Source organism: Lissotriton vulgaris, chromosome 7 (assembly GCF_964263255.1).
Source record: "Lissotriton vulgaris chromosome 7, aLisVul1.2, whole genome shotgun sequence".
NCBI lineage: Eukaryota > Metazoa > Chordata > Amphibia > Caudata > Salamandridae > Lissotriton > Lissotriton vulgaris.
Genome location: NC_141695.1, coordinates 1458590864 through 1458735042, shown reverse-complemented (window position 1 = coordinate 1458735042; position 144179 = coordinate 1458590864). Strand labels below are relative to the sequence as shown.

Here is a 144179-nt window from a genome sequence, read left to right as displayed (position 1 = left end):
TTTCCCAAAACTGAGAGAAAAACCTGTAGAATGGTACGGGCAAGTGGAAAGCTTTGTGAAAGTGTTGAAAGTATTGTTGAAATAATTAGATGGTTTATTTGACATTGTTGTTCCAGCTGATTTATGGTCTGAGTGCAAGATCACTGCAGATTGGCCTTTGCGAGGAGTACCCTAGAGACCAAAGGACAGGAGCTCCTTCAGGGGAGGTGATAAGGAAATATAATCAGGTGATAACTTAATTAAATGAGAAATTTCCCCCTAAAGAAACTGATTGGACTAAAATAGACAGAACTACCCAAAATAAAGATGAATCTGTGCCTGCATATTATGAACGCCTCTTGCAGGTATTTAAACAGTACAGTGGTTGAGAAAACATTGATAATAAGGACATGACACATTTTATTTATCGGTTTGTGTCTGGATTAAAACCTGAAATTTCCCAAACGATTAAAGTGCATAAATTGTGTTGGCAAGCGAAGCCTGTCGATAAAATTCTCAAGTATGCAAAATACTGTGAGGGTGAAATTGACAATAAACAAAAGAAATTATAAGAAATGGTAATGTAGGCTCAAGTTAAAATGGAAGAACAACAGGAACTCCAGTTAAGTCAGAAAGCAAATAATCAGAAAAAAGGGGAAGGCCAAAGTAAAGGAAGTGGGGGCAAACCCAGAGGGAAAATGAGTAGCGAAGAGGCAAAGAAAAAGTATCCTTGTCATGGGTGCGGAAAATTAGGGCATTGGAGAATCAAGTGTAAATTAATACAGAATAATAATGTCCAAACTCAAAATTTAAATCCACAGATGCAGAATGAGGTGTCAATGAGAAAGCCGCAACAGGTAATACAGAATCAATTGCCTCAAGCCCCTATGCCAGATTTCGTGGGTCAACCAATCAATCAATCAATCAATGACACTTATAGAGCGCGCTACATACCGTAGGGTCTCAAGGCGCTGAAAAACAAACAGTGTGGACAACGGATTTCGGGAGGGAAGTGGTAAGAAAAATACAGTAACACCACAATTTCTTTTGCAGGATAATTTTTTTTAATTTGAAGATTGACGGTGCCTGAGAGGGGGGGAAGAGGATTGCATACTTGTCACATTCTTACCGGTAGATCAGTCAGGTCCATACATTGAAGGGAAAGTGGAGGGAAATTATGTTACCTTTTTACTGGACACTGGTGCTACCCGTTCTACTGTGAGAACAGCAGACATCCCAAACCTAACCTTTTCGGGAGAAGCAATCCAAGTAGTGGGCGTTTCTAATCAACAAATTAGGACCCCTGTTACAAAACCTATGGAAGTTTGTATTGACAACTTCAGAGAAATGCACAGATTTGCAGGGCCGTTTCTGCCATTAGGCAGGACTAGGCGGCCGCCTAGGGCGGCAAAATGGTGAGGGCGGCATTATGTTGTGGCAAAAAAAATCATGCAGTGGAGTGCACTGTGAAAGCGCACCTGCTGCTTGTGACATCATGTTGCGCAGTTTAAACTTTAGAGCCGAGCGGCGAGCGCACACCCTAGATTAGTGGCTGGGGCGGCGCGCACCCTAAATTAGTGGCTGTGTGGGTCGGGACGGGCACACTAGTGCTAAGTGTGGGTCCCCAGGGCCGTCAATCATCTAGCGCTGGATAGTGCTACCAATGACGGCCCTGGGCAACATTTTTGGCCAATCCGTGAACAGTGCTTCAGCCAGGGAGGGCAGCCCAGTGACGGTGACGCGTGACTCGCACGGTGCACCAGTGCCACCATCGATCTCTCTCGGGGCACACGGGGGACTGAGTGTGTGTGTGGGCATGGTCGGCTGGCGCCAGCTCTGGTGCCCATGCCCCTTGGCTGGCCCCTGTGTGAACAGTGTGATGGCCGTGAATTAACCTGAATTTGGTCAATCATTTATTACTAATACTGCAGCTGCCACACAGTCTTGTTGTCCCGTCTGGTCCCGACTCCCGGCCCTCTTCCTACTGTCTCCCCGACAGTCCGACTTCAGCACAGCCCCACGAGCCTGCAAAGTGCAAACAGCACAGCCGTGGTGGTCATGGGGACTTACGTGACTTGAGCAGTGCACCGGTTAGTCCGCGCAGTCAGCGAAGGCCGCTGGCTGCGAAAATAAATATAAATATATATATTGGATGCAATCTATGTTGTTCACTCAGGCCTCAGAGGCCTGCTAATGTTAAATGAAAATGAGGCGGCGGCCTGTAAGTCAGTGAATCATTATCTCTGAGTCCAAGACTCCGAGCTCGTCCTCACGGTCACAGCCGGACTGGCGAAAAACACTGCGTGAGAGCTGGGTTACTTGGTAGCAGCACTGTGAGGGGTGAGGTGACGGGCAGGGTGTCTGAGTGAGGTGTGGCCCGTAGAAAAATGGAGGGGGCGGCATTTTTCAATTCTCACCTAGGGCGGCCAAACACCTAGAAACGGCCCTGCAGATTTGTAGTGTGCGATTCTAGCCCTGTAAACTTGCTAGGAAGATATCTATTGTGCAAAATGAACTGCACAATCTTTTGTACACCAAATGGTGTTGAAATCCAGACTCCAGATGCAGATGGAGTATATAAAATGATGCTGGCTAGACAGGAAACAGAAGTTAAAAAGATGTCTCTAGAAGATTTTCCAGGAGAACTAAAGACCTTTGTAAATCCTGATGTGTGGGATTTTACTGGGAAAGAAGTAGGCCTAATGGCAGATGTCAATCCCATAAAAGTGACAGTGAAAGAAGGTGCAATTTACCCAAACATTCGACAGTGCAAAATGAGTCCCAAAATAAAAGCAGGAGTTGCACTAGAAATAGGGTGTTTGGTTGAAAAAGGTATTCTGGAAGAAATAATGAGCAGTCCTTGTAATTCACCTATAATTGGCATAAAGAAACCAAACAAAAAATACAAGGTGGTCCAAGACCTCCAAAAGGTAAATAAAATTGTCGTCCCATGTTGCCCAGTAGTACCAAATCCAGCTGTGATTCTGTATCAAATACCATGGGGAGCCGGATGGTTCACTGTAATTGCTTACTTTTCCATCCCGCTGCATCCAGATAGCACATTTTTATTCTTGTTCAAATTTGATGACCATGTTTATGTTTGGAATCGTGTCCCTCAGGGGTACACAGAAAGTCCATCCATCTTTAATCAGATTCTGAAAAGTGCCTTGAATCACTGGTGCTGCCTGGAAAATCTGTCCTGGTGCAGTATATCGATGACCTATTGCTGGCATCGAGGACAAGAAATGACTGTGTGATCGACTCTATTGCATTGCTGAACCATTTAGCAAATGGTGGACATATGGTATCTCCAGAGAAAGTGCAATACTATACCACCTCAGTAAAGTATCTGGGACACCAGATAGAAAGAGGAGTCAGGAGAGTGACATCTGAACGAATTAAAATGATTCAGAACATGAAATTACCCCAAACTCAGAAAGAAATCAAAATGTTTCTCAGAGTTGTAGGTTACTGCAGGCAGTGGATTGTGGGATTTGCAGTACTTGTGAAACCACTGATTCAAATGACAAAGAAACGAGCAAAAGATCCAGTCGAGTGGGATGATGAAAGCATGACAGCTTTCCTGAAACTGCGTAACTGCCTGTGTGAAGCACCAGCATTAGGGATGCCAGACTTTTCAAAAGAGTTTGCTCTATTTTGTTACACGAGAGACAATTGTGCACTTTCAGTCCTAACCCAGACCCATGGTTTAATGTGACGACCTGTGGCATATTTTTCTGCAACATTGGACTCAGTGGCATCTGCACTTCCAGATTGCCTGAAAGCAGTAGCTGCAACATACATGAGTCTCGTGCAAAGTGAATCGATTGCTATGGGACATCATGTAACAGTGTATGTTCCAAATTTAGTCCTGATTCTGTTAACTAAAACAAGCACTCAGCACCTATCGCCTAGTCGGATGACTAAGTATAAAGGAGTATCCTTAGCTCAGAAAATGTGACAATAGTGAGGTGCTATATTTTTAAATCAGCAACCTTGTTTCCTAATTCTCACTTTGAGAAAGTCAGAGAGGAAGTCGAACATGATTGTATCGACTTAACTGAATTCAGTACTAAACCTTGTGCAGATATACAGGAAGAACCTTTAAAAGACCCAGAGAATGAGTTATTTGTAGATGGCTCATGTATGCGACATGAGGAAGGAGTGCAGCTTATGCTGTATGTACATTGGGGCGGTCCAGTCGAAGCATCCAAATTACCAGGAGTCAAATCTGCACAAGTAACCAAATTGATTGCTTTATTAAAAGCGTGCAAAATTGGGAAAAATTGGAGAGTAACAATTTACACTGATAGCCAGTATGGTTACGGGGTTGTGCATGATTTTGGCCAGTTATGGATGCAAAGGGAGTTCATGACTTTTTTGGGAACTCCTATCAAAAATGGATAGTTGGTAAAAGAATTACATGAAGCAATTCATTTGCCTAAAGAATTGGCGGTGGTCAAGTGCGCTGCTCACCAATCTGGGCATGACAAAGTGACAGCTGGTAATCGTTATGCTGACCAAGTGGCTCAACATTGTGCCAAATATAAAATGGCAATAAACAAGCAAGGAAAAGAAAACAGGTGAGTGAGTGTTAATTGCGCTAGGAAGAAACACAAGTATTGGTCAATATCTGTTAAGCTCCAAGGATAAGGTCCTGGTCACCCACCATGAACCAAACAATGTGATCAAAAGACAAACCACAATTGTAAAACAGAGGAACAAATGGTATATCCTGAGCTAAAAAGTCAATATCATAGTCCATCAATTAAATCCAATGAATCAAATTGTCTTCGTTTCATCTTCATTTATTTTCCAGTTCATTTATTAATCAAGTCTTCACCAAGAGAACATACATTAGCCGCTACCAACACGTATTTCGTCTTGGTCTGGTGACCAAAAGACTTCTTCAGGGCTATGGCTAGAATCAAAGCAGTACAGAGAAAGACCGTTTTCGATCTGGTACAGACGCCGACTGTACCAGATCAAAAACGGTCTTTCTCTATACTCGGAGGAAGCTGCTTGACCTAAACGCCATTACGGGTCTTTTTTTATATATCTAAGCATACTTGTGGCACAGAAATAATACCTTGATTTTGGAGACCGGCTTTTTATATATATTTGAAAACTTTGAACCACCGTTTGGAATGTGGAAATACAAACGAATAATTATATTGGTGGATGCCGTGGATCTACGAAGGCACACCTTTTGCTTCCCTAGTCTGCTTTGATTCTAGCTATAGCCCTGAAGAAGTATTTTGGTCACACACGTTGGCAGTGGCTAATGTATGTTCTCTTAGTGAAGACTGGAATAATAAATGAACTGGAAAATAAATGAAGATGAAACGAAGACAATTTGATTCATTGGATTTAATTGATGGACTATGATATTGACTTTTTAGCTCAGGATATACCATTTGTTTCCAATAAACAAGCAAATTGAAGCATGTGGAAACAGCTGCCAATGTATGCTTTTGTGTGGTGTGAATACATGGGAGGAAGGGAGGGATGTACAAGGTGAAGCAGAGCTCAAAGAAAAGGAAGACTGGCAGAAAATAGGGTGTTGAGTGAGACCAGAAGATGGCATAATAGTCTACCTAGATGGAAGACCGGTGTTACCTGACTGTATGCTTGCACCAATGACTAGAATGTACCATGGGGACACACAGGTAGAGATGCTATGGTGAGGTTGTTTAGACGAGACTGGTTCAATGCGAAGTTCAGGAACATAGCAGAGAGTCTTTATCAGAGATGCCTTACATGTCAACGATTAAATCCTGGTAAGGAAACTGTTGTGTGCCCTGGGAAAATTGGGAAAGCAGAAGGCCCTTTCATTAGACTACAAATTGATTTCATTCAGTTACCTGCTTGTCGAGGGTTGAAGTATATTTTGGTCATTGTTTTCAAAAAGGGTAGAATCATACCCTACTCGCAGGAACAATAGCATAACAGTAGCTAAACATTTCTTGCGGGAACTCATCCCACGGTTCGGTTTTTCAGTAACGATTGAATCAGACCGACGAAGGCACTTTAATAATGAGATAATCAGTCTAATCTGTGAAGCATTCAAAATTGAGCAAAAACTGCACTGTGCATATCGCCCAGAGGCTTCTGGAGTGGTAGAAAAATTAGATGGCACAATGACTGAATGAATGGATGTCTTGTAATGGGCAAACTTAACCTGGAGGGCATCAAGGCACAGGCAACACACAGACAAAAGTAACAAAAGGCAGATACCAGAGAAATTAATACGCCTGGGAGAAGAGCCAGGTCTTCAGGAGTTTACGGAAGATCACAAGTGAGGGTTGGCTGGCAAGTTCAGGGGGGAGCGAGTTCCATAGTTTGGGGGCCAAGGTGGAAAATGGCTCTTCCTCCCCACTTAGCCTTTTTGAATTGGGGAACGGCGAGCAGTTTTCTAGAGACCGAGCGAAGGATTCTGCTTTGGGTATAGGCACTAACAAGGGAACTTATCCCTTCAGAAACTGATCCAAAGACTGCCCTATGGGCCAGGCAGAGGAATTTGAAAGAGATCCTGGCTTGAATAGGTAGCCAATGGAGATCTTTCCTGGCCAGGGTTGCCGATGCCCACCTAGGGAGGTTCAGGACCATCCTGGCTGCAGCATTTTGGACTACCTGGAGACGCTGAAGCGATTTCTTATTAATGCCACCATAGAGCGCATTACAATAGTCGAGCCTGGAGGAAACCAGGACGACTGTTGACTGTTTGCGGGCCTCAGGCGACAGATATGGGGCAATCTTATTCAGCGTCCGGATGATAGCACAGCAGGTGGCCACTGTTCTATTGACCTGGAGATCAAAGGAGAGGGCTGGGTCTATGAGTACACCCAAATTCCTAGCCAAGTGGGTAGGATGGGGACACTCCCCTAAGGAGGAAGGCCACCAGTCCCCCGACCACAAATCCTGGCTCCCTCCGAATACCAAGACCTCCGTCTTATCCCCATTTAGTTTTAGGTGGTTGCGTATCATCCATTGCGAGACTGCCTCCATGGACGCTCGGAATTTGAGGGTAAGATTGGAAAGATGTGTGAATCTGCCAATTTGAAATGGCCTGATGCTTTACCTCTTGTTCTAATGGGACTAAGAAGCATTCCAGACAAGACAACAGGCTTGAGTCGACATGAGATACTCATGGGAAGGGCAATGAGATAAGCATGTATGCCAGGACATCAGCTGTTAACTATATCTGATGATTTAGTGTTGGAGTACTGCAAAGAGTTGGCTGACCAAGTGTGTTCTATCTCTCACCAGGTTGGGGATGACGCAGAAGCCAGACATTCAACTCCAGCACATGACTTGAACCCTGGAGATTGCGTTGTGATAAAGAATCATACTCGGGAATCTTGCCTAGCACCACGGTGGGGAGAGCCACAGCAAGTGACATTGGTTACTACCACAGTTTTAAAGTGCAAAGGAATCCCATACTGGATCCATGCAAGCCACACCAAGCTATTAACAGAACCTGACGAAGTTGAGGCTGAAGGTTGTGCAGCTGAAGGGTCTCAAGACGTTGATCCTGAAATAGTTGATGAAGAGCAATCGAGCACCAGTCAGGATGAGTGGATCCCAGTGGTTGACATACCTGAAATCAGAGTGAGAACAAGAAGTCAAACATACTTAGATAGTCAGACTAATAGTGAGGACGAGATAGGCATAGAAGAACGTACTCAGATAACAGAAATCCAAGCCAATGGTAATCGTGAGGAGAACCAGATAAGGAGAGAGCAATATACTCAGACCAACGACACAACTACCAGAACTCCATTGCATGAGAAGGGACAGATAGATACTAGTCAAAATGCACTGGCGGAAGACAATCAAGAATCTGCAAGACCTGTGCAGGACCAGACAGGATTAGTCAAAAGGATTCAGGACGAAGAAAAATTTCCAGGCCCAACAAAGTCTTACCCTGAATCAGGTCATATTAGGATAGAAGGATCAGTACAGGCAGAAGAGTCAACTGAAATAAGCCCTGGGATAGGTGAGTTAGAGAGGAAACCTGAAGTTGACGAAAATCAAGTTGTGCCACAACTTAAAGAAAATAAAAGAACACTTGAAGAACCAGAAAGCACAGTGCCAGCTAAAAGACTCAGAAAAGGTGATAAATGGCCTGGTTTTGTTAAAAGACTGAAACATCGCCTGGTGACAATAGATGAAGAACCTTAACAGGTGAACGAAGTAACAAGTCAAACTGAACCATCCACAAGCAATCAAAGAAGGAGAAGTCCACGCCTGAAAAAGCTGAACAATAAATTCAAAGGCCCTGAATGGACATACATCATCCTTGAAGACTTCCAGAATCTAGAAATCAGTGATGACAGTGATAAATAATTGATTGTTAATCAAGATATTGGAGAAGTGAGACCAACTTAAAATAAAACACAGGAATATTCTGTAAAAATTCTCAAAGAGGGGTTAAGCCTCCATAGTAAAAAATGGCTGATAAAAGAGTTACTGGAAACTCAAAAAATAAGTTGTATAAAGACATGCTGTATGATATGCATATGTAGTGTATTGATAGTACTTGTAGTATGGCTAGGATTGACAATAGCAATACCGTACTTGATGGCTACTAAGCAAAATGACACTAGTATACATGGATAGATAGCGCACCACAAACAAGATAGAGTAGATCTAGAAGCACCAGATGAGATAGAATTACATCACATTAGGAAAAAAACGAAACTAAAATTAATGTATTTGCTAGTCTATTAATACATTATGTAGAGGCTATGCAAATTAGTGACTGTTATGTCTGTATGAAATTACCTACTTCTGTAGCTGAAGATGTTACCTAACATAATTGCTCCTGACTTATGGAATTTTCTGAAGCATATTAACTAGTTTGTTTTATAAAACTGGAAGGTTGCAGTATATTTAGTCTAACATAGATGTTATTTTTCCTGAAATTCCTATACGTAGAAGAATGAATCCTGTCCTTAGTGCTAAAGATGCCAATTCTTTGGTGAATTTTTCCTAACAATGAAAGAAATAGATATAGCTAATGCACACAAAGACAATCTAACATGTCGTTTACACGAAGAAGAAAGGGTATTTTTAGAATTAGTAGAGAAAAGGAGACAGGATTTCCATAGAAAAGCCACTGAAACAAAACCCCAGATACCCAAATGGGCTGAAAGGGAATAATTTATGACAACTGGCAAGCCTCATGCTGCTGTGTCTTTGCACTTTGAAAAGATGGGGAAAATCTGTCCCCATAGAAAGAAAACGGAGTATAACAATGTATTCATTGGTTCCAGTGAATGTGAACACAATTTCCTCATAATTGGTGGTTGGGGACTAAAAGAGGGAAACTATCCAGTATTTCCTTGAGTTTATTATATTTGTGGGAATAAAGCTTATTTTGAGCTGCCTGACCATTGGTATGGGAGTTGCTATTTCGGAATAGTATTCCCAAAAGTATACCATGTAAAAAGAATCACTGAAAGCAATGAACAAGAAAATGAACTAACACGCTATAAAAGAGCTAGTTTTGCAGAAAGTGTAGGTGATATATGTAGTGCATTGTTACCTTCAGTGGGAGTGGTTCTGAATACTCAAAGAATTTGCAAATTGTCTATAGTGGTGGATCGCTTATCGACTGACACTGCTGGAGGATTCTTATTGATCAATACCGAATTGGTTGCGAACAGATCTATGGTTTTACAAAATCGACTTGCTCTTGGCATATTATTAGCAAAAGAGGGCGAAGTCTGTAGAATGCTGAAAGCGCAACATTGTTGCACTTAAATACCTGATAAAAGTTTTGAAATTGGAAGGTATGGAAGGAACATTACTCATTTGGAAGAAGAACTGAAACCACTGGAAGTTGATAGTGGATGGAAGAGGCTTACTGATGGTCTCTCCGGTAGTGGTACTTGGATATGTAATGTAGGTAGAAGTATTGTAGGTAAAGTACTGATGCCAATAATGGGAATATCACTAATAATATTAGTGATAATGATTTGGTGCAAATGCTGCAGAAATAGAAAAAGGTACACTATTATAGAGAAAACAAAGGAAAACAAACTTGATGAAATTCAAAGGTAAGAGTCAAAGGGCAACATATATAAGCAGATGAAAGTTTATCAGAATAATGTTAAAAAGAAAACTCCCAAAGTAATGAAGAAACTGAACTGGGAGAATGTTGAAGTTGGCATCTGGTTCCTTAATTTGTGATGATATAAAATATCATCAAAGAGGGGATTGATGGAGCAGGGTTTCACATATTCTGAAACTTGCTTGTACTCAGCCCTCTCTAAATAACTTATAAAATATTAATCAAGATGTTTTGTTCACTAATATTTACATTTCACTACATTTTTTAGTATCTAGGGGAAGCTTTTCAATGTGCTTTTACTAACAGTAACTTTAATGCATTAACATGGCCACCGAAAACGCATGAAACCTTCTGCGCATGCGTCTGCCACACTCACGTGGTGTGACGTACCTCTCTGCTTGGTGGGAAAACTTTGCTTCTGCACACTAATGCCAGAAATGGCTGCTTTAAATTTCACCTGCTAGTGCTTATGCTGCAGCTTGTACTAAACTTGTTCGTTCTGCTTAATCATTAATGCACAAGTTAAAATAAAGTAATGGGGATAGAGAACAGATAAGTGGTATACAGTACATTCATTTATTTTTGTATTCTGATATGTTTCTTTTTGACTTTGCTACTAGCTCGTACTTTGGGCCTGACTACTGTCACATCTTCCATCTTGAACGATGCCTCGCACGTGCACACAGACTCTGAAATTGCTGAAGCATTGGCATTGAATGATTGCCAAGACCCTTCTTACCCACATTGTTCCTGTGAACCTACTCTACTGACCTCTAAAGAGAAAGCAATAATGGGAAAATATATTGTGGGTGGGGATTCAATCAATATGATTCGAATTGAAATTACATCATCTTAGTATGTGATGACCTCTCCTCATCTTTCCAACCAATCACTAAAGGGGAACACATAGCTTTGCAACATGTAGGGATGGTACATTGCCCTCAAAATGGTATAACAAAGGTAGGCTCAGATAGAGAAATTGTCCGACTTATCCAAATTACTGACCTGTCACTGACCCAACGCACTCAATAGGCGATCGAGAGCAGAGGTGCTGGCGTAGCACTCTGTCAGTAGAATCGAATACCCAATCGGGGTATTATTTGGCTTTCCTAGAGAAAGGGGTGTGACGCTGGCGTTGCACTTAGCTGAGGTCACCTGTCCTGATCCACACCTGTCTTTTTCTGTGGGCACCTGATTAGTCGGGAGCCTGGTCTTGATTCAGTCAGTCAGTCAATAAAAGCTTTATTTGGTTAGTTACAACCATAAAAGTATTCACTTTACATCTTATCCATCCGTTAAAAAACATGCAAATCAATTCCTAAAAAATATAGCACATGTTCAACACACATAAAATGACCTGTGTCCTATTAAAATCAATTACATATTATTCTAAAATTATTAAACCAAGTAGTTCATACATAAACATCCAATATTTCTGATAAACAAGTACCGTACTATTATCCTTTAGATGCACAATTCACGCATTAACGTCAGGAATCACATACATTATTTACTCAGTGCACTTGAGGAACACTTTGACCGTACACATAAATTTCCCCATGGCACAGGCTATGTCTAAGTTCATCATTTCCACTAAAAAATCAACAGCTTGCGTCCTACTCATAATTCCATATTTTTTTTTAATTGGACATAGAATCTCCTTTCGTATATCTAAAAATGTCATGCAATCAAGTAAGACATGTAAAATATCACAGGGGGTGCCCAAAGTGCAAGTGCATTTCCCATTACATCCAATCATAAAGTTTTTGACCCCATTATTCGCGTAACAGGGATTAATCCCAATTCGTGCTTTTAACACCTCACATCGTAAACGATGGCTAGGTAACCTTTCCACATAAGGATAATATTGGTCCTTTCCCCAAGCCAGGATCATGTGGGACACTGAAGTTTTTTGCGAGAGATACTCCCGATCATGTATACGGGACGTATCACGACCCAGTGACCTAAGGTTCTTCTTATCCATTTGTGGATGTCCTAGCTGCGGGCAGAGCCTAAAGCCTAATGCTCCATATGCTTCCCTTAATGAGGCTCTTGTCTCTTTCGTCCAGGTCAGCTCACTGCTGGCAATTTCAGCTTTACACCAATGGGAAATTTTATGGGGCTCTTCTGCTCCTAGGCGCTGCCAGAAACGTATTAGAGCCATACAGGCTGTTATGGCCCAAGAGGAAATTCCCAACTCTAATCTTACTGCTTGTACCATTGATGGTTTTAGCAGCGAGAACAAGCTTTTTAGAGTACTCTTTATCCAAACAGATTTTGCCGCTTAAGTAAAGTACTTCTACCCCATACAGAAATTGTGGGGGGGGGGCCATTGCTAGATAAGCCTTTATGACCGGCCTGTCGACATTTCTCCTTAAACACTGTTAAATCTTTTTAGTCCCTTCACAGAAGACCCTGCCCTCAATTTTAAAGCTTCCAGATAGGTGCAACAGTTTAAATTACTCGTGAACCACATTCCTAGATATCTGTATTATAATACCCTCTCGAGAGGTTCTGTGCCAAGATACCAAGAAAACTTAATTTTACTCCTCCAGAAACATAGAATTTTGGTCTTCTCCATGTTCACTACTAACTTTTTATTTAAACAATATTCTTTGAAAATGGTTAATTTTCTCTGGAGACCTATCTCCGTATGGTCCATAATCACCAGGTCGTCTGCATATAATAAGCAGGGTACATTGTTTCCTCCCAGTTTCGGATTAGCCCCTCTAGCCTCTCCCAGTTTTCGAGGTTTCGAGGTAGATCGGCTATAAATAAGGAAAAGAGTAAAGGGGCAAGTACGCACCCCTGCCTCAAGCCATTTCCAATCTGGATCCTCCCAGACAATCCTCCCTTCTTATCCAAGATTATCTGGGCCCAGTTTTCAGTATGTAAGGCCTGGATCCGAGCCAGAAGATTGTCCTGTATTTTTTACCCTGCCAGGGTTGACCACAGCTGTTCCCTGCCCACAAGATCAAATGCTGCGCGTACGTCCACAAAGCAGCAGAATAAGATACCCCTCTGTTCTATCAACTTCCGCGCAATGGACCAGAGAGCAAAACAGTGGTCAACCGTTGAATGTCCTTCTTTAAACCCACCCTGTTCTGGGGGTACTATCTGATAATCATATGCCCAATCGTTTATCAAACCCAGGATTACTTTGGAGAATACTTTTTCAACTATGTCCAGGAGATTTATTAGGCAGTAGTTTTTAGGGGAATTTACGTCACCTGTTTTTATGTATTGGCCTAGCGATCGCCCCTTTCCAACTATCTGGCAGGATTACTGTCTTTAGTATCCTCTGGATCATATTTGAGAAAAACTCGGCTCACCAGTCTGAATTTATTTTTATAATGACTGCTGGTAAATTATCTGGGCCTGCAGCTCATGTTAAGTTTAGCCCAGCTATTATGCTCCTAATATGACCTGGGGAGAAATACTGTTTCACATCTTCCCTGACACCTGGCCAGTTATTTAATAATATTTCCCCCCTCCTTGGCCATTTACCATAGATTTCTTTGAGATAAACTACCCACTTATCTTCCGGAACGGAGCACTGCAGGGTCCCTACAGCTTTCCCCGTACATTCTTGTATCATTTTCCAGAAGCCTTTGACATTTTTATCTTCATTTGCCTCCAGTAAATTCATCCAGCATTTATCTTTATAGGATCTCTTTTTATCTCTGATAGTTACTTTATATGTTATCCTTAATTTCTTAAGTTCATGTGATGATACCTCATTGTAACGACCTCTTAGGCATATTTCATGCCGTCTAATCACGGCCTTTACTTTCTGGCAATCGCTGTCAAACCATGGTTTATTATTGGGATATACCTTAGCTTTACTTTGTGTTCCGTGATTACCCCGTTTAATTTTTATCCTGAGGCATTCTACCAGTTGCTTTATCATATCCTCATACCAGGATATATCCTCTCCTGTTGGTAGATTTTCTAACCCCACAGTTAACTGGAGTGCACTCAGTTTCTTTATATATTCTTCACTAATCCTAGTTGTGAGATGCTTAGGGTATTCGACCTCTACTTGCATCGCTTTTTGTCTCTGCGGGTCCCTATTTACCTGTTTTCTATGAGCACTGGGTAGTGGTCACTGCCCTCTGCTCTGGCTATTTCAAAGTGATTGATTGATGGAAGCTCCATGCGTGGATAAATGCATAATCTATAGGGCACTTTTGCTGCCCTATTTTAAAAGTGCGCTTAGCGGGCCCATCTGATTCCTTTCTTCGATTAACACAGACCAGGACCTTAGCCCCCAACAGCTTACCAAGCTCCACATCTTGGGTTGAGCTGTCACACCTAGGGAATTTAGCAAACTCAATATTATATACCCTTAGCAGCTCCCTCTGCCAAGAGTCGTTTTTTTTGGGGGTTTAATCTTTGATTAAAATCACCCAAAAGCAGAAGCAGATCTCTAGGGTAAATATCTTGTAAGCCCTTCAAGTCCTTTTTAATTGTTCCAGATCCACTTTATACTCATTTATTCAACCTTTCTGTATTTACACATTTATAATGCATAGGCCTTCCCCACCTGCATTCTTATTTAATGTTAACACCCTACTACCTAATGCCCAATTACACTTAAGTACAAGAGGTTCTATATCTCTCGTAATCCTTGTTGAAACCAGTGTCCTCTGACCACCTGATGGCCTACCTAATATATTCTTTCTTGCGGGTTTTACATGGTGCGTGAAGCCTTCTGTGACGGGGGTTTTGTCGCACAGCCAAGTCTCCTGTAAACAGACGATATTGGTCTTCCTAAGAGTATCTTTAAAACTTTCGTGACCCAATATTATTTTATATCCATTGACATTCCAAGTCAGGATGGCTAGGCTGCGCGATTACCCTAGTTCCTAATCAACATTACTCAAATGCCTGTCTTCTTCACCATCCATATAAGCCAATTCTCTATATCTATTTCCGGCCAGAACACCTATATCTTCCCACCCTGGGTTTTTAGGAGTTATAGTGATTTTAAGGGCTTCTTTAATACCCCTTCCTGAACTGATCATTTTTATTTGCCTTTCTCCGAACCCCGCATGGTTCCTAAGGAATGGTTTCCCTTGTATATCCATCAACACATCCTCTCTTTTTATTATCCTAATTCCTTCCCTTTGCATCTCTGCTTCTGCCTTTTTCATTGCAACTTTTATTAATGCTGAATGGAATAAGACTTTTGTTATTTCTTCCCCTTTGGTGTTCATCAAGAACCCCACTTCTTTTAGATCTTCTGTGCTAACGTATCTTAGGCTAGGACATTTTGCAAATGAAGAGAGGAGCTGGGACCGATTTAGGGGATTTCATTTCTTAATTCTTTTCCCCCCTTGCCCTGTCCTATTGGTTCTACAAATAGCCAGGTATCTAAGAGCCTGACTGACTGCATATCTGGCGGTCTTTCCTCTGGCGTTTCTTCCCTTCCTTGGTAAGTTACTTCTTCTTTGCCTTTGTTCCTGCGCCTCATCCCAGGAATTGGATTACTAGGCCCTGCAACTCCAGCCGACTCCACCCCCCATTCTAATGCTACATCCTCCTTTTCTCTGGGGTATTTCCTCCTGGTACCCTTAGAGCTCTTTGCCATACTTTTTCCTGATTCCCACCTTGGCTGTCCCTCAGGTCTACAGGCACTCGCTCCTGTATCTGCAAAGGTTAGCTTTTTAGTTTCTGGCCTTACTACCTTATCACTTGGCCTTTGATCTACAATTAACCCCTTCCCTTTCTTCAGTTGCTTTATGAGTTGGTTTTTGGATGTAGCATTTTTTCCCCTGCTTCTCCACTGGGTATTTTGTTTTACACCCCTCCTTTCCCCATATCTCTTTATAATCATAGGACAACGGGATATATATACTGATGGTTCGTCCTCCTTAGGACAACTCACTCTTACCACATCAATCCCCCTATCTGTATTAATTTACTCCTGTATTTCTACTGATCTTACTAGAGAGGGCATTAGACTTTTAATCTGTGTCAGTTCTCCAATTATATTCCTAAACTGGGTACTTTGTCTTTTTAAAATTTCATTATTTAAAACAGAAACCTCTAAAATGCCCTACAAGGTTTTCTGCAGCATCAGCATGACCTCAAGCATAGACAGACTGGAGGAACCTGTCACATCTAGACTATGAGGCGGGAGGCCTGATAAATCAATTTGGGCAGCATATGGGATTTCCAAACTTGCTTTCCCATTCGGACTAACTACCCTCTGGGCAGACTCTTCCTCACACAGGGATTTACTCTGTTTTTCTCTTTCTTCCTCCACCACCTCTACTTCCCTGTCCTGAGTATATATCGACTGGAATGACCGTGGCGAGGAAGACAAGCGTGGTTCTATCGGAATCTCGGCAATATCAAAATTAGTCCGGTTCAAAGACTCCACGCTTATAGCTACAGCGTCCTCTATGACTTGTGTAGTCTCTACCACACTCATCTCCTTATCTGGCAACTCCTTTGGTTTAAAATGCTTGCCAATAAAGTCTTTGATGGATTTTAAAACTGCCGAACCACATTTTGCGCCTACGGTCTTGGAAATTGTCAGCGTTTTCTGTGGGCTTGCGCCCAAGGAAGGGGTAGACCCCCTCCCTGGTGTTTTACTTCCAGAGGGTGTCACCATGTTGCCATTCATATTGTTCGAACCCTTAGGTAGTTCAGACATATCCTCCATCCCAAGGCTTTTATTTCCTAATTTCTTTAGGTTTTTTGGGGCTTTCCGCGGTTCAGTTTTCTCTAGAGCCATTACTTCTACTTCTCTTGGCTCCTTCCTTCCGGGATATGTGATTTTTTGATGAACTGTCCTTCACTATCTTCAAGTTGCCCGCTACTCTTTAGGTGCACTACAACTCCAGGCTCCCTGTGCACTTTTTATTTCCCCTTGTTAATGTGCAAAAATGCTCAGTTTCTGGAGTTGCTTGCAAAGCACAAAATATACTTGGTCTAAGTTCTGAATCTCACTCTCCCCAAAGAGACCTGGTACCACAATGCACCCGCAAGTACGCTCACCTGAGTTTTGGGACAGACTGCGTCCCCCTTGCCTGTCTTTTCTTGTCTCTCGTCCTTGCAGGGAGGCCGTGCACCTTTCCGTCTCCCTGCCTCAAATAAGCTCCAATAATAGACAGGTTTAGCCGGGGCCTGAGGCCTGGTCGGGCCGAGGGTGCCGCTCCGAGGCTGAGGCCTAGACCCACGCGTTGCACTTGGCCGTGATCATGGCAGGATAACTCAACCACGCCTCCCTGGGTGCAGGAGCTGAAAAAAGCATCAGCTGGAAATATCAGCAGGGGTTCCAGAGAACCGGAGGGGGCCTAGGGTCATAAAATTCGGCCAAAGATAGCCACCGGCTATCACTGGTTACCACCCGCACCGTTATCAGAGCTGCTGCCGCTCTGCGTCCTCTGCTCTCTCTTGCGGCTCGCGGCTACTGGCGGTGAAAGCAAAAACACGGCCTAGATTTCCGCTCCATCTCAGGCACACGTCTCGTGGATGTCTCCCTGGTCTTGGTTCGTATTTTGCCCCAGCCCGTGGCCAGGATTGCTCATCTCACCATTCTAGGTAATTATAATCAATGTGATACGTCCTTGTGCTATTTCCCTTTCTCACCCTTCCCAGGTGCCAATGTCTAAAGGATTTACTGTGATTTCTTACAAACTTTATGTCCTGCTGGTTATATTCCTGCTTGTAAAATGTATGGTCACAAGATTGTGGCCCTCTTTTATTTGACTCAGAAAATCTATCATAGATAAAGGTTTTAAAACTTTCCCCGAGTCTGTGAAAAGTTTAAATACTATGGCCTAGATGTAGGTAATTTTATTTTACCACTTCTTAGATACCGAATGTTACCGATTCGGTATTTAAGAAGTGGTAAAATAGAGGGGGGGGATGTAGGTATTACAGAATGGGCTCATCTGGGTCGGATCCGCTCTACCGCTGCTGATTAGTTTTAAAAGCACTTTTAAAGCAAGACTGCTCGTAACTGTGTTTTATTATTTTTTTAAAAGTGTACCATTAAATAGCTTGTTTGTACTGTACTATAGGTGCTGCTAGTTACCGCCACTCACCTGCACTTTAAAAACGATCCCTGCACATCTCCCTTTGCTGCTAGAGCAGGAGGCCCTGCACCTTAGCACTTGTGGGCTGCCATCTTGGGGGAGGATGGGACATTTTACGGGTGCCATTTTGGTGAGCGCTCTAGTGCCTGGTCCTCAGCCCCGAGTTACTTAAGGCGGGAGATGCAAACGTGCAGCGTGCGCGCCGGTGGCACGCCGGAGGCTCGCCAGAGGCAAGCCCGTCTGCACCCGTCCGCGCCTCAGATGGCCCTAGGGCCAGTCACGCTGCCCATCAAACTGTAGAGGCCGGGAGAATATTATATTCTAGAGAAGAACTCCTGGAAGTAGGTAAGAGGGGAGGTCCAACGAAAGCTCTGCGGCATCCCCAAGGGCAGGAATTCAGAACTAATATGTGGGCTACTAAACACACGCTCGCTTGTAAAACATCACACGGAAGTGGCCTCCCTGTAAGAAGATCTGGGGTTAGACGCCCTGTTCCTAACCGAAACATGGGCTAGCGCTGATAATGGGGTAGGATTAGGGTTGGTCTGTCCCTCAGGGTATAATATCCGCCACATCCCAAGAGGGAAGGGAAGAGGATGGGGGGTTGGTGTTATCTTTAAGGAAGAACTGAATTGCACCGCCCTGCAGGTGGAGGAGGTTGTGGGGATGGAAATTATGGGCCTCGCGTTTCAGGGACGGGGGGTAACTTGCTCACAGGCCTGGTCTGCTATAGACCGCCAGGGAGTGCCACATCCTTTTCGGCCTTCCTAGATGTAGTGGTGAGCCTTGCTCTAAGCCATTCCAGAATGGTGATTCTGGGAGACTTCAACCTGTGGGACAATGGCGCGTTGGTGCCCCATCTGAGAGACTTATTGGATACTTGTAACAATCTAAATCTGGCACAATTGGTAAACTCCATGACTCATCAGGGTGGTCACATGCTTGACCTCCTAGATCGAACTACTAGATATCACTCCGCAAAGTTGGACGGACCACTACCTAATCCGCTTTAAAATCTTGGTAGGAGGGATAGTTGGCCCCATCAGTCACTCAGCGGCAGGCCGAACAGGCAGGGAGTGGGCAAAGTTGGATAGAATGGATGCCCATTTGACCCTCCCCAATGCCGACATGTTTGATCCCCAGGCTACGGTAGAAGGGAAATATAAAGCCTACTGTGAATTTGTCATGGGAGCTCTGGATAGGATGATTCCGATTAAAAGGATAAAAAGTACGAAGAAACCATCCTCTCCCTGGTACACGGAGGAGCTGAGAATGCTGAGACGGGTCTGAATTACCTAGAGGGGGAAAAACAGGTACTAAAAGCGGTACAGGGCAAATATAAGAAGCTGATCCTGGAGTGTAAAGCTGAGTACTACGCCAATTCTATCCTACAAGCCCCTAACAGCATGAAAGCTCTGTTTAAAATAGTTAGGGAGCTCTCCGCCCCGGCCTGTCTTGGTAATAAGACTACTGCGTCACAGGACCTGTGCAACAATATAGCCTGCCACTTTACAGATAAAGTGGCAAAGATTGTTGACCGGTTTCAAGGTCAAGATCCCGATGACCCTGTTCCAGCAGAATATAAGGAGGAACCAATTCCTCTCCAGTCAGCCACCTTGGATAGATTTCCTAGCCTAAATGACTGTACATTTAACAGCATGGCAGATAGTGTATCCTCGGGTTCTCCGAACGATCCTATGCCGGTAAAAGTCTGGAAAACATTTGGTCTTTTAACCCTCCCATGGCTACAACGCATCTGTAATCAATCCCTCGAGGAGGGATCGGTTCCGGATGGCTGGAAGCAGGCAGTGGTGACACCCCTGCTAAAAAAAAACATCTCTAGACCCTGCCAAGTCGGAGAGTTACAGACCCATTTCCCTGCTCCCCTACCCGGTTAAAATACTGGAGCGGGCAGTGGGCGGGTCAATCTCCAGCTTCCTGGAGGAAAACTAGAGGCTGGACAGAGATCAGTTTGGCTTCCGCCCAGCACATGGGACGGAGTCCGCCCTGACTCTGATGCTGGACAAACTGAGAATGCGGGCCGACAGTGGGAATGTCACAGTGTTAGTGCTTCTCGATATGTCGGCTGCATTCGATACAGTTAACCACTCTATTCTGCTAGGAAGGCTCGAGAGTATGGGGGTGCGGGGATGTGCACTAAAATGGATGAAGTCCTACCTCTCAGGACGACAGCAGGTGGTCACATTGGCACTCTTCTCTGCTAACAAAACGGCAATAGATCATGGGGTCCCTCAGGGATCGCCCATCAGCCCCATTCTATTTAATGTATACCTACAGCTGCTCCTCCCCCTCATTAAATCATTTGGGGTAGAGGTAGTTAGCTACGCAGACGACACGCAGCTGGCGTTCTCCCTGGAAGGGAAACAAGCAGTCACAATGGACACATTCCAGGAATGTATGCACCATACAGCCAGGTGGCTCAGGAAGAACTCCTTACAGTTCAATGGGGAGAAAACAGAGGTGCTGTACTGTGCCCCAGCAGGATTAACTAAGCACCTACCGAGGGAATTTAGACTTACCCCGGAGGAGGAGCCAGTGCCCCAATCTGACACTTTAAGAAATATAGGGGTCTTGCTTGATAAAAATCTACAAATGGAGTCACAGGCCAATAGGATAGCTGGCAAGTGTTTTGGTCTCCTACGGATGCTGCGCCGGCTCCTCCCGATCCGCCAGATGACAAACGGTCGCTGGTGGTGAGGAGCATTGTCCAGAGCAGGCTGGACTATTGCAACTCGTTATATATCTGGGGGCGCCTCAGTTTGTCATTGACAGGCTGCAGAGAGTGCAGTCGCAGCGGCAAAGCTGGCACTAAAAAGAAATCGCTGTGCCTCATCACACCAAGCCCTACGGGATCTGCACTGGCTGCCGATCAAGGAGGGGGTACTATTCAAGTCTCTGTGCATGGTATTCAAAGCAACGCATGAACAAGGCCCAGTCCCGCTGCAGGGGTGTTTCTCCTGGTAGCGGCCACAGAGACAACTCCGATCGGCTGATGCAGGTCTGCTGGAAGTCCCAAGAGTCAAGCGGGCTAGGCTGGGGGGCAGGGCCTTCCGGGTGGTTGCGGCCGCCTGTGGAATGAACTTCCCCTGAGCATCAGACGGAGTCAGTCCCTTATGAGTTCGAGGCGCAGCCTGAAAACTTGGCTCTTTCCGCCGGCTTGTTAGTGCTTCTCTGCGCCCATGATTCCTCTTCATCTGAGTCTGATATTGTAATAACTAAAGCGCCAGGATACCCATAGGGTGACAGTATGCGCGGTATAAAACCTTCATACATTACAATACAATACAATACAATACAATCTGGGTGTGACTGCGACTGGGTGCAAAGCATGTGTGTGAGCACAAAAGTTTTTGCATTGTGTTGTGGTCCGTCTTTAACTTCTGTGTTTCATATTAATCATAGTATGCATTAATATATGTGGGCATTTGCTATGTGTGTTGTGATCTTTCTTTACCTTCTGTGTATAAAGGGATCATAGTATTTAAAAATCTATTAGGCAGCCTGTTTGTACTTGATATGTGGCAGTTGCTGTGCCATTTAAGGATTGAGTGCACATTTCTTCTATGTCTTAGAGCAATAGAGCTACTTCCTCATTAGAGCCACCTTTTTCATGGCGGAGCCTACAACTCGTCACAGCAAGCGCTACAGTAGAGGCTGATAACGAAGCTCAACCAAACTCTCGGGCAAAGTTGTGACCTATTGTGGAGCAGTGTGTGGATGGACATATCCACCCTATTGAACCAGATTTAAGAAACGGAATTAAATTACATGCACTGCTTACAACTGACAACTCTGTTGTTTCACAATCAGACACCCATGGGACCACTGAGGAGGCTCCAGAAGTCAAGGCATAGGTTAAGACCCCTGCTTTTGGGGGAAGAGGAAACACACATAATCACCATCAAATTCTGCAGCAATACAGAAAGGAATGACCGCCACTGTAACAACAGGTCAAATCGATGTACGTGCATCTTTGGGAAACAATAAATGCACAGGAACTGTGATAAAAGGATGAAATTGACTTAATTCAGGAAGGGTAACTTGTGGAGCCAGAATCCATCAACTCGGGTATTACTGAGTGCTGGTGTATAGGTTACATGGGTTTGCAAGGATATTCTGAACCTCTGTTGTGTACACAATAAGGTATCTCAGTTAACCAACAGAGAGATGAACGTTTTAAGTTATTTTTGTGTTAAATTGTGCTATACTGACAGCTTAATTTAGTTAATGTCTGCATTCAGTAATAATATGTGTATATCATGGCTGCTGCCAGCATGACACAACCTCTCTCCTTCTTGTCAGAAGTGGAAAGATCCCTTCACCCCTGGAAGAGATGGATATAGCTCTTTTACTCACATCTGATTGCTGTAGAGAGGGCAGGGGATTCTATGGCAAGAAAGCAAGGTGGACTTTTGCACAAATTGGGTATAGATGGAAGAGACAAACACATGATAGTTTGGAAGCCTTTGCTATAGAGTAATGATGATGTTGAGCCCAAACATGATGTCTATTAGAATGTGAGAGGAACAACTTGGCTCTAAGATAAACACAGTACTTGAATCACACAATTATTTTGTTAAACGGGATTCAAGGAAATCAAAACACTTGGGGTGACAAATGCAAAAAACAACAGTTGATGGACAGAATGCAGAACAAAGTCATACATTCACCCCAGTGCAGGCTATCCTGGCTGATGACGGCTGATAGCCAGAAATCGGTCCTAGGATGCTTGTTTCCAGTCCAGGGAGGGCCTGGCTTGGCAGTTTGGGCTGGACTATTCCCATGGGGCACAGGGTCAAGACTGATTTGCATATGGCTGGGTTCAAACTGGAATGGCATGGTGAGCAAAAAACCTATGGCCCGGATCTATGCACTGGGGTTAATGTATGACATTGTTCTGCATTCTGTCCATCAACTGTTGTTTTTGGATTCAATTAAGACAGAAAAATTTGCGAGTTATTTAGCGATTTTAAAGAGTTTGGCTCACATTGAATTTGCTGACCGTAATCAATTGTTAACAACTAGTGTCATGTCCCAAAAATCTCAAGGTGCAAGAAAAGTTACTGGCAAAAAAAAATAGGATTGAAAGATGTCTTATCTATGGTAGAGAGTGTGAAATGCACTAAGTGATAGGTAAAGAGAGAATAAAGATATTGAAGTATCAGTAATGTAAGAATGACCAAGTGATCTGTGTAGTTAATGAGCGAGGAAGTAAATAAAATAATTATCCAACTGAGTGATGTGATATGCATTAAGTAAAAGGTGGGTGATTGATGGCAGGATACCCATACCAGAATGCTATGAGAGCAAGGGATGAAAAAAGTAATAGTACTAGCTAAGTCAAGGTCCACATATTTGCTGATCAGAGACAATACATATGAAAATATATTTATCATGGAGAACATAAGATTACTAGCCCTGGACATTAAACATTGTGGTCAGTGTTGTATCATATTGATCTGTTAGGGTACACTATGCTTGTAATTCACTTCTAAAAAAAAGAAAGGGTGGGAATGCCCCAGGCACGCCCCAATTGGGGTGCGCCGACAATTATAAGGGGACCAGGTGACCTTGCAAGATGAGGGGATACTAGTCAAGGATCTCCATGGTTGGGGCTGTGGCCGGCTGCATTGTAAGGTCTGTTCCCCCTCGATATTGTGAGCCTCCTGACCGCAGAATGGTGAGTGGCGGAGCCTTGACGGTCAATGGTACAAAATGCATGCAAGACTGAGGCTTGGCCTTTTGCCTGCCTCGTCTCATGAGGACCACCCATCGCCATGCCACAGCCTTCAAGGGAGGACATCAGCAGGATCTTTGGCAGGCAACTACCTGCTTTTGACACCCACCCAGGCCCCTTCTATGGTGGTTTGTGTTTTTGGTGTGTACTTTTAATGGCAGTAGGCGGGGCTCGATCTTTAGTTGCTGTGTTTTGCCTATAATGTAACTAACTTCCCTTTATCTTTGCAGGCTCAGTTAAGCATTCCAATGCCTTTTTTCGTTTTGGGGTAGAGTGAGTTCATGGTTGGTGGGGACTTTTTCCAGGGTCACCCTGTGCATTCCACAAAATATATTCATGTTATCAACATCAACAGGACTCTCAAATGGGGTACATGCAGGAGAGGATGTGGCGCTGTGGGCAGAGCTGCCAACACAGGAGCTGGGGATCCCATACGAGTCTCGGCGTCGGCTCTGCATGATTAAGGGCAAATCACTTAATCTCCCATGCCCATGGAGAGAGCCTGGATATGCATAAGCCATGCATATAAATCTACACATTTAGGGCCAGATGTAGGTGGCCAAATACCGGTCGGTAACGGACGGTTTCGGCCGTTACCGACTGGTATTTGGAGTTTTAGATGTAGGGGGTTTCAATTTACAAAATCAGTAAATTTACAGATTCTGTAAATTTACCGATTCGGTAAATCTAGATGTAGGTGGCACTTAAAACAGTGCCACAGGCCCTTAATAATTCGTTATTTACCACGAAATAATATTTCGTGGTAAATAACGAATTCCAGTGTACATGCACATCTGTGCATGTACACCTGTGCAATGTGGCACACATACATGCCCTAAGGGCATGTATGTGTGTCACATGGCACACAAGCCAGAATCAGGGGTGCTACAGGGTGTCAAAGTGACACCCAGTCCCCCTTGACAATTCGGTAATTTTACCGAATCGGTATTTACCGATTTGGTAATTGACATTGATTCTGAGGCCCATAGGAATCAATGGCAATTACCGAATCGGTAAATACCGATTCGGTAATTACTGAATCATACCGATTCGGTAAAAATTACCGATTTTTCCCCTACATCTCATTTACCGAATCTAGAATGCCGAATCGGTAAAATTCGGTATTCTAGAGTCGGTAAATGAGATTTACCTACATCAGTCCCATATTTTGTTAAAGACGGAGTAATTGGTGGTGTTGGTTCGGTCACTCTGCAGGCCCCTTTGCCCAGCCATACACATGCACATTGGTGGTTAGTGGCATTGGCTCTTTGGTGGTTGAAGGATGCGGTCTCTGTCAGGGGACTGAGGCATGGCCCGGTTGCCGAGAGTAGCTCTGTGATGGTGCAAAGGTACCCCAGGTAGGGTCGCTCTGGTGTAAGCAGGTATACTGCATGGATTTAAGGTACTTTGCTTCATGTAAATTGCGCTTTGGAGGCAAAAAGCATAAGGATTTCCATGTAAATGCGATAATCCAGAGGGGAGATCCGGGTGCCGGCCAACCATGAGCTCATAGAAGTCCGTTTTGGGGGGGGGTACAGGGGTTAGGTGACACGATGTATAGCTGACTCTGTTAGAAAAATGGGGCGCAATGTAAGATTCTTGTAAAAAGTTGAAATCGTGTCATAAAGTGTAATTGTGTATGGGTAAATGCTAATAAATATGGCATGATATTGTTATATCTCTAACCAGAACTTCAAGGTGTGGTCTCAGGCTTTCTAGACGATGTGCGGGAAAGTTGAGCTGGAAGGGGCCATGGGGAGCTCTTGTTGCAGTGATAAATGGGGGCTGAGGGCCTCGACATGCTCTCTGCCCACAAACGTTATGTTGCCAAGTGAGGAGATGATTTATTATGATGCAGATATCAGGGAGAACTAGGTATTAAGCTAAATCCCATCTCCCCTGAAACGGTCATGTTGAACCGGCGTCTCAGAGATATGACATTGTCAAGAGATTTCAAAAGCTTTTGTGGAGACTTCAGGCCTTTTGAGTAATTTCAAGCCCAGGATTGTTTTAAAGGGAATGCTATTACAGTGGTTAATATATATAGAAGAGAACTGAAACTTTTCAAGGCCCCACTAAAGAGGAGTTACATATGCTGTGGCAACAATGGGTGATTGCAGAAACTGAATCCTTGGAATGTCTTGCGCCAAAGTCCTGGCAGGCAAGAATTTGGTAAAAGAATCAGAATGTGTGTAGACCTATGCAATGTAAGTAGGAACATATAGGTAGACAGGCACCCTCTACCAAATCTTTCTGCAGCCCTGACGGTGCTCAGTAATTCTAACCTCAGATGCAAGCTTGAAGGGATTGGATGCAATCCCTTTAAAAGTTGAGGCTGAGAGATGTAAACTTTGTTTCACACTACTTGAAGGGTGTGGAGGAATAGTGATCAGTTGTAGAGTGGGCAGTGCTTAATTTGTAAAAAAAAAAAAGTAAGTGCCAGGGCCCTCGTCAAGAAGCTGCTGAATAGAACAGAGGTACCCTGCCAGGGTAGATTGCTAGGTCCCAGAGGGGGGGGTCCTAAAGATAATGGGGGTGGTGACCACGAGCTACATATCAGAGACAATAGTACATCACACAACTTCAGTACATCTTTGTTATGAAAATAGGATTTGTTTATTAATAAAGCAGTGGCTCATACATGAGTCCATGTGCAAAATTCAGGGCAAATGTGAAAAAGTAGATAAAACATTAAATATAAAACAAGTCAACATTGATCTTCACAGAGAACAATCCAAGGTTCATGTCCCACACACTTCCACAAACATTCATTCAACAGACACTCACTTTCACACTACCTCACTATAATCAAGCACTCATACACATTAGATCATCGGGGTACATATGGGCCTGCAGAGAACGAGTTTATAAGCTGCTAGGACTGGAGTAACATGGAGGCAGGACAATGTGGGCAGGATGTTTTTACAGCAACTACACTAGAGGTCATCCATGTACATCACGCCAAGAAGCCACTGCAGCTTACACCACCCATTGTCTCTGCCAGCGACATGACAGTGCCTACACAGCTGCTAATCATCACACTCCAACAAGTGCGACAGTTCAGACCATTCCAGGCCCCCAAAAGCTATAAGAATGGCTTTGGAGGCAGGTGTTAGTCATCGTTAATTTATATTGAATTAATAAATAACTTTTGTTTTGCTCTTCGCTAAATTAAATGAATGTGGCAGACTGTCATAAATGCTGGTGCTAACAATTAGGAGCTGGTGCCCAGCAGCGGAAACCACTGACTCAAATTAAGCACGGTGTGGGCCAGTGCATGGTTGACTGTGTTATATTTTTTGTCATCCAATGTGCAAAGCATTTTATGTCATGCATAAGTGATCAGAGTGGTGCTCTAGGGCCACATATACGACCTGCCAAATAGCGACTCCCAAATTGTGCCGCTATTGCGACTTGCAATTTGTGACTCGCTATTTGGCATGTACAACAGTGCCTTGGACACTGTTTGCGATTTCCAATGGGGTCGCAAAATATGAGGCTCATGAATATTAATGAGCCGCTTGCATTTTGCAACCTCATTTGGAATGGCGGGCCTTCCCAGGGATGGTGGCCTGCTGGGCTCAGCAGTGTGCCATCCTAGCCCATTTAGTATAAACAGACAGTGGTCCGAGACCTATTATTTTGAACGTGGAAAAATCACAATTAAATGAATCAGAGGGCGTACGTTATTTTAACCGCCCAGGATCAATTGATGAAGAGAGATAGAGAATAGGCAACAGCGACAAACTCAAAAATGTATGCACAATATTTTAATCTATTGTCAGGAAACACAAATTGCAATATTTCAATCTATTGTCAAAGCAGAATTCACAATGTTAAATACTTTTTTACTTTTTTATGCATTGTCCCGTATTCAGAGCGTGCAGTAGAACAAAAAAAGGGGTGTCAAAGGCAAGTGAGCGTGATAGAGTGAACGGAAAAGAATCACACAGATTTAAGAAATAATATTCCAAGCAAATCACAAGAAACACCAGCCAGAGAAGGCCGGTACCGTATAACCTGGCCACTTCAATTAATCAGCACAAATTCCTTAATTTTTACTAGACAACAGATGGCAAAATATGTCTGCACTATATCCACAAGGGTGATGCAGTTAGTGGTCCAGGTTGGTTAAATGAAATGTCGACGTTTCGACTCGACTAGCGGCCATGCGGTCGTTTTACTCCTGGGCCATGCGAGTCTTCTTCAGGACAGGTGGGGACGGGACAAAAGGGATCCCTTTTGGTGACCCTATGAGGAATATAAAAAACCCATTAGGGTTTGGGCTGTTGCCTAGTTGCTTAAAAACAAGGGCAGAATTCCAAAGACGCTTACCCTACTAGGAGATAATGGTCATGGTTCCCACTCCACACATACTCAGTCCTTAAGTGTCCGGGAAAGTTGTCCAAGTGGTCTAGAAAATCAAAATGGAGCCTATTTGTAAAACCATATAATAACCTAGTTTACAATACAGGCGGAAGATATTGTTAGATAAATTACCTCTGTGTTCTGGTTAGGATTTCCTATCCGATGGGTGAACATGTGGCACTACATGTCTAAATTACTGGTCCCAATCCTAGGTATTGGGTATTCTTAAAATCAGGCACCTCCTCAAGAGTTAATCAATAAGCCTGCAACACATAGAACCAAGCAGTGAAAGGGGCATCCGAAAATAATGGCAGGTATGCAGACAATCATGTAACCAAAGGATTTCAATTTACCTGAAAAACAATGTCTCAGATAGAGGGGTCGGAGGGTAGTTTGCAAAATCAGGGCCTCCGAAACGTTACCCAGGTCCAGTACCGTTTAGGGTTACCCCATTTCTTTAATGGATCCTAGCCCATTTGGCATAATTTTTCTCATTTGTAGGTGCTGCTCCCACCTTCTCAAAACATGTGTATCTATAACACAGGCCAACCAGGTAGGTACCAACTTTTTCTGGAATATTGCAATGATGGGTGCCGGGCGCGGTTTCAAAGCCCTTAATTCTGTACCACCCTAAGTTATTTCATTAGATATGATGATGTTTTGCTGTTTCTTCAAATGGAAAAGAGGTTGACACCTCCCAATGTACGTCGACTGGGGTTGAAATTAACAAAAACACAGAAAGCGAGGCCTACAAGGAGATCACTACACCCTGGTTTGGAGGCCAAGCATAGTAGGTCATTCATTCTAAAAGAAGTATGTGTGATTTAATTATTTAGCCTAGAACATGTCAAAAAGAAATAGACTGCAACAAGGCCAAGAGATGGATGACCCCACACAAGGCTCAGGAGATTCATTTTCAGTCCATTGACAGTATCTCTCATTGAGTGACCAGTTCTGGCTCTTGCATGGGCCTTAAGATAGACCGGGCTCCATTCATGGAGAACAATCTTGGCCCTTAAAGCTAGTACGCTTAGCACATGCAATGGTCCCGTCTAGCTCCTTCGGCAGCAAGAAGGGTAGTAGGGAAACAGAGGCCCTGTCCCATTGCCTTCTCAGCTAATTATGATTCTGATGGAGATGATGGGGACCGGTATAGAGTCGTAATGTATGTAGTGTGCAGACCTGGTTCCTGTAGTAGCTGTATCCAGTAGTTAATTTGTAAAGAAATAAGTGCCATGGCTCAAAGTTTTATCACACAATCTTGTTACCAGTGCTGCCGAATGCGGGGTTGACATTTGATGTATCTACCACCAGACACTCCTTGGCAAAGTACGGAAAGTCTCAGATATCCCTGTGTTTTTGCTCCAATGCGTTTACCAAAACAACGTTGTGTGTGGCGCGCTGACTGAAAAACACACACCTTCCTTTTAATGTGCAAAACTTTTTCAAGGGGCCGCCCTGTGTAGAGAAAACCAATTGTTTGCTTTACCAGCCCTGCATCTCTTGTGGTCACCAACAATAAACATTCAAGAAAAATGCTTAGTTTGATGGCCAATGAGGCTCGGTACTGGAGGAGGCAGAAATGGGCACTCTCTGCCAGATTCACAGTGATGTCCAGTGGTCCCGTCCAGCTCAGCACCCAGCAACAGAGTGTCCAAGAGGCTGTCCCAGGCAGCGAGATGCACGCAACTGCATTCACCTCTGCACACCATGGGTGCCACATTCATCTTTGAAAAATGTGCTGCATTGCTGCTGCCTGCATGAAAAAAAAGCTATAGCACCGACCCTGTAAAAGAAATGTTGGTGCTGAGCACCGGATACCACTGGCACAAATTAAGCACTGAGAGTGGATGGCATCAGTTTGCTTATGTGCCATTCAGCATTCTAAATTTTTTCTGTGGGGACTTCCCATTGTAGGAATAGACTGTCATCCGTTAGTACAATTTTCTCTCATCAGGGAACTAAGAGAGTAACTCCATGGATTAACAGATTATTGAAGGGTTAATAGAATACAACATCCGTGTACAGTAATTACTGGCCTCTCCTGGCTGCCACTCTAAGGTATGACCCATGTTGAGAGCCAGTGGTTGGTTTTGTGGTTGAGAGATAATTCCTTGGTTGAGAAGAAGTAGTATTCAGCTAGAAAAGCAGGGAAGCTGTTAGGATTTTGGTTGGACTCTTGGCAGAAAGATGGCTAAAGTTTAAATAATTGTCTGAGCCAAACCTCTGGAAACATTGTATGACATAGAGTGAGAAAACAAGAGGGGTGTTAAATGGATCTCTCCAGTGGGGTTGAAAGATAAAATCATTAATCTGACCCATGAGGGTCATCTGGGCAGAAATATCACCTAGGTCAGAGCTGGTGAACAGTTTTGGTGGCCTAAAAAAGGATTGTCATTTTCAGGATGCAATGAAAGATTGTATCACATGTGCTAGAAATGACACGTTCTTGGTGTTTAGGAACTTCCCCTTATCTCCTGTTAAAGTGCCGGTGGTGCTTTGGTCCAAGATAGGCTTTCACCTAATTTGTCGATTTGCTTGCACTGTTTTTTTTGCAAAATGCGATGCAGCCCGCGCTAAGAAATTCGTTTTATTAATTAAATTGTTTACTTACCTCCAATTATCCATGCGCTGGTTTTTAGCCTCCCCCACACTGCCCCTCCCCGCCCAGCCTTTCGCCCCACCGCAACTCCCTCCACGGGCCGCGGCTGTTGACCTGTAAAGTAATTTTACTTTATGCTTAGTAGTTCCTATTTGTTTTATGTGTTTTGGGGTCCAGGGTAGGCGGTGGAGAAATTTGTTGTGATCTGTCTTTCATTTCTATGTTTAGAGGAGTGTTAGTAAGTCTTAATATATTGGGCAGAATATGTGTGCTTGATTTTAAAGTAGATGCTGTAAAGTTAAGTGGTTGGCTGCACATTGTTGGCCTTGTCTCCAAGTTCAATAAAGTTTCTTGCTAATGAGGTCGTTTCTCTGCCTTTTTAGGTCGAGCCTACTAGACTGAACATGTCTTTAGCAAGGCATATTGTGGATAAGCAGTAAGGGACTTGGAGTCCACCTCTCGCTTACCATTGGTTAACTTTCATGCCACTTTAAATTTCCTGCTTCATATTTGTTTCCCAGCTTGTCAATCTTGTGTTTGTCCATCCCATGGAAATTGACTCTTTACCATCTCTTTGTTTGGCTGGCAAAAGCCGTTTCTGCTTCCATTTCTTGCTTTTCAAACACTACTTTTGCGTGAAGCATTCATGAGAAGTGACACAGGTGGTGGCATCAACATTTTTTTAAAACTTTAGCCACACTGTACAGCACTGGGGATGCTGTAAAGCACCGTGAAAAACAATTAGCAATTCCAGTAAGTCACAAAGGCGAGACCTGTTGGTTTTGCCAATGCTTGTTTCATTGTGGAGCTTAAAACACATTGGCCATAATGTGTCTTATGTGTGCAGCCACGACTGGGGTCCACCACCTCTAACAACTAAAGTGGTGTTTGCAGTGTCTGCCATGTTGCACTGATGCACAAGAGTATAAATGAGCGATCCAATGGGATTGCACGGCAGCCATTTTGAAATGGGTTCTCTTGACAGAGGCCATCCTGACTTGATGCCTGAATTATAGTTTGGCCGTCGGTTAGTCTGCCACAAACGTGACAGATAGCCCATCTGCTTTATTACATGCGTCATAAGATATACTCTATTGTGTAGTAAGGTGTACAGGATATCACACTTGTTTCAGAGTACCCTTTGCCAAACTTGAAAGCCGGCTGTCGATGTTTAGAGTCTGCATACCCTTGATCAAACGCTCTCGGAATTGTTTATTTCTTTCTAATCTGCTCACGAGCTGTAGACGTTTTTCTAGGGCTGTCTTTTGTGGGCTGTTTCCCTAAATCTTCATTAGAAAGCTGGAAAAATACAACCCACTACACTACGTAAGGTTGTTTGATACTCAAGTGCTGACAAGGGGGGCTTGGGGGAGGGAGCTGACCGAAGGGAGGTCTCCTTCCCCGGGCAGTTTGGGAGGGCTGCGAGGGGTTAAGCACATAGTAGAACTTTCTGGAATTGGGCTGGCCTCGTAGGTTTTGCCAGCCCAATTATAAATTCATGTTTCCCCGCCTCCTAGCAACCATTTTAGGTTTGGTGACCTGGTGGCTAGGAGGACAGTTAGCGTTTTTTGTGTGTCTGGTGATTATTGGTAGATTTTAGGGCAGCTCTGTTAGTGCTTATTGTCGTTAATTTATTTACGATGGAGGATTATAGAGTGCTCGAAGCCATGCGCCTTTTATCTGAGGCAGGTCGCATGGATTTGTTGGTGGGAGGGGGGCCGGCGCGCCTTCAGCGCCAGGCCTCCGCTGGTGTGTCCGCTGCAGTGATGGCGTGCTCCTCGCCGAAGAAGAGACGTTCGGGCCAGGTAAGCGAAAGGGGCCGGTCCCGTACGAGGAAACCGGCTCCTCCTGTGCATGCGCGAGTGGCGGTTGGGGAGGGTGGAGCTCCGGCGGTGTCCGGCGCTCCCTTGGTGTGCGCGACTGAGGCGCGACCAGCCCCTGCTGTGCGAGCACGTGTGGCGGTCGGGGCGGGGGGAGCTCCGGCGGTATCTGGCACGATTACTGGGCAGGCGGGTGAGGCGGGAGGCTCGCTGCTTGTCCCTTTTGCGGTGCGGGCGGGAAGTGTGGCTAATGTTGAAGCGTTAGCTTCAGATTTTGCTTCGGCGGGCAGGCGGGGGAGGGGGGGGCGGAGAGGGAGCAAGAAGCGCTCTGCATCGGACCCACTGATGGAGCGTCGCTTGGGGCCTAAGAATGTTGTGACTGCGCGAGGAGCGCGCAGGGGCTCTGTTCCATTTGGCGATGCTCAGGGGGCATTCCAGGAGCACATTGAGCCCAATTTGGATACTTCAGAGCGTGTTGTGGCTGAGACACAGCTTACACTTGACACAGGCACTCGGATTTTATTAACTCCTTCTAGACTTTCAGTGCCTGGACAACGTGCTGTGGGAAGGATGGTTTCAGTCCGGTCTGTATCAGGTGGGGTGGAGGGCTCTGGGGGTTTGGAGCCTCATGTTGGTCAGGTATTTTCTTTTCATGATGTTGATGCTGGTCAAGTGGAGGTGGAGGGTAATTTGGGCAGCCCTTTATTGTTTTCTACTCCTGGTTCTTCTGTGGGTGCTGCATTGTCTGTGGGGGGGGGGGGGGGGGTTCCAGGGGAGAGGGAGAGTGGGCTGAAATGGGGGAGGGGGGTTCGGTTTCAGGTATTGTTTTGGGGCGGGAGGCTTCTCGGCCTGGGGTTTCTGGATCTTCTGGGTTCATGGAGGTGGATGACCGTTTTCAGGGGGAGGGTAGGGGTGTGCCACAGGTGGGCCATGGTGCTTTCTCTGGTGATGTCAATGTTGCAGGTCACGTACCTGGTGCAGGGAGTTCGGGGCTTGGAGGGGCAGTGGTGGGTAATTCTGCAGGGGTTTGGCAACCTGTTGTAAGGAGTGTAGGGGGTGTTGGTTTTCCTGGCGCAGCGTCGGAGCATGACAGGGGTTTCAGGCAAGTAAGTGGTGGGCCTGTACAGGGGCCTAGGGATGCTGTTTCATATTGGTCGGGGGTGCAGAAGGCCCCTTTTTCATGTTTGGTTCTCCGGGGTGGGAGCATTTTGGTGCAGCTGGTTTGGCGCAGCGTGGATTGCAGAAGGATGGTGAAGGTCTCAATAGACGTACAGGGGTTCCTCTTCGGGCTACTTCTTCAGCGGTTGCGGTTGATAATCTGGATTGGAGTGAGGATGAAGAGGTGATAGGCGACTCTCCAGTCAGGGGTGCCTTTGAGGGGTAGTACTAGAGGGCGTTCTTTGGATAGGTTTCAAGAGAAGGTTGTTGGTTTCGATTTGCAGGGGACAGGGTCTGCGTCAGGTTTTGTATTTAGGGATCCTAGCACACCAGTCCAAACTTTTTCTTTTCAGGACAGGGATAGGTGCGGCGGTCCAGACTTGGCAGGGCATGGTCCAGTCCAATTTCGCCGAGGTGAAGTGAGGAGAATGCCTAGCGCGGCCCTCTCTGTTCCACCGAGGGAATCCGCCGCGGTCAGCACACGAGGGTCCGGCGTGACCCCGCTGGCCCCAACGAGTAGCAGGTCTAGGTGGCCCACCTTACCGGCGGCTATGGAGCCACAGAGTCAGCGCAAGGGGAGTTACAGGCGGGTACAGTCTGCTCCCCCCTCTGGAAGTTCTTTACAACAATTAAAATGTAATATTGTTGATGCCGGGTTAGGTAAGACCCGTAGTGTGGTGTTTCCTACTGAACTTGATTCGGTGGTCCTGGATTATGATGAAGATAGTCCTGAGGAAGGAGAGTTACGGGAAGTAGAGGGGGGGGAACCCTCTCATGTGTCTGGTAGTGTTTTTCAGGCTCAAGCGGTGCAAAGACAAGTACAGGAGAGAAGAGAGCACGGCCCGTCGGTCAGGGCGCCTCGAAGACAGGATACATTGGTTTCAGCACCACGGGCGGAGCCTTCGAGAATGGTCTCTTTGTTACCAGGTGAGCAGTTAGCTGCACAGGCCAAACCTACTATGGTGTCTGTGGGCACAGGAGGGGAAGGGACTGTTGGGGTTGGTGAAGGGAGGTTGCTGAAAGGATGTTACGTTAAAGACACTGCTGTGGGCACTGACGATGTTTTAGAAGTCACAGGTAAAGTGGAGAGTGGTACTAGCACTGAAGCTTCAAGTGGCGTAAAAGAGCCATTGGCCAGCAAGGAGTTGAAAATTAAAAAGTTGCCTTATATGGGGGTCACGAAGCCTTTGGGTGCCCATTTGATGTTGGCTACAAAAGAACGTATTTGGAAGGGAGAGTATGTTGAAATTCTTAAGCTGCTACACTGGGAAGTCCGGTCCAAAGAAGGGTCGAAGGAAGAAGAGTTTGAGTTGGCAAAACGTCCTAGAGTTCCGTTAACCATTGGAAATTGGACGGCTGCATTCCTTATTTATGAGAGTGTATATTGTGAAAAGTTTCCAGAGCGCAGCGTGTCTCTCTTTAAGTACATGGATGTTATACGCACGGCACAGCTTACTGGGGGGGGGGGGTTTGCTTGGTCCCAATATGATGAGGAGTTCAGGGCCAGGATGGCTTGGGATCCGGAGGCCAAGTGGGGGGAGCTGGACACTGATTTATGGCAGCATACTATGGGATCTGCATTGGGGGTAAGACGATTTTTACAGCCAGTGGTCTCCCCTTAATTTACCGGCCCTTTCAGGGCAAACCCACCCGGGGATGGGTGGGGAGTAGTTCAAACACACAGTCTGGAATGGGCACATGCTGGGAATTCAACAAAGGGTCCTGTAGCAGGGAGTATTGTAAGTTCAGACACGAATGCTCTGGTTGTGGTAGGCGGCACCCATTGTCTAGATGCTGGGATAACAAGCCACCAGGAGGTCAACAGGGGAAGCAGTCAGGTGCAAGTGGTTCAGGGACATCCCAACAGTTTTCAGGGGGTAGGGGAGCCAGAGGTACTCAGGGTGTTGGGCCCAAGGGCTCATACGCCGGTTAAGTTGGAGAAGTTGCGCCTTGCACTTCAGGATTATGATGATGCTGCTGTGAAACAAAAATTGTTGGACGGTTTTGAATTTGGATTCCGGTTGGGTTACATGGGTTCCAGACAAAGGAGATGGTCTGCTAATCTGAAATCAGCATCTGAGTATGGCGCAGTAGTGCAAGATAAATTAAATAAAGAAGTGCATGAAGAAAGGATGGCTGGCCCTTTTCATGATTGGCCGATCCTTAATTTGATAATATCACCTATTGGAGTCGTCCCTAAAAAAGATCCGGGACAATTCAGGCTTATTCAACACTTGTCATGGCCGGAAGGGTCGTCTGTAAATGATTTTATTGATCCAGATGCTATTTCAGTCTCTTATTCCTCAGTTGACGTGGCCATGTCACTCGTTGTGACCGCGGGCGCAGCTGCTGTGATGGCCAAGTGTGATATACAGTCTGCTTTTCGGCTGCTGCCTGTCCATCCGGATGACTGGTGTCTACTGGGTATACAATTTTCAGGCAAATGGTATGTGGACAAGGCTTTGCCGATGGGTTGCTCCATTTCATGTGCTCTTTTTGAGTGTTTCAGTACTTTTTTACAATGGTACTTTACTCATCAGTCTGGTCACTCACTGGTAACGCACTACCTAGATGACTTTTTCTTTGTCGGGTCTCCGGGCTCCACGGAGTGCCAGTCTGCTCTGGACACTTTCCAAGGGCTCATGGAGGCTCTTGGAGTTCCTTTGGCTCCAAAGAAAACTATGGGTCCTGCCACTGTTTTGTCCTTTTTGGGAATTGAAATTGATTCTGTGGCAATGCGGGCTCGCTTGCCTGAGGATAAAAAAGTGAAGATGCTGGAGTTGCTGGAAACCATGTTGTCAAAACGGAAAGTGTTGGTGAGAGATATTCAGGTGTTGCTAGGTCATCTCAATTTTGCGTGCAGGGTCGTGAGAGCATGAAGGACTTTTTGTTGCAGATTGGTCAGGGCTCTTGCAGGTCAACATTTGCCTCACCATCGTGTTCGCTTATCTGCTGGTGTCAAGGAAGACTTGAGAATGTGGAAATTTTTTCTCTCTTCTTTTAATGGTGTTCCTTTGGTTCGGGATGTTGACTTCCAATGGGATACGCAAATGTTTTCGGATGCAGCAGGCAGTGAAGGATTTGGTCTGTATTGGAATGGAAGATGGTGTGCAGAACGATGAACGGATGAGTGGTTGAATGGTGGTCGCAGCATTACCTTTTTGGAGCTTTCCCCTTTGCTGGTGGCTTTGACCCTGTGGGGGGAGGTCTTAGCACACAAGAAGGTGCTTTTTCGTGTGGACAACATGGCTGTGGTGGAGATTGTTAATCGACAGTCTGCCAGGGATGAACAGGTCTTGAAGCTCATGAGAGTCTTCGTGCTGGGCTGTTTGAGACACGACATTCACTTTCATGCTTTGCACATTCCTGGTGTGGACAATGACATTGCGCATGCTCTGTCTCGTTCACAGTGGGGGAGATTCCGTGGACTGGCGAGGGAGGCAGACAGATCACCAACCCCGATGCTGATTCATCTGTGGCACGTAGGCAACGCCGGGTCTTACAACTGGTGGTAGGTTTTTTGTCTGTGTCTACGCGTTCTGCTTATTCTCTGGCTTGGAGGGAGTTTCTGGAGTCCGGCGTGAGGAGGTTTGGCGTCGTTCTGAGGATGTGGTAAATTTCATTTTAGATCTCAGGGATAAAGGTCTGATCAAGGTCTGACCAGGGTAACCATTGCAGGTAAATTGGCAGGGATTGCTTTCATGGGTAAGTTGGTTTGGGGTTATTCTCCTTCGGCGGGGGAGATTAGCAGGAGAATGCTTGAGGGCTGGGCTAGGGAACAAGGTCACGCCAGTACATTTAGAGCTCCCTTATCTTGGCAGATGCTGGCTCGGCTGATAACTATTCTGCCTTCGGTTGTACAGATGACTTTGAGTCATGCTTATTCTCCATGTTAATGGCATTTATGTCTTTTGGGGCTTTTAGGGTTTCGGAGTTGTTAGGCTCCAAATGTAGGTGTGGACTCTTTTGGCGTGATGTGTTTTGTTCTGACGAGGGGGTGCATGTTTGGTTGGCTAGCTCCAAAACTGACCAGAGGAAGAAGGGGAAAGGAGTGTGGCTGGAAGCTCGCTCTCCGAGGATTACTTGCCCTTTACTGTTGGCTCGGCGCTGGCGTTCTTTATCAGGGGGCGGTGATGATGCTCTTGTTTTCCAGCATATTGATAGCACTCCTGTTACAGCATACACATTTCGCATGGTTTTGCACAAAGCGTTACACCATTTGGGCCTGGATGGGAACTTATATGGTACACATTCTTTCCGGATTGGTGCTGCAACTGAAGCTTTTAATAGAGGTTGGACGCAAAGGGATATCATGAGGTTGGGGCGTTGGTTTTCAAACTGCTTTCAGCGCTACGTGAGAAGTCAAGCGGAGGAGGCGCATGCGTCAGCTCCCTTTCCATGAGCTTTAACTCTGTTTTCTTTTATAGGATCTGTTGCTGGGCCCCGTTCTCCTGTGGTGACAGTCTGGATAGTTGGGCATTCCTTCGTGAAATGGGCCCGAGTCCAGGCGGCGCAGAGTTACTTCGGAGAGCTTCTGGGGTTTAATGCTCGCATGTTCAACTTGGTTTGGAAGGGGAAAGGTGGTATGCTCTGGAGAGAGTTAATTCCATGCCTCAACAACAGTATGGTGGGTGGGCTATGTCCTGACATTCTGGTGATTCATTTGGGGGAAAGCGATCTCTGCACCACTAAGGGTGTTGTATTGTTGCGAGCTATCAAGAAAGATTTGAGCCTTATCAAGGAGTTTTGGGCTGGTTGCCATGTTTCTGGACTGAGCTAGTTCCGCGTAGGGTTTGGAGAGGAGCGATAAATCCCAGAGCTGTAGACAGAGCCAGGAAAAAAGTAAATTCTGAGGTTTCTAGATGTTGCCGTTGTCTTGGTTTCAGCAGGATTTCTCATAGAGAGATTCGATTTGAGACAGTGGAATTTTTCAGGGACGACGGTGTTCACCTTTCCAGAGTGGGGATGGACCTTTATTTGTTGGAGTTGCGTGACGTTTTGGCACGTTCACTGGCAATGCAGCGTTGAACTTTGTTCGTTCTGCTTCTATTTTCCTGGTTGGGGGGCAGAAAGGGGGGTGGTGTAGTTTCCCCCCCCCCTACCTTTCTGGGTGGCGGGGTTTTGGTTGTTTCGGTGCGGTTTATTGTAAAGTTTTGGTGAGTATTGGTCTGATTCATTGATTGACAGGTAAAGGGGAAGTTGGTCATTGCTTGACCGTTCAGGTTTTTCGACCGCGTTTCACCCAGAACATGTCATATCACTCGAGTGATATGACATGTTCTGGGTGAAACGCGGTCGAAAAATTTTGGAGCCAAACAATTGATTTAACTAGCTTGTTGGTGCATTGTCATGAAGAGAGGAATGCTCTGGTGGTTGGAGGTCAGAATACCAAGCGAAAAATCTGTGTGTTAAAAAACAATTCTATCTAGGATATCAACTACCAGAATATGGTGAAAGTTCCCTGCCCCTCCGCCTGGTCCTGATGAAGACCCCGCAGCAAGGTTAACTTTTCCTGCAGTTTCAGAGGGTCGAAACGTCGACGGTTTTTCCAACTGCGGCAACCACACACGCCAAAATTTGTATATACACTGTACTTTGTGTTGTATGCCCTTCTATAAATAATGTCGCCAGTTTTTATGGCAGCTGTTGCTATACGAATTATAGCATGAAAAGTGTTCTGAATTGTTGATTTTACTGTCACATAATCCCTCCACTTCCCTACCTCTCCACTATCACTTCCCCCCTCCCTCCTTGGGGCACTGTATGACCTCAAATACAGTTGACTTTTTGCTATGCTACGTGTATTCATTACACTGGATCCCACAGTGAATAAAACTTTGTGGATCGAAATAATTGTTTTGGATTAATTCTTATGAAATGCATTATATGTTCCTTGTCCACACTGGGACCCCTTCCTCCTAGTACTTACTAAACCCAGGTCCCAGTGACTTCAATTGGGTAACCCCTTCGTATACAATCTGTATTGTTGGGAGGGGTCAAAGAATTTAAGGGGAGGGGGTGGGGCGGGGTTTGTAGTTAAATATTTATTTAGTGAGGTATAGTTTTGTAAGGCGTTGCCAGGGTTTTTATATATTGTAATGTGCACCTGTTTCCTAATAAAGCGGCCTTTTTCACACTCAAACATTATTGGTCTACTTTTCTCCCACCCCTCGCCCTCCCTCCCAAGGGGGGCTTGGGGAGGGAGCTGACCGAAGGGAGGTCTCCTCCCCCGGCCAGTTTTGGAGGGCTGCGAGGGGTTAAGCACATAGTAGAACTTAATGGAATTGGGCTGGCCTAGTAGGTTTTGCCAGCCCAATTATAAATTCATGTTTCCCCGCCTCCTAGCCACCATTTTAGGTTTGGTGACCTGGTGGCTAGGAGGACAGTTAGCGTTTTTTGTCCCTCCCTCCCTCTATCTTTTTCCCTTTCCTTGGGGTTTCCCCCCCCCTTTTTTATGGTAGCGATTTTATATCCCTTTATTTTTATATTTCCCCTTTTTTGATCCAAAGGCTGTTTTGTTGTTAATAGGTGTGCAGGGGTTTTTTGTTGTTTGTATTGTCGCTACTAGGAACAGGTGCTGTGTGGGGTTTTGGTTGTTTCGGTGCGGTTTATTGTAAAGTTGTGGTGAGTATTGGTCTGATTCATTGATTGACAGGTAAAGGGGAAGTTGGTCATTGCTTGACCGTTCAGGTTTTGGGGGGTATTGACAGGGTTGAAGGGTCAGGCAGGGTTTTTGGTTATCGAGGGCTTGGCTTTCATTATATGATTGGGGTGTTGATGACGTAATGGGTTAAGTGATGACGTAATGATTTAACGGATGACGTAATGCTTTATTGATGATGTTATGTTTATAATGTTATTGTAATGTTTTAATGCTGTATTGTTGGGTGGGGGAGGGGTCAAAGAATTTTAGGGGAGGGGGCGGGGTTTGTAGTTAATTATTTATTTAGTGAGGTATCGTTTTGTAAGGCGTTGCCAGGGTTTTTATATATTGTAATGTGCACCTGTTTCCTAATAAAGCGGCCTTTTTCACACTCAAACATTTTTGGTCTACTTTTCTCCCACCCCTCGCCCTCCCTCCCAAATTGTTATATTTTCACAAAAAATGTAGACTTGAACATACATACTAACATGACTGTTTTGCATATTGCCCACCCTGTCCGAAGGAACCATTTCATCCATCTTTCCAAGGATTGTGAGAATTAATTGTGTGGCTATTAATCCTGCCTTTTCTCATGACAGAAGCTGCCTGCTTTTGGAAGATAAGAAAAATCCAATTTAACCATGTGACACACAGCAGGATTGCCCATGCCCGCCTCCCCTCCTTTTTACGCATCTCCTATGCATATGGTTCAAATGTCAGTTTGCTTATCCCTCTCTCTCTCACACACACTCCTTCTCCCTTTCTCTCTGTCTCCCTCTCGCTTATCTCACAAACGCACATCTTCCACACTGATTATGCCTCCCTGAAACGTGTGCACACAATTGTCCTTGTGTGTTGGGGACTGGATATCCTTTCACTCTCAATTTGGTTCCAAAGGCTAATTTATATAAGTGACAAACCTACATGTCTGGTCTGAAGGCACGAGTTTGGCAAGCACATATTTTATGGTGAATATTTGCCCCATTCTTATTGTGAAGGCTCGCTGTATCTTAGAATGTGAATGTAAAATGATTTACATATGTGGGTACAGGTTTACTATCCTGCACACCACTGAGCACTGTGTGAAAAAAGTGCAGGGCTACATTGTCTGAAGGACAAAAAAAAAACAGTGCACAACAGATCAAGCAAGAGTCGCCAGCTGATGAGGCTATTGGTGCGTGAGCTAAAATTCACTCTTCCGTGACAGCTGCACAGAGGTCAGGCGTGTAAGTTCCGCCATTTTGATTTCCACCACTCCTCTTGACCCCTTACCTATTCTCTTGGCATTTAGATTTGACACAAAGCCAGATCACATCACTTTAGTAGCGCAGCCTTTCTTTAGCTCTAAACCTATAGGCTTGTGCTACTCTGCTCAGGCACGCTTCCTTTGCATTAAAATACCCGGGAGGTGGCTCTGTGCAGGTTGGACTCCGTGCAAGGGCCATCTTTCACCAAAAAATAGCTTTTGTGCACACATCAGCTGACCGTCCCTCATTACGCAAGCGCCAACAAGAACCCAATATAGGCCAATTTAGCTTAAATTGGGAGTTGTAGGTTATGGAAGATGGAGAACAGACACATTTTATCCTGGATGGTGAACACATATTTTATAAATAAATACAATCCTTGACTTGTACCGGATGGTGAAAAATATATATCCTAAATTGCAGACTAGAGTTTTATCCTGGACTGAAAACCAGCCTTTGGTACTGAATTGTGAACGCACGTTTAATCAGATTTTAAAGTCATGTTATGCTACAGCATGGCAGTGCTCGTCACGGATAGTGACACATTTTATGCTCGTTTGTGAATGCACATTTTATTTGTAATGTGAGTAAAACCCATATTGTCCCTGAATTAGGTAGTCACGTGTGAACACACATGCAGTCCTAAACAATAATACACATGCCACGAAAGATGAACAGAAGTCGGATCATACATTTCGGAAACTCATTTCATCTTGCGACTTGTGAGCCCACGTCTGATCCTGGGTCGTGAACGCACATTTTATCCTGGTCTGTGAACAAGTATCGTACCCTGGCTAACTGAGCCTCTGCGTGCCCCTCCTTTTCACAAAGCGCTTTGCTGGCAGTGGCAGCGTGTTATGCTATAATTATGTAAACTCGGGCATAGAATTTTAGATGGAGCGCACCTGGCGCGGCAGCACATTGTTGTCTGCTAATGGCTGCCGATCTCGGCCGTGTTTACTTTCTAACGCACGTTGAGGAGCCTTTCTGTGGGATCCGCGCCGCCTCCGCTGTAAAGAAAGGACCGCCTGCCCGGTGTTTGCATTGTACTCTCCTGGTGCCCCGGGCTCCGCGCGCCGGCGATGTTTCATCAGAAATTCACACGTGTTAAAAAGCGCGCGCCGCTCCCCGGCGAGGGGGTGCAGCCGGCTCGCGCTCCTGAGACACTCTAACCTTTGCGCCGTGTTTGCAGCGAGCCTCCGGCTCCGGCTGGGAGGGGGGGGGGGGGGGGGGGTTGTGAGTGAGGAGCGGAGGGGCGATGTGACTGGTGCTTTCCGCAGCGCCTGCAACCAGCGTCCGGCCAGGAGCCCGGCTCCACCGTGACTAGACACTGCGTCCTAGGGAGAGCTGGAGCCTGGAGGTGAGTGAAGGCGCTAGCTCTGAGAGTCTGGTACCTCTCTCTTTCTTCTTTTCTTTCTCTTCCCCTCTTTTCCTCTATCTTTGTAGTTCTTCTTCTCTCTCTCCCTTACTTTCTTCCTCATTCATTCACTCTCCATCTCGTTTTGTTGTTTCTTCTATCCAGCTCCTCTGTCTCTCTCTCTCACTCACATACACATCATCTCTCACATACACCTTTCTCTCACACACTCTCCGATAAAGACAATCTCTATTTTCCATTCTCTCGCCCTCTCTGTCCTTGGGGTTCTGTTCCTTGTCGCTCTGTCTTTCTCTTACACACACGATCATTCTGTTTATTTCTCACACATCAGTCTCTCCAACACTCAATCTCTCTTACTTCCTTTCTTCTCCTCCCATCCTACTTCCACACTTTTACCTTTCCCCAATATCTTCCTTCCTTCCTTCTTTCCTTCCTTCCTTCCTTCCTTCCTTCCATCCTTCCTTCCTGTTCCCTTCCCCCAATCTGTCCACTAACAACTCTCATTCTCTTCCTTCCTTCCTTCCTCCCTCCCTTCCTTCCCTCTCCTCCTATCCCACTTTTCCCTTTCCCAATCTTCTCCACCCACAACCAGCCTTCCTTCCTCCCTCTCTTCTCCTCCTATCCCACGTGCATACTTTTCCCTTTCCCCATCTTCTCCACTCACAACTTCTCCCCTCCCTCTCTTTGTGCATATCTCTTATGTGCCCGTCTCTTTTTCATTCTTTCTTGCTCCATCCCTCCCACTTCGCTCGCTCCTCCCCATCTCTTTTATCGCACCCACTGCGTATGTCGCGAACAACAGAGACACGTGGACTGCCAGAACGAAACTTTCTCATTGGGGTCAACAATGCAGTGTGAGGAGAGTAGGACGGACACGCGTCACCGAGGAAGAGAGGAACGTGCGCGGTGATGACACCGGGGACCTGACAGGTAGCTAAGGCGAGGACCCGTCCACCCTCTCCATAGTGGAACTCTTTCCTGTGGCAACTGACTGACGGGCATCACTGTTGTTGTGGTGGTGGACGCCCGGCTGTGGCTCGGGTGGCAGGCGGGACCCGCTGAGCGTGCGCGGTGCACTTCTTTTGTGCGGTGTGTGCTTTAGGGATGGTGTCCTTTTCTTTCACAAGTCGCAGCACTGAGAACGTAACCAGCCTGCAGGAAGAGACGATGGGGTGCCCTGACAGGCGCATGAACGCTTCTAGGAGTTGAAGTCTTAAGTTTTAAACTTTTCCCACCTCCTCGACTTGGCAGCTGTGCTTTCGGAAACAGACGCACGCTTCAGCGTTCAAGAAAAGCGGGACAACGAAAATAACGTGGTGTGTTTTTTTTCCCCCGGGAAAATACAATAAAGGGATGGAGGTGGTGGAGTATTGTTATTTACACCCGGACTGAGGCACTTAGGACCGTAAACACAGGGTGGTTGTTGGAGGGACGGCCCCTCTCTGCCTCCTTCCGTGGCACTCTTGTCTTCATGCCCTCCAGCAGCAGGGCGCGCTCTATGACTGCTCCGCCTTTTAACAAAGGCCGTTTGATTGCCGCGAGGGCACCAGCTTTGAGCCTGCATCCGCGGCGGCCAATCAATGATTTCACACACGGTATCGACCAGCTCGCGGCCGCTCCTGGTGACTGATCCACAGCTTTGGGATCCGGCGCACGTGCGCGCCCGTGCACACGGCCTTGCACAGTCAGGGCCACAATATCGGTTGTGTGTGTTTGTCTGCTGTGACGTCAGGGATCTGCACACAATCTTTGTGTTCGCGTGCCAACGCAGCTGTTCTGAGAGTATTAATTTCAGTGTCTACTTCTCGACAGACTTTGCATTTAGCTGCAGGCCCATTACAGGCGCGCGTGTGGCTCGGTGTGTGTGTATCTGTATGTGTGTTTTGTGTGTGTGTGTGTGTGTGTGTGTGTGAGAGAGAGAGAGAGAGAGAGAGAGAGATATTTCAGTGTCCTGCCTTCGTCTGCGTATATAGGTTTATCGTGTTATGGACCTGTAAATAGTTTGTGTGTATGTTTGTGGGTTGAGCTGTAGGGTATCACTTTCAGCATTAACTCCGATACATACATAGTGCATCTAACTATAGAGTTCTACCCCTACACAGATGCCGTCTGATATGGTATATATTGATTTCATATACTTCCGGTACATTTGTCGAAGTCTGATGTGTGTTTTTGTAACTCTAAAAGTTCGTAAACTGCATGCATTATTTTCAGCAGCTCTAAACGGTGTGTATAACCTCCGATCGCTCTCCTTGTGCCCCCAAGTACCCGTTGTGCGTGTGTCTGTGTGAGTTCCACACTTTTCTAGTGATTTTAAAAATCGCTCAACTGTGCTTGTGTGCGCCTTCTCGTGGGTGGTGTCAGGAAACTTTAAAATGCGATTGCAGAAAGGATGCAAACTTAAAAGTCAGTCAATTGCTGCACGTGTCTGTCATTTAATCTATAACAGGTCTGGCCTAGCTTCAGTTTTCCAAACCGTTGTGTGCCTTCTGTGTGGTGTGATAAGGTGACAGACGACAACGGCGAGAGAAAATTAAATAAATAATTAATTCCCCCTCGTCCTCGTCTGTCGAAATACCCCCACGCCGCTCTCACCTGCACGAGCCTTTAGCTGCTAGTAGGTGTCATTGTATATGAACAGTCTCTGAATGCTCCCATTTTTTAGATAATGTGAGTCAACTCCCCTGGGCATGAGAAGGTTCGGAACAGAGCACTGCGGGAGTACTGTCTTCTGTACTCTAAAATGCCTTTGTGGATTGGCCCTGATCGTGCGCTTGAGTTCTGAACAACGCGCGCTATGCGTGCGTGCATGCGTGAACACGTCATAACAGTGTGTGCACAGCATGCTTGTGAAGAAGGAAGGAGCGGGCGAGCGAGCACAGTGAAGCGACGCAGCCGCCCCAATACACTTGCACGACCCCCCCCCCTCCCCCTCCGCGTTGCTTATGGTTGTGAGCAGAGAGTGTACCTCCTTGACTCCTGTGGTCGAGGAGCTGTGAATCACACCTGTCGCTGCCGCGCATCTCCCTGGAGTCACAGTCCAGTCACACAAGCACAAAATCGGGCACCTTTTTTTGTAACACAACGAAATGAGCCACCTTGCAGGGTGCTAGGCGGACATCTTCGGGGATGTACTACTGACATTTCTATAGACTCCCTGCTCCCCCCCCCTTCCGCTTTGCTTAGAAGATGTCGGGCCAGTCATCAATTTACTCAGTGCGTCATTAGATGTCTCCTCCGATTTCCGCTAACCTTGATTTTACAGGTACCTTTATTGTTTTTTCAGTTATTTATTCAGTTCAAAGCGTTCGTGACTGTCTCTATTCCCAAACTTGACACAGTGGGACGGCTCGAATTTTACGCGTGTGCTTCTGGTGCGGAAAATAGCTGCATAAAGCTCTTCAGATTATAACATAGAATCGTCTGTTGGTTGCAATGCCTAAACGTTGCCCGCTTAAGGCTTTTGGGATATGTCTGCACGTTACAGTCCGGTTTAAAATGACATTTTCGACATTTGGCGCGAGAAAGGCTCCTGAATGTCACAGATGCGTGACCTCTAAAACCACGAAGCAGCTGGAACATAGAGGTGCTCGCATCAGCGCAAAAGGAAATATTCATGGCGACTGATCAGAAGTAATGACTGAGTGCCAGGGGAAACTGGCGCATGTCTACTGCCTCTAAAACTGGAAGCTTTCAACAGAGCACGCGCATTTGGATTAAACTGGGCAACATGTGTACAGCAGGGCTTCTTCAGGATGGACATATTTTGCAGCCCAACCGTCTCTCCGAGCCCCTATTTTTTAATCCCATCTTTGCGTAAATCGAGACACACACAAATCCACAGATCGGAGGACCACGGTGTGCTGTATGTGGTGCATAGGAGCGTTACACATTGATAGATGGTTGAGGGTGTGCGTTCCATTGCGCACCTCTGGATATGTTTGCGCGTCCGTGTGTCGGAGTGCCATTCTGTGTTGCCTCTTCGGTTCCCGTGTGTGTAGCTGTTTCTGTGTGTGGGAATGCGGGTGTGCCTCTGTGCCAGCGCGCTGATGTCTGCTTGTTTACGTCTTCATGTATGTGCGTGGGAATGCCTGTTTGCGTGTGCGAGAACATGCTTGCGAGGCCGCAGTGGTTGCTTTTTAATGCAAATACGGTAGGCTAGGCTCTGTCTGGAAGGTGGCTGGGGGGTCCCTGATATTCACACCCTTTCATTCACACATTCCATTCCACCAGTGAGTCGGTGTGCTGCTTGGCCATAGATCGGGAAGGTTCCATTGCAGGGGTGGTGGGGGAGAGGGGAGGGGTACTGGGAGGGGGCGCTGTGCGGCGCCGTGCGTTTACTGGAGCCTGTACTAGCAGTGCCCACTGTCCCCGCGAATGCGCTCCTTGTCAGCCATGAACTAAAACGGCACGACACCCCCTCTTCAAATTTCCCATCACAAAGTTCCTACCTTAAATCTCCTCCCGGTGAATTTAAGCACATATTTTGCTTTCCGTGTATATTCCCCTCTTTCAGCTCCTACCTTCCTATAATCCTCTATTTCCCACCTTTATTTTTTTCCCTAATATATATCCTCCGCCGGTCTTCCCTTTACGGGCACAGTCTCTTCCATACTTAATTACACTTCTTATATTTAGTTTATCAATTGTATTTTCACCCCTATATTTCCCATTCCCTGAATTAGAATTCAAATATAGGCTTGTCCTCGTTTATATTTGTATCCCTGTATTTCTTCCTTGACCACCATTTCAACCCGAGCCCCGTTCCGCCCAAGTGATGTTTACACCGCTATAGTTCCCTACGTTTATTGCCTCTGATATCTCCCTGTTTTTTCCATCTTCGTATTTCGCCTTATACTTCCCATACTTCTCCATTATGTTTCCACTCTTACAATTCGAGTCTTTATTTCCCAAATATATTTTCAACCTTAGAACTGCACCTTGATATGTCCTTCTTTAGTTTCCACACGCAGTCTTCACCTTCACACTTAGAACTCACCTCGGGCTCTCCTGGGTGTGTCTGCTGCATGTGTGTGTGACTTTCTGCGAAACGGAATGTGTGTCTGTCTGTATGTGGGTTGCCTGCGTGTGTATGTGCCCGTATTTGCGTCTCTGCGTTTCTCTGTGTGTGTGTCTGTGTCTTAGCGGATGTCTGTGTGTATGCTGTGTGCGTGCGCCTGAGCCTCCGTGACTGTCTGTATGTGTGTCTGTGTTCGAGTCTGTATGTATGAGTGTGTGTGTCTGGCTCTCTGAATGTCTGCCATTGTGTCTGCCTGGGTGTCTGTGTGTCTCAGTTAGATCCTGAATGAGTGCATGTGGTCTGCAGCCGCCTCTCTGAATGTGTGTCTGCGTGTGTGTGTTTGCGTGTGGAGGAGGCTGTGTAACTGCCAAGTGGTCCTTTCAGTGCACAGCCGCGGGACCTTCCTTTGTATTCCAAATCTGGAGCACACAGCACCCGGGGCTGCCAACGCCGACCTCCTTGTGCAATGATTTGTAATAATTTCAGCGAAAAGCCCGGGCAGCTCTCTAGGCGTCTTGGGTAATGCACAGAGCCTCGTGCCCTCTGCATCAGATCACAAACACCCCTCCGCCATTCTGCCCGTCTCTGATGGACCCGTCGCGATTTTTTTTTTGTTGCAACCCTTATCTATCTATCTATCTATCTATCTATCTATCTATCTATCTATCTATCTATCTATCTATCTATCTATCTATCTATCTATCTATCTATCTATCTATCTATCTATCTATCTATCTATCTATCTATCTATCTATCTATCTATCGCCCTAACTCTATCTATCGCCCTCACTCTATCCATCTATCTATCTATCGCCATCACTATATCTATCACCCTCACTCTATCTATCTGTCTATCTATCTGTCTGTCTATCTGTCTGTCTATCTATCTGTCTATCTATCTATCTATCTATCTATCTATCTATCTATCTATCTATCTATCTATCTATCTATCTATCTATCTATCTATCTATCTATCTATCTATCTATCTATTTATCTATCTATCTATCTATCTATCTATCTGTTTGTCTATCTATCTATCTATCTATCTATCTATCTATCTATCTATCTATCTATCTATCTATCTATCTATCTATCTATCTGTTTGTCTATCAGTCTATCTATCTATCTATCTGTCTATTTATCTATCAGTCTATCTATCTATCTATCTATCTATCTATCTATCTATCTATCTATCTATCTATCTTTCTGTCTGTCTGTTTATCTATCCGTCTATCTATCTATTCCTCCGTCTGTCTGTTTATCTCTCTTTCTATCTTGCTATCGGTCTGTCTGATGGCCGGTAGGTCTTTGTTATGTATACACACACACCCAGGTGATGCATAGAATGTAAGCTGCTTTTTATTGCCATTGTTGAGTGGGGGAGAGGCCATAACCCCTGAGAGCTGAAGCCTCGAGTGGGTCACGTGCCCCTTGCCCCTTTCAAAAATTGCGTTAACTAGCATATTACAAACTGCACATATGCGTAAATGGTTTATGCTATGGCATTTTTCATGTGTGTTTACCAATGCCAGGATGCAAGGGGTTACATTTGTGCCATAAGGGCAACGTCATTTAGAAGGGGACTTATGCGGTGTCACGCTGTTGTAAGTAATCTATGAGGCCATAAACAGTGACCTGCCCACGTCACATTTGCTAAATGGTAGCAATTTCATGAAATTTGAATTGTGCATTTTTTTATAGAGTTTTATATAGCGCGAACTTGACCCGAATCGGGTATCAGAGCGCTTTACATAGCAACAGTTGCATTACATGAGGACACATTCATATTTGTTAGGCACGGGGAGATTAAGTGATTTGCCAGAATCACATGATATTCAGTGTCATTTATATAGAAATATGTGGATGTGTGTTAATTCAAACATTTGCTTGAAACAACGTCATGAGGCCACATTTTGTTTCATGTAAGTGGTGTGTGGGTGTTTAAAGCTAGCACACACATGCACACATCACACTTGGCAGTGGGCCCGTTGTTTGGAGCAATTACTGGAAAACACATGCATACACGTTTAATACTAAAGTGCAAGGGCCAAATTCAATGTTGTGACCCCATTATACTGTAATTGACCTAAAAAACACACTACTTATTCTCTCACATTTTGCATGTTACAGTACAAAGGAAAAGGACCGAGGTGATAGTGGCGAGGCATATTCATTCTGGTCGTATCTCACCACGTTCTATCAACCTCTTGAATCCTGGTTATCTGGTAATACCTTTATTTATAGCTACTGTACATGCAGATGCGCAGCATAACGTGGTAACAGTTACTATTGTTAGGGGAGTCAAGTGGCATCATAACCAGGGCCACTTGAATTATGTGGGGGGGGGGCACCAAAATATGTGGCAGGGTTGACTAAATTATGCAACAAACAAACCAAAGAGTAAAGCAGTTTTTGGGAACCGCATGGGTCCTTGCATTATACGGATTAAAGGACCCCCTGGGCAACATTATAGGGATATCGCACCTTGGAGTTGCATAACTTTTTTAATTGAAATCTGCCTTTGACCTTCTGCCTCTATATGGTCATGGAACCTCTTGATAACGTTTAATATCCGTATAATGTACCCCAGGGGGTATTTTATCCCATATATAATTTGTTAGTGTATGGGTCTTTCAGATACTCGACCCTGGCGCCAAAGATCAGCGCATAGAACATTTCTGTACATATTTTTACAGCAGCAGACGTGTAAAATGATTAATCCGGTTGATGACAGATTACAGATCGGGGATTTTAAAACTCTGCTGTTTCCTTATAAGACAGCAGTGTGGTGGCATTTTACACATATTAATAATCGGGAAAAACGCGATTGAACGGAGTGTGGTTTTCGCCAAGTACCCATTACAAACTCTTAAAGAAGTCCTGCCTGTTTCTGCAAGGCTCTACCTTACAAAAAAATCACTGGCCAATCGTTTCAAGCAAATCAATTAAATATCCTTGTTTGTAGCATCTACACCTTGAAAAAAGCACACGGTGTAAACCATCCAAGCAGATGCACTGAGCGCAATATGGTAGCCATTGAGGGGGGAGTATCATGACTCACCCGAGGAACCTCCCGCCTCTAGTGAGTCCTGGGCACGCCCCGTACACTACAATATATAAAAATAGCATATTGCACGTGCCACATCTGCAAATGTGTATTATTATCACATGCTGTAGTCTTAATTTATAGACGCAGCTACAATGGACATAAATAAATTGACGCAGCTACAATGGACATAAATAAATTGACGCAGCTACAATGGACATAAATAAATTCATTTGTGTCTATATGTATGTATATATATATATATATATATATATATATATATATATATATATATATATATATATACACACACACACACACACACACACACATCCATACATATACGAAAATTACTAATATATATGTGCCACGGAATGGAAAACGAATTAAGCCTATTTGTCAATTTCTCACCTGCATCGAAATATATAAATGTAAATGAATAATGGAGAAATATTATACGAAGAATTTACCAACTATTTGCAAATGTACCGTTCGTCTTATTTTGTCTATATCACACATACATCTATAGTATTAGCTACATGTATTTGCTTACGCGCATAAATATGGTTTGCTTAATGTAACACGTCATCTATTTGTTCGTTTCTGATTTTCTTCGGTAACTTCGTTTCGATTGACATATAGAGTGATAGTACGTTCACCGAGGCACTGTTTTTTGATTATTTTTGTTTTGTTTTATTTCGTTTTCGAACAGACACGAAGCACTGCGGACCCGGCAAGACGCTCGACTTCGGATGGCTTTAAACGGATGCGGGTGCTGCGTCGACTGAAAAAAAAGGCGGGGAGGGCCCCGCTGAGATTGGAAGCGCCTCCCTCAGAAATGCAGCAGTCCTCTGCATTTTTTTTCTAAAAAAAAAAAAAAAAATGTTGCAGTTGATGGATGGAGGTTCTGGGATGGAGACGCGGAGTGCGGGGGAAGAGACTAGCATTGGCAGCCCCGTGGTCCCCGCCCCCCTCGCCTCTCCCGCGCTCCCCCCGGGCTCCTCTGCAGTGCACTGGCACCGCTCGCTCTGAAGGCAACCAACCGAGCTGGGTCTGCGGCTGAGAGAGGGCGAGAGGGGCCTGGGCAGCCTGGCCAGGAGAGCCCGCAGCCACCCCCAGCCGCCTGGGCACGACGGGATCCCGGCAACACACCTGAGGGCCGAGCCACCTGCAGCCCAACACCGACCTGCAACAGGAGGCCGGGCGCAAATACCGCAGGAGGCATCCCTTGCAGCCCAGGACCAACCACAGACCCCCCAGGACACAGCTCCTGCATCCCGCAGCTGACCACCAGCTGGAAACCAGCCACAGATACCACAAATCCAACCACCACTCCTAACAGGACAGCAGCAATCAACTACAGGAAAAACCACCAGTAACTGTCAACTGCCTTGCTGCAGGCCCAAGGGCACTAGAAGTTCACCCCCCAAAGGAGTCCTGACATCATTTCCAGGGGTCAGACCCTGCAACCTATGCAAGGTGAGCGAAGAGGGAGTGAGAATGGTGGCGCTGGGCTCCTAGTCCTCTCAGGGCACGGTGTCATGCTCCAAGGAACACTGAAGGTCAAACGGCCTGCATCCAGTAGGGAGTGGAGATAGATTTGTCGAGGACCACCCGCCCACAGCAAGGGGAGCGCCGTCAGATTCCCGGAGAGGGCGGCGGAGCAGGGAGCAGGCTCAGCCATGGCGACCTTAATACGCAGCAAGATCTCCAACGTGGCCACCTCGGTCTCCAACAAGTCCCAGGCCAAGGTGAGCGGCATGTTCGCCAGGATGGGCTTCCAGGCGGCCACCGACGAGGAGGCGGTGGGCTTCGCGCACTGCGACGACCTGGACATGGACCACCGGCAGGGGCTGCAGATGGACATCCTGAAGGGAGAGGGCAGCGGCGGGGACGCCGGAGCCGGAGGGGAGCCGACCGCCGAGGGGGACTTCCACTACCAAAGGGACGGAACGGGCCCGCCGCCCTCCGCCTCCAAGGACGAGGGGCTGTGCTCGGAGCTGTCCTCCCAAGGCAAGCCCAAGATCACCGCCTGGGAGGCGGGCTGGAATGTCACCAATGCCATCCAGGTAGGTGCCCGCTGCATGAGCCGGGTGCTGGGCCCTCAGGGCCGAGCAGATGCGTCATCCGACCCCTGGGGCCCCGCATGAGCACTGGGGGCCAACTGAACACAGCATCCCACTCCTGGGGCCCCGCATGAGCACCGGGGCCAACTGAACACAGCATCCCACTCCTGGGGCCCCGCATGAGCACCGGGGGCCAGCCAAACACATCCTCCCACCCCTGGGGCCCCGCATGAGCACCGGGGCCAACTGAACACAGCATCCTACTCCTGGTGGCCCGCATGAGCACCGGGGCCAACTCAACACACCATCCCACCCCTGGGGCCCGCATGAGAACCGGGGGCCAACATAACACACCACCCAACATGGGGGACCTGCATGTTCTGACTAGGCATACCATATCACCTCGGGGCCCCGCACGAGCAAGGGGGCCAACAGAACACACCACATCAAAATGGGGGCCCTTGTATGTTCCTACTATGTCTACCATATTACCTCACATCAGGGTTCTTACACCTGCTCCTAGGGGGCAACCGGACACATCATCCCACCCCTGGGGCCCCGCATGAGAACCGGGGCCAACTGAACACATCATCCCACCCCTGGGGCACCGCATGAACTCCGGGGCCACTAACCACACCACCCCAACATGGAGGCCTGCATGTTCCTACTGGGCTAACCTTATTACCTCGCATCAGAGGCCTTACGCCTGCTTGTAGTGGCCAATCGAACACACCAAACCATCCCTGGGGCCCTGCATGAACACCAGGGCCACAAGCCACACCACCCACAACATGGGGCTCGGTATTTTCCTTCTAGGCCTATCATTTCTTCTCTCTCCTGCGGCCCTTGGCGAGCCTCATAGGGCCAACAACGTCGTCTCACCCAACCAGAGCCCCTGTAATTCGTCCTAGGCCTGTCATATTGCCCCTCTCCGGGAGCACTTGAGGGGCCTCGACGTCCAGGCCACCTCACCTCGCCTCTGATGCCCTGCACGAGCACCAGGGCCCACGGACCGCATCACCACAACAAGGGCCCCTTGTATCTTCAGCCTATACCTATCATACTACGTGCATTATGCATTATGTCCCGCCCCCCACCCCCCCCCCCCCACCTGTCTCACGAGCCCAGATCAACATTAGCCTCAACCGCGTATGTTCTTCATTGGCTCACCACATCACCCCTTCCCCGAGGACCGGCATGTGCCCCAAGGGTCAACCCTACACTTCGTCGCCCTACCCCTTGAGCCACGCACGTGCCCCCAGGTCTAACACCTCAGACCACCCCCGCCCAGAGGGCACTGCAGGTGTCACATGGCTCATCCACCACTCACGGGGCTGAGTCACCGCCGCCCTCGGGTCCTTCGAGACACCAAAGGCGCGCTCTTAGAGCCAGCACCATGCTCCTCCACAATCAGGGCTTTACCCCCTTGAATGAGACAAACTACGGCCCCACTCCCCCTTCCTCGTCCCTGAGCTGGGGTCCCTTCCAGTCCAAACCCTCTCACACCAAACCAGATGAGATGCCAATGATGAATCCAGGTAACATGTCCGTGCGCGTGCTCGCCTGCTCGGCACTGTGCCCTCAGGGGCAAATCACCACACCCGCCACCATCGAGACCCCGCATTTACCCCAGGGCTGTGAGGGAAGTAGAGGCCCGCCTACACTACCCCTCACCCTGAGGCAGGTGTGTGTCACAGACACATTCAGGTAGCATGGCCCTAGGTGTGCCCGGGGCTGCGCCCCTCCCATGTGCGTGCGGACGTTCACTCCCTCACCGAGGAGCGTGAGACGGCAATGGCACGCAGGTGGGGCGGGCTTCTTTGACCACAACCCCCCCCCCCCCCCCACACACACACACACACCTCTACACACGGTGCCCTTGCCAGGTGTTCACGAGGAGTCCAGACGAGCTGATATGGCACCGCGGGTCTCTAGGCGCTAAGAGCCACTGCCGTCTGACTAGAGAAGCGTAGAACACGTCGCCTCGAATATTCCTGCGCAACGTTACATCCTCTGCAATGCACACCAGACACCATAGCAGTTTCATATATGTCTGCCTTCAAGTGCTCACAGGTGAGCATTGAGGAGCATATGAAACGGATGGCGGCCATCGCCCCGGCCCCCACCACAGATGGACACCGCACTTCTCTTAGGCGATTTTCCAACCTAATAGACGACACGCCTCGCAGTTTCCGAAATAGCTACGTGCATCGAATAAAGTCACTCGTAAAACGAAGCACTTTCAGTGCGTAAATGGCTGCGTGAGATCGCATGAATCTCAACACAACGCACTCGGTGAAGGAACGAAATAATAACGTTTCGATAAGGCAAAGAATTTTAGAGTGACATAGATTATTGTAAATAGTTTAAAAAAATAGCATTTTTGATTCTGGCTGGCGTGTGTAAGGGGACATCTCTTCATAAATACGTATGCATGTAACTTTCTCTATATTTACACACGTGTCTTCGTTACACACATTTTACCCTTTAGTTGCCAACATTTAAATACTAGATGAATTTGCAGTTGTATTAATAAAAACCTACGTCTGTGTGCCTGTCTGCTGTCCCCCAATATATGCACCAATCCACACACCCGCCAAGCAGTCATTCATGCATTCACTCCTCTCGCCCGTCTGTGTTTCCATCCTTCCATCCATCCATTCAATTTAAATATCAAATTGTAATATACGGGGAATGCTTAGATAAGAATGCTCTGTACAGCACCCCGCCCCTCGCCCACTCTAGAGAATTCCTTATGGCATTTAATGTCGTAACTGCAGATATATCAAAATGGCGGCGGGCAGACCCTGGATGCCAAAGTGCCGTTAGGTGATGGTCGATGGTGGTGAATGGTGGGTGGGGGGTAGTGTAGGAGAAATACTTGCTTCTCTCATCCGACCCCTCCCCCAAGTTTCACGCATACTATGTTCATTCAATGCGCATGTGATTCAAGTTACAAAATGGACGCTGGGTCTGAGGGTGACACCAAATGGTGTTTTCACTCTAGACTTGCATTCTAAATGGACCGTCTTCCATACATAACGCATGATTATCAATTTGAATGGTTTATATTTGTTGCGCAATCACCCATGGCTTCGAATAAGGCCCTTTATCAAATATTATGAAAAGCGGCTGGTACTGGTCTGAGCACCTCAATGCAGTGTTCACATTTCAATGCAGGTAACAAAGAACAATGTGATGAGTACACGATGCTAATTATATAATGACAGCATTCGAGTTAATTATTATATCAACTTTCAACACAGAGTGCATTTTTTTGCCTCGAAAGACCGAGTAAGGTCAAACACATTTGTGCGACATCTAGACCTTGATGGTAGTTTATTGTGATGCGCACGAACCGCCATTTCACGGGTAGAGAGCGCTTTTCAGAAATCGAAATAAATAAAATGAAACCCGTGCACACCAGAGTGCCCCCACAGCCACCATTCCACAGGGTGTGACGCCACAAGAGGGTTTGCCCAGGCACTTGTGTATCATCAACTTTACACCAATTCACTCATATCAATCGAAATCTTCTTAAAAATACGCGAACATCTATCTGCTGATAGAATTGTAATATATTCTGTAAAAAAACGCATCATTTGACAAACGAAATTGATCAAGACCAATAATAACGAGAACAGTTAATCAAGTTTCCCTTAATGGATTCATTTCTAACATTCCTGAATGTGTGGAACATACACATCGAAATATGTAGGGACCCTGTCCCCTTGCACTCACCTGTCTTCAGCAACAATTTGCAATTCCTGATGTAAAAGATTCTTCTTCTCTCTCTCCCTCTCTCTCTTCCTCACAAACACAAATACACACTCACACCCATGACCTTTTTGTGTCCTGTTAACTTGATGCATGTGATACAAGAACATACACACATCTCTCCTCAATCGTGCCTTTGCAACATTTTACACATGGCAGAGCACACACGACTGCTGCATTCATCTATACACAGGGCCACTGCAATTATGTGGTAAAGGAAGGCCACATTATGTGGCATGGTTGTCTAAATTATACGGCAAGAAAATGCAAATTATATGGCACGATGCCGCACGTTCTGTGACTACATCATTTTGATATTTAGTAATTTGAATACATGCTAATTACGACGAGGAAAAGTATTCACCTCATTAGCACCACTGCGACCTGTTAACATTTGCAAAGAGTCATCCAACAACACCACCACCTGTGGCACCTTTATCTTTTGCTCCGTTTTAGATAGAACCCTTTTTTTCTGTCGAAAACTGCACATTATGCGGCAGAGGGTGGAACTTGTTCCAAGTGCGGTGAAATCGCCATCATTCGGAAAATGCCGCTGGCCTTGTTGATTATAGAGAAGACTCCGTGAGTGACTGACAAGCTTGGGCTGGGCAGCATTCCTGCTTCTCTCCTGAGCAGCTATTAGCGTTAAAGAGGTGCTCAGTCAGTGCCGGTCTGTGCAGTAGGCGCCATGTTGGCCCTTACTCAAGACCCCCCGAGAAAGGCCTTGAACCCTGCCTCAGCTTCTAGCAACTTTGATCACTGGATCTCCAGCACTTTAGATCAAGTTCTTCCCAAACGCCCTTGTAATCTCATCAGAAGACCTAAAGTTGCACCCTGGTACACTCCTGCTCTGAGGTTATTAAAGCTTGACTGCCGCAAACTAGAGAGAGCATGGAGGAAGGACCATTCTCAGTCTAGGAAAGACGAATACAGGTCCGCAATGAGGCTCTATAAATCAGAGATTAAAATGGCGCAAACCTCCTTCTATGAAGGTAAAATTAGTGCTGCAGCAAATGCGCCTAGAGAAATCTTTAGGATAGCTAAGTCCCTCATTTCAGCTCCGGCTGAGCGTCCTTCTGTTGAAGGGGCACAAGACCGCTGTAATGAGCTAGCTGCTTTTTTTTCCAAGAAAATCTCGACCATATATTCATCTTTTAGTAATCCTACAGTCAATACCCCCTCCGTCCCTCCTAGGCCAGCTGACTCCTCGGTTCCCTGCAAACTGGACACAATTCCGCTTCTTGATGCCGCCAGCCTGGATAGATTAATCTCCAAAGTTTCTTCTGGCTCCCCCAATGACCCGGCACCCCCCCCCGGATCCTTGTCAAGGCACTGGACGTGATTCGTCCTGTGATCCTGGAAGCTTTAAACACCTCCATTGTGTCCAGGTCGGTCCCACTCGCTTGGAAGTGTGCCATGGTGAAGGCGCTTCTCAAGAAACCCTCCCTGGACCAGAACAACCTGTCCAACTACCGCCCCATTTCGTTGCTTCCCTGGTTGAGTAAACTGCTGGAGAGGCACACCAACAATATCTTAACAGACTATCTGGAGTCCAACTGTCTGTTGCGTGCCTCCTAGACAGGTTTTCGCCCTCAACATGGCACAGAAACTGCCATGTTGGCGGTCACAGAGGAAGCAAGAACGACTTTGGATCGGGGAGGAAAGGTGGCCATTATCCTGTTAGACCTTAGTGCCGCGTTCGACACGGTGAACCATGCCACGCTAGTATACCGACTGGCGGGCATGGGCGTGTCGGGCGCAGCTCTGGACTGGCTCACCTCCTTTTTGAGTGAGCGCTTTTTCCGGGTCTTTGAGGGTGAGACAGTCTCTCCTAAACATCCTCTCAGGTGTGGGGTCCCTCAGGGCTCCTCCCTGAGCCCGACCCTCTTTAACGCCTACATGGAACCTCTGGACAGGATAGTCCATCCCTTTGGTGTGCGTATAGTCACCTACGCGGATGATACGCAGCTGGTGGTCTCGTTAGACCACGCAGATGGATCATCCAACACCTTAGGCCCCTGTCTAGAGGCTGTTGCCAGTTGGATGCAAGCTTCCTGTCTCAAGCTTAACGGGGAGAAGACAGACATCATTCTCCTTGGAAATCCCTCCCCGTCTGCTCTTGCACCCGTCTGGCCACCATGTCTTGGCGCTCCTCCTGCGCCCAAGTCCCAGATAAAGAGCCTCGGGATCTGGCTTGACACTGCCCTTGATTTCTCTGTCCAGGCTACTAAAACTGCTGCCACTTGCTTCGGACTAATGAGGATGCTCCGGCGGGTGCTCCCTTTGCTCCCTTTCCAGGCGAGGAGGATCATGGTCCAGGCCCTCATTCTCTCTCGCCTGGATTACGGGAACGCTCTCTACCTGGGAGCACCGGCTTCGGTCCTTCAGAGGCTCCAGGTCACACAAAACAGTGCGGCCCGCCTATTGTTCAATCTGTCCCGTCAGCAGTCGGCGAGGAAGGCCCTGAAGGACCTTCATTGGCTCCCAATGGCTGCCAGAGTGCAGTTCAAAGCTCTGTGCATTATGCACAAATCCTTCCACCGTGTAGGCCCAGCGATTCTGCACCCGCTGGTTATGCCTTATGTTCCAACACGCCCCCTTCGGTCTGGTACCCTGCAGCTGGCCACCTCCTCTAAAATTAACAAAGCCCGTTGGGGTGGCCGCTCTTTTTCTCATTCTGCGACCAGACTCTGGAATGCCCTCCCCTTTGCCATCCGGGGTAACAGCAACCTCCTCTCGTTCAGAAAGGCCCTAAAAACGCATTTGTTTGCTAAATCTCTCTGATCTGCCCCGAGCTTGCGCTAAAACCATTTTATCTTCAAGCGCTGCGAGGCCCCAGGGCGGTTATGCGCTATACAAATGCAATTTTTCATTTCATTTCATTTCATGTTGGCTCCAGTCATTTCCCGTTTCTTTTTGAGGCTTCTTCACACATTCCCACTTCGTGAAAACTCTGCCAGAGATCTAAAATCCGTGGGTAGTTTCCAAAATGTCCAAAATCTGTGCAAAATGTCCGATGTGTCCCACGTCCGCATGGAGCCAAGAATTCTGTGTTTTCCGCAGAAAAATCTGCCTCCGCAGTTTCGAACTGCCCCAGCTATTCCTCGCCTAGTGGTTTTTACAACAGACCAGGTGGTGGTGGGAGGGGGTGGGCTGTGAAGTATCCTTTTCTGTCTTACTGGTATGAGGGCTGCAATAGCTGCTAACACTTTGCTATGATCTCTCAGCCAACTCGAGGCATACATTATTACGGAGACATGTTTAAAAAAAATGTTATTTTAGTAGGATTGTCTGGCGGATGAGGACTGTAGTGACAACTGCAGTTAGTAGTGCAGTGAGTGCACTGTAGTACGTGCAGCAGATAACATCAGTGAGTGACGTATGAGGGGCAGGCAGTATTTTATTTCTAAAAAAAATATGTACCAGAGCCCAATGTATGGTATAGGATGCAACTTCAGTCTGCCTCACCCACGCCCCCTGCAGGCCATTACCGTAAAATTCCCGGGCCCTTGACTTGGATCTACTGCTATTTCTAGTGTATACTGAATTGCAAAACGGACGTGCTCTACTGTAGTAGTAGTAAAATCAAAGTTTATTTAGACAATAGTCTATAAACCATACACAAGACCATGGATCCACCTAGCAATAGAAATTTTACATCATAGTTCATTTTAACACTCAGTACACATTTAAAACCATAAAAGCACTAAATTGATATTTTCCATCTTTTTAAATCTTAATATCTTAAAATTTCCCAACTTCCTTGGTTGTCTCCTTTACAGCTTCTCTACTACGTGCTCTACTGAAAATAGTCAGAGTGCCACCATGTGGCTGACTGTCATAAAACAAGTGCTGGTTTTAGAGAATTAAGTGCCATTGAGGAGAGCCAGTAAATAAGGTACAAATTAAGCACTGACTGGGAAGCACAGAAATAGAGATGGTGGAAGTAATAACGGAGCCGTGACTACATTGGGAGAGCAGAAAAAAAGCAGCAGCAAGTCTTACAGAGACTGCAGTAGTGAGGGCAACAGAAAAGGAACAGTGAGTGTTGCAGGGAAGGATAGGTGAGCACAGTGCTGAAGGGGCGCTTACAGCAGCAGGGGTAGCAGTGATGACTGAGAAGTGAGCCTTGTGGTGACTGCATTGAAAGGGCAGAGAGTGCTGCAGGAGCAACTAGCGTTATAGTTAGAAATGAGCATTAAAAAAAACGTAGAAATTCACAAAAAAAACAAAGGTTACAGGGACGTTATAGTTAGGCTGACATTTCCCTTGTACAAAACCAGAGTAATTCAGCCGTTATAGTTAGCAGAGCTAACTGTAACCAGCAGCCCAACAATGCATTGCTTATGACATCACATATTATATCACTGATGACATGGTCAGTGACATCACTGATGACATCCCTGTAACCTTTGCTTTTTTCCACTAATTTCTAACTATAACGTCCCAGAGACCTGTAGTTTTTTCAGTGACTATATATATGTATATATATGCTTTCCACCTAAACTTGAGAACTACACAGAGTTCTCTCCTTCTTTTTTGTGTATATATATACATATATATATCCATCACTACCAGTTCCCAAAAGTGAAGGGACCACCAGGAAGATTCTTGAGAAAACACTGGTTTATTAACAGCATGCTCGTGGCAAGGAACAGGTAACCATTCCGCAAAGTTGTGGCAGCCAGACGCGTTTCCGGAGGAACCAACTCCCTTCTTCTGTGGCTAGAAAGTGCTTGTCAGGTGAACCTGCTGGTTAAGTTGCTTGCTACCCACCACGCCCCTGGGCGGGGACGCGACCGCTCCTGCGGCATTGTGGGTGTTGTAGTTTTTTGCACTATAAATCCCAAGTGGGTGCAGGGTTCAATTGTTATGGCACAAATGTTTGTCCCAAGTGGGTAGAGGGGACGACTTGCTACATGCCACGCTGCTTTATCGCTGTCAAAAGTGTCCGCGTGAGCACTTACTGGAATTGTGCTCACACGTCTCCCATCCGATGACGTCAGACATCCAGGTGGAGCTGACTCGAATCCAGAAGCTGGGGGGTCACCTTCGCGACCAGGGCAGCCGCTAACATCCATCACTACCAGTTCCCAAAAGTGAAGGGACCACCAGGAAGATTCTTGAGAAAACACTGGTTTATTAACAGCATGCTCGTGGCAAGGAACAGGTAACCATTCCGCAAAGTTGTGGCAGCCAGACGCGTTTCGGGAGGAACCAACTCCCTTCTTCTGTGGCTAGAAAGTGCTTGTCAGGTGAACCTGCTGGTTAAGTTGCTTGCTGCCCACCACGCCCCTGGGCGGGGACGCGACCGCTCCTGCGGCATTGTGGGTGTTGTAGTTTTTTGCACTATAAATCCCAAGTGGGTGCAGGGTTCAATTGTTATGGCACAAATGTTTGTCCCAAGTGGGTAGAGGGGGTGACTTGCTTCATGCCACGCTGCTTTATCGCTGTCAAAAGTGTCCGCGTGAGCACTTACTGGAATTGTGCTCACACGTCTCCCATCCAATGACGTCAGACATCCAGGTGGAGCTGACTCGAATCCAGAAGCTGGGGGGTCACCTTCGCGACCAGGGCGGCCGCTAACATCCATCACTACCAGTTTACAAAAGTGAAGGGACCACCAGGAAGATTCTTGAGAAAACACTGGTTTATTAACAGCATGCTCGTGGCAAGGAACAGGTAACCATTCCGCAAAGTTGTGGCAGCCAGACGCGTTTCGGGAGGAACCAACTCCCTTCTTCTGTGGCTAGAAAGTGCTTGTCAGGTGAACCTGCTGGTTAAGTTGCTTGCTGCCCACCACGCCCTGGGCGGGGAAGCGACCGCTCCTGCGGCATTGTGGGTGTTGTAGTTTTTTGCACTATAAATCCCAAGTGGGTGCAGGGTTCAATTGTTATGGCACAAATGTTTGTCCCAAGTGGGTAGAGGGGGTGACTTGCTTCATGCCACGCTGCTTTATCGCTGTCAAAAGTGTCCGCGTGAGCGCTTACTGGAATTGTGCTCACACGTCTCCCATCCGATGACGTCAGACATCCAGGTGGAGCTGACTCGAATCCAGAAGCTGGGGGGTCACCTTCGCGACCAGGGCGGCCGCTAACATCCATCACTACCAGTTTACAAAAGTGAAGGGACCACCAGGAAGATTCTTGAGAAAACACTGGTTTATTAACAGCATGCTTGTGGCAAGGAACAGGTAACCATTCCGCAAAGTTGTGGCAGCCAGACGCGTTTCGGGAGGAACCAACTCCCTTCTTCTGTGGCTAGAAAGTGCTTGTCAGGTGAACCTGCTGGTTAAGTTGCTTGCTGCCCACCACGCCCCTGGGCGGGGACGCGAACGCTCCTGCGGCATTGTGGGTGTTGTAGTTTTTTGCACTATAAATCCCAAGTGGGTGCAGGGTTCAATTGTTATGGCACAAATGTTTGTCCCAAGTGGGTAGAGGGGGTGACTTGCTTCATGCCACGCTGCTTTATCGCTGTCAAAAGTGTCCGCGTGAGCACTTACTGGAATTGTGCTCACACGTCTCCCATCCGATGACGTCAGACATCCAGGTGGAGCTGACTCGAATCCAGAAGCTGGGGGGTCACCTTCGCGACCAGGGCGGCCGCTAACATCCATCACTACCAGTTCCCAAAAGTGAAGGGACCACCAGGAAGATTCCTGAGAAAACACTGATTTATTAACAGCATGCTCGTGGCAAGGAACAGGTAACCATTCCGCAAAGTTGTGGCAGCCAGACGCGTTTCGGGAGGAACCAACTCCCTTCTTCTGTGGCTAGAAAGTGCTTGTCAGGTGAACCTGCTGGTTAAGTTGCTTGCTGCCCACCACGCCCCTGGGCGGGGACGCGACCGCTCCTGCGGCATTGTGGGTGTTGTAGTTTTTTGCACTATAAATCCCAAGTGGGTGCAGGGTTCAATTGTTATGGCACAAATGTTTGTCCCAAGTGGGTAGAGGGGGTGACTTGCTTCATGCCACGCTGCTTTATCGCTGTCAAAAGTGTTCGCGTGAGCACTTACTGGAATTGTGCTCACACGTCTCCCATCCGATGACGTCAGACATCCAGGTGGAGCTGACTCGAATCCAGAAGCTGGGGGGTCACCTTCGCGACCAGGTCGGCCGCTAACATCCATCACTACCAGTTCCCAAAAGTGAAGGGACCACCAGGAAGATTCTTGAGAAAACACTGGTTTATTAACAGCATGCTCGTGGCAAGGAACAGGTAACCATTCCGCAAAGTTGTGGCAGCCAGACGCGTTTCGGGAGGAACCAACTCCCTTCTTCTGTGGCTAGAAAGTGCTTGTCAGGTGAACCTGCTGGTTAAGTTGCTTGCTACCCACCACGCCCCTGGGCGGGGACGCGACCGCTCCTGCGGCATTGTGGGTGTTGTAGTTTTTTGCACTATAAATCCCAAGTGGGTGCAGGGTTCAATTGTTATGGCACAAATGTTTGTCCCAAGTGGGTAGAGGGGACGACTTGCTACATGCCACGCTGCTTTATCGCTGTCAAAAGTGTCCGCGTGAGCACTTACTGGAATTGTGCTCACACGTCTCCCATCCGATGACGTCAGACATCCAGGTGGAGCTGACTCGAATCCAGAAGCTGGGGGGTCACCTTCGCGACCAGGGCAGCCGCTAACATCCATCACTACCAGTTCCCAAAAGTGAAGGGACCACCAGGAAGATTCTTGAGAAAACACTGGTTTATTAACAGCATGCTCGTGGCAAGGAACAGGTAACCATTCCGCAAAGTTGTGGCAGCCAGACGCGTTTCGGGAGGAACCAACTCCCTTCTTCTGTGGCTAGAAAGTGCTTGTCAGGTGAACCTGCTGGTTAAGTTGCTTGCTGCCCACCACGCCCTGGGCGGGGACGCGACCGCTCCTGCGGCATTGTGGGTGTTGTAGTTTTTTGCACTATAAATCCCAAGTGGGTGCAGGGTTCAATTGTTATGGCACAAATGTTTGTCCCAAGTGGGTAGAGGGGGTGACTTGCTTCATGCCACGCTGCTTTATCGCTGTCAAAAGTGTCCGCGTGAGCGCTTACTGGAATTGTGCTCACACGTCTCCCATCCGATGACGTCAGACATCCAGGTGGAGCTGACTCGAATCCAGAAGCTGGGGGGTCACCTTCGCGACCAGGGCGGCCGCTAACATCCATCACTACCAGTTTACAAAAGTGAAGGGACCACCAGGAAGATTCTTGAGAAAACACTGGTTTATTAACAGCATGCTCGTGGCAAGGAACAGGTAACCATTCCGCAAAGTTGTGGCAGCCAGACGCGTTTCGGGAGGAACCAACTCCCTTCTTCTGTGGCTAGAAAGTGCTTGTCAGGTGAACCTGCTGGTTAAGTTGCTTGCTGCCCACCACGCCCCTGGGCGGGGACGCGAACGCTCCTGCGGCATTGTGGGTGTTGTAGTTTTTTGCACTATAAATCCCAAGTGGGTGCAGGGTTCAATTGTTATGGCACAAATGTTTGTCCCAAGTGGGTAGAGGGGGTGACTTGCTTCATGCCACGCTGCTTTATCGCTGTCAAAAGTGTCAGCGTGAGCACTTACTGGAATTGTGCTCAAACGTCTCCCATCCGATGACGTCAGACATCCAGGTGGAGCTGACTCGAATCCAGAAGCTGGGGGGTCACCTTCGCGACCAGGGCGGCCGCTAACATCCATCACTACCAGTTCCCAAAAGTGAAGGGACCACCAGGAAGATTCTTGAGAAAACACTGATTTATTAACAGCATGCTCGTGGCAAGGAACAGGTAACCATTCCGCAAAGTTGTGGCAGCCAGACGCGTTTCGGGAGGAACCAACTCCCTTCTTCTGTGGCTAGAAAGTGCTTGTCAGGTGAACCTGCTGGTTAAGTTGCTTGCTGCCCACCACGCCCCTGGGCGGGGACGCGACCGCTCCTGCGGCATTGTGGGTGTTGTAGTTTTTTGCACTATAAATCCCAAGTGGGTGCAGGGTTCAATTGTTATGGCACAAATGTTTGTCCCAAGTGGGTAGAGGGGGTGACTTGCTTCATGCCACGCTGCTTTATCGCTGTCAAAAGTGTCCGCGTGAGCACTTACTGGAATTGTGCTCACACGTCTCCCATCCGATGACGTCAGACATCCAGGTGGAGCTGACTCGAATCCAGAAGCTGGGGGGTCACCTTCGCGACCAGGTCGGCCGCTAACATCCATCACTACCAGTTCCCAAAAGTGAAGGGACCACCAGGAAGATTCTTGAGAAAACACTGGTTTATTAACAGCATGCTCGTGGCAAGGAACAGGTAACCATTCCGCAAAGTTGTGGCAGCCAGATGCGTTTCGGGAGGAACCAACTCCCTTCTTCTGTGGCTAGAAAGTGCTTGTCAGGTGAACCTGCTGGTTAAGTTGCTTGCTACCCACCACGCCCCTGGGCGGGGACGCGACCGCTCCTGCGGCATTGTGGGTGTTGTAGTTTTTTGCACTATAAATCCCAAGTGGGTGCAGGGTTCAATTGTTATGGCACAAATGTTTGTCCCAAGTGGGTAGAGGGGGTGACTTGCTACATGCCACGCTGCTTTATCGCTGTCAAAAGTGTCCGCGTGAGCACTTACTGGAATTGTGCTCACACGTCTCCCATCCGATGACGTCAGACATCCAGGTGGAGCTGACTCGAATCCAGAAGCTGGGGGGTCACCTTCGCGACCAGGGCAGCCGCTAACATCCATCACTACCAGTTCCCAAAAGTGAAGGGACCACCAGGAAGATTCTTGAGAAAACACTGGTTTATTAACAGCATGCTCGTGGCAAGGAACAGGTAACCATTCCGCAAAGTTGTGGCAGCCAGACGCGTTTCGGGAGGAACCAACTCCCTTCTTCTGTGGCTAGAAAGTGCTTGTCAGGTGAACCTGCTGGTTAAGTTGCTTGCTGCCCACCACGCCCCTGGGCGGGGACGCGACCGCTCCTGCGGCATTATGGGTGTTGTAGTTTTTTGCACTATAAATCCCAAGTGGGTGCAGGGTTCAATTGTTATGGCACAAATGTTTGTCCCAAGTGGGTAGAGGGGGTGACTTGCTTCCTGCCACGCTGCTTTATCGCTGTCAAAAGTGTCCGCGTGAGCACTTACTGGAATTGTGCTCACACGTCTCCCATCCGATGACGTCAGACATCCAGGTGGAGCTGACTCGAATCCAGAAGCTGGGGGGTCACCTTCGCGACCAGGGCGGCCGCTAACATCCATCACTACCAGTTCCCAAAAGTGAAGGGACCACCAGGAAGATTCTTGAGAAAACACTGGTTTATTAACAGCATGCTCATGGCAAGGAACAGGTAACCATTCCGCAAAGTTGTGGCAGCCAGACGCGTTTCGGGAGTACCCAACTCCCTTCTTCTTTGGCTAGAAAGTGCTTGTCAGGTGAACCTGCTGGTTAAGTTGCTTGCTGCCCACCACGCCCCTGGGCGGGGACGCGACCGCTCCTGCAGCATTGTGGGTGTTGTAGTTTTTTGCACTATAAATCCCAAGTGGGTGCAGGGTTCAATTGTTATGGCACAAATGTTTGTCCCAAGTGGGTAGAGGGGGTGACTTGCTTCATGCCACGCTGCTTTATCGCTGTCAAAAGTGTCCACGTGAGCACTTACTGGAATTGTGCTCACACGTCTCCCATCCGATGACGTCAGACATCCAGGTGGAGCTGACTCGAATCCAGAAGCTGGGGGGTCACCTTCGCGACCAGGGCGGCCGCTAACATCCATCACTACCAGTTTACAAAAGTGAAGGGACCACCAGGAAGATTCTTGAGAAAACACTGGTTTATTAACAGCATGCTCGTGGCAAGGAACAGGTAACCATTCCGCAAAGTTGTGGCAGCCAGACGCGTTTCGGGAGGAACCAACTCCCTTCTTCTGTGGCTAGAAAGTGCTTGTCAGGTGAACCTGCTGGTTAAGTTGCTTGCTGCCCACCACGCCCCTGGGCGGGGACGCGACCGCTCCTGCGGCATTGTGGGTGTTGTAGTTTTTTGCACTATAAATCCCAAGTGGGTGCAGGGTTCAATTGTTATGACACAAATGTTTGTCCCAAGTGGGTAGAGGGGGTGACTTGCTTCATGCCACGCTGCTTTATCGCTGTCAAAAGTGTCCGCGTGAGCACTTACTGGAATTGTGCTCACACGTCTCCCATCCGATGACGTCAGACATCCAGGTGGAGCTGACTCGAATCCAGAAGCTGGGGGGTCACCTTCGCGACCAGGGCGGCCGCTAACATCCATCACTACCAGTTTACAAAAGTGAAGGGACCACCAGGAAGATTCTTGAGAAAACACTGGTTTATTAACAGCATGCTCGTGGCAAGGAACAGGTAACCATTCCGCAAAGTTGTGGCAGCCAGACGCGTTTCGGGAGGAACCAACTCCCTTCTTCTGTGGCTAGAAAGTGCTTGTCAGGTGAACCTGCTGGTTAAGTTGCTTGCTGCCCACCACGCCCCTGGGCGGGGACGCGACCGCTCCTGCGGCATTGTGGGTGTTGTCGTTTTTTGCACTATAAATCCCAAGTGGGTGCAGGGTTCAATTGTTATGGCACAAATGTTTGTCCCAAGTGGGTAGAGGGGGTGACTTGCTTCATGCCACGCTGCTTTATCGCTGTCAAAAGTGTCCGCGTGAGCACTTACTGGAATTGTGCTCACACGTCTCCCATCCGATGACGTCAGACATCCAGGTGGAGCTGACTCAAATCCAGAAGCTGGGGGGTCACCTTCGCGACCAGGGCGGCCGCTAACATCCATCACTACCAGTTCCCAAAAGTGAAGGGACCACCAGGAAGATTCTTGAGAAAACACTGGTTTATTAACAGCATGCTCGTGGCAAGAAACAGGTAACCATTCCGCAAAGTTGTGGCAGCCAGACGCGTTTCGGGAGGAACCAACTCCCTTCTTCTGTGGCTAGAAAGTGCTTGTCAGGTGAACCTGCTGGTTAAGTTGCTTGCTGCCCACCACGCCCCTGGGCGGGGACGCGACCGCTCCTGCGGCATTGTGGGTGTTGTAGTTTTTTGCACTATAAATCCCAAGTGGGTGCAGGGTTCAATTGTTATGGCACAAATGTTTGTCCCAAGTGGGTAGAGGGGGCGACTTGCTTCATGCCACGCTGCTTTATCGCTGTCAAAAGTGTCCGCGTGAGCACTTACTGGAATTGTGCTCACATGTCTCCCATCCGATGACGTCAGACATCCAGGTGGAGCTGACTCGAATCCAGAAGCTGGGGGTCACCTTCGCGACCAGGGCGGCCGCTAACATCCATCTCTACCAGTTCCCAAAAGTGAAGGGACCACCAGGAAGATTCTTGAGAAAACACTGGTTTATTAACAGCATGCTCGTGGCAAGGAACAGGTAACCATTCCGCAAAGTTGTGGCAGCCAGACGCGTTTCGGGAGGAACCAACTCCCTTCTTCTGTGGATAGAAAGTGCTTGTCAGGTGAACCTGCTGGTTAAGTTGCTTGCTGCCCACCACGCCCCTGGGCGGGGACGCGACCGCTCCTGCGGCATTGTGGGTGTTGTAGTTTTTTGCACTATAAATCCCAAGTGGGTGCAGGGTTCAATTGTTATGGCACAAATGTTTGTCCCAAGTGGGTAGAGGGGGTGACTTGCTTCATGCCACGCTGCTTTATCGCTGTCAAAAGTGTCCGCGTGAGCACTTACTGGAATTGTGCTCACACGTCTCCCATCCGATGACGTCAGACATCCAGGTGGAGCTGACTCGAATCCAGAAGCTGGGGGGTCACCTTCGCGACCAGGGCGGCCGCTAACATCCATCACTACCAGTTCCCAAAAGTGAAGGGACCACCAGGAAGATTCTTGAGAAAACACTGGTTTATTAACAGCATGCTCGTGGCAAGGAACAGGTAACCATTCCGCAAAGTTGTGGCAGCCAGACGCGTTTCGGGAGGAACCAACTCCCTTCTTCTGTGGCTAGAAAGTGCTTGTCAGGTGAACCTGCTGGTTAAGTTGCTTGCTGCCCACCACGCCCCTGGGCGGGGACGCGACCGCTCCTGCGGCATTGTGGGTGTTGTCGTTTTTTGCACTATAAATCCCAAGTGGGTGCAGGGTTCAATTGTTATGGCACAAATGTTTGTCCCAAGTGGGTAGAGGGGGCGACTTGCTTCATGCCACGCTGCTTTATCGCTGTCAAAAGTGTCTGCGTGAGCACTTACTGGAATTGTGCTCACATGTCTCCCATGCGATGACGTCAGACATCCAGGTGGAGCTGACTCGAATCCAGAAGCTGGGGGGTCACCTTCGCGACCAGGGCGGCCGCTAACATCCATCACTACCAGTTCCCAAAAGTGAAGGGACCACCAGGAAGATTCTTGAGAAAACACTGGTTTATTAACAGCATGCTCGTGGCAAGGAACAGGTAACCATTCCGCAAAGTTGTGGCAGCCAGACGCGTTTCGGGAGGAACCAACTCCCTTCTTCTGTGGCTAGAAAGTGCTTGTCAGGTGAACCTGCTGGTTAAGTTGCTTGCTGCCCACCACGCCCCTGGGCGGGGGGGCGACCGCTCCTGCGGCATTGTGGGTGTTGTAGTTTTTTGCACTATAAATCCCAAGTGGGTGCAGGGTTCAATTGTTATGGCACAAATGTTTGTCCCAAGTGGGTAGAGGGGGTGACTTGCTTCATGCCACGCTGCTTTATCGCTGTCAAAAGTGTCAAAAGTGTCCGCGTGAGCACTTACTGGAATTGTGCTCACACGTCTCCCATCCGATGACGTCAGACATCCAGGTGGAGCTGACTCCCCGCCCAGGGGCGTGGTGGGCAGCAAGCAACTTAACCAGCAGGTTCACCTGACAAGCACTTTCTAGCCACAGAAGAAGGGAGTTGGTTCCTCCCGAAACGCGTCTGGCTGCCACAACTTTGCAGAATGGTTACCTGTTCCTTGCCACGAGCATGCTGTTAATAAACCAGTGTTTTCTCAAGAATCTTCCTGGTGGTCCCTTCACTTTTGGGAACTGGTAGTGATGGATATATATATATATATATATATATATATATATATATATATATATATATATTTATATATATATATATATATATATATATATATATATATATATAATGCAGCTCCTTCTCCAATTCAGTAGAAAGAACTCGGACACTCCGACATGCTTCACATAAAGTTTTAATGGCATAAAATGACGCTTTTCGGCTTTACGCCTTGCTAACGGCCACAATAAACAAACTTTGCATTTGTCATTTTGAATGTTTTTACATTGTGAACATCAACAACAGACTTCACCCACATCTATTGTTGAAAGCAGCGTAGAATATGGCGGCCATTTTAACATTATCCAACAACTATAGTTGTCATGATAAATAATGTGTTATTACTTGTATATATAATTAATCTAAAGCATGTTTGCGCATAAAAAGAACCAAATCCAAAACATGTTAAAAGCCCCATAACGGTTGTACAATTAAATCCATTATTATCGTGTTCCGGGTAAATAGCGGCCATTTTAGTACAGTAATGCTTATGGACAATGGGTAACTGTGCAAGAGTTTGTTATTATATAGCATTCCAGCCCCATTACATAACTGTGATCAGTTATTTGCTCCATGTTACACTATCACCAAGCCTTAATCCCGCTGATAGCACTTGTGTAACTAACATGGTACTCGATGAATGCTTTATCATGATTCCTGCTCCAGTGGGCAAATGTAATCAATAAGTCACAACCCATCCTAATATGACCAATATATAACTACATTCCTACATTACTCAAATATAAAATCGTGAAAATTATTCATCAGTTCATACTGTGTTAATATTTACACTCTGCAGCCCAGTGGGCTTGAAGGTGATATGGCTCATTAGAATAATTATTATTTGCAAGATTCAGTAGTCATTATGGCCAATTCATAAAGTATAATAATCGATGATAGTGAATTCTCCACATGCATCACTGCCAAGATAAAACTATGCCACTAGCCCAGCTGAGGACTTAAGGGATATTCAAGTCCGGTTTTTACAAGATCCAATCTGATGCATGCAGGGACTGCGTAATTAAATGGATGTTAGCTTCAGAAATAACGTTCAGATGGACTGATTGAAAGGTTCATAGGAGCTCACTTTGAACTTTATATTATCAGTATTAACACTGGGTAACTGTAAAAACAATGGGGCATATTATCAAGGGGGTTTATCTCCGCTTTTTTGGCTTTAAAAGCCAAGAAAGCGGAGATAAAATTATCTCCCTATTACCTAGCTGTCGCTAACACCAGTTAGCGACAGCTAGTAGGAGATAGCGACCATCTTGGGCCCCGCTTTGCATGTCAGTGATATCACTAATGATATGCAAAGTGGGCGTGCCAAGATGTTAGCGACTGGAAACAGTCGCTAACATCGCTATCTCCTATTACCAACTTTTGAAGATATATTCGCGCTAAGCGCGATTATCTCCAAAAGCTAACACCTGCCCCTGAGCAGTTCTTAGCAATGTTATCCAATGGTAGGTGGATAACATGGCTAAGAGCATTAGCTCGGTAATGCATGAATATCGCTGACTTTTCAGCGATATTCTTGCATTTTGGCCGATTTTTATCGCTTAGGAGATAAACCTTGATAATAGCAAGGTTCCTAAGCGATAACAATCGCCGCAGCTCGGCGATAAAAATATCGCCGCTAAACCAACATAGCGATAATTATCGCTAGTTGTTGGTAATATGCCCCCAATGTTTTATTTCTGAAAAGCTCCAGGTATGTCCCAATTTGGTAGTTTACCTTGGTGCCTAAGGAAGTGCTTTTTATATGTTCAAGGTTGTGACTGTTTAAATTGAATACCAATATGGTGCACTTTAGATTGATAACGGCAGTTTAACTGATGAAATGCGTCTCTCTTTGGTGTGCCAGCACCTAGGGTGAACTGACTCGATAAACAGGTTCCAAGCTCCTGACATCAAGTGCCGGTTCCCCTTCTTGTAATGAACGTTGGGAGATAGTCTGAATATTTCTAGCGCTGGAGGAGGAGCTATTTTCCAGGCACCACCAGCGATCAGGAAGCGCCCCAGTATACAGCAACCCATTGAACTAAATCAGCTGATTGTCACATGACATCTGAATCTTCCAAGCAATGACACTGTAGGCTGATAAACATGTAGCCCATTTTAGAGATACTTTTTTAGATGATCTGCAGAAACAAAACTTTGAACGTTTCTAGTGGCATGAAAGTGGGAAACATCCTTTACAACGCAAGGTATACTCCAAACTACCATTACGACGCAGCTATTAGAACGCAAGTCGTTACAATGACTTGCGCTGCAGGGCGCTGTAGGATAGGGAATAGTTTAATTTTCTTTCCAACACCTTCCCTACTATCAGCAAAGAAAAGGTGGTAGTGTTTCCCTAACAAGAGGGAAAGCGTCCGCACATAGAGTAATGTTCTTCACAGAATAAGTCTTTAAGACGTATAGTTCAAAATGAGATAATTGTTATGTTGCCTGCAAACGGGTGCTCTTGTGGCCTGATGCACACCCACCACCAGGGATGTCAATAAGGCACGAATGCCTAAATAACAAAAGAAGAAGAGAGCAAGCCACTTTAGCTGGACAACAGTCCGTCTCATATTTCTTAATTTCCTTGAAAAAGTCTCTGTGAGACGAAACACGTGTCGGCGGTGTGAGCTGTGAAGTTGTTATAAAATTATTGATATAAAATAAAATAAATTTTGGAAGAATACAACCTGACATGAATCTCTGAATTTGGAGTTGTATGAACACAAATACTGGACACTATACAAACTATGACTATTGACTAACGTTAGATTGTACAACGGGTTCGGACTTTGAATATAGTCTGATGATTTCCTATGTCATATACTAATTGAACACTAACAGGAGTGCTAAAGTGGCTTGCTCTCTTCACCTTCCCTACTATCCACAGGGACTTGAGTTGGAATAGAAAATTAAACTATTCCACTATCCAGCGCCCCCCAACGCAAGTCGTTGTAACAACTTGCGTTGTAAAGACTGCGTTGTAATGGCATGCAGAGTAAAAGCATGCATTGTGATGACATACATCCCATGAAAGTATTTCCAGCCAAAACTGGAGATCCAAAAAAGGGAGCTGGGTTAGGGGTGTGTGCTTGTGGCTGTAGATGGAATGGAATAGTTTTGACCTACCCTAACATGCTTGAAGAGGCCTCCTTTGTTGATCAGCACAGTGTCAGTTAACATCACCTCTCTTGCTGCCTGTGCAGTACCTGTCCTCCTCGACTCCCTGACCACTGCTTGAGGTGGAGAGTAGGAAGTGCAGGCAATCTATCCCAGAGTACCTGCTTCCTACTGAGAAGTGCCAGTCCTCTGATCTACCGCAAAGCAAGTCTATCGAGAGTTCTACTATGTCCCTATCACATTACTGAAGCACAGGTACATGTGCTTTTTACAGGGCCTGTGCAGAGTCCTTGATTTGTGTGTATACGTGTCTTCAATACAACAATCAAGCAAAGGCTGTCACCTTATGGATCCCCCAAAAGGCCAGCATAAGTCCAGCACTGCTGAAATCATCCATATTATCTGTTTATATAGCAGCCTCACTATCCTATATTACAGAGTTCTCTAAGCTCTGCCACCCGGACATGGGGTATGTTATCTATGCTTTGTATACCCTGTACACTGCTCGATGCTGCAGACACTTGTAGGTCGTAGTAGGATGAGAAGCTATATATTATCCTTATTTTGTGTATATACTTTTCTATGATAAAGGCTGGTCTCAGCCCTGCCACTGAGAGGTTCCATATTATTCGTGCAGTTTGTATTTAGGGCTCTAAACTACAGACCATGCAAGGCTTTCCAACACTGAGATGTTCGGAATTAGCCTTGCATTACTTGCCTTTAGTACAGATATGTCCAAACCTCACCACACTTAGGGGCCCATTAGGATGGCGGTAGGACTTTCGTCCGCCCGTCACCCTAGCAGTGCTGGGACGGGTTGTCAGTGGTGCGGCGGTCCCACACCAGCGATTAGGATGCCACCGCGGCATCCTCCATTCCCAGCATTGTGGCGGGCGGTGCTCACAGCACCGCCTGCCACAATGCTGGGAATGCACTGTGTACATTGTCATGTACAAGATGATAGGCACCGCGAGGTGCCTGCCACCATGTCCATGACAATGCAGGGGGCTACCATAGGTACCCCCCATGTGCACCCCCCCAATTCCCTGGGGGCCTGCAACAGGTCCCTGAAAGCAAAATCCGAATGCCTTCCTGCCGCCACGGAAAGTCTGCTTCCCGTTCCCATGCTACTATGGATGGCGGTGTCTAGCAGACATGCCACCATATATAGCCCCTTCCCCACCCGGTCGACTGGTCGAGTGGCGGAAAAAGTGCGGGCGGTCTTTCCGTCCACCGGGGTCCCCCGCCATACTAATATGGCGGAGGGAAATGGGTGGCGGACGGTGTAGGATGTGAGGCGGATCGCCACCGCCCGCATTGCGGTGGCAATCCACCTTACATCCTAATGGACCCCTTAGTGTTTCCATAGTTTGTGTATACACTGGTGTACGCTACATACTGGCCTGCTGCTAAAATAGAAAGGAACATCACCCACGGTATTGGCAAGGCCTTAGGTCTGCCTTCTAACACTAAAAAGTGAAACCTATTAGCTTTGCCAATGCTTGTTGTTCAAACAGGTGCTCTAACACAAAGGTGGGGCCACATTCAATGCAAGGCCTTGGGTAAAGAGACCTGGCTACCCTCCCTCGAGAGCGACCTGAGAAGCATTGACAAAGAAATAAATGCTGCAGTTGTTGCAGTGTGTGGGGGCAGCAGCACTGGTCTGTGAGTGCTGCAGTGACTGCAGGAGGGAGGTCAGCCATGTCAGGGCAGCAGCTTCTGCAGTGAGTGCAGTGAGATGCGTCACAGTGAAGGAGCATTAAGTACTCTAAAATAATGCTGAGCTTCTGTGTCCTTTACTGCATATGGGCTAATGTTAGTGAAAATAAGAATAACCATAGAGCAGTGCCAGTGTCACCTTCGGAGAGTTATACAGTAGTAACAGAAGTATTCTACAACCTTCACCGCTAATATCAGTCTTTTACTGTCAATAATAATGATTATTGTCATTCATACCTCATTATTCCTATACCATATTGTTCATATTCATCTCAATCTTATTTGTTATATATATATGTTTACACCTATTCATTTAGCGATCTAAGGATTTAAAACAAAATATCCATACATCAGATCAGTTCCAGTGCATATATAGAATCAAAGCTGGGTAACAGTGAATTAAGGGGATGTTTTTCATTGAGGCGCTCTGAGTGACGTCAAATAGACGAGAGCGAAGCTAGAGCTGTCAATGATGTCCCTCAGAACCCCAAGTTGAAAAATATCTTCATAATTCACTGTTACCCATCTATAATGTTATTTTATGTATGGCGCCCCAAATCATCTGCCCCTGCCTTCAACTAATGCGCAGGGGCAGAGGATAATGGGAGAAGTATACATGATATGCTCTCTCCTTCCTGATGCAATTGTGAAAAATAAATATCTTACCTGCTAGCCTTAACAAAAATGCACTACCTTCCCTACCCGCCTTCCCCCTCCTGCAGCTGTGCTTTCTGGCAAAGCAGACAGATAGAGCTACACTGAAAGGCTCTCAGAGAGCTCTGTCACCGGGAATGGAAGACCGTTATGACATCACAACAGGTGATAACCAATTTTGTTATCAAATGTTATCAAATGTTGTCATACGAAGGAGTTATGACTTTAGGAAACTGAAATAAGTGATAGAGGCTCTCTATGAGAGCCATATATAATATTACAATAATCTCTTTTATTACGGAAACATAAACATGCCGCAGTTCCCAAAGTCTCTGAGTGAACAAATGTTGCTACTTGTAACTAATCATGCTAAAACATTGATGGTCGGCGACTTTAACTACTGGGCCAAAGACTCAGCAGGTGGACCGCACTCACTCGAACTAACTGACCTACGTACAGGGCTCAACCTGTGCCAGTTGATACCTACGGCAACCCACATCAAAGGGCACATATTAGACCAGGTATGGTCTAACAACCTGTCTATAACCAATTTAGATGTCACCCCGTGCATATGGTCCGATCACTATCTTATTAAATTTACCATAAATATCATTACCTATGCCAAAACAGCCCATCACGCGTCAGGCCTACATAGGAGCTGGAACTCCACCAATAAAGACCAATTCATAGAGACATTGGCCAACACTAGCCCCACCAGCCACTCATCTATTAGTCAAAGCGAGAAAGAACTTGCAGACTGGCTAACAACAGCCAGCAACAAACACCCCCCCCTCAAGAAATTGCACAATGTTCGTCGACACGATGCCCAAAGATGGTTCTCGCCTGAGCTAAAAAAACGGAAACTTGACTTACGGCACGCAGAGAGAAAGTGGAGAAATAAATACTCACCCAACGACAAAAGCACTTACTTACAAATACGAGGGACTTACAAAAAAGGCAATATTAGCTACTAAGGCCAAATACTTCTCGTCCAAAATTACTAACTCCACAAACCGCTCCAAAGACATCGGGCCCGATTCACAGAATGAACTTAAGACTCAATCCTAAACTTACTACTGTTTTGGTATTCACAGATTGCACTTACTACTTTTGGTATTCACAGAATGAACTTACTACTTTTGGCATTCACAGAATGCACTTACTACTTTTGGTATTCACAGAATGAACTTACTCATTTCGGTATTCACAGAAGTTAGGACTACTAACTTTAGGACTCCTAAATGCCTTCTGTGAATACCGAAAGTCTTAAAATTAGGATTTTTCTTAATTTAGTAGTAGTAAAGTTAGGACTCCTAACTTTACTACTACTAAATTGAGAAAAATCCTAATTTTAAGACTTTCGGTATTCACAGAAGGCATTTAGGTGTCCTAAAGTTAGTAGTCCTAACTTCTGTGAATACCGAAATGTTAATGTTAATGTTAATGTTAGCCACACTTTTAGAGCGCACGGCTACCCCAATGGGTGTCCCGGCGCTTTAGCAAAGAGGCCCCTAGAAACAGAAAAACCAAAAGGTAAACAAACTGCAGAAACGCGGGTTACTAGGTGAAGAGCAGAGTCTTCAGCTCCTTCCTGAAGGCCAAGAGATTATTTACTTTCCGGAGGGAAAGAGGGAGTGCATTCCACAGGCAAGCTGTAACGTGTTGGAAGGAGCGACCTCCCATCCTCACACGTTTGGCCACAGGAACCTCCATTTTGGCCAGGTCCGCAGACCGCAGAGACCTCCGTGGCACATAGAAGGCAGTACGCTTCCTCAGGTAGAAAGGGCCAGTCGCATGGAGAGATTTAAACGCCAGTGTAAGGAGTTTAAATTTAATTCTCTCCGCTATTGGTAGCCAGTGAAGCCTGGCTAGGAGCGCTGAGGCTCTTGCTCTCCTCGGCAGGCCATAGATGGCTCTGGCCGCCGAATTCTGCACGACCTGCAACCTAGATAACAGATATTTAGGAAGGCCCGCGAAGAGCGCATTGGCATAGTCCAGGCGTGATCCCACCAACGCCTGAACTATATTCCTGCGGTACTGCAGAGAAAGCAGGGGCAGAAATTTTCTAAGCATCTTGAGGATGCTGAAGCATTTCCCTGCAAGTCCCAGGATGTGGGGACGAAAAGACAGATCATCGTCAAACACCACTCCGAGATTTTTTACCTGAGCTGATGGTGTCTCAGGGGGGAACATGTCCTGGGGCCACCACGACTTCCAGTCCGGGTCTGGGGCACAGCCAAAGAAAAGCAGCTCAGACTTGTCTGAGTTGCATTTCAGGCTGTGCCGCTGAAACCACGCAAAGACTGCGCTCAGACAGTCCTTAATTCTGCCGCCGTTGAAGACCTCTCCCTTCCTGCAGGTGAACAAAAGCTGGGTGTCATCAGCGTATGAGATGACCCGGGCCCCGAACGCCTCCGCTACCTCCGCTAGAGGGGCCATGTATATGTTGAAAATGGTGGGGCTCAAGATAGATCCTTGAGGCACCCCCACCTCCAGCGCAGGCATTTCGGCCGAGAACGGCGGAGCCCAGATCACCTGTCGGCGGTCGGCAAGAAAGGATTGAAACCAGTCCAGCACCGTCCCACGCAGACCAATCTCCCTAAGTCTTGAGAGAAGGCCTGCGTGTGGGACGGTGTCGAACGCCGCCGAAAGGTCCAACATGACCAACATCGCCCGTCCCCCATGATCGAGTGTCTCCCTGATGGTGTCCGTGACTTCTACCAGAGCGGTCTCCGTGCTGTAATTTGCACGAAAGCCGGACTGGGAGTCATGCAGCAGATTGTTGTTTTCAATAAAGGTGGAAAGAGTAAGCTGAACATGTTTTTCCAACACCTTCGCCAAAGCAGGGAGGAGGGAGATCGGACGATAGTTAGCCCATTGCAGGGGGTCTAACAGAGGCTTCTTGATCAACGGCAGGATGAGTGCATGTTTCCACTGACGTGGGACAACCCCCGAGCTCAGTGAGAGATTCAGCAGGGGGTTCAGCAAGTTGTTCAACGCTGAAGCCAGCCTGCCCAGGCATTTCGCCGGACAGGCGTCCAGTGGCGAGCCAGATTTCAGCCGGGATAGCAGCTCCAGCGAGGTTTCGCAGGACAGCTGAGGAAAAACAGATAATGTGGGCCCAGAGTCATCCCGACAGGGGTCTAAAATGGCGTCAGCCATACGGGAGTCCACAGATGGAAAAGTGGCCTGAATCTTTAGGATTTTGGTCACAAAAAAGTCGGCCAACTGTTTAATCCATTCCTCCGTATGTGAATGAACAGGGGTGGCTACAGCTGGGTTCACAAACTCCTTCACAATTCTAAAGAGTTCTCGACTGATATTATCGGCTTTATCGATTCTCTGTTCAAGATAGCTCTTCTTTGCTAAGGCAATCTGTTTGTAGTACGCCTTTATCGCGTCTCTGTATTTCGTTTTCTCCACCGGCTCATAATTGCGCCGCCAACGCCTTTCCAACTTCTTACATTCTTGACGCATTATGCGTAGAGTGGAGGAAAACCAAGGGGCAGAGTTAAGATCAGGGGCTGTTTTAGCAGCCCTCAAAGGGGCCAGCTCCTCGAATCTTGCCTGCATCCAATTCTGGACCAGGATTAAATCGGCTTCCAGAGCCCCGGTCAGTTGACACGGGTATTGGCCAAGAGCATCGGAGAGCATTTCAGCTGTCACAAGATGGAAAGCTCTGGACTGCCGAGACCCTACCTTAAGAGCCCTTTGGCTAGATTTAGAATCAAGAATTAAGGCAAAGTTTAGCAGATAATGATCTGACCAAAGGACCGGGATTGGAGGGGACGCCTCAATAGGCATAGAGGAAAATATAACATCCAACGTATGGCCTTTCACATGAGTGGGGCTGTGGATAAAAGGGGCTAGTCCTAACATCGCCGTGATATCACGAAGCTTGCCAGCATCAGCGTCAGTAAGACAATCCATATGAATGTTTAGGTCGCCTAGTAGCATGCAATGCGCAGAGCGCATGCATGGTACAGAAAGGGCCGACTGCAGATCCTCAAAAAAGGACCCAATAGGACCAGGAGGTCTGTAGAGGAGAATGCCGGTACAGGTCTGAGACGCAGATACGTGGAGCGTAAAACCTAAGGCTTCACAGCCGGCAATGTTGTCCACCGCAAAGGAGGAACAAACAAAAGCCTTGTCCACAATCAGAGCTACCCCGCCACCTCTTCCCTCCGTTCTATCCCTCCTTAAGATGGTGTAGTTCGGCGGAACAGCACAGGCAATGTCAGGTTCCGAACCCACTCCCAACCAAGTCTCAGTTAAAAATAAGCAAGAGATCTTGGACTGCGTGAGATGATCCCAAATATCTAAGGAGTGACGAGGGAGGGACCTGGTGTTAAGCAACGCGCAGTGGCAATGTTGGGGAGGGGTAGGATGAGCACGGGTAGATGGTCCTGTGGAGTGCCAGTTGCACACGGGGCAACCTTTGCCTAAGCGGCGGCCGCCAGGGAATAGGACCGGACAGGCCGAGCAAGAGGGGCGCAAAGCATACAAAGTAGCAGCACTGTACACCAACATCCCAAAGCTACAAGGTGGCACCTGTAGGCAAGCAAGCAACAAGCGCCGACAGCCAGAGTCCAGCCACGTCCGCCTCCGAGACGCGGACGAGCGCAGACGGGCAGGACTCTGGCACGACTCAGGCGCAGGGAAGGCGCACCGCTGCGCGTTACCGCTGCGCGCTACCAGCGAGCATTAAATAGCGTCGTCTCGGCGTCCCAGGTGACCTGGACGCTCAAAGATGGCGCTCGCGCTTCCTCCCAACGCAAAATGGCGCTCAAACCCACCGCCTCCCGGAAACCCGGACCCGCCAAACAGCGGTGGTGATTCCTGAATTAAGGTGCAAGGTAGGGGCCAGAATGCGCGTTTAAAAGCAGGGGAGAAGGCACTTAAAATAAACAAAAATGGAGAAAAAACGGGAAGTTTTAAAAATAGCCAGCAGAGAAGGCGCGCGACCAGCGCTCACAGCAGCAGGGCACCAAATAGTATTTTCGCCCTAAGGGGCACTAAGCAGGCTCACCTTCCGGTCAGCTCGCCCTAAATAGCGTCGTCTCGGCGTCCCAGGTGACCTGGACGCTCAAAGATGGCGCTCGCGCTTCCTCCCAACGCAAAATGGCGCTCAAACCCACCGCCTTCCGGAAACCCGGACCGCCAAGTAAGTTCATTCTGTGAATACCAAAAGTAGTAAGTGCATTCTGTGAATGCCAAAAGTAGTAAGTTCATTCTGTGAATACCAAAAGTAGTAAGTGCAATCTGTGAATACCAAAACAGTAGTAAGTTTAGGATTGAGTCTTAAATTCATTCTGTGAATCGGGCCCATATTCACTATCGTTAACGAATTATCCAACCCAGATAGGGTAACTATGAAACCCATACCCTCTCAACCCTTATGTGAATCCTTAAACAACTTTTTTTATTGAAAAAATAAAAAAACATCAAGAATAGTATCCCCAACTGCCCGAGCCCGGCATGCCCTACTAAACGCAAGAACTTACCAAAGCTGGAGCAATTTCAATTAATAAGCCAAGAAACATTCATAGATCTGTTAGCTAAAGTAAAATTGGGCTCTCCGAGGGACTGCAGTCCCCCTTGGGTATTTAAGGAAGCATTCACCACCTGCCCAGCCCCGGCCATGACCCTCTTAAATGAGTCCCTGATCGAGGGTCAGGTACCAGAGTCCTTTAAAGAGGCCATAATCATTCCCCTGATAAAAAAGCCAGGAGCTGACCCAAAAACCCTTACCAACTACCGCCCGATCTCATTGCTCCCCTATTTAGCTAAACTGATGAAAGCCCATGTAGCTAAATGCTTTTCCTCTTTTCTGGAGCAATCGGAATATCTAGATACCCATCAAGCAGAATTCTGTCCAGCCCATACCACTGAATCTGTGATCCTATCAGTACTGGATACGATGAAAGAAAAAGTAGACAAAGGCCTCGCTCAAGCCCTGGTGCTACTCAACCACTCAGCCGCCTTTGACACGGTCGATCATAACATCCTGATCGACCGTGTCAGGGATGCAGGTATCGAAGGGCCAGCTCTCGAATGGACCAGATCATTCGTTACAAATCAAGCCCAATCAGTCCAACTTGGCGGATTCACGACCCCCATGATTAAAACTACATGCGGAGTCCCCCAGGGATCCTCACTTTCACCACATTTATTAAGCCTCTACCTCCTCCCCTTGATCCATGCGCTAAAACAAAGGAACATCCAAACCTTCAACTATGCAGATGATTTCCAATTAGTCTTCCCTAAAAATATCCTGTGATCAAGGTTTGAGGCACAAACCGAAACACATTGGGCATGGCAACTGCCGCTTTCACTGAATAAAACAACTGAATAAAGAGATCCCGAGTGAGTGCGTTTTTCGAAAAACTTGTGGGAACAGAGGTACTGTGTATATATATATATATATATATATATATTTATGTTCACGCGGATCGAATAACGCGCACAAGAGACCCCCTCTAAAAGTGGCCGTGACAAAATTTGGAACAGTGGAATTATTGCCGAGGGGTCGGAGGATTGCACGGCCCGCCACAAGCCTCAGAACAAACAACTAGCAGCTGGGAACATCGAGGCACGAACAGCACTGAGTGACGCTGTTGCTGTTTTGTGCCTTGAAAGCTGTGCAACTTCGGAGGTAGTGGCAGGGGGTAGCTGGTCTGAAAAGGTGCCACTTGGTGTTATTAAGTGAAACCCCATCGTCCTGGAACGGATCACAAGCCCGCTGTATTCTCGGACCAGGAGTCCCCAACACTAATGTGAGCTCACGTAATATGCTCCAGGTGAGCATTCCGGCACTGGGATAGGAGGAGCTTATATGAACATTTCTGTGAAGGGGTTTACACAGTCTAAGGAGGACGGCGTTTGAAAAAGGCACGGACCGAAACTAGTCACGCTGAAACATCCTGAATAAATCACCTTTTTACTGAACTTGCAGTGTCTCTTGCAGTCTTCTTGAACGAGAGGAGAGAATGGAGTTTATGTTCACGCGGATCCAATAACGCGCACAAGAGACCCCCTCTAAAAGTGTCCTTGACAACATTTGGAACAGTGGAATTATTGCCGAGGGGTCGGAGGATTGCACTGCCCGCCACAAGCCTCAGAACAAACAACTAGCAGCTGGGAACATCAAGGCACGAACAGCAGTGAGTGACGCTGTTGCTGTTTTGTGCCCTGAAAGCTGTGCATCTTCGGAGGTAGTGGCAGGGGGTAGCTGGTCTGAAAAGGTGCCACTTGGCATTATTAAGTGAAACCCCATCGTCCTGGAAGGGATCACAAGCCCGCTGTATTCTGGGACCAGGAGTCCCCAACACTAATGTGAGCTCACGTAATCTGCTCCAGGTGAGCCTTCCGCCACTGGGATAGGTGGAGCTTATATGAACATTGCTGTGAAGGGGTTTACACAGTCTAAGGAGGACGGCGTTTTAAAAAGGCACGGACCGAAACTAGTCACGCTGAAACATCCTGAATAAATCAACTTTTTACTGAACTTGCAGTGTCTCTTGCAGTCTTCTTGAACGAGAGGAGAGAATGGAGTATATATATATATATATATATATATATATATATATATATATATATATATATATATATATATATATATATATATATATATATATATATATATATATATATATATATACATATACTTTTGATAATTTCCTAATAAAGTGCTAGGTGCTAGTGATTTATAAAGATCCTGAAATAGGTATAAAGGTGTGTCCTCAAAAGAAATCAGGGGATTGTATCATATGTGCTAATCTCACTTTAATTAAGAAAAAACTTCTCTCATCTATATGTGGCCTTTTCTCATTAGTTAAAATGGTGAGTGATAAAATAAAAAGTTATATTTCCTAAAAGTATTTATATACCTAAAAAATATTGCAGGTTATTCATTTTTTTCAACAGCAGTGAATTTTTCAACTGCAGAACACCTCAATTTTTCACCAGCAAGATCATTATCTGTTGTTTATTTTATGTATATATGTTTGAAGTTCCCTACTAAAGTGTGAATGCTTTATAAAGTCCCTAAATTAGGAATAAAGATCTAGCCTTACAGAAAATCAAGGGATATTTTTCACATACCCTACTATCCTTAAACTAAGAAACAAACTTCTTATCATCTACATATGGCCTCTTCTCATTCAATGGATGAGTACCCAATACTACATTTTCTCACATTTATTTATCATCTATTGATAAAGTGCATGGTGCTACTAGAAAGTTCTTCAGAAAAATACACAGTGCTGGCAGAGAGAGCGAGTGGTAAAGTGCTAATAAAATATATACCATATACATTTACAGTAAATATTACTTTATTAAAAATAGTTTGCCAAGAAATCATAAAAGTAGGACATTTCCTATACATTTTAAAAATACATTTAAACTATGAAATTGAGAAACTGTATAAGGTTGAATAAGCTAAAAGACAATAGGAAACATGTCAATGAGGTCAGCAGGGGCCACAAAAGTCACTGGAGTTCATTCTGGAATCAATATTTTCTTGTTTCTATTCATTCCCTCATAGATGAATATAAAATTCGGCATCTAAATTATGTCCCAGAGGGGCTTCTGTTCCCGTTAAGATAAGAAGTTGTGATTCTATTCTCCTCAATATCAGCTCTCAATTACCTCCTATTTCACTTGTTTTTATGTAACCATTGTATTTTTCCCCAATCGTGTTTTGCTATAGGATAGGGGAAATCACCATTCTTTATCTCTCATAATTGTTGCAAAATTCTAAGTTTGACTTTATTTGTGGTGCTCCAAACATAGTCTTTTTCAACTGGGACATGTTACAATATAAACTTAAACAACATATATCTTTCACAGGTGTTACATTCCATGATGTTTTCTTTTTTCCCAATATTTAATATATATGTTGTCTTGTTGATACCATGTTCACATGCCTTACATTTGGCACACTTCCAAAAACCTTGTTGTGAAAGCTAATTGGGGCCCAATGGCTTTATTTGCGGTAGATGACTTTATGTTAGTATATCTCCTAATGATGAGACTTTCCTATAGATGATACTTGAATGATCAGTTAATACCTCTTTCAAGGTCTCATACAAATTCAACATTTCCCACGTTCTGTTTCAAGTTTGCTTCAATTCTTGATGTTTGCAATTATAATCCATGATCATGCAAAAGGTATTCTCCTTTCATGATTCCTTCCTACGAGTTACCAATAATTCTTCTCTTTTTTGCTTTCACAGTCTTTCTGATGCACTTTTTAGAATTTGAAGTGGGTAACCCCTTGATAAGAAGATTGCATGCATTTCTTGTATCCGTTGCTCAAAGTCTGCCTCCTCCGAGCAATTCCGCCTGGCCCATAGCATGTCTCTGAAGGGGACACTCCAATTTAAAGTTTTGGGATGCTCACTTTGGCATGCAAGATGCTATTACATGATGTTATTTTTTATGTACTTTGGTGCATAGTTTCATGTTTTTAACAAACACCTCAATGTCAAAGAATGTGATCTGTTGCGGACGTATGGTGCAAGTGAAGCTCACATTGTCGGCATTCTGATACAAGGATAGAATAAATCATTCCAGGACCACGATGTCTCCCTCCCAAATCAGGAAGAGATCATCAATGACGTGGTCCATAATTTTACGTGATCTAGTATACCCTGATTCTATCCACACAGTTTCCACTTCTCAATAACCCATAAATAAATTTGCGTAGGTTGAAGCGCATGATGTCCCTATTGCTGTATTCTGTTTTTGCAAATAACTGGTGCCATTGAAAATAAAGACACTGTGGGTCAAGCAGATGCTGAGCATTTCCATGAGCATGTTGAATGCTCTTTGTATGTTACGGATTGATGTCTGAGGAAATGTTTGCATTCTATTTAACCATCCTTGTGCTGAATCGATGTATACAGTGAGGAAACATCTACTGTTGCCATCAAGTAGTTATCTTTTCATGGGATTTTAGAAAGTCCATAGACTCCCTTAAATAGGAGTTCAATGTTGTTAGTTATTGTATAAGAAAAGTATGAATGAATGTAGAGGTGTTCTCCAGTAAAGAACCAATAGAGCTGATTTTTCGGTCGACGGGGAAGATTTTGCTGATCGTTATGTATTTTTGCTAGAAAATAGACCTTTGGGGTCACTGGATACTCTGTTTTTAAATATATGTGTTCTTCCATATCAGGTTCAACCAATCCATGAGTTTTTCATGGTATTCCTTAGTGATCGTTTTTATTTGCTTGTCCTTCAGTTTTTCGTAATGTTGTCTGATATTCAGTTGTTTTTCTGCTCCAATCATGTATTTAGAGTGGTCCTGCAGGACAATATTTTTTCCTTAATCAGATGCCTTTATGTTCTTTGACGGTCCTCTCTTAGTTCTATAATAGCTTTTTGTTGTCCTAACGTTATATTATGTTTCTTTTTCAAATTTCTTTAATGAAACAGGCGATTGATGGTTTCAACACATACTTCCCGGGAAATATCTAGTTTGTTTCCTGCTGGCATTTGCAGACAAAATAACGATTGGAATTTATGCCCACTATTTCTTGCCTTAAAAGTTACGAGCCACATTTCCTTGCAAAATTCTGTATCTGGCACTTCCTTTATTCATTTGTTTGTTTATACCACTTTTCAAGGGCGTCCAGTGATCTTAAATCTGGGAGATCGCTCACTGTAATTTCTTATAACTTGATGCCATCGATATTGGCAATTGTGATGTTTTGAGGATGTTTTAGGAAATGTTTCTTTAGCTTGCGTTTGAACATGAATTTGCGGAGTTCAAGCCATATGTTTGCTAAGTTTAATTCCACATCTGGATAAAAGGAGAGTCGCTTATTGAGTATTTTTAGGAGCCTTCCACTGAGGATTTTGGAGGAAAGGTTAATGACCAGGTTTTCCTTTACTAAGTTTGTCTTGAATCTTACTTTTTCTTCTTTTGCCTTCCACCTTCCTCTGCTCTTTTATATTTTGATTTTAACCTGCTTCTGACACTTTTAGGGAATGTTCCTCTTCCTCTTTGTCTTGTACTCATTTGTATCAATCATACAAAATTTAGAGTTGGAGCATCTTCTGAGCTATCTACAGCCTCTACAGTTCGCTTACTCTCCATAGCACTATCCTTGGCCTCTCTATTTCTGAAGCTGTCATATTTCCTTGCAAAGGTATAAATCCTACCACTTGTATACCTGATTCAATACCTATTGAATTTTGTCACTTTGCGTTTTTCCACCTCAGACTCATATTTGCTGAGTTTCTGTTCCATTTGTTCCAACATTGTTTTGGTCACTTCATTGTCAGGGTGATTCTCAAGTTTACATTTCAATTCTTTGATTCTATTTATTGTTTTTTCTAATTTCCTCTCAGCATGTTCATTGATGGTTCCCATCAATTTAAAAGAACATTCATTTGTGACATTTTGTCACTTCTTAATTAAATACACACTCGGGTCACTCAATGTGCACATGATTAGAATTCTTAAGCTTCTCAGTATTTGTTTACGTTCAATATATTTTTGGAAAGTGGTCATCTTTCACCATTTATTCACTTCTGTTGCCTGTACATATTCTATATCTTTGATAATCACAGTAGGAATTATTTTTCTCTTTTCCTTCTGTGTGCTTATTGCATTTGATGTTACTAATTTTTCATTGTTTAATAATTCATTCGCTCTTTGGGCTCTTAACATCCTTCTATCCACCATGTTTCAAAAGAGACTCCAAATTTGTATTTTTTTCTTTGTTTAGCACAACTATTCACTTGAATTTCACTATTACCATAAAAAAATCAAGGAATCACTACCCCTGACTTCTGATTTTGGATGGATTGGGTTGACCGAGACAATGGCCTCAAGTTTTCAAAAAGCCTTGTTCATGCACATTGTTTGTGCTTGCTCACTTCTTTGGCTTTCCCTTCTTAGTGTGGTAAAGCGCACCATGGTTTCTCTGCAAGTGGAGTAAGTGGGAAAGCCCCCTTCCTCCATGCCACCTCTGCAGTATTTGAGATTTGGTGCTTGTTCCTCCTCTCTACCCGCAGTTCCCACTAGCACTTCCACTTACCGGTAGCTTAGACTTCAGATGTTTTTGATTAGGGCAGAGGCATCAGCGTTTAATCATCTTTCACAGAACTGCGGTTGCTGCTCAAAACGCTGTCTTGCCTTCTCCTGCGGGTGTACGCTTCATGTGGCGCAGCAGCCACATATCACAAAGAAATCCCATAACACCGCTCCACCATAGGAAAAAAATTGGCACCACGATCAACGTTTTCACACTCGAATTTTATTTTTGATTCATTTAGTGTAAACAAAAAAGAGAGAGGGTCAACGTGTTCCGGCTTGGTATTTAAAGTGCTCATGCCATAGTAGTCCTATATCACTATTTACAAAACACTACAGAATGTCAATTCACAATACATGAAACATAGTAGAATATGTGACACCATTTTCTGATAACACTTTGAGTCTTTTTCCAGGATTTTTCATTTTTCATTCATTTGTTGATTTATTCTTTCTTTCTTCTTGCCATTATCTATATCATATTTCTGTTAAGTACATATACCAATCACTGTTTAACCTTATAAATTGACATTGTACACAAGACGTAGGTTTCATTGCATTAATTCCATTACTGGTGTATAAGTTCATTTTCAGGAATGCAACTATTTTGACAATTATAAACCCAATCACTAATATACTATAGCTTAATCTGCATACAGTAAGTATCACAATTAGACATCATATACAAAGAGAGAATGTGAAAATATTCCAGACAACACGTTTTTTTGTCTAAATGTGAGATTATTCAACTGTACAGAACTGATGTAAAAATATGTAAAGAAGGTGCTCAAGACAAGAAATAGAGAGATGGCCATTGTTAAAATGAAGAAGGATAAGAGAGGGGGTTATATTACATAAAAGGTTTTAAATCTCTAGAGATTATAAAGCACTTGTTAGATGTTTTCACCTGCAAAGAATCATTCAACTACTGGGTATCTTAACTAATCAACAGCAAGAGTATTGTCAGCTGTTATTTATTTGTATGTATGTATGTATATATGTGTATATATATATATATATATATATATATATATATATTATATATATATATATATATATATATATAAAAATATAAAAATATATACCTCTTGGTATACGTTATGCCGACGAGGTGTGCCAAATAAAATACTCACCTGCATCCTGGGTCTTCTGTTCCTTCTTCTTGCGGCGTTTCCTGATTTAAGGGCGTGCTAGGTGTTCGAAACTAACAGGCATATATATATATATATATATATATATATATATATATATATATATATATATATATATATATATATATATATATATATATACATATATATATACCTGCTGCATCAACCTTGTGGGCTCGCGTGACATCCTTTCTTCGCTGGATTTCGATTGTTGGATATATATATATATATATTTTGTCCAGGAGGAGCTCATTAGGGAGAGACTCTTCACAGCACAGGGCACCGAAGAAGGCGAGTGTGCCGAAATGCATCTGCCGCTGCTGGGATTGAAGAAATAAACGGGTTACCTACCCTGAACTCCCCTCAGGCCTCTGATCTTTTCTTTGAAAGGATGTTTTTGGATACAATATTGCGCCTGCCGAATGCGCAAAACAGAGGGCCACGCGGCAACAAGTGACACAGAATAAAAACGGCAATCTGCTGCTTGCAGCGACATCACAACTGAGGAATCAGTATATTCCGATGTCCGCCTGAAACTACAGGACACCATGGATGGACTGAGATATTTTATCTCGAGGGGGCTGTAAGTCTCACATTTGACTGCCCCTATGCGTGTGTGACTGTTGGGACTGGCGCTGCGGACACAGGGGACTAGGGGTGGTCTCCCGCCCTTTTCCTTGGTCTATGATCTACCCGACTCACCTGGTGCCGGCACTAACCTACAGTTGATCCCTCTCCCATACACCACCTGCTCTGCAGTGCCGGGACAGTGCCTGCTGGGATTTGAAGTTCGCTGGACTGGATTCGAACTCCTATTGGTGGAAGAACATTTGCAGGGGGAGGAGACATTTGTGCTGGTAACTATTTTGTCCAGGAGGAGCTCATTAGGGAGAGACTCTTCACAGCACAGGGCACCGAAGAAGGCGAGTGTGCCGAAATGCATCTGCCGCTGCTGGGATTGAAGAAATAAACGGGTTACCTACCCTGAACTCCCCTCAGGCCTCTGATCTTTTCTTTGAAAGGATGTTTTTGGATCCAATGTTGCGCCTGCCGAATGCGCATAACAGAGGGCCACGCGGCAACAAGTGACACGGAATAAAAACGGCAATCTGCTGCTTGCAGCGACATCACAACTGAGGAATCAGTATATTCCGATGTCTGCCAGAAACTACAGGACACCATGGATGGACTGAGATATTTTATCTCGAGGGGGCTGTAAGTCTCACATTTGACTGCCCCTATGCGTGTGTGACTGTTGGGACTGGCGCTGCGGACACAGGGGACTCGGGGTGGTCTCCCGCCCTTTTCCTTGGTCTATGATCTACCCGACTCACCTGGTGCCGGCACTAACCTACAGTTGATCCCTCTCCCATACACCACCTGCTCTGCAGTGCCGGGACAGTGCCTGCTGGGATTTGAAGTTCGCTGGACTGGATTCGAACTCCTATTGGTGGAAGAACATTTGCAGGGGGAGGAGACATTTGTGCTGGTAACTATTTTGTCCAGGAGGAGCTCATTAGGGAGAGACTCTTCACAGCACAGGGCACCGAAGAAGGCGAGTGTGCCGAAATGCATCTGCCGCTGCTGGGATTGAAGAAATAAACGGGTTACGTACCCTGAACTCCCCTCAGGCCTCTGATCTTTTCTTTGAAAGGATGTTTTTGGATACAATGTTGCACCTGCGGAATGCGCAAAACAGAGGGCCACGCGGCAACAAGTGACACGGAATAAAAACGGCAATCTGCTGCTTGCAGCGACATCACAACTGAGGAATCAGTATATTCCGATGTCCGCCAGAAACTCCAGGACACAATGGATGGACTGAGATATTTTATCTCGAGGGGGCTGTAAGTCTCACATTTGACTGCCCCTATGCGTGTGTGACTGTTGGGACTGGAGCTGCGGACACAGGGGACTCGGGGTGGTCTCCCGCCCTTTTCCTTGGTCTATGATCTACCCGACTCACCTGGTGCCGGCACTAACCTACAGTTGATCCCTCTCCCATACACCACCTGCTCTGCAGTGCCGGGACAGTGCCTGCTGGGATTTGAAGTTCGCTGGACTGGATTCGAACTCCTATTGGTGGAAGAACATTTGCAGGTGGAGGAGACATTTGTGCTGGTAACTATTTTGTCCAGGAGGAGCTCATTAGGGAGAGACTCTTCACAGCACAGGGCACCGAAGAAGGCGAGTGTGCCGAAATGCATCTGCCGCTGCTGGGATTGAAGAAATAAACGGGTTACCTACCCTGAACTCCCCTCAGGCCTCTGATCTTTTCTTTGAAAGGATGTTTTTGTATATATATATATATATATATATATATATATATATATATATATATATATATATATATATATATATATATATATATATATGTATATATATATGCAAAAAAGAAGGAGAGTACTCTCAGTAGTTCTCAGGTTTAGGTGGAAAGCAGATCCTGTATAGAGCACTCTCAACACCAGCGACACTCTAGATCTGCTCACCTCAAATGTTTGCATTTCAATCAAAGTCTTTAAGCATAGGATTAGCACAGTGCCATTAACGCCGAGATAGAAAACGACAAAGTCTTTTGCAGTTTCTACAGCAAAGTCTTTAAGCATAGGACTAGCACAGTGCTGTCCTTGCTGAGCTGTAAAATGACAAAAGCCATTTACCACTCCAGGCACAGCATTACAGCTTTGAAATGGTAAAATACCAATCAAGCCAACCTGAAATGAGTAAAAGCAACCCCTGACACAGTGTTTCGATCTAATAAGAGCTCTTCAGAGAGGTATAGCTTTGTCCAAACACAAGGGAGCACCCAGTAGTAAGTAAAAAAAATACATTTTCAGGCATAGAGTGACGAATAAATTAAGCAAAAAAGAAGGAGAGAGCTCTGGGTAGTTCTCAGGTTTAGATGGAAAGCAGCTCCTGTATAGAGCACTCTCAACACCAGCGACACACTAGATTTCTATCAAAGTCTTTAAGCATAGGATTAGCGCAGTGGCATCCACGCCGAGATAGAAAAGGACAAAGTCTTTTGCCATTTCTACAGCAAAGTCTAAAATATATATACACACACATATTACCAACTAGCAGTCACCAGTAGGTAGTTATAGTTAGGACCTCGTTTCTATTCAAAAAGTGTTTTTTCTTTTCCCAATAACTTTGGCACCTAGTGACGAATCTTCACAACATTTTCAAAGGTAGTTGCCCGCTCTGGTCAGCTCCTGTCTTAAAAGTTTTGGGGTGATTCGACGGGGAGAGCTGAGAAAAAAGGGGGTCACAAAACGCGTTTTCCCCATGTAAATTTCTATAGGAAACTTTAGAGAAAGCTGCAGCCCGGACAGAATTGCACCAAATTTGCCAAAAAGGTAGGTCTTGGTTCAGAAAGAGCCCTTTTTTTTAAATGGTGTAAATCCGTTCAGTAGTTGCTGAGAAATAAAAAAAAAGTTTCAATATCTGTAGGCACGGTGGGTTTGCGTACCCTCCTGGGCATGAGCTTCACCCTGATTGGCTGCCAACACTCCAAACCAGGAACTGTTGGCAGCCATCTTGTGGCTCGGTAGAACAGTCAGAAGAAAACAGTAAAACAAAGATAAAAAACAAGAAAACGGGGCAGGGTAGAAGCACCCTGACCACCTAGGCCTGCTCAGGGGGTCCGACAAGGACCTCCAGGGCCCAAAAAAGCATTTTTTTTTATTTCAGCTGAATCCGCGTTGGGGTTGCGAATCCCGCCAGAAAAAAATTATAGCGCAGGCTCCCACGCTTCATTTAAATGAGGCCCCCGGGTGGGCCAGGTCCCGGGGGCATTGACAAAAAGTAATAGCGGGGCCCTCTGGGGCCCCTGCATCTCCTGGGATCGACACCTCCCCGGGACCATGCTAATGATGTGATAGGGGGCACGCGACTCCCCCGCAGCCCAGAGGACCACTACTTCCCGGGGGCTTTTATATATAAGAATGCGTGGTCCGCCACCTCCCCGTGGATTTTTGATTTGTTTTCTGGGGCAGATGGCCCCCCGCAGCCCCAGGGACCCCCCCCCTCCCCTGGGCAATCTTTATTTAAATGTGGGGGTCTGTTATGGACCACTGGGCCCTGGGGACCACAACCTCCCCAGGGCTGGCTCCTGCAGTGTCCTGTGGTGCCCACCCCCGGGACACTGCTGTTTGCTACGGCAGGGCAGGAGCATGGCTCCCGTTCTGCCATAGCAAACGCAGCGTTGCTTGCGTAAAGCGAAAGCAGGGAAACTTGCTCTCCCTTCAAGGAAGCAAAGCGGAATTGCTTTTGACTAAGGGGAGCTTCATGTCAGCAGCTCCCCTTGCTCAAAAGCAATGCCGGCTCCCACAGGATGCGGGGATTGGGCTCTCCCCATGGTCCCCAACAAAAAGGGCCGGTCCCAAGGGATGGGTCCCCAGGGCCAGAACAGGCTCGGGAGGGGGGCCATGCGGCCCCCCTCCCTCAATAAAATTAAATATATTTTTTTAAAAGGCTCGCCCCGGGGCCTATAGAGGCCTCAGGAGGGGGGCCACGCAGCCCCCTCCGTAAACATTTAAAAAAGAATATTTGGCCATACACCGGGGCCAAAATTGGCCTCGGGAGAGTTGCCACGCAGCCCCCTTCCCATTTTTTTGTAAGAAACGGGGCAGGCCCTGGGGTATGGGGTCCCCAGGCCCCAAATAATGTAAAAGACGTGCCCACACAACCCCCTTTCTAATACAATAACATTTTTAAAAAGCCAGCATCACGCAGGAGGCCCAGCCCCGTCCCTGCATCACTCAGCAAATGCGCCTCCTGGCGCGTTGTGGGTTGGGGAATTAATTCTCCTTCAATACTGAGGGTCCCTGGGTGCCAACTAGCCACCAGATACCTCCAGTGTGCGCCAAGAAGCTGCGTTGCAGAGAGGTGTTCTGAGGCCATGCCCCTTTTCACACCTCTGTGCAACGCAGCTCTGTGGCGCTTACTGGAGGTACCTGGTGGGCTAGTTGGCCCTCAAGGTCCCTCAGGACTCAGGGGGAATTAATCCCCCAATTTACAATGCGCCAAGGGGTGCGTTTGAACAATTGTGCAGGGAGGGAGGGGCGGAACCTAACAAAATAAGTGTGCAAATGTGCCCCCTGGCATGTGGTAAATTGGGGGATTAAGTTCCCTTGAATCCTGAGGGTCCTTGGGGGCCAACTATCCCACCAGGTACCTCCAGTATGCGCCACAGAGCTGCGTTGCAGAGAGGTGTTCCAAGGCCACGCCCCTTTTTACACCTCTCTGCAGAGCAGCTTCTGGTGCTCAACAACATTTAAAAATAAAATACTTTTTTTGGCCCTTGGGGTCCCTGTGGGAACTTCTGAACAAGCCTAGGGGGGTCAAGGAGTTTCTACCCTGCCCCCTTTTATTGTTGTTTCACCTTTTTTTTATTGTGACTTGGTTTAACCGAGTCACAAGATGGCTGCCCATACTTCCTAGTATGAAGTGTTGGCACCCAATCAGATCCCAGGCACGAGATCGGAAGGGTTTGCAGATCCACCGTGGCCACAGATGTATTTATGAGAAATCTTTACATTTCTCAGGAACTACTGAATGGGTTTACACCATTTAACAAAAAGAGTGCACTCTGGACCAAGAGCTGCGTTTTTGCCAAATTTGGTGTAATTCTGTTCAGCAGTTCGGGCTGTAGCAGCGTTAACAGTTTCCTACGAAAATTAACATGGAGAAACACGTTTTAGGAACCTTCTTTTTCTCTGCCCCTGCTTGATGAATCACCCCAAAACTTTCAATACAGCAGTTGACCGCTCCATTAGTTTTGGAAATTTTGCAAAGATTCATCAAACGACACCAATGATATTGGCAAAAGACATATACATACCCAGTTGCAATCAATTACCTTGGTCAGTGCATTTTTCATTTCAAAGCATGCTGGAATAGGTGGTCCAATTTAGTACCAGTCATTCCCTTGGGTAGGTTCTGTTCGAAACTCCACACATTTAAAATCCATTATTTTCCTCAGTAGGACACAGAGTGCAGAGCTGATCATTTTTTCCTTCCACTTGCTGTGCTGTAAAAGGCGTGGACACAGTTCCCACCAGCAGCCTCTCTCCTTCATGATGGTGCATTCCTACACGACAGGGGCTGCCGTGTTAATTATGTTTACAAAGGCCCAAAAGCTGGGTATTAAATCTACTCTGGAAAACACTCACAATCTGTAAGTCGCCTCTGAAGAAAGGCAGGAGCCTTGAAACGCGTCAGGCGCCATGAATGCTACTGGAATGCAGATGCTGCTTCCTTAAAAGCTTTTGGGCCTTTGTAAACATGGATATATATATATATATATATATATATATATATATATATATATATATATATATATATATATATATATATATATATATATATATATATATATATATATATATATATATATATATATATATATATATATGTATAAAAACGAAAGTATGTCTGTTTGTCCTTTATGCATTACTACACCATTCATCCGATCGGCATGAAACTTTGGGAAGTTGTTGAGTACACTCCCGCGAAGGTTTCTGGCAAAAAAAAAAAAAATGGTTAAATATCGGCCCCTTGGCCCCCCAGGGCCCTCTTAATCTTTCCAATACTGAATGTTTACAGTTTCCGGTGCGACTCGCTTTTGCAATGACCATCAACAAAGCACAAGGACAATCGCTGCAAGTGTGTGGACTAGATTTGGAGAATCCGTGCTTCTCACATGGACAACTGTATGTGGCCAGCTCACCCGTCAGAAAACCTTCTGCTTTATTCGTGTACGCACCAGACAGAAAAACAAAAAATACTGTGTATCCACAAGCACTCGAATAAATAAACAGAATTAAAACAACACTTTAAAATGTTTTCCATATTAAAATGAATAAGTTTCAATAAAAATGACACAATGTAATTTAAATGTTATCATAACAAGTTTCCTTAAATTTCCTTTCTTCTGAGATCGCAGCAACGTGCGACGGGTAAGCTAGTATATATATATTGTGTATCTCTGCTCTTATGGTAGTATGGTATGTTCCCGCGATTTTTGCACTTTACTATATCTCTTTTTTCACTCATGCACTTTTTTATACAATTATTGCACTTTAACTTTCGCTGCTATATAAGATATTTGCATGTTTGCACAGATTATGACTACACATGTCAGTTGAAACTTAATTTGGCAATATAGAAATATGTTTCAAGATATTAGATCTGGTAGTTATCAAATTTAATTGAACTATTTTCTGGATTTAACCAGTAATCGTATTTCATATTTTGCATTGTCAGCAAACGAAAAATGATACCAGCGATAGTATTTCTTCACTATTTATTGTTGATCACGTGATTATGGTGGACACCACCAGGGGACGGTGTCAGCATCACTGCAAGTATAAAAAAAGCATAATTATTCCAAACAATGAGTCACTGGTTCTGTTGAATAAAAACATCATTTTGCTGACTTTGATGGTCCGGTCTTCATTTTTGCTGGCGTGGAGGCGGTGTCTGCGAGCGCAGAGCGAGCTGAGGAGGAACTCTTATATATATATATATATATATATATATATATATATATATATATATATATATATATATATATATATATATATATATATATATATATATATATATATATATATATATATATATAGAGAGAGAGAGAGAGAGAGAGATAAAACACTTAGGAATTAAAAGAAGCCCAAACAGCAACATAACACTAACATAAGACAATTCCACATTAACAGCACAGCACATACAACACACAAGACAAACCTCACATCTTACATAAAGTGTAACTATGCAATAGCAGTACGCTAAGACATGCAAAGAGCACAACTGAACAACAGCAATCTCTGTGTCACTAAAATGCAAACACATACACACAACTAACCAGAACACCAAAGTACAATATCATATATCATCACAGCAGCACAGATATAACACATCATAAAACACCACAATATAATACTACAACACTGCATATCAATATAGTAACACAGAAAAACAATACAATTACACAATAAAAGTAAATATGTATTTACCAGGGTAATAATGAACAGTATTATTATAATCACCTTCATGCTTGTTATCATATTAAGATGATGCTCCTACAGGGATTTAACATCTAAAATGTTAAAATAAACCTTTTCTTAAAACCATTGTATGGCATATGAAGAGGGCAATGTAATTTTTATTATGTGTGATTTTACAGATAAGAGTCTATTTGAATACTATATTAGTCAGAAAACTAATATTAGGAATAGGGAGTGTCCAAAAGTGACTATATGCTCTTAACACGACCTGTAACTGACAATCTGGGGAAATCAGTATGATATTAAGGATTTTTGGGACGCCAGATACGACACATTTTGGGGTCCCTTTTTTGGAGTAACTTTGAACTTTATTGTACGTTTTCTGCTCTTTCAAGCCTATGAGATATCACACAATATTGAACTGCAGAACTTTATTTTTTCAGAAACCAGGTCAAAGAAAAACAGCTAAAATATGTTTTTGGTAGAGTCCCAAAATCCTTATAATGTCACTTGATGGAGAGAGCTTACCTCTGAGGTAGAGGTATGCAGACAGAAGAGGTTGAGAAATAGGTTTAATATCCAGAGTAAAATCACTTACCTAGGGACCCTCTTGGAAGATGGTGGCCCTGGGAAATTGTCAACTTTGTTAATGTCTTAAAAGTCCCCGGCAGGAACGCAAGCAACATCTGCAGTTGTAAAGAAAGATGGCGAGGAAAAGGCTGTGGCAGGCTTTAAGATGTACATATGTCAAAATGGTGGACTTGTCCCAGCAACATGGAAAGCATTTCAGGGTTCCACCTCCTGGTAGTATTTTCGCAGTTATTTGCCTTAAGTAGCTATAGAAATGTGGCTTGAGAGTTCGAAAGCTGTACAGAAGGACCTCTTGATTTGCATACTGGGCTAATATGCTGAATTAGTGAGCGTTTATCCTAATAATGCAGATCATTGCATTGAATAAAAAAGTAAACATCTATTATATTCAAATACTAAATTTTCTCTTCAAGCAACACCTTGTACCTCATGGCCCATCCTGGCTAATATCCATGAAACGCACCACTTCCCTTCAGTCCACACTCCTGCTATACTTCCTTCCTTCCTCAAAACCCATCTATTCCACTCTAGACCTAGCTATACCATCTACCTCTTCTTTCTTACTCCAACCCTAGTTGCCACACTATTCCTGTATTCTAAAACGTTATCATGTACTGTGGTATGTTGATTTGTGCCTATGCTTTCTGTTCATAAATACAATACATGCAGACATACATTGTATACATATAACGGATCTATTACTATTTATTGGCACTTAACCCCATGTCTGCTCTGCTTTTTTCCAGGGAATGTTTGTCCTCGGGCTCCCCTATGCCATCCTCCATGGGGGATATCTAGGACTGTTTTTAATTATATTTGCTGCAGTGGTTTGCTGTTACACCGGAAAAATTCTGATTAACTGCCTCTATGAAGAAAATGAAGATGGGGAAACAGTGCGCGTCAGGGACTCCTATGTGGATATTGCCAATGCTTGCTGTGCCCCCAGGTTCCCGAAACTTGGGGGTAGGATTGTAAATGTGGCCCAGATAATTGAACTTGTAATGACGTGCATCCTGTATGTGGTAGTCAGTGGCAACCTGATGTACAATAGCTTCCCGAACCTGCCCATCTCGCAGAAGTCTTGGTCCATCATCGCTACGGCAGCCCTTCTGCCGTGCGCCTTCCTGAAGAACCTCAAGGCAGTTTCGAAGTTCAGCTTGCTCTGCACCCTGGCCCACTTTGTCATCAACATCTTGGTGATTGCTTACTGCCTCTCCAGGGCACGCGACTGGGCCTGGGATAAGGTCAAGTTCTACATCGATGTCAAGAAGTTTCCTATTTCCATTGGCATCATCGTTTTCAGCTACACGTCCCAAATTTTTCTGCCATCCCTTGAGGGTAACATGAGCCAGCCAAAGGAGTTCACATGCATGATGAACTGGACCCACATTGCAGCCTGTATCCTCAAGGGTCTCTTCGCACTAGTCGCCTACTTAACCTGGGCAGATGAAACAAAGGAGGTCATCACAGACAACTTGCCCTCCACCATAAGGGCTGTGGTGAACCTTTTCCTGGTTTCCAAAGCCCTACTCTCCTACCCTTTGCCATTCTTCGCAGCTGTGGAAGTATTGGAGCGGTCCCTCTTCCAGGAAGGAGGAAGATCCGTTTTTCCGAACTGCTACGGTGGTGATGGAAGGTTGAAATCCTGGGGACTAGGCCTCAGATGTGCCCTGGTGGTTCTTACCTTATTGATGGCCATTTATGTCCCTCATTTTGCTCTTCTTATGGGCCTCACTGGCAGTCTCACTGGAGCTGGCCTCTGTTTCTTGCTCCCAAGCCTTTTCCACCTCAAACTTATGTGGCGGAAGCTCATGTGGCATCATGTCTTTTTTGATGTCTCCATCTTTGTTATAGGTGGCATCTGCAGTGTTTCTGGCTTCATCCATTCGATTGAGGGCCTAATAGAGGCTTTTAGTACCAACACAGAAGAATGATCAGGAATGAAAGACCAATGGAAAGGGAGAAAAGGAAAAGAAGAGGGTTACATAAAGGCACAAAAATGCATTCTACATCTAAATGGACACTAATATACATCTGTGATTGGTCATGATAATCTGACAGTCATCCAATGTGGAAATTTAACGACATGTGCTTTCTAGGTAAAAACAGATCCTGTGGAGGTGATGATAGCTCTTATTAGACCATTAGAGATTTGGGTGCTGTGATTCCCCAGTTAAGGTAACTTAGAAAATTGAATCTCAAAGGTTATTTTTAAAGGCATGTTGGCTTGTTTTATCGAATGTACACCAAACTCTTAGCAGGTTTTTGTAGCAGAACACTGGGGCATATTACCAAGCAATAGCGATATCGCTTGGTATTACCAAGGTTTATCGCAAATGCGATAAAAATTGGCCGCAATGCATGAATATCGCTGAAAAGTCAGCGATATTCATGCATTACCGATCTAATGCTCTTAGCCATGTTATCCACCTCCCATTGGATAACATGGCTAAGAACTGCTCAGGGCAGGTGTTAGCTTTTGGAGATATTCGCGCTTAGCGTGAATATCTCCAAAAGTTGGTAATAGGAGATAGCGATGTTAGCGACTGTTTCCAGTCGCTAACATCTTGGCACACCCACTTTGCATGTCATTAGTGATAAATATCACTGACATGCAAAGTGGGGCCCAAGATGGACGCTATCTCCTACTAGCTGTCGCTAACTGGTGTTAGCGACAGCTAGGTAATAGGGAGATAATTTTATCTCCGCTTTCTTGGCTTTTAAAGCCAAAAAAGCGGAGATAAACCCCCTTGATAATATGCCCCACTATCTTTAAAATATCGTCCTGCAAACAAGTAGCTAGTTTATGGGCTACCACAATAACAATATAACAAGAATATAAAGGTATGTATAGATTTATTATTCTTAACTCCATATCTAGACCTTTATTTTTCATAGATAGATAGATAGATAGATAGATAGATAGATAGATAGATAGATAGATAGATAGATACATATTTTCCACAACGAATCAAAGATTTTATTTAGCTAATTCCACATGTTAACCAATTAAAATCTTTTCATTTCTGTGGGAGTGCAGATAATGTATTTCGATGAGAATGGCTGGGAAGATTATAGACGGGGATGTGCAATCTGTCCAGCATGCACTGGTTCTGCCAGGGCAGCAGCCGGCAAGCAGAGCGAGGGATGGGTATATGTATATATGAATATATTCGTATTACCTTGATGTGGAGTTAAACATGCAAAATCTATACTTACCTATATAGACTGCCCTTCACGATGTTGTAGTGGTCAATATTTTGGCTGCAGTATTTTGTAGGATTATATTTTTACTCTTGATACTCAGACATACAACTGTTTAGCTTATATTGTAAAGCGATACAAAGATTTACTCCATCTTTGCTGGTCACCCACAGGGGTGTGGGAAAATCAAAGGCAGTGGGTGTCCACAAGCTGCGCTTTCCTGATTAATGTTTTAAAGGATATTATTAGGTCATGATATCCTAACAAATACCGAACCAACAACCTCCAAATTTGGTATCTGTTCAAGTTTACTTTATACCGCATGAAGTCCTGAAATATTACACAGATTTGTAAACCATTGAATATTAATTGTGCCAATCTAATAACATGTATGATCACATCCACAGGTGCTAAATGGAACAGACAAATCATTTTAGTTTATTTTACAATCACTCTTGATTTCAACTATTTTTAATAAAAGGGGACTAGGGGGCATATTATCAAGACAGGCGATAAAACTATCGCTGTTTTAGCGGCAGAAAACGGCAGCGAAAACGGCGATAATGGGCTTGATAATATGCTTTATGGAATTCCAATTGAAGCCCATGTTAAATGTGAAGGACATCTAACATGGGCTTCAATTGGAATTCCATAGAGCATATTATCAAGCCCATTATCGCCGTTTTAGCAGCAGTTTTCTGCAGCTAAAACAGCAATAATTATATTGCCTGTCTTAATAATATGCCCCTTGGTAGTTCTCACAGACCCTGCAGTACAAGGAAACAAACGTTACAAGACAGAATACCCATTTTACTAGTTTTTTAATAACGAGTAAAAATTACTAGGGTGCCAGTTGCCTTCGGATTAACCCCTTCACTGCGGGGGTAAATCCCCCGCTGTGCTTGGGGGGAGGGGGGCGTGCACAGCTCCCGCATGCTAATGGCGAGCTGAGCTCGTCATGAGCTACGGCGCTCCTGTGCTCATGCACAGGTGCATTGGCTCCGTGGAAGGTTCAGCACAGTGGGGGAATTCTCCCCGCACCTGAGCCTTCCACGGGCCATGACGAGCTGAGCTCGTCATGAGCACCGGAGCGCCGTGGCTCATGAAGAGCTCAGCTCGTCATGAGCATTCAAGAGGTTAAGTTTCTAGTTTCAGAACCTTTTTTTTAAACAGTTACATTTAATATTGTGGGTAATACCATTTGAAGTATGTACATTTGTTTTCCCCTAATCAATTTCTTTTTGTTCTTAGAATGCAGTAGGTTGCCGAGGAAAATGCCACTCTCATAAGTGCGTTAATGTGCATGAGGCATAACCATGTATGGTAAATTTGAAGAAGTAAAAACAAAAAAAATCCACACACCATTTAAATGGGAAAGAATAAAAGCTATGTTGGGAAAAAAAATCCCTTCATCTTCGGAGTCAATTTCAAGCAAGCACTCGTTATCAGTTTCATTTCTAAGGAAAAAAAGCACTTTTAAAAAATACGTTTAATTCCATTTACATTTTAAAGGCAGGCAGGATTTGTTGGCTTGAAAATGGTCCAGCAAAGAGAAAACCTCATTCTGTGGAATCTAGCTGACCTGTGGAGATGTTTCCAATGTACGTGTGGTGTAAACGTGGTAAATAAGATGAGATGTATATTGCAAATCGTATCTTTAAAATATATTGTGGTACATAAATATATCAAACAATAAAGAGAAAAAAGGTGTATGGCGGATTTTGTTTACTGCAGAAAACTCCTTGACATTAACATTAGTGACTCCTGTGCCAAGTACTTCCTAAAAATGTTATATATATAAGATCCGAAAAGGGTTCTTGTTGGCTGAAGAGGGTTGAGAGGGCCCTTGGTGGAAGAAGGGGAAAGGGGGGATACGTCCTCCCAAGTAAAACACTTTTAACCAAGCAAAGTATCCCACCTAAGAACACAAGGGTGTTCCTAACCGAACCAGAGGGATAGAGGATAGGGGGGTAAATGACCCCAGGTGTGTGCAATAGCTCAGTGTGACAAGCCATGAGATGCGAAGAAAAGCTAGGCAAATAGCCAGGGAGCACCCTTGAGGAAAGTGTGACTACAGGGCACCCCGGTACCAAGATACACAATACCCAACAAGTGTGGACGATACAGCACTAAAGGCTATACTCGGGCAAGTATTATTACTGCTTGGTATCTTATTTCGTTGGCACTATTTAGCCGTGTATCAATTGCAAATAAAATCCAGGGAGGTACCACTCGCAACTCTGATGAAAGCCCCAGAATCTTTTGGACCTTTTAGTGAGGCTGAAACATGTCGGTTCGAAACAAGATCATAAGTCCATAATATAGCCTTATAGCCTGCCGTAGCGGGGTATACTGGCTATTAAAGGCCCGCTGCAGCATTAAAGGCCGAAGGCGAGGGACTTTAACCCTTTCCATGCTCATGACGAGCTCAGCTCGTCATGAGGCACAGTGGAGCTGTGCTGATGACGAGCTGAGCTCGTCATGAATAATGTACTCAAGCATTTTCCAGCACAGGAGGGGAAAATGGACAGCAGCGATGTGGTTAACAAGGCAGGTGGTCTTTAATAGCCGGTAAAGCCCATCTACAAAGGGCTATTAGAAGATTCCGCCACTAGAGGGCAGAATGCTCTAACAAATTAAACAAAGGCTTTAGGAAGCAAGGGGATTGAAATTCCCTCAGGCTCTCTGAAGCCTTTGTTCACAGCCAGAGTTGTGAACAAAGAAGCATTGGAATGTTGGAGCTCCGGGCTTATATCAGCCATTATAAGCCCGGAGCTACTCGATTGTTTCCAATAGAGCTTCCAACATTCCAATGTTCTAATAGTCCACATCACCCGCGATAGTGTGTTTTTTACTCTCCCACCTCCTCCACTAATAAAAGGATACCTTGGAGAATGTGAGGGATTTTAATCTTTAGCTAAGCCCCCTGTTCACCTTTCTCAGAAGTGCTCCCTGGAAAATGGTTGAGCCCACCCTGACCTTTAGGAGTCAGGGTGAACCCAATGATGAAGCACGGCACTACTAGAGTGTGTGAGAGTTATATATAAAAAAAATAAGATTGCCCGCACTAGCCACACGGAGCTACTGCACACATCTGGGATAGTTTACCCCCCGTATCGTCTGTCCCTGTGGTTCGGTTAGGAACACCCTTGCGTTCCTAGCTGGAATACTTTGTTTGGTTAAAGCTTCCTTAAACTGCCCAAGGCTTCTTGAAACTAAATGTCTCAGGGGTCTGGTAAATCATGGTTTTTGTAAAATTTTTTAAATCAAGACTTTTTATTAGATTTTGTAGCAAAAGGCGTTGCAATAAAAAAAAAAAAATCAGCAATTGTCACAGCCGTAGAATGAACGGAGTAGCAGGCCATCCCGCCTAGCAGTGTGGCCAAAATCTACCACTTTCATCAACACAAAAAACAAGCATTGCAAAAACAACTACACTGCAAACTTAGCGCTGTCTCAAACCGCAAATCGAAGAAAAAGAAAAAGAAGGAATATGTACAACTCATCCAATCTATCCCCCACTCTGAACGACATCTAGAATATAAACTCTCATTTTATCTCCAGAGACTCCTCCAGATGAACACATCATTCCAGTTGTGCCCCGCGGTAACCCGCCCAGCACTCCAAATTTTGTAATATTTCTTAGGGCATCCCCAGGCAATGTAAATAGGATGTTCCAGGTGAAGCAGCGGTCCAAATCCTCCCTTCAAGCCTCCAATGAGGGAGCCTGAGCCTCCTTCCAGGCCTTTGCAATGTCTTGTTTAGTATATAGTAAGGCTTTTACCCCAAAAAGTACTCACCGGTATCTATTCCTTCTGAAATGTGTAGTAAGGTGGATCTCGGAGTCCATAGCAGGGTCAGTCGCAATACTCCCTCCAAACAGTCAAAGAACCGGCAAGAACCACACAGCCCCAAACTGTATGCACAAAGTCTACCATTGCAGCTTGGCACTTTTGATGGATGGCAGAATCATTTGTCCCCTCCTCTACAATCTCTCCCTAGTGTAATAAATCTTGTGTAAATAGCGCAGCTCGATGAAGTGCTACTAAGTTGGAATGTATGGCCGCCTCTTGAGGAGGGGCCAACGCTTCTCTCCAGTCGTCCTTCTCCAGGGGACCCAGATTACATACCCAAGCCCCCTTGAGGGCCAGAAAAGTGTCTGGGGCATTGACCATCAGAGAGCGGTAAATGACTGAGATTTTTAAATTGCAAGTTGTTGAGCAGAAGTATTTTTATTTCTAAGGGGATAAATTCTGGGATGTCCTCCATGTGTGTGATATTTGGTGTGAGTGCATGGCAAAGCTGCAGATATTTGTAACATTGACCTGAGTCTGATGGAATTTGAAACTAGTCCACAAAACAACAACGGAGGGGTAATTTTGATGGCTGGGTTGCTTGATGTAACAGGTGACCCAGTGCTATGGTATTATCTATGGTTGAACTTTCAGGCCTAAAACCGGATTGAAAAAAAAGGAAGGATGTTACTTTCTTTTGCCCAGGCTTCTAGGTCTTTCAGCAATATTCTTGCATACACTTTCGCTTCAATATCAAATAGGGCAATAAGCTGGTAGTTTTCTGGTTTCGTGCTCTCCCCTTTTTTGTAGATAGGGAAAAGTATAGAACATTTCCATGACGATGGAACAGTGGATGTGGCGAAAGTGTACTTAAAGAGTGGTGTGAGCTGTGCTGCCCAAAATGCATGAGAGGCTTTAAACACTGATGCGGGGACCCCAATAGATCCGCCATCTGTCCTCATTTCTTTTATCAGAATGGTTACCTCGGCCTCTATGATATTAGGTGTTTTGTCATCATTGCTTGATTCTGGAGAGGGTTGTTGTAGACAAGTGTGGGACCTGTTCTGATGAGTTGAGTATAGCAGTTTTGCATGTTTGACCCACTCAGTAGCTGCCACCCCATTCCCTTTTGTCTGTTTGGTGTTACTCAGTTGGTTAATGTGTTTCCAGAGCCTGATGTGACCCCGTTCTTTAAGGAGGGGAAATATTTTCACCCATTCTGGCTCAATTTTCTTAAGTCGTATCTCCCAAACTTTCTTTCTGTGCTCGGCGTGAAGAACTGTTGGTACCTGTGTTTGAGTGCCTTTGGTTCCTTTTCTTCTGGCCTTCAAGACCTTTAAAAGGCTGCATTTGGTTTGTTCAGGTCTCCATGGTTTTTGTTTGTTTGTTTGTTTGAGGGACAGTAAGTGTCGGTAACCTGGGCTTGATTGATTCCAGGTCGCACCCCCAGAGCATGTTTTAATTCCACTAAAAGTGCACACGTCTGCAGGGTTCATCTCTTTCTGTTTTATCCACTCCAAATGTTTTAGGCCAAGGTCTGGGGACCATTTTATTCTGCACAGGACTTCATGGTGCTCCTCTCCAATAGAGGCCCCTATTGCTTCCAATTGCGGTGCAGATTTCCCATTTAGCTGAAAAATGACCCCCAGAGGTCTGTGGTTGCTCTCACCCCTGTTAAGCACTTCAAAGTTGTTAAAGTGAGGGACCAAATTGATTTGTTGTTACTTTTTAGACCGCTAGTGAGTACTGCTTGCAGATCAGGAGTGTTGGTTGCAATTAAAGTAGTCTCTATTCTACAAGTATGATTAATAAAGATTGAAAGACCACCAGATGCTCTCCCGAAGATGTTGCGTTTTATGGCTGCGTGATGTGCTCATAGAAACCTTGGAGAATTGGGAATTCCGTAGCCCAAGTCTCTTGTAGGCACAGGATGTCTTTTCTCTAAGATAATTGGTCCCTGAAGTGAAATCAAAGAGTCTTTTTAGCCCAGCTACATTCCAGGATATAATTGTCAGTATCGGACCGTTCGGGACGCTGTCCGCGCAATGCGTGGTGTTCCGAAGACTGCTACGCCAAAGACTACAATCCCCATGGTGCAATGGGTGTCGTAGCGTGAGACGTCAAGACGCAAACCCGGAAACAAAAGGAAAAAGTATCGGACACTCGGAGCCGATAATTCTGGGTTCTGCTGGCGTTTGTCTGGAGCTACGGTAATCGTTTGGAAGAAACTGTGAGTAAGCGTTCGCTAGGGTGTTTTCCGGCTGGAGGCATTCTAGGCGGACAATTCAAAACGGCTGTTTTGATCCTCTTGGTGCTATTTCGGGAACGACGGACACGGCTGTGTACGTTGCGTCTCCCTTCAGTAAGACTGTTTACCGGAGTAGAGGAGTAGGAGCTATTCCTCTAAAAACATTGTGGATAAACGTTTATTTCTTCAGAGGTGGTTGCGTTTGGAGAGATATCAGGAACACCTTCAGTATCAGGAGAGTGTCGACTTGAGCTGAGTTCTGTTTCATGTCCTTGCGTGGCACAATAACCTGTTACTAGCACTGACATTGTGCCGTTATTTTGCGTATACTGATCAACACATTCAGTCCTGGATAAGACAAGGTGCATTTAACCTTGAACTTCATTACTTGTTTCTTTGTTTTTGCGACAACTTGTTTGTGTTTTCTTTTGAACTGCAGGAGAGGATTACAAAGGGGTTCCTAGTAAGAAAGAGTGGAACAAGAGTCATATGATCAAGCATTTGGTATGTTTGGTGAAAGGAACTATTTAGAGTATGTGATATGATTGCGATATGTACATATACATGTATGTTTCTTTCTTCATTAGATTACAACCACTGCTAGGACCCTTCATCTCTCTTCTGCATATAAAGCCTTAGAATTTTCCTTTACAGGTAGGCTAACTGTTAGGAGGGGGGGAATAGAAGACTTTTCTCTCTTAGAAAGCTCTGTTTGTAGTGGAAATATTAGGGAGGGGAGTGAAACTAAAATCCCTTGTTCTTTGTCATTTCAGATCTCCCTCCCCGCTGTCCCCTTCCTTTCCCGCGATTTCGGAACCCTCCTGTTGGTCTGTGATCAGTATTGGGTCACGGGTGGGTTGCGTGATCGCGTGTTTGGGACTCTCAACACAGCCCCGAGGAGAGGTGTACCGGACCTTGACAGAATTATCGGCCCAAGGAAACGGACCTCCTCTTGGCTGTGTTGAAAGAAAATGGCCACTATGGATGATGTTTTGGCTGCCCTTGCATTAGTCCAAACGGAACTGGCTGCCTCCAATCGAGAGGTCGCTGCTTCCCGTGCTGAGAATGTCCAGATCAAAGCCCGATTAGATAGTTTACAGGCTAACCCATTCAGTGCAGGGGCTAGTTCTTCTAGTCCTTCGTCCGTAGTGGTAGAAATCCCCACTCAGATTCCGTTAGCTCCCCCCGAGAGGTTTTTTGGGGATAATAAAAAGGTCCAGGTGTTTATGACCCAAGTGCGCCTACACTTTATGTGCAAACCGAAGATGTTTACCACCAATCAAGCTAGAGTAGCCTTTTTAATTTCCTACTTGGGTGGGGAAGCAGCTCAGTGGGCAGTCCCCATAGTCAGAAGGGATGATCCCCTCTTACACGATTGGGAGGAATTCAGACAGGAGTTCGAGAAAACCTTTGACCGCAGGGCAGAAACATTTTCCGCAGATCGTGAACTATTGGCATTGAAGCAAGGCACATCTGATCTTGTCACGTATCTGAACAACTTCCGTCGCCTGGTGGCAGAAACCGATTGGCCCGAGGCTAAACAAACCGCTCTCTTTTATCAAGGGTTGAACGACGAAATGAAGGATGTACTGGCACACATTGACCCCCAACCCCGTACATGCACGGCTCTCATTGAACTCGCACTTCGCTTGGATCACCGTATCCGAGAACGCAAAGGGGAACTACGGAAGAAAGAGCCGGTGGTGATGGCACCTGAGCGAGGAGGGGGGAGCAGTGAAAAATCCCCGTCCTCTCAAGAGGCAATGGAAATAGGAGCGGTTAGAGCGGCTTTGTCCTTCGGTGAAAAAGAATATCGTAGGAAGAATGGTTTGTGCTTATATTGCGGGAAAAAGGGGCACTACCTAAGGGAATGTCCAGTGAAGCCAAAAACCGGAAGGTTTAAGTCAAACCAGACCGCAGCGAGTACAGTGGAGGAGAAATCGGGAAACTCCAAAGCTTGAGGATACATGAAGGGGAATCCTCAAGCCGAATCCTCATCCCTTCCATCACGGCCTGTTGTGAACAAGACGAAAACCATGTATATCTATCCATGCACCTGGTGATGGATAAAGGAGAACAAGAAGTAAAAGCGATGGTGGATTCCGGTGCCACAGGGTGTTTTATGGATTATGCGGAAGCAGATAGGCTGGGCATCCCACTCATCGAGAAGAAACATCCTGAACCAGTATATGCTGTGGATGGAAGTGAGTTAATTGCTGGACCCATAAAATTTCACACTCCGGAATATCGGTGTATAAGCAATGATTCACATCAGGAAGACATCTCCTTTAATATCATCCAGGCACCACAGTATGGGATAATACTGGGCCTTCCCTGGCTTCAAACACATGAGCCCTCCATTCATTGGACCTCAAAATCCATTGACTTTAACTCTGAGTATTGTAAGGAGCACTGCTTAATCTCCACGGCTAGTCCTTCTCAGACCTTGGCAAGAGGTTTTAACATCGCCACCGCCGCTGAGAAAGAGGTGCAGCTTCCGTCATGTTATGCTGAATACGCTGAGGTATTCAGTGAAGAACAAGCAGAGACCCTACCCCCTCACAGAACCTTTGATTGCCGCATTGACCTTGTCCCTGGAGCGGTGATTCCTAACGGCAGGCTCTACGCTCTTACCATTCCTGAAAATGAATACTTGAGGAAGTACCTTGACAAATACCTGGCTTTGGGGTATATACGCCCCTCTCGATCACCGGCATCTTCGCCTTTATTCTTTGTCCCTAAAGCCAACGGGGACAAGAGGTGTTGCATTGACTATCGCGCATTAAACACCGTCACGGTAAAGAACCAGTACCCTCTACCATTAATTCCTGTCCTACTTGAACAGGTCCGAACAGCCAATATCTATACCAAGCTAGATCTACGAGGAGCCTACCATCTGGTCCGTATAAAGAAAGGCGACGAATGGAAGACAGCATTTAAGACGCGGTATGGGCTGTTTGAGTATCTCGTGATGCCTTTCGGCTTGTGTAACGCCCCTGCCGCGTTTCAATACTTTCTAAACAAAGTCTTGAGAGAATACCTGGATCTCTTCGTGGTCGTCTATATTGACGATATTCTCGTCTATTCCACCAGGACGAGTGAACACCAATCCCACGTGAAACAGGTACTGGGTGCCCTAATGAAACACCATCTCTATTGCAAGATTACAAAATGTGAATTTCACGTCACTACCGTCGAGTTTCTGGGAGTGATGCTTACGCCTTCCGGACAGGTCATGGCGGAAAGGAAGGTTCAAGCGATCAAAGAATGGCCACGCCCGCGGAATGTAAAGGACATTCAATGTCTATTGGGGTTTGCGAACTTCTATCGGAGGTTTATCTGTGGATTTTCTGCGTTAGTATCCCCATTGACTCGTTTAACCAGGAAGACAGTATCATTTCTGTGGGATGCAGAAGCACAACAAGCGTTTGAAGGGTTGAAAGAGGCCTTTATCAAAGCTCCTGTTCTACGACATGCCAATCCCTCCTTGCCTTTTATCGTGGAAGCGGATGCATCCGAGGTCGCTTTGGGAGCGGTTCTGTCGCAAAGACAGGAAGATTCAGGCATGTTACACCCCATTGCCTATATGTCAAGGAAACTCAACCCTGCAGAAATCAACTATACTATAGCCGAAAAGGAGCTACTGGCAATAAAGGACGCATTTGTGGAATGGAGACATTGGTTACTAGGGGCAGTTCATCAGGTGACTGTCTACACAGATCACCGCAACCTGCAATTCATGAGGTCAGCTCATCACTTGACTCCCCGACAGTTGCGCTGGATGCTCTTTTTTGAAGAATATCGTTTCGTTGTCACCTTCAGACCCGGAAGCATGAATAAAAAGGCAGATGCTCTAACCAGGCAAGAACATCCGGCCTTACACTCGCAGACTCAGAAAAGATCCATTCTTGATCCATCCAATGTGTTGTGTGTGACTCAGTCCAGTGATTTTGTGCAGTCTGTCCGTTCAGGGATCCAATCATGTTCATGGAGGACCTGGCTTAGACATCACCCCGAATGGAGGCTAAAACAAGGTGTGGCGATGAAAGGGAAACAGGTGCTGGTGCCCACAAAGACATTACGACTCCAGGTGTTTAAATGGTGCCATGACATTCCAAGTGCAGGACACATGGGTTATATAAAGACCTTGGAGAAAGCGTTGAGACAATTCTGGTGGCCCTCCATTCGGATGGACTTGAAACAATGGAGTGGGCAATGTGTGATTTGTGCCCGAATGAAATCGGATCGACAAAAACCTCAAGGTCTCTTAATGCCTTTGCCAACCCCTGACACGCCCTGGGAAAGCATTTCTGTGGATTTCATCGTAGGGTTGCCGAAAGATCAGGGAAAGACAGCCATCATTGTTGTGATAGACTTCCTCACCAAGATGGGCCATTTCATCGCCTGCGATAAAATACCTACTGCAGGTCAACTAGCTCATCTCCTGTTAACCCACATAGTTAGGTTGCATGGACTTCCTACAGTCATAGTGTCCGACAGGGGGGCCCAATTCACAGCGGGGTTTTGGAAAGTGTGGTGTGCGGAGTTGAGGATTTCCTCCTCTTTATCTACCAGTTTCCATCCACAGTCAGACGGCCAAACGGAGAGACTGAACCAGTCCCTTAAGCAGTATCTTCGTTGTTATGTTCTTGCAGACTCAGACTCTTGGGTGGATTGGTTGTGGGTGGCGGAAATGGCCTATAACAGCTCCTTGCACTCCTCAACAGGTCATTCCCCTTTCTTCAGCAATTATGGGCACCATCCTAGGGTTACTCCTTTAATCCTCCCTAAAACCACCATTCGTCTTCCAGAGGTTAAGGCTCGATTGTTGCGCATTCGCCGTGTTCTTTTGGCGACGCGTAAACATCTGATCCAGGCCAAGGGGAGGTACAAAGCTCAGGCTGATAAACACCGTAGGCCGAGCCCTGTTTACAAGTGTGGGGACCGGGTGTGGTTGTCCACTAGGCACATCAAGTTTCGCAGGTTTAGCGTATTTAACCCTAAGTACATTGGGCCATATAGGGTGGTGAGAATGGTGAATCCGGTGGCGGTGAGATTGCGATTGCCTGCCCATTTGCGCATTCACCCTGTGTTTCATGTGTCCCTGTTGAAGCCTTCTCGCAGTCCTGTGCATCGCCCCCCTGTACCTGTGTGGGTGCAGAATGACTCTGAGTATGAGGTATCACGTGTGTTGGACTCCAGGTGGGTGCGGGGGAGGCTTCAGTACTTGTTGTCCTGGAAGGGCTATGGGCCTGAGGAGAATTCCTGGGAGCCTGCCAGGGCAGTTCATGCCCCGAGGTTGGTGTCTTCGTTTCACCGCAGTCACCCGGATAAGCCTGCTCCGGGCCAGCGTCCCTTGTAAAAGGGGGATGTACTGTCAGTATCGGACCGTTCGGGACGCTGTCCGCGCAATGCGTGGTGTTCCGAAGACTGCTACGCCAAAGACTACAATCCCCATGGTGCAATGGGTGTCGTAGCGTGAGACGTCAAGACGCAAACCCGGAAACAAAAGGAAAAAGTATCGGACACTCGGAGCCGATAATTCTGGGTTCTGCTGGCGTTTGTCTGGAGCTACGGTAATCGTTTGGAAGAAACTGTGAGTAAGCGTTCGCTAGGGTGTTTTCCGGCTGGAGGCATTCTAGGCGGACAATTCAAAACGGCTGTTTTGATCCTCTTGGTGCTATTTCGGGAACGACGGACACGGCTGTGTACGTTGCGTCTCCCTTCAGTAAGACTGTTTACCGGAGTAGAGGAGTAGGAGCTATTCCTCTAAAAACATTGTGGATAAACGTTTATTTCTTCAGAGGTGGTTGCGTTTGGAGAGATATCAGGAACACCTTCAGTATCAGGAGAGTGTCGACTTGAGCTGAGTTCTGTTTCATGTCCTTGCGTGGCACAATAACCTGTTACTAGCACTGACATTGTGCCGTTATTTTGCGTATACTGATCAACACATTCAGTCCTGGATAAGACAAGGTGCATTTAACCTTGAACTTCATTACTTGTTTCTTTGTTTTTGCGACAACTTGTTTGTGTTTTCTTTTGAACTGCAGGAGAGGATTACAAAGGGGTTCCTAGTAAGAAAGAGTGGAACAAGAGTCATATGATCAAGCATTTGGTATGTTTGGTGAAAGGAACTATTTAGAGTATGTGATATGATTGCGATATGTACATATACATGTATGTTTCTTTCTTCATTAGATTACAACCACTGCTAGGACCCTTCATCTCTCTTCTGCATATAAAGCCTTAGAATTTTCCTTTACAGGTAGGCTAACTGTTAGGAGGGGGGGAATAGAAGACTTTTCTCTCTTAGAAAGCTCTGTTTGTAGTGGAAATATTAGGGAGGGGAGTGAAACTAAAATCCCTTGTTCTTTGTCATTTCAGATCTCCCTCCCCGCTGTCCCCTTCCTTTCCCGCGATTTCGGAACCCTCCTGTTGGTCTGTGATCAGTATTGGGTCACGGGTGGGTTGCGTGATCGCGTGTTTGGGACTCTCAACACAGCCCCGAGGAGAGGTGTACCGGACCTTGACAATAATGGACAGATGTTTGTTAGTTTCCGGGGTCCTGGTGCTGGTCTGTTGATAGACGGCCTTTGTGAAGTTAGTGGTGCCATTGGAGCGGCTGATCTTCGGGACGAGTCTGAGTTCCATGACCAGAGGTGTACGTTGGCCCACTGATGTAAACGGACCTGTGGTCTAAGGTGCTTCTTATCTTATAAGCATTCTAAGATATTGGCTTTGCAGCTAGACTGTTGCTCGCTGTCCCCCTTAAAACAGAGTAGACTTTGTTCTTTTGGTGGGGGTGCTCATAGCAAGTCTGGATATTTCTCTGGTATGGGAAATGCAGTGCCGATTCCCCAGTCTGCATTATCGATTGTTCTTCTGGTGTCAGCCCCACCCGGGTGTTATGGCTCAGCCAGATCGAGGTTGATTCGAAGTGGGAATCACTGGGAAGGCTCAAGAACTTGACCCAGTCAAAGTCGTCCGATAGGGTTTCTGCCACAGTGGGGATATGCTTAAATAAGCGAAGTATATTTCCCCTGTTTAGGATGTCATGTTGGCCCCTGATGTGATATCTGAGCGTGAGAATTACCTTGTGGGTTGTTTTACTGATTTTGTTCCCATCTGAGCAGAGTTGCAGCTTGGTTCGGCATCTCCTTGACGGGTCTCTAAATTGCAAGTGGGGCTTTGAAATGGCAGGATTGTTGCATCATGGATCTTCTGGGGGTCCGGGGGGAAGCCCCCGAGAGATGTGTGCCCTGCTAATAGTACCTTGTTCCTTGAGCAAGCATGGTTGGCTATTATGCTCTAGCTTCTTGGTTTTTAATAGGGTAGCTGATTGATTTTCAGTTGCCGGACCACGTAGGCTGTGCAAGTCACCCGTTCGGATAGTTGGAGGTGATGACCAGTCAGTCGTTTGTTTAGCGACAGTTGCCATTTACGCTATAAGTGTTAAAGTGCTTGAGGCTTTCTTTTTGGTGAAGATTGGGTAGAGACGTATTTTGTCATTGTTTGCTTGTGGTGTTTGATTGTAAGTTGTCAATGAGAGGGCGACTTTCTTGGAGGCTTTGGTCTTTTTCTCTTGTTTCTTTAGTTTTTTCTTGGCCCTCCTTGAGAGAGGCTCATCTTTAATCTTCTGAGTGAGATCCGAGTATGAAGTACGAAGGCAGGAAGTTGGTCTCAATGTTCTGGTGGTAGGGTTGATGGGTTTGTGTGGTGCTTGATCGACAGGTTTTGTTGGAGAATTGCCCAAGTTGGTTTCAAGCAGATTAATTTGCGAATCAGCACACTTTGTTGTAAGTAAATTACCACTGTTGTTTGGCGAGCTGGTGGGGCCTCCTGATTGTGTCTTTAGTGAAACTACCAAATCTGTTAAAATTGTAGGAAGTGTTGCCCATTTGTTGATGAGGACTGCACACGAGCAGGTGCAGGGCCAGGTATCCTTATTATCGCAAAGCTTATTCTCTATGTCATCCACCTTGTTACTCAGCTCCACTAGACGTTGTGCAATGGTGGATAAGATATCGATTTGCAGCTCCATTTTATCCAATTGATAGAGTAGTGCCCTTGCCTTTGGGTGAATTGTTTCACTTGGCGGAGTTGTTCCTGAGTCATTGATAAAGCTACTATTTTAAAAACTTTGAATAGTTGGAGAGGGCTGGGTTTCCTTGGCCGATTTAAAAAGCTTTGGAGTGAGCTCCAGTGTTCTTTATACCTTTGTTTCCAAATGTTTTAAGAATATCAGTGATAGATGCCTGAGGTTTTGTTGACACTCTAACTCTTCGGTCATAGTTGGTCCGTGTCCTAAGGGCTCAGATGGACTTGACTGGACGGTGGACTGCAGAGAGGGTTGTTGTTGGTCACAGTGTATTTTGGCTGTGACAACTTGCTCGTAGTTTCCTACGGTCAGAACTGTGGTGTCCACAAGTAAAGGTCTTGCAGATTTATCTTCATGTCCTGGGGATCGACACACCCTAGGGCAAGATTGGGACCAGCGTCTCCCAATGTGGATACATTGCTCTTGGGTTGCAAAGGGTTTGCTGACAGGAGGGCTCCCTGAAAAGTGGTTTGTTCCGTTGCTGGCCTTGGCTCTTACCAGTGGGTCAAACGGGGCTGGGGGGTTTCTGATGTTGGAGCAACGTTTGTATTAAAATTGGGTTATGAGGCCTGCTGTTGGAGTCTTTAGAAAGGACTTTATGTCATGGACTGGGATCCGTGAGCTCCTTAATATTCTGTATGATGCTTGCTTCAGAGGCGTTATCGATGCTGTAGCATTTGCTTTACGATGCAAGGGATTTTTTTGGGTCATCCTGCAGTTGGGAGGCCCGATTATCAGTGGCTGTAAGGAGCCACACCCGGCTTGTTCTTCCTCCTTGGGGCTTGTGCTGAGCGGTTTTGTATGCCCAGGTCCGGGTGGGGTGGCAGGTTGTTTTTAGGGCTGTTGACTTTCCCAGTTATTTCCCCGACTGTTACGACCACCTCCACCCAGAAACCCAGGTACAGACTGTTTGTGCAAATTCCTGTGCCTGTGTCCCACCAATCTGCGGGTCAGCAATGAAATGTGGGCTGGAACTGGAATGTCTCGCTTCTGGCTTCTGGCTGGGCAGCTCTCTCCGATGAAGCCAAAAGGTAAAGTCAGGGAGGTCCGAGCTCTGGGATTGACTCACAGAGGCCTGGGGGGCAAAATAATTTGCTCCCTAGTCCCACTTTCCTGGCATAAACTGCCAGTTACCTTGAAGGCGCCTCTAACGTCTCTCCACTGCCTCTGATTGTGCCCTCCTCCATCACCTAGACCTACCTCGCATCTTTGAGTTTTTTTATTGAATTTCTTTTTCCGTTTATTTGAAATTTGCAAACATGTTCCCAAGGCCATACGTAGCACAGGAAACGCAAATGAAATTTCAGTAATTGATTGAGTATTGGAGAATAAAGCAGGTCATGTGCTAATAAATCGAAAAAATTGAGAACGTTCCAATTGTCTAAGGGAGTTAAGTCCCTCTTTGAAGCAGTCTATTCTTTAAAGCTTTCTTGAAAGAAATCAAGATGGCTACGAATCTTAAATGAGGATCTAGTAAGTTCCAGAGTATTCCTTTGATGTTTTTCTTCCACCATTTTCTTTCTTATATTTAGGAGGGCAGAACAAATTTGTATTGCTGGAGCTTAGGTTCCAGCTGGGGTTCTACATTAGATTAAGGCTCATCATTTTATGGATGTTAAATAGCCATTCGGAAATTTTAGAAGTATTTGAGATAAATCTCAACCTTATATGAAATCAATAATCAGACGCTTCTAAAATGGACAAAAAAAATCTGCAACACTGGTCATGACATCCTATCTCCAAGCCACAAATGTAAAGGCATGTACATTTCTCTCATCTTAAATGAAGGCATCTCAAGTTTTGTGCAGATCTATCAAAGAGTGGGGCAGATTTAAAGTGAGTCAAAAATCTTTTATTTACTAATAACGTTGGTGCTATTAGATTGAACTACATAGAACAAGAGATACCACAGCTGGGTTGGAAGGCACCCTGACAAATTTCATAAAGAACTGTCTAATGGCAGCAAAATTATTAACAAACGAAAAACATTTTGAACCCGATCTTTAACCTTGTCGTAGGCCAGCCTATGTCATGTGTAGTCACATCAAGTTTATTGTATTAATCCCACAGATTACAATTAAAAACAGCATTTCGCATTCATCATAAAAATGTTCGATAATAGGCAAGCCTATGCATCCAGAGGCGCTCTGCACGTGGCCAAAACCACACAAAGCAGCTTTTGGTGGCATGAAGGTTAGACGATGGGTGTGGGCATAAGATTTTACTTTGGGACTAGTGGCCACTGCAGACAGCTGAAGGCTGTTTTGGGTGCAAAGGATGCGTCTGCTGTGAATTACCAAAGGCTGTGCACATTTCTTTTGGGAGAGACAGACGCTCGATGCATGTCCTGGCGCAGCATGCAAATATCCCATTTGTATTGTTTGGATGTATGTCGTTACAACGCATACTTTTACAACGCATACCTTTACAACGCATTTTTTACACCGCAACATCCATTACAACGAATTCCATTACAACGCATGCCATTACGAAATCTTTGAAACTACCTTTACAACGCATACTACATTTAAAATGCATACCATTACAACGCATACCATTACATTGCATATATGGTAAGTATTGGATAGTGTAGGGGTAAAAATTACTATTCTAACTCCAGGGGGTGCAACAGTAGGGTAAGTGTTGGATAGTGTAGGGGTTAAAATTACTATTCTAACTCCAGGGGGTGCAACAGTAGGGTAAGTATTGGATAGTGTAGGGGTACAAATTACTATTCTAACTTCAGGGGGTGCAACAGTAGGGTAAGTGTTGGATAGTGTAGGTATGCGTTGTAATGGTATGTGTTGTAATGACTGCGTTGTAAAGGTATGCGTTGTAGTGGTATGCGTTGTAGTGTCATGCGTTGTAATGGTTGCATTGTAATGGCATGCGTTGTAATGGATGTTACGGTGTAAAAGTTTTGTTGTAAAGGTAGTGCGTTGTAAAAGTTGCGTTGTAAGTTTTGTTTCCCGTATTGTTTCAATAAAACAAAAAAATACATAATAAAGACTGAAGGGGAACAAAATGGTGCAAGATAAACACCAAATGAAGAAGAAAAAATGAGAATAAAGCATTTTTCTCAGCATATGCACAGCAATACAACACAAGCAGAAATACAAACACAGGACAAAACCTCCAGAGTACACCAGTACACACCAGTTGGACAGACCAGCAAGTGGAGGATAAACAGCGAACGCCAAAAAATGAAAAGTAAAGTACAACAACCAGGAAAGACAAAAGGTACCCACAAAAGGAGAAACCAAGCAGAAATCCCCAACACACAGAGCAAAAGGAAGGGTGAAAAAATGCACCGCTAGGAGTTCTAACAACAGCTATAAAGCTAAAATACTCCCAACAAAGAAACTAAAAAGGAAACACATACACGCACACAATGAAGAAGGGTGAAAATACACCATCTAGAAGTACCTACAATAATGAAATTTGAGGAAAGGACCTACATTAGCACAACATTAGAATAGAACCTGACAGAAATGAATACAATTCACAGAAAAAGATCCCAACACAGGAAGTTTGTAAACCAAATACTGCAAAAATAAAAATCTCATGTAAATGTAAGTGACAAATCCACACATTAAATTGCAGAAGAGGAAGGTCACATAGCTAGAAAACTATAAACAACTACCTGAACTAGAGGGCATTTCTTAAAGAAAATTGTAAGTAAAGTACTGTCAAAAAAGGAATCATGCAGGAAAAATGCAGGTGACGAGTCCACGCACATGGAATTGCACAGGTGTAAAGTCACATAGCCGAAGGTTATTATAAAGCATATACGTCAAACAGGAAAAATTCCCTTAATTAAACTTGTAACAAAATACTGTAATGTAAATATCATGTAAAAGTAGGTGACAGGGAAAGTCACATAGCCAAAAGACTATAATCAATAATACCTAATACAGATAACATTCTCATACGGAACTTTGTAAATAAATAAATGTAAATTTTATTATCATGCAGCAGGTGATAAATCCATGCAATAAGGTTCGCTCAAAAGGTGGAAAGTGATAAAATGCCTCAGCACTGCAAAAATAAGAAAAAGGTGATAGAGCAGTCAACCCAGAGAATAAACACAATATGCATCACCAAGAAGACAGTGAAAAATACCATAGTGAAATGAAAGCCCAGTAGATTAATTGCGCCAATAGGATACGTTGAAAATGCATGAGTTTCCTTATGCTAAGTTCCATTGACAGTAGACACCTCACGCAATGCTTGAATTTCCACAATGAAACGGGAGATCCTGGTGAAGATAATCAGAACCAAGATCGTTTGGCAGAACAGTACCTGTAATCAAGCATAAGGATCCGCTGCACGGATCCAATGTCCTAGAGTAGAAAAAACGCGGATGCTGATAGAGGCCCAGCAGGGAGGCAGTGCGCTGATAAATATCCAGCAGGGAGGCAGCGCAGGAAAACTCATACGATGATTCAAAAAATTATTGAGACACTTGAAAACAAAGTGGATGGCAGATCGCGTAATGTGTTGAAAGTCGCTTCTGAAATGAAGGAATGCAACAAATACAGGATGGTTGCACGTTCGTGTCGCTGGGCCGGATGGCTCACTGCACGTCATAGCATGAAAGCGTATGGAAGCAGTAAACAAAGAATGTGCAGGAACCTTGGAGACGGTGAAGAAGCGACATGAGCAGGTAAGGCTGCACACGCTACGCGTTAGCTCGAGCCAAATTTGAAATGACAGGGAGACGTTTAACTGCCATAAAGCCTAGCAGGGAGGCAATGGCGCGTTTAAAAATGGAAAATACACAGAGGCAAAGTGCAGAAGATGAAATTGGAAAAGTACTCATGGTAAAGGTACAAAACACCAGCATGAGTGATTACCATTTTAAATAAAAGTACTTGAACACGGAGAGGAGCAGGTAACAGAGTCGGAGAAGCCAGGCGCGTTCTCTCAAAGAAACGTAGAGGAACTTGCTAGGCTTATGCTGAGACGCTTGACACAACCGAGACCCAGGCTGTGTATGATGCAGCTCTTTTACAGTTGAAGTAGGAACTGGCACAATAGGATTGAAGCAGAACAAAACACTTCCAAAGCAGCAGGAAGGGTGGAATCAAAGTACAACGGGAGTGGCACGTAAAGCTGAGTATGCCGCTGCCCGCGTCCCACGCAGCGGGACATTGGCAGGGCAGCTTCTTTATGGCCACTAGTCAGAGCCCCCCATTCCCCTGCAGGGCAAGGAAGGAAGGTGGGGCAAGCCTCATCGGCACCTCCCCTGGGCCACCATGACGCACGGCCAGGGGAGGGCTTGCCTGGGAAGGGGCGTGCTGGGTCCTATCCCGAGGGTTATTCCGTGAACCATTGGCTGGACGAATGTAAATGTAAATGTATTTGAGCTTATATAGCGCACAGCTACCCACAAAGGGTTTCCCGGCGCTTGCTTAGGGAACCCGTCCTGGTATTCCCCTGTGAGATAACCCAGGCAGGGTATCCACAAGGTGAAAGCCAGGCATCCCGCCACGAGGGGCCGTTGTGGAGATTAAGCAAGCTATTGCCCAGAGTCGCAGAGTGTGAACCCGTGAGTCGAGAAGGCACCGGAGCGAGAATTATCGAGTCCGTGGAATTTTTGACCCCAAGACCCGCCGAGGCGGGGAATTGAACCCTGGTCCAGGGCCGATCTCAGCTTCCGGGTCTGCCGCCTCTAATCCCTGAGCCACACTTCTCCACAAAGGGGCATGTTCGGTGTCTTATTGTTCACTGGACACGGCTATAGATATGATCAGGAGGGCGGGAAAGGGGGCCAGGCCCGGACTGGCCGTTGCGGGCACCGGGCAATTCCCCGGTGGGCCGCATGGTTGGGGGCCGCTTTTGGGCCCCTGTGGGCCGTTTTTGGTACAGGGCCGTTATGCTGCAAAAACGGCCCTGTAACAAAAACGTCCGAAAACCGGCTCTTTCACAGAGCGCGGTCGCACCTTTCCCCCCTCCCCTCTCCTCCCGGAGGAGGGGAGGGGGGCCGGGCAAGCACTTTGCCAGGGCCGGTTCTGGTTCCCAGTCCGGCCCTGGCTTGCCAAAGCGGACATTGAATCTGCCTTCCACCTCCTGCCGGTCCATCCGTCCAGCCAACACCTCCTGGGTTTCAGGCGGGGAGGCGAGTTCTACTTTGACTGTTGCATGCCAATGGGTTGTGCTGTCTCTTGTGCCTATTTTGAGACATTCAGCTCTTTCCTTCAATGGGCTCTTACTAGCACCCAGGGCATAACACAGGTGACGCATTACCTGGATGACTTTCTGTTTTTTGGTCGGTTAGGGACACAGGAGTATGCAGAAGGTTTGCGGGCCTTTGAGGCAATGGCAGGACATCTCGGGGTGCTCCTTGCACTGGAAAAAACCGAAGGTCCGGCGCAGGTCCTGACTGTTTTGGACATCGAGCTGGACACCATCAAGGGTGAATCCAGGCTCCCTGCTGATAAGGTCAGTCATTTGAAGCAGGACATTCAGGCTTTACTGGGCAGGGATAAAGTGACCTTGGGGGTCATCCAGAGCCTTTTGGGCAAACTGAACTTTGCAGCTCGCGTCATACCTGCAGGCAGAGTGTTTGCGCGCAGGTTAGCTAAGGCCACAGCGAACATAGGGAAGAAACATCACCTGGTCCGGCTGGGTTTCCAGGCTAAAATCAGACCTAGAAATGTAGGCTGAATTTCTAGAGCACTTCAATGGGACGGTCATTTGGAGGGCCCCGTGGGTTGACAGCCAAGAACTTTGTCTTTTTTCTGACGCATCAGGGAGAGAGGGCTTTGGAGTGATATTGGAAGAAGAATGGTGCGCAATGCGTTGGCCTAATGCCTGGTGGAAGAAAGGAATTACTTCTAACATTACGGTCCTAGAACTCTTTCCTATTGTAGCGGCATTACACTTATGGCCAGAGAGGCTGTGCAACAGGAAGGTATTGTTCTGGTCAGACAACATGGCCGTAGTTCAGGCAATAAATGGGCTCTCTGCCACATGCCCCCTGGTGTTGAGCTTACTCAGAGAATTGGTGAGAAGGAGTCTGCACAAGAACACTGAGTTTAGGGCGCGACACATCGAAGGTGTGAAGAATGTGGCTGCTGATGCTCTCTCTCACTTTCAGTGGCTCCCTTTCCCGGGAGGCCTGGCCGCGGGCGAGGGCGGCGATGACACCATTCCTGGCATCCCTATGGCGACTACTACGGTGGGGGAGCGATTGAAGAGGATGGGTGAGCGAGCCCTGGCGCCTGCAACTCGAAGGAAATACAGCTCCCAGTTGCACACATTTAGGGAAGTGATGGAGGCATTAAAAGTAAATGCCCTGGAACTCGAAGAACAGGTGGAGTCATTTGTGGTTTGGGCCAAAGAAACAGGTAAGACATATTCTTGGGTGTGTGGGCACCTGGCAGCCCTAAGGCACAACACCAGGCTCAGCGGGGACCAGGACCCCACCAACTCATTTAGGGTAAGGGCAGCACTAAGAGGGTGGGCCCAGGAAGAGGTGTCTCCCCCTGACAAGAGGGCACCAATAGACTTCCCATCTCTACAGCTAATGATAGAAGCTTTACCTATGGTCACTAATTCCCCCTTTGAGGCCAGGCTTTTTACCACTGCTTTCTGCCTAGCTTTTTTCGGGGCTTTCAGGGTAAGCAAGCTTGTGGCCAAATCTAAAACTGACAGGACAAATGCAGCGTTGTGTATAATGGATGTCTGCGCGACAGACGCTTTGGCACTCCGTATTCGAAGGTCAAAGACGGACCAAGCAGGTTGGGGCACAACCATAGTGTTACAGGGTTTGGGGGACCCCAGGTATTGCCCGGTCTATACAGTGAGGGAATACCTGAAGATAAGGCCAGCACTTTCAGGGTATTTTTTAATGCACGCAGATGGGGCTCCCTTGACCAGGTTCCAGCTGGATCGCATCATGGGGGCAGCTTTGTCCAAATCCAGCCTAGCCGGTGAAGGGAAAAGGTTTTCAAGTCACTCCTTAGGATTGGAGCGGCCACGGCTGCATTTAAAGCAGGCATGGGGCCACAAGGTGTCAAAGGGGTAGGGCATTGGAATTCGAACTGTTTCCAATGATACATCTGCCTCTAAAGGGTCCAGCTGAAGTGTAAATAGGTTTTTGAAACAGGATGACATTTGTTACCTAATTATTTTGTTGACTTATTGTGTGCAGTGTTCAAACAAGACAAGAATGATCTGTTGTGTATTATGGTGTGCAATGTTAAGGATTAAAACCACTTGTGATAAATTGCCGTCCTCCACCTTTTTTCAGCAGGCTGTCAAGTGTGGTTGATGGGACATTCATAAGTTACCAAGTTGGAAAAGTGGGCAGCACACAAGATTTGGACCCAGGGTTTTGCACAGACGCAGTTTGTATGGCTGGGCTCGCCGGGGATGAAATGGAGCAGCCTGAGGATTAGACTAGAACAGCGCATCACATTAGGAGGATCCCTACCAACATTTTGATAATCCACTTGGGGGGTAATGACTTGGTCACCAAGGGGAGGAGGGCACTGATACAGGCCATGCAAACAGACATCGTGGCTATTAACAACAGGCTTGGATCATGCGAACTATGGTGGTCTGAGATTGTCCCTCGCAAGGAGTGGAGGGGGGCGAGATCTTCTACGGCAGTAGATCATTCACGTAGACGGGTCAACAGGTCTACACAGACGTTCATGGAACGGAGAGGATTAGGATTCATCAGGCATGCTCTGATACAGGAAAAGATTGAAGGTTATTATGACAGGGATGGGGTGCACTTGTCTGATGTTGGGATGGATATGTTCCTCTTAGACATGCAGGATGCACTTTCAGCTGCAGGATGTCAGTGAACCACTCTGAGTAGGGGGGGCTCTGTCATCGACAATAGCCTCCTCCGGAGCTGTGGCGGAGTTACAGGGCGATCTGGAGGCAGACGGGTACAGTAAGGGTACCTCTGCCTGGCACAGTAAGGGTGCCTGAGCCAAAGACCTAGAGCCGCAGGAGGTTCCGGGAAACCACAATGGCTCCCTGTTAGTCCTTCGGGTGGTTGGGGGGCCTGAACCAACCGGGGGTGTGCCATACCGCTTCGCCCTGAAAGGGGCGGGAGTAGTAAGATACGGATCGATAAGGTGCTGCACTGTCCGGGCTTCGACCCACCGTGCTGGCTGGCTCTTTAGGCGGGCACGGGCAGCGAGGGGCTGCCTGCCCTGGATCGCCCGTAAGATAACCCATTAACGTCATATTCTTGTTGTATAAAGAATAAACCTGCAGCAGTTCTTTACCCATAAACCATGTGTCTAGTGTGATCATTATGGGCAGAATGTACATAATGTTGGAGGGGAAGTGGGTGACGGTGTGGGCACTATGCCCTGCCCGCGTCCCACGCAGAGGGACATTGGCAGGGCAGCTTCTTAGTGGCCACTAGTCAGAGCCCCCCCCATTCCCCTGCGGGGCAAGGAAGGGAGATGGGGCAAGCTCACTGGCATCTCCCCTTGGGCCACCATGACGCGCGGCCAGGGGAGGGTTTACCTGGGAAGGGGCGTGCTGGGTACTTAAGCCCCAGCCTCCACCGGATCGCCCTCTGTTCCTGCTGTCTACTCTGAGCACTGAACCCACCATATCCTCTGACCCAGCGGCTTGACAGGCGGCGCGAATATTTGGAACATTTTAATGTTTTCTCTTGTGTTGCAGGCAGAGTTACAGGGCGATCTGGAGGCAGACGGGTACAGTAAGGGTACGTCTGCGGCAGACGGGGACATTAAGGGTTCCTCTGCCTGGCACAGTAAGGGTGCCTGAGCCAAAGACCTGGAGCTGCAGGAGGTACCGGGAAACCACGACGGCGCCCTGTTAGTCCTTTGGGCGGTTGGGGGCCTGAACCAACCGGGGGTGTGCCATACCGCGCCGCCCTGAAAGGGGCGGGAGTAGTAAGATAAGGATCGATAAGGTGCTGCACTGTCCGGGCTTCGACTCACCGTGCTGGCCGGCTCTTTAGGCGGGCGGGGCAGCGAGGGGCTGCCTGCCCTGGATCGGCCGTAAGATAACCCATTAATGTCATATTCTTGTTGTATAAAGAATAAACCTGCAGCAGTTCTTTACCCATAAACCATGTGTCTAGTGTGATCATTATGGGCAGAATGTACATAATGTTGGCGGGGGAGTGGGTGACGGTGTGGGCACTATAGACAGGCAAGCAGTAATCTAACTCAGAAGAGCAGGAACAGGTACACAACTGAAAGCACACAGCTGACTAAAAGTGCAGAAACTGGCACGTTAAGGTTGGGGCGACCAGTAGATAGCTTACTGGTGGGGCTCAGGGTTGCCAGAATGCCTATTGAATAAACGCTCAAAGTTTCAACAGGTTCTTGTAGTTACCTTGAAGTTTCTTCAGAGTTAAAATTTTTAATCCAAGGATGGTTCCAGATCGTCGCAATATGTAATGAAGGTAAATTAGTCCAGTAGCCGAGATGTAGATCAATGAAGAAGGTTTATTACTGCAGTTCTTAGATGATATTGAAGATAGATGCAGGTGATAAAGTGAGCCCCACCAGGAGCAACTTCCTTGCTGCTCAACCCATACTCTCAACTGACACCCCACAACCAGGCATCCCAACATTCTATTACCTCACCATGTACTCAAACATTCCATAGCACACCCTCACTGGCTGAGCAGCAAGGGAAAGGAAGCAGGAAAGATGCATTGCACTGGAATCCAGATACCACAGTTCCCTAAAACCCAAGCAGGTCAAAAGGAAGGGATCTTGGGAGACGGATACTGATACGGAAGCAGTCAAGGGTAGACTGAACTCCACTGAAGAGTTACTCACCTTATTACGACTCTCTCAGTTCCTTCCATCACCTGCTAGCCTCGGGTCAGCCTCAGCTACAGTCAAGGAGTGTCCTCGTAGGTAAGAGATCCTTCCTAAATTGAACTTCCATCATTCACTTAGCAACCATGACTACAGGGAACATCTGGGGGCACGAGCATGTTTCCCGTCTCGCCAATGGACAATGCACTATCCGGCCAGATAGTGAAGGTAGTCCAACCGGCGGCCCAGGTGGTGTCACGGGGCCATTGCATTCGGCCTAGGGCAGGTTGTCCGCAGTAGCTATAGAGGAGGTCATTGTGGTAATAGCAAGTCAGACTCCAACCTAGCACAGATATTTCTCCGACTGCCCCTACGCCAGTGCACAATGGGCTGCTGTGCGCCAACACAGGCACCTTTGCACCATGGTGCAAGGGAGTCTGCGTTGCGGGAATTATTATTTTTGTGCAGGGAAACCTTCCTGCACAAAAACAATCACAAGATGCTTTTTCCTCTTACCGAGCATACTGCAGAACGCTGCACACATAGAAAAAGTACAAAAGGAGGAGAAATAAAGATATTTCTCCTTGTTGTGCCTTTCTGCACCTCCCCTGAGGAGGCATACGTTTTTGGCGCTGTCTCAGAGTTACGATTTGTCTTAAATCTGGGGCACTGTCAAAAAGCCATGGATGTTGCTGGCAATGCTCCCAGCAACACCCATTGAATGCCTTTTTAACGCAGAAAACTGGGTTATGCGGAACAATATTTACGAGTCAGCCTTAAGCCGAAAAAGTGGCTTAGTGCTGCCTTGGAAATATGGAGCAGGCTCCAGCGCCATAAAACATCACAAAAAGTGACGCTCCGGCCCTCAGTATCTAGATTTCTATGCCCAACTAATTTGAATTGGTACGATTACTGCAATGGTGAAAATGATTTTATATTTGCTTATCTTGTGTCTCAATTCAGCTGCGATGATGTTGTCTAAGAGTATGAATACATGGGGACTTTAAGTTTTCTAGAATAACTAAATAAAAGCTGCTTTCAGAGTGGGAACCCCTACCCACCTCACAGGCCACATTCCTGTGAGCATTTCACATTACGGCCCTTGTCTGTAGCATCTTACAATAAATTATGATTGCAAATAATGACAATACAAGTGATTTTGTGTGCTAGTATTCAGTCTCAGTTTGATTTTCTATATTTCATTTTTTATATTTATTTCACGTTTAATGAAATCACTGTTTGAAACTTTATCATTCTAGTTCTGCCTCTGACAAATTTAAGTAGTACCTTTTTTTCATATGAATAAATAAAATGTAATCTAGTATGTAGATTGACTCGAGGATCACAGTGTATCTACAGTGGTCAAGGCGCATGACACTCGGCCCAAGGCCGTGCACAGTAAGGGTTGGTTGCATGGAAGTTTGGTGGGTAAGCTGCATGGAGCACAATAAAAGGCTGAATGAAGTGGGGTAAGGTTGGCCACACTGAAGTTTGGGAACAGTAGAATACGAAAACACGGGAAGAGGATGTTGTAGTATATCATAAAAAAGAAACACAAGTTCGCTGAAAAAATTGGTTAAGGATAATTTGTTGTTTCTTGTGCTCATAAAATATTAACATATGTTTAAACAAGCATTTGCAACGCCAAATGGTCTGTTGAAAGGCTTATTTCTTTAAGTGTTTTACAAGCAATTGCCAACAAAAATAAAAAGAAGGAAAAGAAAACATGCAACCGCCTAAATGTGACAGCCATATGTTTGGAACAAAAACTTTAAAATAAATAATAAACATTGCATGTAATTTTAATGCACCAGTTCTCATGCTTCCTAGCTTGCATTTGTTCTTAGAATAGGGATTGAAACCTTTCTTTGTTTTAATGTACACTGAAGGAAAATATTAGTCTTAAAGAAAAGGTATTATTGGCAAACAGCTGTAACCCGAAGACTTAGTTTGAATGGACAAAAAAGAATAATATATTGAAATAAAAAAGCTTTTAAATTAAAGTAATCAGGAGAAAAAGAGCTGTCACTAACAGTGCAAAATAGCAAATGGATGAAGTGTACTGACCCACTGTTCCATGCTGTATCCTTTTTTGGGTAGAAGTAAAATGTATGTATGTATACATGGGAATATGTGTCTTTTATTTATACTTATATTATTACAAGAGGCTGGCGAGACAGAAAAAACTGTCTCTAGGTCAAACCTAAAAAAAAGGCAAAAAAAATCCCTGAAAATAATCAAAGCTATAGTTATGTTATGGTTAATGAACAACACCTAAAAGCCACTGAAATATGCCAGTTATAATTAGCTGCACAATCCATGGTTCATCCCTTATGCCCCAGAAGCTCACATATGAAATATCAGATGAGATCACAAATAATTTAATCAATTACATCTCTGGGGGACTGTTTTTCAAGCCATCCTTTTACATTGAAAGCCCTCCCGGGCTCATTGTACAAGGCGAACATAGAATTCTGGTCTGAAAACCTGACCCAACAATATTCTGAATGCTGGCTTCTGGGGGACGTCCCAGATTCATGGAGAGGATTGCTTCTGCACCCAATACACAAGAAAGGGCCTAAACCAGACCTGTCCAACTATCGCATGATTGCCCTCCTGGACATCGAGGGCAAGGCTTACGTGAGTACCATCTTGGCAGATCTAGCAAATTGGGCAAGCACAGAAGGTCTTTTGCCCCTCTTCCAAACAGGATTCAGACCCGGGGCTTCAACCATGGACAATATAACAGCACTTTCTTATTTAGTCCACCAAGCACAGCTGCGCAAAAGCCTTTGCCTCTTCGCCTGCTTCATAGACTACTCTGCAGCATTCGATGGGGTAGACCGCTCAATCCTTTGGAAGAAGCTGGCACTTTGGAACATCAACCCAGCCCTGCTGAAAGCAATTCAGTCGCTGTACCAAAATACGTAGGTCAGAATCAAACTTTCGAGCGACTTCGCATCAGAGAAAAACCAAAATGGACCGAGGCTTAAAGCAAGGGTGCGTTCTAGCACCACTGCTGTTTGACTTATACACAGCAGACATGGACCAAGCCTTGACGGGAGCAGCCTTAGCCACACCAAGGATCGGGAGCACTAAAATCCAGTTTATGCAATACGCCGGTGACTTGGTTCTTTTGGATCACACTAAAACAGGCCTACAAAAGGCGCTGTCGGCCCTGGCGATTTATAACGATAAAAACAGGTTGGTGGCCAACCAATCCAAATCAAAAATTGTTATCTTCGGGCATTATCCGAAAAAAAAACTAGCCAAATGGAGGCTTGGTCACCTAACACTGGGATCTACGCAGCAATACAACTACCTGGGCGCCTGGTACCATGAATCGAGGCTACCTGGTGCTCATCTAAGGAAAATTCAATCCAAGGGGAAAACAATCACCTACGCCCTATGTAAACTACAAGCCATCTTACACAGCCCCAATACAATGGCAAGCCAAAGAGTGCTAAAAGCAAAACTAATGTCAGCCCTTAATTACGCCCTACAAGCGTTCCCTGGTAAACTAAACAATGACCTTGAAAAAATTAATTTCAGCACACACAAGAAACTATTCCATCTACTGGCGTGCATTAGAAACACTCTTGTATGACTAGAATTCTCTCTGAACCAACAAAAGCTGGAAGAGATGGCTGCCTTGAGCAAATACTTCTACCTTACAACAGCGGCACATGAGAATACATTAAAGGCAGTCTTAAAAAACATCTTCCTGGAACCTGGGAATCCTTGGTCAGCAACCCTTACCGCAGCAAAGGATCTCCTCAATTTAGCCACGGAGAACTGGGACTCCGAGCTAATCAATTATCCTGCCATCAAAAATGCAATAAAAAAACAAGTTTGCATTTGCTCTTGTGCATTAGACTTGGAGTCATTGGCAAAAAGAGGCCTTCATGAGTCTCTAAGTCTGCTGCATACAGTGTACAATTCTAAACACCATCTCACACTGGCGGTGGGCCACCGAGCTCTACACAAGATTTTAGCCTACAGATTACATCCCTTGCCCCTCAAAGAACTATGCACCACTGAACGGACAGGTTCAGTGACCAAGGAATGCAGGCTCTGCAAATATAAACGGGAGTCTCTGGCCCACCTCTTATTCTGCTGCCCGGCCCTGCGCACAGCTCGCAGCCTTTACCTTAGGCCCATCATCCTACAACTGGGAAGGCGTACCGAAAAGGAGGCGGTTCATCAATTATACACACTGAACTCCGTAAAACAGATGGTCACATTTGGTAAATTTATTCAACAGACTCGCATTAAGTTGATGGCCACCTTGATTTAAAATGACCAGAGTCTCAACCGACGCATGCTGGGCTGCAAGACTATGGACATTACTCCTTTCAGCCCACAAGTACTCAGATTTTACCATACAGATTTGCCCAAAGAAGACGACTTCCCTGCCCTTTTTTAACTTTCGCAATTTTTGTACTTTGGTTTTAATGTAATGGTTTTGAGTAACCAAACAATAAATTTATTCATTCATTGAAAATGGGGGGAGGGCACTAAAATATTCCTCGATGTAGGCAGCGATCGAGTCACACCTGCAGAGCTATAAGTGTTATTTTGACGAAATAAAGGAGTGTAGTATAGTGTTATTCAACACTGTGCCTATCTCCTGCAGTGCATGCTTGCTGCCTAGGCACTGAAAGATAAGCCAGTAGGAAGCCAGGGCACAGAACAACGCCATAAACCACGATTGCTTCACACTAGGCATGGTGTTTGGCTTTGCCCTACGGGTACTGGAGGCAAATGGTATAAGCAAAGAGCATTGCCTTTTGTGTATGGTGTCAGTCTGCTTTGATGCAAGGATTTTTTGTGCCTTAAGTATAAGGAAATTGTAACAATTTGACAAATGCTCCCTCAAAAGCAGTAGTGGATGGCATGGTTTGCAGGTGGCGGAGTGGGAGTGGGGATGGGGGGAGGCGCGAATGGGGTGCGCAATGTAAAAATAAAAAGAGACACTTTTGCCGCCTGGTCCCGCATCTCTGCTCCTGCTCTCCTTGTAGGACTAGAGGAAAAGGAAGCACAACCAGGCTCCCATGACCAATAACAACGCAGCAATGCAGTGTTGTGATTGGTCTGAGGGTCCAGGTTTGACACAGCCAGGGAATGGGGGCCTAGGTATGTTCTCCACACAGGCTGTAATGCAGCCTGGATGGAGAACAGGGAAAGTATGCATGACTGTTTTAGGTGGCCCGAGAGCGCTGGCCAAACAGTCAGGTGCACTTAGTAGTGAGAAAAGCCACTCCTCCACTGCTCCCAGAACAGAGCAGCCCCGCCCACCCGCAAAGCAGCAGGGAAGCATAAAATTATAATAAATCAAATGTATTATCATTTTATGGTTTCCTTTACTTTGCACTGCTTAAAAGCAGTGGGGAAACGCACCTTCAACACTGCCACTACCACTGCTCAAAAGGTTATTATTGCAGACCCCAACTACAGGATGAAACCCTTACTACACCATGCTTGCCTCTGCCTTACCTTCTCTTAAAGACATGCAGTACTTGCTGGTAGAGCTTGCCCAGTAGGTAGAACAGGGGGCTATACACATGGGGCAGATTTACAAGCCCCTTGAGCCTCTTTTACACCGCAGTTGCGTCACTTTTGTGACGCAGCGGCGGCGTAAAAGATGCGCCATGGGGCGGGGTATTTACAATGTGACGCATCTGGGAGATGCGTCTCATTGAAAAGCCCTGCGCCATAAGGAGGCGTTCCGGCGCAGGGGGGGGGGGGGGGGGCGTTCCTGCGCAGGAACGCCTCCTAAAAATGGCTGAGTGAAATCTACAAGATTTCACTCAGTCACTTTTAGGCCAATGCTGCGTCAAAACCCTGCTTTTAGCAGGCATAAGGCTTGACACAGCATTGGACAGATAGGGCCCCCCAGAGCATGGCTGGAGCTGCGTCGCGCTTGTGACGCAACTCCAGCAATGCGCCGCCTTTACGGCACAGATGCATCACGCATCTGTGCCATTTTTGCCCCATGGTGCGCCGCATTTACAATGCACGAAACAACGAGAGAGAGATGCCAGTACTGATAATCTAGTTCACAAACCCTTTTATCAACCAGAAAAAAGTATACTTCAAGACTGGGAAGTGCTATTAAATAGCCGTTTTATTCTCAAAATATCATAAGAAAGGTACAATAATTTAAACCTTGTTGGGTATGGTCAACACCAAAGAAATGTTGTGACAAGGGAATGAAATAAGGACACAGCACAAGATAAAATGTCAATCAGCCAGTCATAAATCAACCATATCACAGTCATACCACAAACATTCATGCATTCATACTAGAATACTTCACACAAACTGGAGAGTTGATACACCAGTGGGGGAAGTAATAGGTCTGCTGTGAATATCTCAAAAATTCAATTCAAAATATTACACTCCTTTAGGTCAAAACAAATCAATTATTTCTAAATATTTACAAAAGTGAGTGTACAATTGTCAGGACTAGTGCATTATAGCACTAGAACAACCAAAGGCAGACCAAAAGCAGGGGGGGCCTACGCGTTTCAAATCCCTAGTGGTCGATGGGATTCTCCTCAGGGCCAGGTTATTCTGAAAGAAAGGAAAAAAGAAAAAGAACCTATGTATACAGATTTCAAGGATGGAACACTGAGGTGCGCTACAACACCTAGACAAACCAAACAGCTTACCAATTGGAATCTATCCACGGAATCAAATTCATGAGTAAAGGAGAAGAAGCCTGTGTAAAATCATAAACAGAAAACATGTATGTAAGAATCTACTTGGAGGGAAAAATATATAAGGTACAGTCGACACGAATGTCCAAGGAAATTACCTTGATCTGTAGCAGTACTGGAACACTTCTTGAATTTAAGACCCAGACCGGTCCAGGTGCCTACAAAATTTCTAGTGGATCTTGCCACATTCGTACTGAAAAGGAACTATTTTTGCTTTGGAAACGAATTCTATCTCCAAGTTAAAGGAGTAGCTATGGGGTGCCCATTCTCTCCAGAACTGGCGGTATTGTTCATGTCCCTCTACGAGAACACATATGTCTACAACAATAATCCCTTTGTGGAATACATCACAACATGGTTGCGTTTTATAGACGACGTCTTTATGATCTGGACGGGTGGGGAAGAAACACTTACATCTTTCTTCAATTGGCTAAACGCAAGAACACCGGATATAAAATTCTGCTTTGCACACTCAGAGAATAAAATTGCATTTCTTGACGTCGAGGTATTTCCAGTAGAAGGCAAATTAGCAACATCATTATTCGTTAAACCGATGGATCGCAACAAGGCCTTACTCTTCTCCAGCAATCATCCTAGGAGTTTGAAGGAAAATTTGCCCTTTGGCCAATTTCTACGAGTACGTAGAAATTCCTCCTCCAATGAGGAGTTCAAGTGTCATGCGGAAAAGTTGGTATCCAAATTATGTGACAGGGGTTACCCCAAAAAACTAGTCCGCAGCGCAATGAAACGTGCCAGGTGGATACCAAGGGAAAGCCTTCTGGAACGCAAAAGTAAAACGAAGTTAAAACGCCAAGTGTGCGTCACCACCTACTGCCCCAATGCCAATAAACGTAAAAAAATGATTGGACAAAATTGGCCCCTGATAAAGAATTTGGATGAAAGTCTGCATGCACCTCCGTTGTTCGCCTTCAAAAAAGAGAATAGCATAGCCAATTACATTGTATGAGCTGCAACCAAAAAAGAAAGTCAACCCACTCTAAGACAAATGATGGGACTGACTCCTGTTGTTGGCCACCATAAATGTGGCACATGTTTATGTTTTGACTTAACCATCGAGGGAGCCTTATTTCAGCACCAGGGCATCTCGTGGAAACATGAGACTTTCAGTAATTGCAAGTCCAAGTTTGTAGTCTACGGAGTCCTCTGTCCTTGTGGCCTCCTATATATCGGAAAAACCAATCAGGAAATTCGCCAGAGAATTTCCCAGCACAAATCAAAGATAAAGAACAAAGTTGAAACTGTGCTGTTAGAACCGGAGGTCTCTGGTTGGCACAGGTAAGCACTTGTGACAAGCAAGGACCCTCGGCTTCACGTCAGGGCAAGGGAACTACTCCTTTGAATAACCCCTGCTCACCCTCTAGGTAGTGTGGCGCGAGCAGACACGGCTAATCATCAGGGCGATAGTAAGTTAAGCATTCATGATCCCGCACAGTAAACCCACTGACCCACCACAAATGGACACCAGTCGTATGGTTGTATCAAAAATACGTATACTTTATATAAAAGATAGATTCAAGCAGGATTATCACAAGACCAGAATAACGTTTAGTAAATTGAGGTCACCAGATTACAATAGGCAAACTTAGTCTTTCAGTGTTCGTTGTTTAGCAAGGTACGATGACAGGGAAATAAGAACGTTGCGGACCCTGGATCTGATATGAACTCGAGATGGAGTTCAAGTGTACCTTGCTGGTGGAAGTCCGAGGCATTTCAGGCGCGGCTACTTGTGAGGACGGACCCCGAACGAGGCCGACGGTTCTCCAGAGGATCTCTCCGGCTCAATCCCCCTCGAGGAGCGAGGTGAAGGAGCTAGACTGTGGAGGGTTGCGGCGATCCGGGATCGGTGCAGCTCACGGGGCGAGGCGCCGTTTAGGCCTGCGGGGCGTACTACTTCTTAGCACGCCGTGTCTGACTCGTGGATCTGTGAGGGGCGTTGAGTTCTCGGCCAGACGGGTGCAGCACCAGACTTCCGGTACCACGGTACGGGGAGGTCTTTCTTGAGGTGCGGCACAAGCTTTGGTATGCAGGAGCGCAAAGCAAGACAGTCGGGTACGTTTCGACGTACAAACCGTCCGAGGCTATGAGATGCTCTCCGTGCAGATTCCGGCTGGAGAAGATGAGAGGCGCGAAGATCGCTCCGTAAGCGGTGAGGTGACAGGAGAGCAGGCGGCCCGGCACTGAAGCGGAGAGCGGCTCAGGGATGAGCGGGCTCTCTACGGCGGGGCGACCAGGCTCCGAGCTGTCACGACCTGGGAGAGGGCGAAGGCACCCGAGTCACAACTCTGGCGAGGGAATAAGAACTGAGGCAGACGGGCACAAGCAGATAGAACCCAATGGTCATGGGGTTCCATTCAGGGGGCAAGCTCTCGATCAAGCCCTTGGAGATCGTTTCAGGCACAAGTCTACAAAGTCCTCTCTGGTCCTTTCCTCTCCGTTCTCAGCAAGGCACCACTGCTGGCCAGTCTTACAGGATACAGACTGGTTTCCGTCCTTCAGCTTCTCTTGGTCCTTCTAGTCAGGCAGAGGTTCGTCGTGGTCAAAACTGGATCTGATTTGTAAGGAGCGGAGCTCCTATATTTATACTGCATTTCTTTTGTCTTTGCAGGCCAGGGGGCCTGAGCCTGGTTCAACCCGGTTCTGAAGTACTTTGTTGACAGGACGCTGCCGTCTTCTTTCAGGGTGCAGGGCAGAGACATCAGACGCTCTGCAGGAGGTGGAGCCAGCATTGTGGTGGTGAAGCACAACCCTATTCAGAGTCAAGGACTACTCGGCCCACCCATCCTGGTGTAAGCATCTCATTCACTACCTGGAGCACCCGACTATCCCCTGGGAATCTCCCAGCCCTGTCACTCACACAAACCCAGACAGCAGATACACATCCTGGCAGAGACGGGCTGAACAGTTAGGTGAGCAAAGGCTAACTTTCTACAAGTAGCATTTGCAAACACAGGATATTAAAATAAACCTTACTAAAGGAAGTATTTTATTATTCTGAGTTCATGCATACTAAACTCGACTTGCTACCGTGTTCCCTGAGCCTGCCGGACTATAGCGGGTAATAGCTCCGACAGCTCATCTGGCCTAAGAGAACAGGTAGCCCTTCAATAGTGAAGAACTAGAGAGTCGGTAATTCACTACTAGGACATGCCACACTCTAGGCTTGTCCTACCTTACGCTTACAATGCACCCTGCCCGTAGGCCTACCATAGGGGTGACTGATATGAAGGTGAGGGAAGGTTCGGGGACTGGCAAGTGTGGGCACGTGCACAGTCAGCGTGACAGTACGGGACTGTACGCGGGGTCAGCAATGGCAGACCGAGACATATCTTACGAGGCCGCTTCTGTGGGTGGCGCAACCAGCGCTGCAGGTCCACTAGCAGCATTTGTATCTACAAGCCCCGGCATGCCTCGTGCACTTTACTGGGGACTGACAGTAAACCAAATAATCCAATCGTGGAAATCAATTACACATACACTTTTACATTGGGAGCACGTGCACTGCGGCAAGGGTCGGCCGTGGCGCAGTGCCCTGAGCATCGAACACCAGCAAAAACATATGAGGCACATCAGCAAAAAGTGGAAGGGAGACTCACGCCAAGATGCCAGGTCTAACACGTGTCCCCTCCAGCTGAAAGGTGAGGAGAACTACCCTACCCCAAGGAGTTCCACATCACTAAGGCGGAAAAACCTTGACAGACCGTCAGCATTGGCGTGGTCTATGCCAGGGCGGTGTTCCACCGTAAAGTCCATACTCTGTAGAGAAATGGACCACCTCAACAGTTTTGGGTTCTCACCCCTCATTTGCATCAACCATCTGAGGGGCCTGTGGTCTGTCTGAACTCGGAAGTGAGACCCAAACAAGTAGGGTCTTAGCTTCTTCAGGTGCCAGATCACAGCAAAAGCTTCTCGCTCAATCGCACTCCACTTCTGTCCCCTTGGAGTAACCTGCGACTGATGAAGGCCACAGTGTGATCCCAGCCCTCCTCAGTCGTCTGTGAATGGACAGCCCCTATCCCATGCTCTGAAGCGTCTGTCTGCACTAAGAACTCTTTGGAGAAATCAGGAACCAGGAGCAGGGGCGCCGTGCACATGGCCTTCTTCAGGGTGTCGAATGCTTCCTGACAGGCGTCGGTCCAGATCACTTTCCGGGGCTGCTTCTTCGAAGTCAGCTCTGTCAAGGGGGCAACGATGGTGCCGTATCCCTTGCTGAACCTCCTGTGATACCCGGTGAGTCCGAGGAAGGCCCTCACCTCCGTTTGGGTCTTGGGGGCTTCCCAAGCCAGGATGGTCTGAACTTTGGGCTGAAGGGGCGCCACCTGGCCGCTCCCAACTTGGTGTCCCAAATACACCACTGAACCCTGCCCGATCTGGCACTTGCTTGCCTTGATCGTGAGGCCTGCCTTGCGTAGAGCCGCCAACACTTCCCAAAGGTGGCGCAAGTGTTCCTTCCACGTTCCGCTGAACACTGCGATGTCGTCCAGGTAGGCGGCACTGAACGCGTCCAGTCCGACCAACACCTGGTTGACCAACCTCTGGAAGGTGGCAGGGGCATTTTTCATCCTGAAGGGCATGACCCGGAATTGGTAGTGCCCATCTGGGGTTGAAAATGCTGACCTCTCTTTGGCCCCTTCGGTTAAGGCAATCTGCCAGTACCCAGACGTTAAATCAAACGTACTGAGGTACCGAGCAGCTCCCAACCGATCGATGAGCTCATCAGCTCTGGGGATGGGGTGCGCGTCAGTCTTCGTGACCGAATTGAGTCCTCAATAGTCCACACAGAACCGGAGTTCGGGTGTGGCTCCCGGCGTTGCAGCCTTCGGGACGAAGACCACTGGGCTGGCCCAAGGACTGCTGGAGGACTCAATCACCCCAAGAGCAAACATCTTCGAAACTTCCTCCTTGATGCAAGCTCGTACCCTGTCAGTCACGCAGTAAGCCTTATGCTTCACCGGTAAGCTGTCTCCCGTGTCCACATCATGGACGCGCCAATCTGTGACACCAGGATCCAGGGAGAGCAAGTCAGAGAATTACCACAGCAGCTGGCGGCAATCACTCTGCTGCTCAGGGGTCAGGGAGAGTGAGAGGTTAACTCCATCCACTGACCCATCTCGCTCGGAGGCCACCAAGAGGTCCGGAAGAGGCTCGGTCTCCTCCTCCATCCCATCATCGGTTGCCAACAGCATGCCCACTTCGGACCTCTCCAAGTGGGGCTTAAGGCGGTTAACAGGTAGGACGCTCAAAGGGTTCCTGGGAGTTTGCAAGTTCACCAGGTAGGTGACAAGACTCTTGCGCTCCACAACCTCAAATGGACCCGTCCACTTATCCTGAAGTGCACAGGGCTCCACTGGGGCCAAGACCCACACCTTTTGTCCAGGCTGAAGCTCTACCAGAGTGGCATTCTGGTCATACCACCGCTTCATCTCCTCCTGGCTGGCTTCCAGGTTTGCCTCAGCAAGTTGCCTGAATCGCCTGGTCTGGTTTCGGAAGGCCAGCATGTAGCTATATACATTCTGGGGAGGTTTCCTGGGAGATTGCTCCCAGCCTTCCCTAACCAGACTCAGAGGTCCTCGCACCGGGTGACCGTACAGAAGCTCGAAGGGACTGAACCCGAGCGACTTCTGTGGCACCTCTCGGTACGCAAACAGTTGACAAGGTAAGAGGATGTCCCACTTACGCCTCATTGGTCCTTCTAGGCCCATAATCATGCCTTTCAAGGTTCGGTTGAATCTCTCAACCAACCCGTTTCCTTGGGGGTGGTAAGGGGTGGTGAACTTGTACGTTACACCACACTCTTGCCAAAGGGACTTAATATATTTCGATATGAAGTTGGTGCCCCTGTCAAACACCACCTCTAGAGGGAATCCTACTCGAGAGAAAATTCCCATCAGTGCTTGTCCCACCACGGGGGCCGTCACTGTCCTCAGAGGGAGGGCTTCGGGGTACCGGGTGGCATGGTCCACCAAGACCAGGATAAACCTGTTGCCCATGGCTGTCTTGGGGTCCAGAGGCCCCACAATGTCAATTCCCACTCACTGGAATGGGGTACTGACGACGGGGAATGGTTGGAGGGGAGCCTTGTTCTTCCCTCCACACTTACCACTTGCCTGGCAAGTCTGGCAAGTTCTGCAGTGAGCATCTGAGCTCCGGTGCATCTGGGGCCAGTAAAAGTGGGTGACAAGGTCTTGTCCATCCCCAGATGTCCTGCTAAAGGCACATCGTGAGCCAGACCCAGTAGGAAGGCTCTGAACTTCTGGGGTACCACCAGCACACGGGCTGACCCAGGTTCAGCAGCCTTAGGCTCTGAGTACAGGAGATCGTTCTCCCAGTAGACCAAGTGTTTTCCGGGCCGAACGCCATTGGCCTGGTCTGTAGCCTGCTGCTGCATACCCGCGAGAGAAGGGCACGTTTTCTGCTCCTCACAGAATTCCTCCCTGGAGGGACCCTCTTCTTGCTGTCAATGGGTCAGCTCAGGCAAGTCTCCTAGTTCGGCGATCTGTTCCCCGGTAGGCTCCAGGGCATCCCCCTCGAGGTCTGCCTCCTCCTGGGCCGTGGGAACTTCGGGGGCCGGCTGTCCGTGCCCCCTGTGCCTCCTCTCTAAGGCCGGTTCCTGGGCCTCTCCCTCAGGCTCCAGGACCTCTTCGACACCCCTACTGGCTGTCATGGACCTCGTGATCACGCACGCCCAGTCGGGTAGACCCACCATCCGTAGATGGGTCGTTTTCTCCACCTTTTCCCAAGGGGAGTTCTCCAAATCGTTCCCTAGCAGACAATCTACAGGCATGGAGGTCCTCACAACAACTTGAAGAGTACCTGAGACCCCCCCACTCAAAGGGAACCTGAGCCATCGGACACTGGCTCTCAGAATTGTCAGCATTAACAACTTTGCAGTAGGCGTGCGGTACTACCTGCTCTTGAGACACCAGGTGCTGCCTCACTGCAGTCACGCTGGCTCCTGTATCTCGAAGAGCCTCCGCTTTCTTACATTTGATGGTCACTACCTGCCCATATTTTTTAGTGTTACTGGGTAGGTAGTTCTCTGGGACCATCTCGCTGTCTCCTAGCGAGACTAGGGTCATCTGGACGGGACCCCCCCCCCATTGGGAGTGCTACTTCCTCCCCAAAGTTAACATTAGCTAGTTGCCGGGGCAGAGCACCAGTGGGTGCGGGTTTTGCGAACAAGCAACACTTAGGGTCAGAGGACACATGACCCAGGTCGCCACACCTAAAGCAGGTGATGGGCCCCTTTGGAACAGGTTTACCTGTCGGGCCCCGGTTGATTTCGGGGGTGGAGGAGGCTGAGAACATTTCCCTTGGTTCCCTTGGGGATTACTTTGGGGGCCTTTGTGGAACCCTTTCTGTTTTCCCTTGTCCCCCCCACTCTTCTGCTGGGGACCCTGCCCACCTTTGGCTGAGTCTCCCACTGGACCCTTGTGGACCCTGGTACTGACCCAGCGGTCCGCTTCCTCAGCAAGCTTCCTCGGGTTGGACAGCCTGCTATCGATCAGGTGCTGGCGTAACTCAGGAAAACAATTATCCGACAAGTGCTCCCATGCTATTAAATCAAACAGCCCTTGAAAATCATTTACCTTACTGCTCTTCACCCAACCATCCAGCGCTCTGCAGAAAAAGGTCACATACTCCACATACGTACCCCCTTGAATCTTCACACACTTTCTAAACCGTTGCCGGTACATCTCGGGCGTTAACCCAAACCGATTCATCAGGGCATCTTTCATGTGTGGGTAGGAGACTGACTCTTCATGAGGAAGATCTAGCAGGGTATCCCGCCCCTCGGTCCGGAATCGTCCCCACAACCCCGCTCCCCAATCCTTCTCAGGCACCCGGTGGGAAGACATGGCTACCTCGTAGGCTCGGAACCACTGCCCTATGTCATCTCCTTTGAAATACTCTTTCACCACATCCTTCGGTACGTAGACCCTTGACTCCTCCTGGGCTGGCGTTGTGCTGCCACCAGGAGCTGCGTCCAAGCTCTTTGCTTTCAGCTCCAATTCCTTTAGGCGTATCTCGTGCTCCAGCTGGAGCCTTTTCTCCTCCATGGCCATCTGACCTTTCAATCTGGCCATCTCCACTTCATGCGCTCTGGTTGCGGCCCTGTCTGCCTGCTCTTCGGCCGACGGGCCTCCCTGGCCTCCGATGAGGCTATCGGGTGGATACACTACCACCTGATTTTCGGGCTTTCTAGACTCTTTCCAGGCTCTCAGTGCCGTGATGCGCTGGGCTCGGGTTTTGCAGTTTGCTTGCGAAACTCGTAACTTTTCGCACAGGACTCTCAAGTGCTCGGCTTTGCACTTTTCCAGTCCGTCCCAGTCAACATCGTCGATTCCAGAGATAACAGAGAATGCTCTTCAGGGAAGTGAACCAGGCATGGTTTAGGAGATTGGAGATCTCTCGGCAAGAATGTAATCTGGTCGCGTTATTGGTCTGCTCTCACTACGTGGTGATCAGTAATTCACTGTATATGAATCATGAATGCAAATCCGAAATCCTCACCGCTGGTACCAATGTTAGAACCGGAGGTCTCTGGTTGGCACAGGTAAGCACTTGTGACAAGCAAGGACCGTCAGCTCCACGTCAGGGCAAGGGAACTGCTCCTTTGAATAACCCCTGCTCGCCCTCTAGGTAGTGTGGCGCGAGCAGACAAGGCTAATCCTCAGGGCGATAGTAAGTTAAGCATTCATGATCACGCACAGTAAACCCACTGACCCACCACAAATGGACACCAGTCGTATGGTTGTATCAAAAATACGTATACTTTATATAAAAGATAGATTCAAGCAGGATTATCACAAGACCAGAATAACGTTTACTAAATTGAGGTCACCAGATTACAATAGACAACCTTAGTCTTTCAGTGTTCGTTGTTTTTTTTTTTTTTTTTTTTTTTGGAAAACCTTTATTTATAGAAAAAGTACACCGCTATTCAGCCATACATCCCGGAGGCCAGGCAGCATTGAGTCAACAGGAAAGGTCGTGCACAATACCAAGAGCAGTAGCAATCAGGTTTAATTTTTAAATAAGATCGAACTCAGAAATAAATAAACCATGAGATAGAAAGGCCCAAAAGGCCAAAAGAAGGAGGTGTGCAGGAAGCACGAAAGACAACCGAAGAGAAAGAGAGGTAGGCTGAGGACAATACAGATACCGCGGGCTTTAGTAGCGGGAGGAGGTCGGGGGTTCCACACCCAAGGCAGCACACAATAAGAGTGTCAACAGTGAATCACGTGGGGGGTAGCACAACGGGATATGCAAAGTGGAACCACGGGTAGGGGGTATTACGGGGAAGGCGGAGCCTCGGAATCGAGTTCCACGGGGGGGTCGCAAATGTCACCCCTATAGGAGTTCCAGGCACCCCACACAGACATCCACATTCTAGGCTTACCCCTGGCCGCATACACCGTCTTCTCACGTAGCATGCACCAGTCCATATTTGATTCCCATAAACTGAGCGAGGGGGGAGCAGGCGCACCCCATTTCTGGGCGATATCCCTTTTGGCCACCATGTTACCCAAGGTGACCCATCGGGTCTGCGCTACACTATAATCAGTCGGGCCCCAGATGTTGAGGAGGCATCTCCGGGCCTCAGCCGGCAGGGTCACACCAGTCACTTCTTCCATCACGTCATGCACACGTGTCCAGTATCGGGCCACACCAGGGCATTCCCATACGATATGCAGGAAGGTCCCAAGCATACCACATCCCCGTCGGCACATGCCATCCGTTGACAGCCCCATGTGTATTAGTCTGGGGCCGGTGACATACACCCTATGCAGTATCTTCAGCTGCACCAGGCGGAGACGCGCCGATATAGCCACCTCTCTAGGAGAGGAAACCGCCGACTGCCACTCTTCATCATCCACCTCTATACCGTCACTCACCCAGAGCTCTCTCAATCGCACCAACAAGTCGACTCGCACGTTAATAAGTTTTTTATAAGTTAGGGAGATAGCGCTGTCCGGCATATGGCCGTCCAACACCCGATCTTCCAGGGGAGATGATTCGGGGATCGCTTCCCCTCCTGATACGTAGGGGGAAAGGGCATGGCTAAGCTGGGCGTGTCGGAAATATTCCGTTGCCGCCAGTTGGAACTCTGATTGCAACACCTCGAACGACTTGACCCTTCCCCTGGCCACCATGTCTCCAACCTTGGATATCCCAATGGTGTCCCACCTATCGAAGCCCTTAGTATGCCACAACTTCCCCAATATGTCCGAGTCAAACAGCGGGGTGGCCATGGTAACCCTATTTTGCCATCCCAAAGTTTTAGTGACTGCACGCCAGATATGAACCATAGTTTTAGTGGGACCCGTAAGCCTCCGATCCAGAGACCTGGAGTACAACGCTCTGTAGTAGTTCCCGTCCCCCACGAGCCACCGATCCATAGCATAGCCTGGGCTGATCGCCGGGCCGTAGAGGCCGTGATTGAGTGCTGCAAGTTGGGACGCCCAGTAGTAGCGCCGCACGTCAGGCAGAGCAATGCCCCCATCATAGCCCGGTATAGTCAGCTTGGCCAGCGAGATCCGTGGCCTACCGTCCCACAGCAGCGCTCGCTGCAGGGATTCGACTTGCGCAAAGTATTTCGCTGGCACGGGATCCTGGGTGTTCTGCAGGGCATACAGGAAGCGAGGCAACGCCATCATTTTAAAAAGGGCGGCTCTGCCCATAAGGGAGATCGGCAACTTCCTCCAGCCCTCGACGTCCCGGCGCAGCCGCTCCAATGGTGGAAGGAGGTTGTGCGAATAACGGGCCCGGGAGTCCCGCGACACATAGATGCCCAAATACCGGAAGCCCTGCTGGGCCACCTGTATAGAGCACCCCCGGGGGAGGCGCGGCGTATCTCCGGACAGTACGTATAACGAGGACTTAGCCCAGTTGATTACCAGGCCCGAGTGGGCCCCGAAGGTCCCCAAGAGATCGAAGGCCACTATGAGTGAGTGACAGGAGGAGGTGAGGTATAAAAGGATGTCGTCAGCATAGAGCGACACCCGGTCTTCAAAACCCGGGGACCACGTTATGCCAG

General features: G+C 46.4%; 1 protein-coding gene across 2 annotated transcripts; it reads left to right on the top strand.

The window, feature by feature from the left end:
* The first annotated feature begins 42963 nt into the window (after positions 1–42963).
* On the top strand, positions 42964–100589 carry SLC32A1 (solute carrier family 32 member 1). 2 transcript variants are annotated; one of them, XM_086932259.1, is made up of 3 exons: positions 42964–43064; positions 51862–53218; positions 99023–100589. In XM_086932259.1, exons 2-3 carry the CDS (start codon positions 52832–52834, stop codon positions 100208–100210), a joined length of 1575 nt encoding a protein of 524 aa, XP_086788385.1. In that variant the 5' UTR covers positions 42964–43064; positions 51862–52831; the 3' UTR covers positions 100211–100589. The 2 variants fall into 2 exon arrangements, with proteins under 2 accessions (XP_086788385.1, XP_086788384.1); XM_086932258.1 differs by lacking the exon at positions 42964–43064 and adding an exon at positions 43857–44012.
* Positions 100590–144179: the final 43590 nt, after the last annotated feature.

Bases quoted from the DNA above. Each gene is read 5' to 3' on its own strand.
- SLC32A1 (XM_086932259.1), top strand. From the start codon at position 52,832: ATGGCGACCTTAATACGCAGCAAGATCTCCAACGTGGCCACCTCGGTC. The intron at 53,219-99,022 runs GTAGGTGCCCGC...GCTTTTTTCCAG, and splicing joins ATGTCACCAATGCCATCCAG to GGAATGTTTGTCCTCGGGCT.